This window comes from Sceloporus occidentalis, unplaced genomic scaffold, assembly GCF_023333645.1.
Source record: "Sceloporus occidentalis isolate IW3139 unplaced genomic scaffold, rSceOcc1.0.p SCAF_1, whole genome shotgun sequence".
NCBI classification, from domain to species: domain Eukaryota; kingdom Metazoa; phylum Chordata; class Lepidosauria; order Squamata; family Phrynosomatidae; genus Sceloporus; species Sceloporus occidentalis.
Window position 1 is genome coordinate 5502060 of NW_028316981.1, and position 101318 is coordinate 5603377.

General features: G+C 44.0%; 3 protein-coding genes, 1 long non-coding RNA gene, 1 other non-coding gene and 1 pseudogene across 6 annotated transcripts; 2 read left to right on the forward strand and 4 right to left on the reverse strand.

Moving 5' to 3' along the window:
• Positions 1–2873: 2873 nt before the first annotated feature.
• LOC149320475 (uncharacterized) lies at positions 2874–7383 on the reverse strand. Its single transcript, XM_089501612.1, has 3 exons — positions 7217–7383; positions 5852–5938; positions 2874–5142 (listed from the first exon to the last, which is right to left on the reverse strand). The coding sequence occupies exon 3, from the start codon at positions 5084–5086 to the stop codon at positions 3719–3721; it is 1368 nt and encodes a 455-aa protein (XP_089357738.1). The 5' UTR covers positions 5087–5142; positions 5852–5938; positions 7217–7383; the 3' UTR covers positions 2874–3718.
• Positions 7384–23686: 16303 nt separating this feature from the next.
• Positions 23687–63434, reverse strand: LOC149320476 (uncharacterized). 2 transcript variants are annotated; one of them, XM_089500803.1, is made up of 5 exons: positions 63092–63434; positions 42154–42448; positions 28445–28556; positions 27815–28000; positions 23687–26008 (listed from the first exon to the last, which is right to left on the reverse strand). In XM_089500803.1, exons 2-5 carry the CDS (start codon positions 42442–42444, stop codon positions 24237–24239), a joined length of 2361 nt encoding a protein of 786 aa, XP_089356929.1. In that variant the 5' UTR covers positions 42445–42448; positions 63092–63434; the 3' UTR covers positions 23687–24236. The 2 variants fall into 2 exon arrangements, with proteins under 2 accessions (XP_089356929.1, XP_089356936.1); XM_089500810.1 differs by lacking the exons at positions 42154–42448; positions 63092–63434 and adding an exon at positions 38630–39041.
• On the reverse strand, positions 43789–43895 carry LOC149320477 (U6 spliceosomal RNA). The gene has a single exon (XR_016279638.1). It is a non-coding gene; the product is annotated as a U6 spliceosomal RNA (small nuclear RNA).
• LOC149320478 (uncharacterized) lies at positions 55787–61656 on the reverse strand. Its single transcript, XM_089499798.1, has 2 exons — positions 61645–61656; positions 55787–56746 (listed from the first exon to the last, which is right to left on the reverse strand). The coding sequence occupies exons 1-2, from the start codon at positions 61654–61656 to the stop codon at positions 55787–55789; spliced, it is 972 nt and encodes a 323-aa protein (XP_089355924.1).
• A 4047-nt stretch (positions 63435–67481) lies between the features above and the next one.
• LOC149320479 (uncharacterized) lies at positions 67482–76784 on the forward strand. The gene is made up of 3 exons (XR_016278956.1): positions 67482–67568; positions 72814–72940; positions 76708–76784. It is a non-coding gene; the product is annotated as an uncharacterized LOC149320479 (long non-coding RNA).
• A 5354-nt stretch (positions 76785–82138) lies between these two features.
• On the forward strand, positions 82139–89226 carry LOC149320480 (uncharacterized; annotated as a pseudogene).
• The last annotated feature ends 12092 nt before the right edge of the window (positions 89227–101318 follow it).

The window sequence follows — 101318 nt, forward strand, 5'->3', positions numbered from 1 at the left end:
ACCCAAGCCATGGCTCACTACTATGCAATCTTGGGGTCTCGTTTATTGTGGCACTAGAGCTCTCTGCCAGAGATGGATAAACATCTCACAACCTCCTCCTCCTCCATCATTAGGGAGCCCCCGAATGGTCTCTGCCAGCGCCATCCCTCTCTCTCCGCCACGATGGGGACACCTGCCTCCTCTCTCTCTCTCTCCGGCCTCCAACGTGCATTTTTAGTCCCCTCTTCTTCTTCCTCCTCCTCAGGTATGGCAAGCAGGCAACAAGGCTGCGCTTACAGTATGTAGAGAGCCCCAGGCCAGCCCATCAGGAACTGGCAGAGACGAGGAAGTGGGCAGGTGAGAGAGGCCCCACATTGGATGAGACATGAGAGACACAAGAAAGACAGAGAGAGACTTTGATGGTGGCAGGATAGTATAGGGTTGCCATCCCTGAGGACCTCCAAACCGGGAAAAATGTAGGACAATGTTTTAAAATGTAGGACTTTTTTTTTTAAATTTCCTGGCCAGGAAATTTTTTTAAAAAAAAGTATTACATTTTAAAACCTTGTCCAAGGCCTCGCTGGGGCCTGGGAGACAGCGTCTCCCAAGCCCCAGAGAGGCCTTGGAGGACTCCGCGATTGCGGAGCCGCTTCCAAGGCCTCCCTGGGGCCTGCGAGACAGCGTCTCCCAAGCCGCAGAGAGGCCTTGGAGGATTCCGCGATCACGGAAACGCTTCCAGGGCCTCCCTGGGGCCTGGGAGACAGCATCTCCCAAGCCCCAGAGAGGCCTTGGAGGACTCCGCGATCGCAGAGCCGCTTCCAGGGCCTCGCTGGGGCCTGCGAGACAGCGTCTCCCAAGCCCCAGAGAGGCCTTGGAGGACTCCACGATCGCGGAGCCGCCTCCAGGGCCTCGCTGGGGGGGGAATCCCGGGGGCGGGACCAAACTGGGGCGGGACCGTGCGGACCCACCCCAAACTGAGAAAGTCCTGCCCCCAGGCGGGATATGGCAAGCCTAGGATAGTAGGCCCTGTCCTATAGATTTTCAACCTCAGGCAGGTTCACATGGGGAGATACAGTTTTTCAGATTGTCTGGACCAAAGCTATAGATCATCCCAGAAACAAACCTGTAGACAGGGAAGCTATTTCAACAAGGGAATTAAATATGTTCAATGTAAATGGCTCCCAGTCAACAGCGTGGCTGCATCATTCTGAACTCAGTAAAGTTTCCAGTTTCCAAAGGAAGCCTCATACAGAGTGCATTATAGTATTCCAAACGGGTTGTAGTCAGGACATTTAATCTTTCTTGAACTATGTTAATCAGAACTGAACACAGAACATCATCTGTGCTCTGACCAGAAATAGACTGTTCCTGCCCCTAGAAGCTTATAGTTCAACACAGAGGTGGCAAAATAGGAAATAGGAGCAACTATGGCCTGAGGTGGAGGAAAGGAGGAGACCTTTTATATGGGAATGGAGGAGTGAACGTTCCAAGCATGTTAACTGCCCTGACTACTATGAGCCAGGATGAAGGCACTGCTTCCAATGGCACGCACAGGGGGCAGAAGCAAGGTTGTGGAGGACAGAAATGTGTATGCTCCCAGCGCCTATTCCTTGGTGTCCCTTGCTGGCTACAAATGTGGAGGACACAGTTGCATTCCTGCTCCAGGTGGCCTCTGCTTTTGGAATCCTGTGTGTAGATTCATCACTTGCATCTGGCAGCAAAATAACTTGGGACACTTCTATCAATTGGGATACCAAGGCACAAGGTGGAGCAGGGGGCAAGACCACGGAGGGTTTCACATCAAAAGCACTTGGAAGGAAGGAAGGAAGGAGAAGGCTACTCTAACAACTAAGACTGAAGATACATGCAATGCGTCTCTGTGGGTGGGTAATGTACACACATATATGCGTACTCATACAGTACTCATATATGCATGTACATCTACCCACCCACACAGATAGGTTGAGCTGTTTTACATTCAATTAATTTCTTTTAGAAGAAGCATGATATTTTGAAACTCTCCTAACAAGCCAAGCTCAGATTATCTCTCATGTCGTGTTAGGTGAACAATAAAGATCTGCCCTGGTACATTTGTGTTTGAGAAATCTATTCCACTGAGGTCTAACTCACTATACCTGTCACCAATTTCTCCCCTTTAAAACAAAATCAAGCTTCCGCTCTGATTGAGCAGAGGAATGTTGCAGAAATGTTCAGTAAAGTTTTGTCCTCTGTTGGGGTTTTTAAAATGTGGAGGTAGATGCTCTTTCTTTTGGGGAAAAACATATTTATTAGATTTTAAAGCATATAAAGGAAGTTCACCACACCCAGTTATAGTCAAAACAAAAAGGAAAGAAATCTAGGAAGAAAAAAGAAAATCAACTTATACATACATAATGCCTATATAAAACTAAAATTAAATTACTCAGAACTAATGCCATAAACACAGTCTAATTAATTACAATTTAACCTAAACTATTTAAATCACAAAAGAACTCATAGAATCATAGAGTTGGAAGAGACTGCAAGGGCCATCCAGTCCAACCCCCTGCCATGCAGGAAATCCAAATCAAAGCATCCCCGACAGATGAATGAATGAAATTTTATTTCTAGACTGCTATTCCTTGCAGATCACAGCGGTTTACAAAAACACCATCAAAACCAGTACAAAGTGACAACCCATAACCCATAATGGCCATCTAACCTCTGCTTCAAGACCTCCAAGGAAGGAGACTCCACTACTCTGCCTCTATTAAAACTCTGCCTCTATTAAATAGTAATAGGAACATAAAAGAAAAACTATTTGTGAAAATTATATTTTTCTGACATTACAGATCTCATTAAATCAACTTGCTAAAGTTACTAATAATCACACCTGCAAATTAGTTAATTCTCTTGTTGCTCAAGAAATCCATAAAGTGTTTCCAGTGTTCAAAAAATCTTCAGTGGGTTTGTCTTTTAAAGTCTCCATCAGTTTAACAACTGCTGCGAATTCTGCAACCTTGGTTTATGGATTCTTCCACGGTCTGTGCTTCAGTCTATTTCAATGTCTGGACATATAATAGTCTTGCTGCTGTTATCATAAATATTTGAAGGGATGTCATACTGAGGAGGGAGCAAGCTTGTTTTCTGCTGCTCCAGAGACTAGAACCCGGAGCAATGGATGCAAGCTCCAGGAAGAGATTCCACCTCAACATTAGGAGGAACTTCCTGACAGTAAGGGCTGTCCGACAGTGGAACATATTCCCTCGGAGTGTAGTGGAGTCTCCTTCCTTGGAGGTCTTTAAGCAGAGGTTGGATGGCCATCTGTCGGGGATGCTTTGATTTGGATTTCCTGCATGGCAGGGGGTTGGACTGGATGGCCCTTGCAGTCTCTTCAAACTCTATGATTCTATGATTCTATGTATCAAAGAGGTAGTCCATATTTGTTATCCACTTCCTTATCCATGACACATTACAGATAATTGGCTTCATCCAAGAAAGTCTGGAGTTGGAATGCAACTGCCCTCTTCATAACTTCCCTGAGTAGTCAACTAAGATGGACAAGGATCAAGTGGGCAGGTTGTCCTCCTTATATTTCCAAGAAGCTTGTCCACTTCATTGGATTTACAAGCTCAAGGTGATCCAGTCTAACATAGTCCATGGAGTCACTGGACACCTCTCTTACAGTTTAGCTGGTTTCTCCTATGTGATTTTTTTAATGTGAAAATAATTTTGTACTCTAACTGAAGATCTTTACACATTATATGCATGTATATGGTTTCTCATCCGTGTGGGTTATTTGATGTGAACATAGACTCCTACGCTGACTGAAGCTCTTTCCACATTCCATGCATTTATATGAGTTTTCCCCTGTGTGGGTTCTTTGATGTGAACATAGATTTGTACTCTCAGAGAAGCTCTTTCCACATTCCATGCATTTATACGGTTTCTGACCTGTGTGGGTTCTTTGATGTGAGTGTAGATTTGTACTCTGAGAGAAGCTCTTTCCACATTCCATGCATTTATATGGCTTCTCCCCTGTGTGGATTCTTTGATGTGTGCTTAGACTTGTACTCTGAGAGAAGCTCTTTCCACATTCTATGCATTTATACGGTTTCTGACCTGTGTGGGTTCTTTGATGTGAATATAAACAGTCACTACGAGAGAAGCTTGTTCCACATTCCGTGCATTTATACGGTTTCTCCCCTGTGTGGGTTCTTTGATGTGAGTGTAGATTTGTACTCTGAGAGAAGCTCTTTCCACATTCCATGCATTTATATGGTCTCTCTCCTGTGTGACTTCTTTGATGTGAGCGTAGACCTGAACTGTGAGAGAAGCTCTTTCCACATTCCATGCATTTATATGCTTTCTCCCCCCTGTGAGTTATTTGATGTGAATATAAACTGTCACTACGAGAGAAGCTTTTTCCACATTCCATGCATTTATAAGGTTTCTCCCCTGTGTGGATTCTTTGATGTTTATGTAGTGTTCCATTCCGACTGAAGCTCTTTCCACATTCCATACATTTATATGGTTTCTCCCCAGTATGTGTCATTTGATGTGAACGTAGAGTACGATTATGAGAGAAGATCTTTCCACATTCTATACATTTATATGGTTTCTCCCCTGTGTGAATTCTCTGATGTGCATGTAGATTTCTACTGCTACTAAAGCTTCTTCCACATTCCATGCATTTATATGGTTTCTCTCCTGTGTGAGATCTTTGGTGTGAATGTAAACTGTCACCACGAGAAAAACTCTTTCCACATTCCATGCATTTATAGGGTTTTTCCCCTGTATGCGTTCTATGATGAAGATGTAATTTTGTATTCCAACTGAAAGTCTTTCCACATTCCATACATTTATACGGTTTCTCCCCTGTTTGAATTGTCCAATGTGAATGTAGATTTCTACTGTTACTAAAGCTTTCCCCACATTCCATGCGTTTATATGATTTCTCTTCTGTGTGGGATCTTTGGTGTGAATGTAAACTGTCACCACAAGAAAACCCCTGATCAGCTCCTTGAGAGTCAAAGGACTTTTTCTTCCCATTTTTCATCTGATTTTTCCTTTTCTCCCACAGTCCCTTCTGACTTCCAAACTCCTCTTTTTCCATGAAAAACTCCATAATTTTCCATGACGCCACATTTGGTTCCTCATAATTCTTATTCTCTTTTCCATTATCTGTTTAAGGAAAAAGAATTTCCCATTATGAGTAAAGCACAGAAACCATGGATACAGTCAAGAATCAATCTCAATTACTTTCTTTATCCTAAAATCTCCTCATTCCTTGCTAAAATCTACCTTAGCCAAAAGCATCAATTTCATTCTGGTCAATTTCCCCCTTAGCTCCAGTAGGCACTGCTCTTTCTCTTGTGACAGAACAGTACTTCCCATTTCTGTAAGCTGATGGGAACCAAACAAAATTCAGCGGTGTAGCAAAGCGAGAGTAAGAAGAGAAAATTTGCTAATATGGGATAACTAATTTCCTATGCAAATTCTTTCTATCTGTTGCTAATCAAAGGTCTCTGGCTAGACACAAAAGGGAAGGTGAACCAAGACCAAGATTAGAGACTCTGCCCTCTTCTTCTGGAATCTGCGCGCAAATCTACAATCATGAATTACACCATAATACACACTTCAGAAACCATACTGAGGACAAAACAAACATGTACAGCACATGGAAAGAGTATGAGTCAACAATGTTCACATTCATGCATTTGTCTTGGGCCAGAAGCCACCAGTTACTGGCAGTCTTCCAGGATCATTCACAATTCAGTTATGGATTGGACTGATCTCAATAAAATTAACAACAAGCTGAAAACTTCATCAATCACTCAAACCCATTAATCCCCAGACAAGAAATACTTTCAGTACACATCTCGGCAAGTACCTGCAGGTGTCTCCCCTTCCACAGAGCCCTGGTCAAAGGGGTCTTTGCCTTCTTCCAGACAGGAGACAAGATCTGGCTTGGGATATTCTTTCAAATAAAACAGAGAGGTGATAGTTAGTACTCTGGAAAAGTACTTTGGCACTCTGTATGTGTTCCTTCACACTCACAGTTATTGCCTATTCACTCTGATTTCTCCCACCACAGCAAAACAAACAAACAAACAACAAATAACAAAAGAGTGCAAATGTGTACACTGTTACATCTCCTGAGCAGACAGCAGTTCACTATTCAGCTACAGCCTCAGTCCCTGGAGCTTGGCAAACAGGTTTAGAAAACAGAGATGTTTTGTGTGGGTTTTAGCAGGGGATTTTGAGGGGAAATCCCAGAGTTGTGTTTCAGTGCCTACATAAGACTACTGAATATGGACAGTGAGGGAGCTGCTGCAGTCATCTGAAACAGCTGCTAGGGAATTGTGGGCACTGTAGTTTTATGAGACACTGAGTGTTCTCTGTCAGACAGCTCTGGTACCATAATGAACTATAGTTCCCAAAATTCCCAGTTAAAGTGAATCATAGAATATAAAGTTAGAAGAGACCACAAAGGCATCCAGTCCAACCCCTGCCATGTAGTGTCAAACTGGATTATTTCTGCAGTCTGTTTTGGCCCGTAGTAGTGGTGGGTGACTATAACTATGCTAGTATTTGCTGGAAGTCAAACTGAGCCAAAGGTTTAAGGTCTAGCAAATTCTTCACTTGCCTGGTGGACAATTTAACTGTTCAAAAGCTGGAAGGTACCCCCAAAAGCCCTTTCTATTGTTCTTAACTTCTCTAGCAAGCCTGAGTTCATTCTGCACTTTAGCCTTTCTGACATTATCCTTAAACACTAGCTTTTCTGACTTTACTTCCTAAACAATAGGAAGAACCATCCTGACAGTAAGTGGTGTTCAGTAGTGAAACACTCTCCTTTGGAGAGTGGTGGAGTCTCCTTCATTGTATTTTGATTTAACAGAAGCTGGAGGGCCATCTGCCAGGGGTGCTTTGATTGTGTATTCCTGCACGGCAGGGGGTTGGATTGATCTCTTCCAGCTGCATGATTCGATGATGATACAGATGTAGAATATTTAATGGCCTGAGACACCTGTGTTTGCCAAACTCCTCTCCAATGCTTAGCTGGTGTTCATGATACAATAAATTTAATATCATCCCCTCTGGAGTCTTAGCGGCTTGTTTGTCTTTTATTAATTGCAACAAAAGATATGAAAGGCCTGGATGTGTCCTCATTGACAACTAGACTATACAGTGGAAAATGCCTCAAACAGGATTCGTTTCATAAAGATTAATCCCTTAAGGAAAAAGGTGTCCTTACTCAAAGAGGCCACATGCCCATAAACTTCTAGCACGACATCCTTGTAGAGAGCCCTCTGGCCTGGATCCAGGAGGTCCCACTCCCTCTTGGTGAAATACACAGCCACCTCCTCGAAGGAGATCAGAGGCTGAAAAAGAGAAAACAACAGCACTTTCTTCTTAATATGATCCCCTCTAGGCAGAAACATTCACTCTACTCACCCCACTGCCCAAAAGCCTTGAGAGGAGGAAGTATAATTTGAAAAATTGGCTGAGATCTTACCTTGGTATTGCATAGCTTAAATCCATATATGTGGAGCATGTATAACAACAACATTTATTTATATTTCCCGCCTCTCCCTGCGGATCGATGCAGGATTACAACCGATAAAATCAAACTATACAATTACACAACTCATACTACATAAAATAATCAATTAAAACATGCCAAGATGCAATACAATCATCAACGAAGCCAAATCATCATCTGTTTCTGTACTGTTGAATCAGGTGTAAAAAATTCCATAAGAGCCACTATAAAAGATCAGGTGGCTAGGCCTGCCGGAAGAGATCCGTCTTCAGGGCCGGTTCTTCCATATAGGTGACCTAGGTGGTTGCCTGGGACACAGGAAGATCAGGGCACGCACACACAACTCCAACTGGGCCCAGGGCACCAAACACTCTTCTCCTGCTGCCCTGGGTTTGCTGGGCTGTGCTGCCCGGGGAAAGCAGAGGGTGCTTGGGTGGAGCATGCGCGCACGCTTGTGCAGCTCTAGCCCCAGCCGAGCAGCAGGAGGAGCGAGTTTGGCACCCTGGGGCTAGAGCTGTGTGCGCACACGCTCCAGCAGCCAAGCGCTCTCTGCCTTTCCCTGGGCAGCGCAGCCCAGCAAACCCAGGGCAGCAGCAGCAGCAGGGCACTTGGCTGGAGCATGTGCCCAAGTAGCTCCAACCCCAGGATGCCAAAAGTGCTCCTTCTGCTGCCCTGGGTTTGCTGGGCTGCGCTGTCCCATCAGAGAAAGGCAGAGGGAGAAGTCCCAGAAGCCCCACTCCCTTCCCCTAAGAGCCAGAGTCGTGGGAGGAAAAGGAGAGAGGCTGGGAGGGAAAGGACCTGGTGGTACCCAAAAACAACAAGAAGAAAGAGGAGCCGCCTCCTCCTGCTTTTGGCCCTGGAAGGCCGGGGGCGCTGGGGTGGAGAGGAGCCCAGGCAAAAGGACATGTGCCTCCCTCCATGCATCCAAGGGAGCCTTGAGAGCCCAGCCGAGAAGGGCAGGCAGTTGGGGCTGCTGGCAGGACAGGTGGGTCCTCCTTTCCCAGCCTTCCCTCCAGGACTAGGGAGTCCCAAATGGAGCAGGTCCCCAGGACACACACTGCAGAAATCAACCCTTTTTTGTAGACCCCTTTAACTGCCCTGGCTCAATGCTCGGGAATTCTGGGAACTGTAGTTTAGAGAGACATTCTCTGTCAGCCTTCTCTGTCAAAGGGAGCTCTGGGGCTACAAGAAGCCACAGTTCCCAGGAACTACAATTCTGGGGATGATAGTTTGTTGTTCTCAACTTTATTTTTGCTGTTGTTGTTCATTTCTTTATATAAACCAGAGCAGTTAAAGTGGTCTCCAAGTGGATTATCAGCTCTCTTTTACGAAAGCAGCTGTCTCCCAGCATCACCATCTGGAATCTGCCCGAGAGATAGGAATTGAGCTACTGAAGTGCAGTGCCCCTGATGTCGAACTCCCTCTGGCGTCAGGGACGTAGCCAGGATTTTGGGAAGGGGGGGGGGTCCAGACTAAGTGCCACCATTTTGAGATGCTAAGACCCCCTCAAGACACAAAATGTAGGAAAAATGTAGGACATGATGCACGACAAAATGTAGGACAAATTGTAGGGTGTTCAAAAATGGAAAACACACCCAACTAAAAGCCAAAAACATTAATAAAAAACAATATAAATTCATGTTTCTCAGTCATGCTCAAAATGGAGAACATTTTGACATTCTTCCTGGATAGGAGGTTGGGATATAGCTTTGTGTGTTAGACTAGGAGGAACTTCCTGAGAGTAAGGGCTGTTCAACAGTGGAACACACTCCTTCCTCGGAGTGCAGCAGAGTCTCCTTCTTTGGAGGTCTTTAAGCAGAAGCTGGATGGCCATCTGTCAATGGGGATGTTTTGATTGAGAGTTCCTGCATGGCAGAATAAAGGGGTTGGACTGGGTGGCCCTTGCAGTCTCTTCCAACTCTACGATTCAATGACTCTGGAGACCAAGATTCAATGAAAATCTGATTCTCTCCATCAGAGAAGGCTAAATATCTTACATGGGGTACGTGTCGATGATGTGGCTTATGTATGGATCATGTCCAAATGGTGCGGCGCACAAGGGACATCACAGCGCTTGTCACACTCTCTCAGCCTTAAGTGAAGGTGAAGGCAAATCCCTGAAAACCATTGGGCAAGTCACATTCTCTCAGCCTCAGAGGATGGCAAAGTCAAACCCTCTCTGAACAAACCTCCCAAGAAAACCTCTTGAAGGCACACACTCGCACACACCCAAGTCACCAAAGGCAAACTCTCTGAACAAAGCAAGAAAACCCACTAGGCAAGGAAGTCACACACTCTCAGCCTCAAGGAAAGGCTGGCAAAGGCACACTCTCTGAACAAACCAAGAAGACCCACTAGGCAAGGAAGTCACACACTCTCAGCCTCAAGGAAAGGCTGGCAAAGGCAAACTCTCTGAACAAACCAAGAAGACCCACTAGGCAAGGAAGTCACACACTCTCAGCCTCAAGGAAAGGCTGGCAAAGGCACACTCTCTGAACAAACCAAGAAGACCCACTAGGCTAGGAAGTCACACACTCTCAGCCTCAAGGAAAGGCTGGCAAAGCAGAATGTTTTGAAATTCCTCCTGGGCAGAAATGTAGGACGTGTCCTGGATAAAGGATGATGTCTGGTCACCCTGATAAAATGGAGGATGTTTTGACATTGCTCCTGGGCTGAAATGTGTGCCATATCCTGGATAAAGGAGGACGTGTGTTATCCTACCAAAAATGGAAGACATTTTTACATTCATCCAGACCAGAAGGTTGAAACATAGGACACGTCATATAAAAGGAGGACATCTGCTCATCTTACAAAAAATGAGGACTTTTGAAATTCCTTCTAGGCAGAAGTCTGAAATGTAGGATGTGTCCTATAGCCATGAACCAGAAAAGAGCCAAGCGTCAATATCTGGACCCCAGAACATACTCTAATTCCCAGAATTCCATAGCAATGAGTCAGAAAGGAGCCAAGCCTCGATATCTGGTCCCCAGAACATATGCTAACTCCCAGAATTCCAAAGCCATGAGCCAGAAAGGAGCCAAGCCTTGATATCTGGACCCCAGAACATACTGCAACTCCCAGAATTCCATAGCAATAAGCCAGAATAGAGCCAAGCCTCAATATCTGGACCACAGAATATACTCCCAGAATTCCATAGCCATGAGCCAGAATGGAGCCAAGCGTCAATATCTGGACCCCAGAGCATACTCTAACTCCCAGAATTCCATAGCCAAGAGCCACAAAAGAGTTAAATCACTGCCAAACCTGGTTATTTCTTGAGTGTGGATGCAGCCTGATGCAGCCTCCTGTCCCTCCCTCCCTCTCCTCCAGGGCTTTTTGGCTCCTCCCCCTCAGGCCCCGCAAAAAGTTTAGGGGCGGCACTGGCCGGGAGGAGAGGAAAGGTGCTTGCTGGAGCGTGCCTGCGCACAGCCCCAAACAAATGCCAGGGGCCAGGGCGCCACTTCTGCTCCTCATGAAGCCAAGAGGAGAGCAAGTGGGGCTCTCCCTGGAGTTTGATTGGGTTGGGTGCGCACGCTCCAATAAGCACCCTTTTCTCTCCTGCTTAAGGGGTGGTCCGGACCCCTGAAACCCCCCCCTTAGCTACGTCCCTGCTGGCGTTCCAGAAGGATACTGTGGTCAATGGTATCGAACGCCGCTGAGATGTCCAAAAGCATGAGAAGGGTCACACTTCCTCTGTCCATGCCCAGACGGAGATCATCAACCAAGGCAACCATGTCAGTCTCAACTCTGTATCCCGCCCTGAAGCCAGTTTGAAATGGGTCTAGATACTTGGCTTCATCCAAGACAGCCATAAGTATGGTTCAGGTTTCTATTTGCTTTGCCTTTTCTGGACCTCAAACGGTTTCTGTTGGACATATAATTTCATAGCAGATTTCCTACCCGGTTCTCTAGAGATCTTGTAGTGCCCAAACTATAGGCAACTGGGCCCTCCAGGGCAGATCTTTCCCTTTCATTCTGAAGAAGAGAAGATCCCAATCTGGCAGCCATCGTGCCACCTGTGCAAAGAAGACAGGAGAAAAAGGAAAACTAAATAAGATTATTTCTGCATCCCCACATGGATAAAAGTAAAAGGAGAATAGGAAGCTGGGTGATGTTAAGAAGTGGTGACTTTGTTCATCCTTGGGGGATTATGGGTAAACTGGTGCAATTTCCACACATTTGGCATTCAGGCTCCTTCCTTTTTCTTTTTTAGAGGGCAGCTGTAGAGTTGTGTTTCTGCCACTGAAACTCCAGAGCAGCCCTGTGACAACTGAAAGACTGATATCGTTCTCTGGGGGTTATGTCCAATAATGTGGACATAAAGCATTGCAACCTGAGGGTAGGATGATGACTTAGGAAATATGTGTTCATTCATTACAAGATTTATACTGCACCCAAATCACAGGATATGAGAGTTGTGTACTATAAAATCAGTTAACGCATTTAAACAATATAAAACAGTGTAAAAGAGAAAATTAAATAGGCTAAAGGTGTATGAAACCACTTGAGAAGATAAAGCAAGGCCATCCAAACTGGTGAGGAGTGTTTAAAAGAATTTAAAGCCTTTACTTATATTTAGGTTTGACAGCAAATAGATAGTATTATACACCATTAAAAATCACAAAACAGTACAATTTAAAAGATAATAGATGTTGGAAGTGCCACAAAGAGAAAGGTTCATATTACCACATATGGTGGTCTTGTCAAAGAGTCAGGAAATTCTGGCATAATAGACATAATAAAATACAAGAAATATTGGAGATAAAATACCCTTTAATCCCAGAGCTGTATTTGTTAAACATGACATCCTTTATGGGAGAAACATTAGAAAAAAGGTATGGGAGAATTATACTTTATATAGCCACAACTGCTACAATATTGCTTGCAAAAAATTGGAAGCTGGATAACATACCCAAAGTAGAAGAAGGGTTACAGAAAGTTATAGAATTTAAAGATATGGCCATATTGACAGCAGTAATTAACAGTGAATCGAAAACAAAAAGAGAAATAGAATGGGACCCAGTTAAAAGATACTGGATGAAAATATGAGACATAAAAGAAGAATTTCTAAATTAATTCCTTAAGTTAAAATTAATTTTACGTTCATTTATTAAAGATAAACAAGAAAGGGCAATGTATAGCATAATATTATAACAGAACAATACTCAAGAAAATGTACATATGTGGATATTTGGAAACATGAAATGTTTTTCGAATGATGTATAAATATTACAGCATATTGATGATGAATATGTACTACACAATTTGTAAATATGGAAAATATAGAAATCAATAAAAATATGAAAAAAATATTTAGGTTTAGGTAGAAGGCTTCTCTGGAGGGGGGACAGAGTGAAACAGTGGCATTTGAGATGGTCATGACTAAGGAGATTGCATGGGACTGAGTTCCAAGAAAATGGGGATAGGACTCTTCAGATGATGAGGGGAAATGGAGAAGAACAAAGTGGTAGCAGCAGGTTTTCTTTTCCTTTTCTAGAAAGCCCAAATTCCTCCCTGTTTTATGGCAACTTGCTCCCAGGAAAATGCACACAGGATTTCAGCCTAATATGGTTGGCTTTCAAAATATGGAGGGAAATGGAGAAGAGCAAAGCAACAAGAGGCTCCCTCCTTATTTTACAGGGACTGGCAGTCATAGAATTAGAATTCAGAGATCTCCAAATGCCTCTGAGGACACAGACTTTAGTCGATAGGAAAGTTCCTGCTGCCAACTTTTTTTCAGCTAGTGCCAAAAGGGCTCTTCCTCCAAATAAAGTGCAAGCAGGATTTCAGCACAAAGTTTGCCTGTCAAAGGAAAAAAAAGCCCCGCAATATACAAATCCCTTCCTATTCTACAGTGAATTATATTATTATTATTATTATTATTATTAATCACTTACCAAGGATAGTTCTTTTAGGGTGTGGGGGAAGAACTCCTAGAAAAGTGTTGCCCAGATTTGGGGGGAAGGAGCCCCTGCAGATGGAGGAGGAGGAAGAGAAAGCAGGAGGCAGAGGAGGCTTTGGAGGCTGGCTCAGGCTCTGGGATGCTGGGGGACAAGAGGGATCCCTTTGGGGGGAGGAGTGTAGGACACCAGGACTAGGGCTCCTCCTACCTCCCTCCTCTCCCTCCACCCCACAAAACACACTGCCACTGGAGGGTGCCCTCCCAGCTCCTTCTCTCCTGCTGAGGGTGTCTTCCTACAAGGCAGAAGAGGGATGGACTGGATGGGCCTTGGAGGAGGTCTCTTCCAACTCTAGGATTCTATGTATTCCTGTCTCTCTTCCATCTCTTAGGAATATCTAGGTCCTCCAGTACAATTCTATGGTCAACTTGAACTAAAAGTTGCACTGAAAGACCTAGAGAGAACACTCCGCTAGGCATTTGTTGCTCCTCCAGCACAGTTCTATCGTCAGTGTTTGTTGGACGTTGAATGCAAAGTTGTGCTGGAGGACCTAGAGATTCCTTATTAGTAGTAGTTTTAGAGCATATCGATTTATATTAAATTTTGGAGTGCGTGTGGCATTCACTTTGACCCCAAGCTACTAGGGGCACCACCATTTCTCCAAAGCAGAGATGATTTGTAGGCTGCTTGCAAAGCCCTAGAGATAAGACTGGAAATTCCCCACAGGAAGTCTGGGAGTTGATAGACAAGAAAAACCATCTCCTCCAAAACCAGAACAATACAGGTTGTTTGTTTTCAGCCTCACACCTAATGGCCCAGTGATTAAGTCAAGAGCCATCTATTCATCTGTTTGCCTTCCTAGATTGTGTTCAGATCCAAATGCATTGGCTCAGTCTTTTCTTCACCTTGAATCATAGAGTTGGAAGAGATCTCAAGAGCCATCCAGTCCAATCCCCTTCTGCTATGCAGAGAATCTCAATGAAAGCATCCCCGACAGATGGCCATCAAGCCTCTGTTTAAAGTTCTTCAGGGAAGGAGACTCCACTACACTCCCGAGGGAGTTTGTTCCACTGTTGAACAGCCCTTTCGGTCAGGAATTCCTCCTAATGTTGAGGTGGAATCTCTTTTCCTGCAGCTTGCATCCATTGCTCTGGGTCCTAGTCTCTGGAGCATCAGAAAACAAGCTTGCTCCCTCCTCAATATGACATCCCGTCATATATTTAAAAAGGGCTATCATATCACCTCTTAACCTTCTTTGCTCCAGACTAAACATCCCCAGCTCCCTGAGTCTTTCCTCATGGGGCATGGTTTCCAGAGCCTTCACCATTTTAACCACCCTCCATTGGTCACGCTCTAATTTCTCAATGTCCTTTTTGAATTGTAGTGCCCAGAACTGGACACAATATTCCAGGTGGGGCCTGACCAGAACAGAATAGAGCAGGACTATTATTTCCCTTGATCTAGACACTATACCTCTATTTATGCAGCCTAAAATCACATTGGCCTTGTTAGCTGCTGCATCGCATTATTGACTCGTGCTTAGTTTGTGGCCTACTTGGACTCCTACATCCTTTTCACATGTAGTCTTGTTCAGCCAGGTGTCCCCCATCCTATATCTGTGCATTTCATTTTTCTGCCATAAGTGCAGTACCTTACATTTCTCCATGTTGAAATTCATTATGTTAGTTTTGGCCCAGCTTTCTAATATATTAAGGTCATTTTGAATTGTGATGCTGTCCTCTGAAGTATTAGCTACTCCTCTTAATTTGTTGTCATCTTCAAATTTGATAAATATGCCCCCAGTTCTGTCCTCCAAGTCATTGATAATGATATTGAATAGCACTGGGCCCCGGACAGAGCCCTGTGGGACCCCACTGGTCACTTCTCTCCAGGATGAAAATGAGCCATTGTTGAGCACCCTTAGCATTCGACCAGCCAACCAATTACAAATCCATGCAACAGTTACCTTGTCTAGCCCACATTTCACCAGTTTGTTTGCAAGAATGTCATGGGGAACCTTGTCAAAGGCCTTACTGAAATCAAGATATATTTCATCTATCAAGCTGATAATTTTATCAAAAAAGAGATAAGATTAGTCTGGCCTGACTTGTTCCTCTGAAACCCATGTTGACTTTTTGTGATTATGGAATTGCCTTCTAGATGTCCACAGACTCTCTGTTTAACAATCGGCTCTAGAATCTTTCCTGGTATATATGTCAGAATAACTGGATTATAATTGTTGGGATCTTCTTTTCCCCCTTTTTAAAGATGGGGGGAAACGCTTGTGCTCCTCCAGTCTGCTGTAACGTCTACTGTTCTCCAGGAGTTCTCAAGGATTATTGCCAATGGCTTCGATATTACATTTGCCAGCTCTTTTAATACCCTTGGATGTAGTTCATCAGGTCCTGGAAGGTTATATTCATTTAGATTAACAAGGAATTCCTGTACTATCTCTTTACTTAACCTATAGACATACCGCAAAAATCCCTTTTTGTTGTTCTTAACCTCTCTAGCAAGCCTGAGTTCATTCCGCGCTTTAGCTTTTCTGACTTTATCCCTATTTGCTCACTATTTGTTTGAATTCCTCTTTGGTGATTTTCCCATTTTTCCATTTCTTAAACATGTTCAGTTGAATGTTCCTTAGTCATCCATCCTGGTTTCTTGAAACAACACCCATTTTTCTTCCTCACTAGAACTGTTTGAAATCGTGCTTTCAGTATCTCGTTTGAGAAACTCCCATTTTTTTAGTATACCTGACCATGGGATTACCCCCAGTACCCCCAGTATTTCTCTGGCTTCTCTTTTCCACTGTATAACAAACTCCAAGAGAACATGATCACTTCCACCTAATGATCCCACCACTTGCACCCCATTAAACAAGTCATCCTTGTTGGTTAGAATCAGATCTAAAATAGCTGACCCCCTTGTTGCCTCTTCCACCTTTTGGACCATGAAATTGTCTTCCAGGCAAGTGAGGAATTTGCTAGACCTTGAGGATTTGGCTGAGTTTGACTTCCAGCAAATATCAGGATAGTTGAAGTCACCCATCATTACTAAATCTCTCCTTTCTGAGTCAAAACGGTTCTGTAGCTGCAGGCGCACAGAACTTTCCCTAGTTTCCCTATTTCTGTGTGTGACATTCCTCTAACTATCTACTTTTGTTGTATGTGAAGTGTCCTCCTCCTCCTCCCCAGCAACTTTCTCTATGTGTTTCCTGTCCAGGACCAATCTGGTCAGGAAAACCTCTTGCTCCCTATGATGCTGAAGTGTAGCTACCTGAGCCTCCAGCTGCTGCGTTTCTCTTCTAAGAGGGCTACCAACTTGCACTTAATACAGGTGAAGTTCCCCATATCTCTAGGTAAGAAGACAAACATCCCACAAGTGTTGCAGGTGACTGCAGGGGTCCCTCAGTGTCCATACTGAGAAGTTTTAAGGAGGCACTGAACAAGACTGTGGGATTCTCCTGTTAAACACCTATGTAAAGAACCCCTGTGGGCCTGGCCTTTGTTCCAAACCCTCTTAGCGGCCTCAATAATAATAATAATAATAATAATAATAATAATAATAATAATAATAGGACTTATTTATATGTCACCCAATCACTGGGAATCTGGACGGCTTACAACAAAGGGGATAATGGGCGGTTCCCTGCCCTCAGGCTTACTATCTAAATAGACAGGACACAAACCAGAGACGAGCACAGCTTGCCTTACACTGAGTCAGACGTTGGTCCTTCTAGCTCAGCATTGCTAACTGGCTGGAGGCAGCATTTCCAGGGTTCAGGTGAGATTCTTTCCAAGGCCTGGTTAGAAATCCTTGTTTATTTTCGGTATCTATATATGATGTCCCAGCCTTCCTTCAGGGCCTCCAGGCTAATGCACAGCACATAAAGCATTTAAACCTTAAAAGATGTCTAATATACGTGGCTCTGGAGAACTGCTTTCTTGAACCGAGAAAGCTTTAAGTGTGTGGCTAGAGGACATGTCCCAGAAGCATATCCCTGTTGATGGCCAAGTTTTAGGTGAAAAGGCACTTAGCCTCCATAAACACTACTCTGAAAGGGTTGAGGCAAGTGAGAGGAAAAAGTTTAAAGCTAGTAAGGGATGGCTGGTTAGTTTTATAAAGCGCTACAGCCTCAAGAACGTAAAGATCAGAGGAGAATCTGCATCAGCCAATACAGAGGCAGCATCAGCATTCCCAGAAGAGTTCCAGCAAGTTATAGATGAGAAAGGTTATCTTCCAGAGCAAGTCTTTAATTGTGATGAAACAGGCTTGTTCTGGAAGAAGATGCCCAGTCGTACCTACATCCAGAAGAGTGCTAAGCAGGCTCTGGGATTTAAGGCCCTGGTGCTGTGTGGCAATGCAGCAGGGCACATGATCAAGCCAGGCCTTGTCTACAGAGCAAAGAATCCCTGGGCCCTGAAGAACAAAAACAAAAATTGCCTGCCTGTATTGTGGCAGCACAACAAGAAGGCTTGGGTGACTGCAATCTTGTGCTTGGAATGGTTCCACCAGTGCTTTATCCCTGAAGTAAAGAAGTATCTACAACAGAAGGAGATCCCATTCAAGGTCCTCCTCATACTCGACAGTGCTCCTGGATATCCCCAATCGCTCTGCTTTGCCAATGAGCATGTGGAAGTGATGTTCCTGCCTCCAAACACAACATCACTGCTGCAACCACTAGATCGAAGTGTCATCAATGCATTAAGACAATTTACACCCGTCTCACCTTTGGGAGGATTTGTGCGGCACTTGATGTTAATCTTCCTTGCACCATCATGGATATATGGAAAAACTTCACAATTGCAGATGCTATTGTTTTTATTACAGAGGCTGTAGATGGCATAAAACCTGAGACAGTCAATGCATGTTGGAAGCCATTATGGGATGAAATAATAATAATAATAATAATAATAATAATAATAATAATAGTAATAATAATAGGGTTTATTTATATGCTGCCCAATCACAGGGAATCCAGGTGGCTTACAACAGAGGCGATAATAGATGGTTCCCTGCACTCAGGCTTACAATCTATAAAGACACAACAGAAAAGGAGAAGGGAATGGTGTGGGGGGGATGAGGTCCAGCATTCCTCTCTCCCTCTGAGGCAAATAGACTGGAGGAAGGGCTCTTATTCTTAATCGAGGCTGGCCTGATGGCATTGGGCCTGTCCTATCGCTCCCTCAAAGCCAGAAGAAGGAGGGAGGGGGGCCTTTCCTCTTCCGGCCCAATGAACAATCAACTGGGACTCTAGTTATGTACAGAGCTCCTGGCTACTTGCTCCTACCAGAGGCAACACTTCCTCTGAGCAAATCCCCACAAGCCACTTAAGGGAGTAGTGAACAGAAAAGTGTAAAATTGAAAGAGACGTCCTCCAGCACTGTGCTCAAGTCAACTTCTCCTCTGTACTCCAAACCCTCCTTGACTATAAAAAAAATCAATGTGATAACAAAAAATTGTGCACCGTTAGGCGCGCGCCTCTACCATCAGTTATATAGAATGAGGCTTCTAGCTCCTCCTCCCAGTGACCCACAGAAATGAGTCACATTTTAAAAGTTTAAAATCTTACCCAAGCAAAGTGGACACAGAGAACCAGCCTTCCCTTTTCTGCAGAGAATGATGCAAGCTACGGGAAACGATTCTACCTCAACATTAGGAGGAACTTCCGGAAAACACTCCCTCGTAGTATATTGGTGTCTCCTTCCTTGGGGGTATTTAAACAGAGGCTGGATGGCCGTCTGTCAGGGATGCTTTGATTGAGAGTTACTGCATGGCAGGGGTTGGACTGGATGGCCCTTGTGGTCTCTCCCAACTCTATGATTCTATGACAATGGCTGCCATGACTTCAGTTCCAGCTCTGCCTCCTCTTTTAAAAAAGGCAAACACAATAAATAAATTCCTTGGCCACATTCCCCCCAGGGAGTGACTGAAACCTCCAAACTAGGGGATGATGGGGCGGACGGGGAAGACTCCTTGCATCTGGAAAATCCTTTTGCTAACCCTCTCTGATCCCTTGAGTCTGAGAGGATCATGGAGGAAGGTGAGGAGGAGGTAGCAGTTGGTTTGGCCGGAAACTCTCCACTTGCACTTCTGACGTAACTGAAGTTTCCTTCAAAACTGGCAATGCAAGCTAGAAACAAACCTCTGGAGTAAAGCTTAATCCATAGATATAGGATTAGGAATCGGATCACCACTCAGCTCTCCAATATGCTTCCTCTCTCTCTCTCTGTCTCTCTCTGTCTCTCTCTCTCTCCCCCCCCCCCCCCCCCCCATTGTCCAAGCCTCTTGCCAGGTTTGATGTCTGCAGTGGAACATAATCTGGCCAAGGACAGATGGTTGTCCATTCTCCGGCCATGCCAAGGTCCTGTTAGGTTGTCCATCTCACCGCCCAAACCCTTAGCTGAGGTTGGTGTCTGTGGCATAGCGCCATTTGGTCAAGGACAGGGGGGGTCTCTCTCCTCAACCGCATCAATTCTTTTTAGGTTCTCCATCTCAATGCCCAGAGCCCTTCTTGGGCTTGAGGTTTGCAGTGGAGCACATCTGGTCAAGGACAGAGGGATCTCCCTTCTCTGGCCGCGCCTGGGTTCTCTGGCCTTTCAGCCCTTTCAGCCAGACATGGCTGGGCTGTCTTCTTTTTTTAATGCTGGAGCTGGGCCTAGTTGCCTCACAGCTTCTGAACTGTCCCTCCATGCCTGGCTTTGCTTCAGCAGAAAAGGTTAGAAAGTCAAAAGGATGAAGCAAAGACTAAAGAAAACATATTTGTTTTTGTAGGTAGTTGCCAAAGCAGGAGAGAACAGATCATAAATATAAGAATGGAATAAATATTAGAAGAAGAATTAAAGTCTTGAAGACAAGGTAAAGGAAGGAGGAGAAAAGGAAAATCACAGCCTACTCGGAGCCAAGGCAGGAAAAGGACTGAGTTGCTCTCTTTGGTGGTGCCTCCTTCAAGTCTGTTTTTCCTGCCTATTTGGAGCAAGAGATGGAATCAATCCACGATATAGGATGTTTCCACCTCCATTTGCTGGAAAATCTAGCCTTGAGGGGAAGAAGCGGGAACATTAAGAATAGCAGTCGAGTTTATTTTTGGCTTCAGTAGGCTTGCCATATCCCGCCTGGGGGCGGGACTTTCCCGGTTTGGGGCGGGTCCGCATGGTCCCACCCCGGTTTGCCCCCACCCCCAGGCAGGATATGGCAAGCTGAGGGAGGCTTTCCCTCGCCGCTTGGGCTCTGCTCCCCGCCGCGATCACGGCGAGGCCCGGGGCCCAGGCGGCGAGGGAAAGCCTCCCCTCAGCGAGGCTCCTATTCAAATGTAGGACACACCAAAAATGTGTCCTACATTTGAAAAAATTGTCCTATATTTTTCCCAGTTTGGAGGTCCGGACATATGGCAACCCTAGGCTTCAGGGATTAAACTCCAGATTCTTTCATACATTGAGAGAACACAGTATTTATGCTTGAGGTCCATATATGCAGTTAAATAGTACAACCCCCCCCCCCCCACACACACACACCCCACGGTGCAGTTTGTAATAGGCTTAAGATGAAATGCTGTAGTTTTGGTTTCTGCTAAGGATAAGTATAAAAGATAGGTTTGAAGCTGCACCAGAAAAATGAGGATTGCTGTTGTATTTCCCATCATCATATTCAATTTCACCTTCCCCCAGATGTTACAGACTGGAACTTTGCACCACCAATTATTCAGAGGCTATCCAGGAATCTAGGACTCAGTGAGGAATCATTGGATAATAAGACATGTTCCAAACAGTGACCCCTCTTTTTTTAATTGTGCTGCTGGAATCCTGCCTGTGGCAATTTCCTAGCAATGTATGGTCTGTCAATTTGGAATCATTTACAGAGCCCCTAGCACTACATTAGTTTAAATTTTTTTTGTTTGTTTTTAACATTTTATTTATTTAATTTATATCCAGCCTTTCTTCCAGCACAGGATTCAAGGCAGCTAACAGCCATTGAAAAATCAGTTAAATTTCACTACTCAGAGGAAGGGGAATCCTAGATAGGGATACTTAAGGTCTCCTAAAGTGTGGAGGGAAATGCTAGCATCCATTGTTAAAAGGGGACTTGCTATTTCATTTCCATACACAAAGCATTTTGAAATTCAGTTAATATCATTCTCACATACAAATAGCATATATATGTCTGCCCCTGACTTTCCTTCTTCTCACAGTTTAAGAACTCACCCAACCAAAATGGCTACAGAGAACCAGCTTTCCCCCTTCTCCTTTATGCAAGGAATGAGTCAACTGTGTGATGAAGCAGCTAGAAAAGCCAACTTCATTCCAGCCAGAATCAATGGGAGTATAGTGTCCAGAGCAAGAGAAGTAACAGTACTACTCTATTCTGCTTTGGTCAGGTCTTCTCTATAATACTTTAATACAGGGGTAGGCAACCTTTTTGAGCCAGGGGCCAGGTTGCTGTCCCTGAGACAACTGGGGGGCCGAAAGGGGGGGGAGCTTCCACCCTCCGGGGGCGGGGCCGCATGCCGGGGGTGGAGCTTCCACCCTCCGGGGGCGGGACCGCATGCTGGGGGCGGAGCTTCCACCCTCCAGGGCAGGACTGTGTGCCAGGGGTGGAGCTTCCACCCTCTGGGGGTGGGGCTGCGTGCCAGGGGCGGAGCTTCCACCCTCTGGGGGCAGGGCTTTCTCTGCTCCCTTTCCCAACCTCCCGCTGTCTGAGAGACAGCTAGAAGGGGGGGATTGGGAGAGGGGGGTGACAGGCGCGCGCCTGCTCCTCCTGCCCTTCCGTGGCCCCCAGCTGCCTCTCAGAGAAGCAGTAAGGGCCCGTGAGAGGCAGGAACAACAGGCGCGCGGCCCCAGCTCCTGTCCTCGGGGCTTTGCCAGGCCTGAGGTGTCCTCCGAAAGACACCTCAGGGCTGCCAAAGCCCCGCGGGGAGGAGGAGGCGTGTGCCTGCCCTCTCCTCCTTCGCCCCTTCTTTCAGCCGAAAGGGCTCCAAGGGGCCCTTTCAGCCGAAGGGGAAGGCCGAAACCACTCTCACTGTTAAAGCAGATCTTTTAGCATTGAAAGCACTGAAAATACACAGAAATGCACTTTGGAAAGTCACACTGTCTCACCTTCAGAAAGAGTGCATGTCCCACAAACTGACATATCACCATCACTACCACTCTCCTTGTAAAAGCACACCTTTCAGCATTGAAAGCACTGAAAATACATAGAAATGCACTTTGGAAAGTCACACTCTCTCACCTTCAGAAAGACTGCATGTCCCACAAACTGACATATCACCATCACTACCACTCTCATTGTAAAAGCACACCTTTCAGCATTGAAAGCACTGAAAATACACAGAAATGCACTTTGGAAAGTCACACTGTCTCACCTTCAGAAAGACTGCATGTCCCACAAACTGACATATCACCATCACTACCACTCTCCTTGTAAAAGCACACCTTTCAGCATTGAAAGCACTGAAAATACCCAGAAATGCACTTTGGAAAGTCACACTCTCTCACCTTCAGAAAGACTGCATGTCTTCATCTTCCTCCTCCCTCCCTCCCTCCTCCTGCTCCTTCCTTCCTTCCTGCTTCTTCCTCCTCTTCTTCATCCTCCCTCCCTCCCTCCCTCCTCCTCTTGCTCCTTCTCTCCTTCCTTCCTCCTTCTTCCTCCTCTTCTTCCTCCTCCCTCCCTCCCTCCTCCTCCTGCTCCTTCCTTCCTTCCTCCTCCTTCCTCCTCTTCTTCATCCTCCCTACCTCCCTCCTCCTCTTCCTCCTTCTCTCCTTCCTTCCTCCTCTTCTTCATCCTCCCTCCCTCCCTCCTCCTCCTGCTCCTTCCTTCCTCCCTCCTTCTTCCTCCTCTTCTTCCTCCTCCCTCCCTCCCTCCTCCTCTTGCTCCTTCCTTCCTTCCTCCTTCTTCCTCCTCTTCTTCATCCTTCCTCTTCCCTTCCTCCCTCCTCCTCCTCCATTCCTCCTTCTTCCCCAGCGCTTGCCCCCGCCCCCTGGGAGGCCAGAGGCCATCCCAGGGGGCGGGGAAACGGAGCGCTCCGGCGGCCCCAGCGCTTGCCCCTGCCCCCTGGGAGGCCAGAGGCCATCCCAGGGGGCGGGGGGAAGGAGCGCTCGGCGGCCCCAGCGCTTGCCCCCGCCCCCTGGGAGGCCAGAGGCTATCCCAGGGGGCGGGGGGAAGGAGCGCTCGGCGGCCCCAGCGCTTGCCCCCGCCCCCTGGGAGGCCAGAGGCCATCCCAGGGGGCGGGGAAACGGAACGCTCCGGCGGCCCCAGCGCTTGCCCCCGCCCCCTGGGGCGGCGGCAATCGGCGGCAGGGTCGGCCAGGGGCCGGTCGTACAGTGCTCGCGGGCCGCATCCGGCCCGCGGGCCGTAGGTTGCCAATCCATGCTTTACACCATTGCACTTAACAAATTAAACATAAATTTCCAGCTAATGCTGTCAAACGCTTTTTCAGCGTCGACAAATAACAACGCAGCCTTTTTTCATTATGCGTATTATAATAGTCCAGTGTATTAATAATAGTTCTGATATTATTTTTGATCTGTCTCTTTGGTAAGAAACCATTCTGTTCCCTTTTTATTTTTTCTCCCTATTTATTTTGCCATTACAAATGCGAAAATCTTATAGTGATTATTCATTAAAAAAATTGGCCTGTAATTACTCATTATCTGTTTATCTTTACCCTCTTTCGGTATTAAAGAAATTAAGGTAAGTGTTTTTTGATTATGAGGGGGGGGGCTCTTTTGTCAATGAAACTTTTCGGTCACTTAAGGCATTTATATGGTTTTTCGCTTCTGTGATTTATTTTTTATGACAAGTGAGGAATGCCTCCTGAATATACCCTTTTCCACATTTCAGGTTTCTATCCTGTTTGGTGTTTTTTGATGATGACTGAGGTTTGTCTTCTGAGTAAAACTTTCCCCACATACCAAGGATTTAAATGGTTTCTCTCCTGTGTGAGTTGCTTGGTGATGAGTGAGGTCTGTCTTCCGAGTGAAGCCTTTTCCACACTCTATGCATTTAAATGATTTCTCTCCTGTGTGAGTTCTTTGATGATAGGTGAGCTGTGACTTCACAATGAAACCTTTCCCACACTCCAGGCATTTAAATGGTTTCTCTCCTGTGTGTGTTGCTTGGTGACGAGTGAGATGTGCCTTCCGAGCGAAGTCTTTCCCACACTCCAGACATTTAAATGGTTTCTCTCCTGTGTGAGTTGCTTGGTGATAAATGAGGTGTGTCTTCTGAGTGAAGCCTTTTCCACACTCTATGCATTTAAATGGTTTGTCTCCTGTGTGAGTTCTTTGATGATAGGTGAGCTGTGACTTCACAATGAAACCTTTCCCACACTCCAGACATTTAAATGGTTTCTCTCCTGTGTGAGTTCTTTGATGATAGGTGAGCTTTGCCTTCACAATGAAACCTTTCCCACACTCCAGACATTTAAATGGTTTCTCTCCTGTGTGTGTTGCTTGGTGACAAATGAGGTGTGTCTTCAGAGTGAAGCCTTTTCCACACTCTATGCATTTAAATGGTTTCTCTCCTGTGTGAGTTTTTCGATGATAGGTGAGCTGTGCCTTCCCAATGAAACCCTTTCCACACTCCAGGCATTTAAATGGTTTCTCTCCTCTGTGAGTTGCTTGGTGACAAGTGAAGTCTCTTTTCGCAATGAATTTTTTCCCACATTCCAGGCATTTAAATGGTTTCTCTCCTGTGTGAGTTTTCTGATGATAGGTGAGGTTTACCTTCTGAATATAACTTTTTCCACACTCCAGGCATTTAAATGGTTTCTCGCCTGTGTGAGTTCTTTGATGATAGGTGAGGTTTACCTTCTGAATATAACTTTTTCCACACTCCAGGCATTTAAATGGTCTCTCTCCTGTGTGAGTTGCTTGGTGACAAGTGAGGTGTGTCTTCCAAGTGAAGCCTTTCCCACACTCAAGGCATTTAAATGGTTTCTCTCCTGTGTGAGTTGCTTGGTGACGAGTGAGGTGTGTCTTCTGAGTGAAACCTTTCCCACACTCCAAGCATTTAAATGGTTTCTCTCCTGTGTGAGTTGCTTGATGACAAGAGAGGTGTGTCTTCTGAGTGAAGCCTGTTCCATAGTCAAGGCATTTAAAGGTGTTCTCTCCTGTATGAGTTGATGGATAATGAATGAGGGCTCTTTTCCCAATGAAACTGTTCCCACACTGCAGGTATTTAAATGGTTTCTCTCTTGTGTGAGTTTTTTGATGAGCAGTAAGGGCTCTTTTCTCAATGAAACTTTTTCCACACTCCAGGCATTTGAATGGTCTCATTCTTCTGTAAATCTTTTTAAGTGAAATAATACTGGAGCTGTTTCCACACTCACCACTTCTGAACAATGTCTCTTTTGTCTGGGTTCTCCTGTGAAGCATAAGGCCTGCTTTAGAGTTGAAACTTCTGTCATGTTCAAGACGAAGATATTTAAGTCTTTCTTTTTGTTTCTGCATTCTTCTTTGAATTGAGGTTCCAGAAACATCACCTTTTTGATGTGTTGTCCTCTGCTCGGTTTTGGTGTCAGCTCTTTTTTCCTTCTCTTTTACCTGTTTGCTCTGGTTTCTTTGCATCAATGCTTGGCCATTATATTCCTTCAGTTTCCCATCACTGCCTGGAAAGGAGAAAAAGTACTGCTCAGAACACAAAAAATATGAGAAATGTCATTGACGCAGATGGGACTCCAGAACGTCTTCACTGCTTCTCCTAAGAGATAAGTTCTCTTTCCTTGAAAGGAGTCAGCTCTAAGTATTTTGGCATCATAGAATCATAGTTTTAAAAAAATAGAATCATGGAGTTGGAAGAGACCACAAAGTCCATCCACGCCAATCCCTTGCTCTACCGGAATACACAATTAAACTATCATATGAACTAGTAATCTCAGTTCATCCCTTACCCCGCCCATCACCTTAAACACAATTATCATCATCATTATATCCTGCCTTTCTTCCAATATAGTGACTCAAGGCGGTGAACAATACAATTTAAAAAACAGTACCATATTAAAATACATAAATATAAAAATTTGAAAACAACTAAACAATTTTAAGAGTTAAAACAGTTATAAGTTAAAAATTAACACGTTAAAAATACAAACCATTAAAATTTATATAGCACAACATTAAATACCCAGTCCTTTTCAGCTTAAAAGGCTTGACTGCACAAAAACTTATTTACCTGGCGTTGGAAGGACAGCAGGGATGGAGCCATCCTGGCTTCTCTAGGGAAGGAGTTTCTATCCTTGGGAGCAGCCACTGAGAAGGCCCTCTCTCTTGTTCCCACCAAACATGCCTGAGACTGTGATGGGACAGACGGAAGGGTCTCTCCCAATGATCTCAGTACTCTGGGGGGCTCATACAGAGAGATAAGGTCCTTCATATAGCCTGTACCCAAGCCGTATAGGGCTTTATAGGTCAAAAACAGCACTTTGAATTGTGCCCGGAAACAAACTGGCAGCCAATGGAGCTGTTGCAACAAGGGAGTTGTAATTATAATATCCCTTTCCCTTTGTACAAGCAACGTCTGGGTTGTTTCTGATCTTGAATAAAATATCCCAGGAGAAGAAGGGAACTTTTCATAAACAGAAGAGATTGTTCAGACTGCCAATTAGCTTCCGGGCCCAATACAAAGTGTTGGTCATTACCTTTTAAGCCCTACATGGCTTGGGCCCAAGTTACCTGAAGAAATGCCTTTCCCTACACAATCCACCCCGCACTCTTAGAACTAGAGGGATGCTTTTACTAGAGCTCCCTAGAGTAAGATTAAAATCTACCCATGTGTGTGTGTGTTATGGGTATTTGGGTCAGTGCAGGTTATGGATCTTCCTTTGGCCCCGTTTTCAACCCCAAAATGCAAGCTAATGCCATCACTGCATCCTGCATCCTTCCTCCTTGCCATTCCAGAATGCCTCATACGTGTGTAATAATTAATTCATTCATTCATCACCTTAGAATGCCACAAAAGGATGCCATGCACCCATTCCTTTCCCTAGGCTACCCCTGAATTCCTTACAGACAGTAGCAAAAGCATTCTGTATCAATTTGCCAAATTGGAAATAAAATCGTTGTAACATTTGCATTGTAGCATTCGCAAAGGAAAAGAGCCTCCTGCAAAGTGCCCTGCCTGCTGGAAGCAAGGAAATGAAAGGGAAAGTGAACAGGCAGGCAGGCAGATTTTATCTATATATCTATCTACCTATTGCAAAAAACGTGTGCATAGTTTGACAATAATAATAATAATAATAAAGAGAGAAAGCTGCCTGGTGCGAGCTCCGTCCCTTGTGGTCTCTTCCAACTCTATGATTATATGATTCTATAAAAACCACTCAGCCTGCTTTAATCTATCAAGAGTGAAAAAGAACTCCCACAGTTACTTTTCAGCACTTATAAGTTGCATAATCACAAGAAATCATGAAGCTTACTCAGAGAGAAATGGGTGTCCACAATCTCCTTCATGACTTCCCAATGAAGGGCTCTTTGGTCTGGATCCAGCAGGGCCCACTCCTCCTCTGTGAAATCCACAGCCACTTCCTCAAAGGTCACCTGCAGAAGTCCATCAGGATGAAGAGATGTCCTTGTACACATAGATTCATTCCTTCTTCCACCCCCTGAGAGGAATAAAATAGGAAAGAGAGGATTTCTAACCCTTCCCTCTCCTTCCAGTCCCTCCTACATGTGCAAATGCTGCATGCACCATTTCCCACGTCAGGCTTTATTGCATTGTTTTCTGCAGACATGCTACTATAACTGGATGCTCAAAAGCCTGTGCTTCTCCCATCCTCCTTCATCCTCCTCCTAGTGCCAATGTTGCTAAAAAAAAAACTAGCTTCAAAGAGGATGAGGAAGGAAAGGAAGGCTGGTCAAGCATAAAAAGTACTTGCAAAATATACTTCAATGTCAGAGGCTTTGTTAACTTGTGGTATGCCTGTATTTTCAAAGTGCTAGTTAAGATTTATAAAATGGTCCAAGTGCTTCAATTGATAAGAGTCTGGATATTTCACACATATTTGAGAAGGGGGAATCAAATAGGAAACTACCCTCCTAGCCCTTACTCATTGAAGGGGACATTCCTCCTCTGCCTTGCGTGATCCACTTGGGCCAATGCTTTGGACTGGATTCAAAAGGACACTTCTCCTTCTCAGTCATCTCTTTCACAAATAAGTCCTGCAGCAGAAGCACAAATGGGGAGAGAGGGGGAAGAGAGAAGAATTAAGGAAAGAGGACAAGGCCTTGTGGGGCATCATCCCCACTGCAGATGATTTCCAGAAAGAAAGAAAAAAAAACTGGGAAGTGGTAGCTAGATTTACATCATTATGATGATTCCCCCCCGCCCCCATTTGTATCCCTTGTTTCTATCCCCTAGGACTTGGATTCATGGTGATTTACAGCGAGCAGAACAACAACAACAACAACAAAGCATAAACAATAATGCATACACAAATTATAGTTTAAAAGCAATCTATCTACAAAATTGAAACCATTAAAACATAAGAGACTAAAAGGAAAGATTAAAATGACAGAAATTGTCAAGGTGTGTGCTGGGTTCATAACCCTTGTCGAAGCAAACACAAGCAGAGTTTATGTACGCAGACAAGACACCCAGAAAAAGGTCTGTGAAGAATCTTTTTTTCCCTAACACTTAGCAAGTTTTTATTAATTTTGTGGATTTAATCTAGTTGCAACTAACAATTGGATTTGGGTCAATGCTTGTTAAGTTCACTTGAAGACATTTTAAACCCTGCCATCAGTAATATTTTAATTTTCTATAGTTAATATTAGAATAAATACATGGCAAATGAGGAAAACAGAATGTCTCTAGATTTTGTTTTTTTTTCAAGAAATAAATTTTGATCTCAGGTTGTTGAAATGACAGAGCTCTTTTTTTTACGTCTAGAATTTCTTTTTTTAAAAATATTTATTGGTAGAATGAAATTAATAAATGTTATTATAATAAATTGATAAAACAAAATATTGGTTAATTCGCCTTACAATAATATATAAAAACTTTTACATAATATCCCCCAAACGGACAGGTTGCTTACCTGTAACAGTATTTCTTCGAGTGGTCATCTGCGAATACATACAAAAGGGGTTTCACTGCGCCTGCGCAGTGCTGTTCAGAACTTCTAGAATCACTGGGCAAAGTACACTTTGCAACAAAAAGAAACTTTTTGGCAGTAATCCCGCTCACCCACTATAAAGCCCCTGCTTCCCGCTCTTTTCCCAGTTCCGCATTTTTACGCCGCGTGGGCGCTATGAGAATAAGCCAATCAAGAGCAGGACACAGAGGGGAGGATCGGCGGGATTTGTATGTATTCGCAGATGACCACTCGAAGAAATACTGTTACAGGTAAGCAACCTGTCCTTCTTCTTCGTGGTCTCTGCGAATCACACAAATGGGTTTAGACTGACAAGCTTAAGTAAGCGGCGGAGGGAATGTCCTGAGACAAACTGTTCAAACAAAACTGGTTTATTAACAATAAAACCATTGAAACACAACCTTTGTGTCAGTCATTAATCCACAAGAGCCTTGACCAAGACTGAAGACTGGTATGCAATTTTCCAGAAAGGTAAGGCATAAGGTACCTGAAACCTGTGAAGCCATAATAGGTACCCACAACCCTTTTAAACTGAAATTAAGACCATAACAATGGTTATGAACAGGGAAATTGAGGAAGGCCAGGCGCATGGGAAAACTCAATGTAAACTTCGAGAACCCCAAATGTACATAGATTAGAAGGCATAGAACTATGGTATTAGTGCAGCCCTGAGATCAATACAGCTCTCCCAAATGCTGCATCCCGTTTGGCCCTAACATCCAACCTGTAATGTTTAATAAAAGTCATAGGTTGGGACCAAACGGCAGCCTTGCAGACATCCTCCAAGGGAATTCCATTCAAAAAGGCGGAGGATGCTGCTACCGCCCTGGTAGAATGAGACCGAACCCTGGTCGGAAGCGGCCTTCCCAAAAGCTCATAACAGAGGTGGATAGTGGCCGCCACCCATTTGGACAACCTCTGGGGGGAAACAGGCAATCCTCTTTTCGTTTCCGAATAACATTGGAACAACCTATCCGACCGACTAGAGGCTGCAGTTCTGTCCAGGTAGAAGGTGAGAGCCCTCCTGACATCGAGGGAATGGAGAGTCCGCTCAGTCTTGGTGGTTGGGTCCGGGGCCAGGGTGGGTAAAACAATGTCCTGGCACATGTGGAAAGTCGAGACTACCTTCGGAAGGAAGGTGATATCGGTACGGAGGACCACCTTATCCCTATGAAACCTAAGGAAAGGCTGGTCCCTCCGTAGCGCACAAAGTTCGCCTGCACATCGGGCCGAAGTGATGGCCACCAAGAAGACCGTCTTCCAGGTCAAAAGTCGTTAAGTCAGTAGTAGCCATCGGTTCGAAAGGTTTGTTTTGCAAGGCAGCCAGCACAGAGTCCAGGCTCCATGCCGGAGTCGGTGTCATGACCGGAGGGTGTAAGTTAGCGTAGCCCTTAAGGAAGGCCTTTACGAACGGGTCCCTGAAAAAAGAAGGCTTGCCCCCAAACTGAAAATGAGAGCAGATGGCAGAAAGGTAGCACTTGATGGATGCAAGACATAATCCCGCATCCATCAGCGCCCTCAGGAACTCCAGCACCACCGGTGTCGTGACTTGGTCCAGAGTGAGTTCCTTCTCAGTAAGGAACTGCAGGAATCTGTTCCATTTGGCCGCATAGGACCTCTGGGTTGATGGTTTCTGTGCGGCCAGGATCACCGTCCGTACCGATTCCGGAAGCGACGTCAGGGATGGAGCCTCCAAGCCACCAGAGGAAGGTTGTCGACATCCGGATGGCGTATGCGTCCGTCCCGGATCGTGAGAAGGTCGGGGCGAGGCTCGAGTTGGAGAAACTGTCTCCTGGAAAGCTGTAGGAGTACCGGGAACCATGGTTGTCTCGGCCACCAGGGGGTGATGAGAATCGCCTCTGGGCAGTCCACCTTTATCTTGGAGACTACCTTGGTGATCATCGGGAACGGTGGAAAGGCATAAAGCATCGGTCCCGACCACGTGAGCCCGAACGCGTCCCCGAGGCAGTTGTCGGTCGGCGTCCAAGAGCAGAACTGGGGACAGTGGGTGTTGCGAGTGGTCGCGAAGAGGTCGATCTGGGGATATCCCCAGCGTTTGAAGAGGTCGTCGACCGTCTCCGGATGTAGTCTCCACTCGTGGCAAGTGGTCGTGGACCTGCTGAGTTGGTCCGCCAGTCCATTCTCGTCTCCGGGCAAGTGAATTGCTTGCAAGGTGATTCCCCTGAGGACACACCAGTTCCAAATTCGAAGCGTGATGTTTAACAGGGTGGCGGATTTGGTGCCCCCCTGTTTGTTTATGTAATACATTACGGTGGTGTTGTCTGTCCTCAGCAGGACCACCTTGCCCAACACAGTCAGTTCGAATGATCGCAGGGCCTTCTCTACCACCAGCATCTCTAGGGTATTGATGTGGAGGCAGCTCTCGGTCCGAGACCATCTGTCTCTTATTGCAAGGTCGAGCAGGTGGGCTCCCCAGCCTTCTAGCGACGCGTCCGTCGTCAGCGTCAGTTGAGGCTGTGGCGGAACGAACAACATGCCTGCACAAATGTTGCGGGAGTCTAGCCACCATCGAAGAGAAGAAGCGACCGGTCTTGGGATGGTGAGCCATTTGGTGGGGCGGTCTGTCATGGGATCGAAGACCGACAGGAACCAGGCCTGTAAGGGACGAAGGTGAAGTTTTGCCAAGGGAGTGACAAAGGTCGTGGACGCCATGTGTCCCAGAGCCACTTGGACATCCCTGGCTCTCACTCTTCTGTGGGCCAAGCAGGACTGGACAGCCGCTGTCAATGCCTGGAAACGGTCCCAAGGGAGGTATGCGATGCAAAGAATGGAGTCGAGGATGGCGCCGATGAATCTGATGCGCATGGACGGATCTAGGTGGGACTTCTCCCTGTTGATGACGAGGCCGAGGGACTCGAGTAAGTTTAGAACGAACCCGACCGCCTCCTGGAGTTGGGCTTGTGAGGCTGCAGCGAAGAGCCAGTCATCCAGGTATGGGAACACCATGTAACCCTTCTGGTGGATGTAGGCCACTACCGGTGCCATGCACTTGGTGAAGACCCTCGGAGCCGTGGCCAGTCCAAAAGGGAGGACGTTGTAATGATAGGCCTCCGTCCCGACAGCGAAGGAGAGGAACCGTCTGTGGGACTCCCGAATCCCTATGTGGAAGTAGGCATCCTTGAGATCGATGGTTGCGAACCACAAGCCCTGGTGGAGCAAAGGGAGGATAGAAGCCAAAGTTACCATACGAAAACGACGGTAGTCAAGGAATTCGTTAAGGTTTCTTAAGTCTAAAATTGGTCTGATGCCTCCATCGGCCTTAGGCACCGTGAAGTACCAGGAGAAGAAGCATCTGTGAAATTCGTCTGAGGTGATGGGTGAAATCGCCCCTTTGGTGAGGAGAGTGCGCACTTCGTCGAGAAGGGTGTCAGAGGGTGGGGTAGAAACAAAAAGTCCGGTTGGAGGGAGATGTAGGAACTCGAGGGCATAGCCCTTACGGACAATACTGAGAACCCACGAGTCCGAAGTAATGGTAGCCCAGGTGTCACCAAAAGGCCTCAAAATGTCTAAAAATGAAGAAGGAAGGGTGGCAGGGACGAAGCGCGCTGGAGACCTTCAGGCCCGCTTCTTGGCCTGGTCTGGTTCCTGGCGTCGGTTCTTTCGGTACCGACCCGAGTTGTTGCGTCGGCCCGAGGAGGAGGAGGATTGCGAGGGGTATCTCGATCTCTGGGGCCCTTGTTGTTGGAAAGGGCGGTCCTGATGGTAGGGCCTCTGGGACTGACCTTGACTCTGCCTTGGGCGTTGTCTCTTCCGGAACGATGGAGTCGAGGTCGAAGACATGCCATGTTTTCTGGCCGCTGCCTTCATCCGGTATTTTTTGTTGAGAGCCTCATCGGTATCGGTGTGGAAAAGACCCGATCCGTCAATTGGCATTTCCTTGATCGCGGTCCTGGCATTAAGATTAAGATCCGAGCCCCGGAGCCACGCATGGCGACGAAGTGCAATAGCTGCCGACATTGCCCTGCCCACACAGTCAGTGACGTTCCTAGCTGTGGTGATAAGCCAACTGCCTATCGAGTGTGCCTCGTCCCTGATCTCGACAAGCTTCCGCTGAACGTCGTCCGGGACATCCGGTACCAATGGGGAGATGCTCTCCATTAGTGCCTGAACATATGCCCCGATACATGCGTTGTAATTAGCAGCCTTGGCGGCGAGGGCAGCAGCAGAGTAGGCCTTCTTGGCTAGCGCATCCACCTTCTTGGCCTCCCGATCGGCAAGGGATGTGGCTTGTTTCTGGGTAAAAGTCTGTTGAGAGCCCTCAACTATGGCCGAGTTTTGTTTCGGGTGCGACGCCAGCCAAGGACAACACGTCGGGGGGATCCTGTAAAGGGATTCCACCTTACGGGTCAATCCTGCCAAGGAGGTCGAGGAGTCCCAGGAGCACTTGAGGATTGTTTCCAGGGATGGCAGAAGAGGAATTGACGGAGGAGTTGGCACTCTGCCTTGGACCCGCCGGTCGACCGGGTCTTGGGCACCGTCATTGGCGTAAGACAGCTCAATATCAAGTGCATTGGCCATTTTGATGATGTGCTCATTAAATGAGCGCACATCATCGGTTGGAGAGGCCGGTTCTGGTCGGTGCATCTCCTATGGGGAATCAGGCGGTGACAGGTTCACCTCTGAGGCATCGTCGGACGACACCACCTCGGGTTCAGAGTCCACAGGCTCGGGTTCCTGTACGACCGGCAAGGGTTTAGGGCGGGAACGGCCCGACGTATGAGCCTCCTCGGTGGGTCTCTGGGGACAGTGTGACGGAACGGGAGGTGACTGTTTGGAGGCAGATGGCTTCTGAACAGGTGCCCTGCCACTCGAATGCCTCGACGAGAAACACTCGAAGGCCTGTTCTCTGGATACAGCCATATAATACTTGCCCGTGTCAGAATCGTAGAAAAAATCAGGGTCTTCACGCGGAGCCCCTCGCGAATACTTCAAGACGGGTACGGGGGAACGCCGGCTGGAAGGAAGCAAATCCTCGTCCTCAGAGTGGATGAATGGTATCGTGGGCAGGTCAAGGCGAGGCGAAGAGGGGGTCGCTTCCATCACAGAGTGGTGGATGACGGGCTCAGGAGTTACCTGGCGAGGCGACAACGAGTGGGTTGACGCAGGGATGTCTCTCATGTTAAGGAAAATGCAACATGGGATATACAGTGAATGAAATAAAACATGTATGTGAGAGTCAGGATGACTCAGCAGAAGCAATTAGGATCCACACAGGTGTAAAAGGTAATGGAATTAACAAATCCTAAATGCCAAGGACAGAAATGTAAAGTGGATAATTGAACACACCTGAGAATTGTTAAGTGGACAAGGTGAAATGATGAAATCATTAATTGTGGGTTGAACCAAGAGAACCAATGAGAGTGGATGTACACGCCCACTGGGTGGAAACTGACAAGAGTGGGTGGTATTATCCAATTACTATAATAATGGCTATGAATCCCAATGTATTTTGTGGGTAGTTGTGGAGGAGTATTGGAGTTGTGTTGGATAGTTTTGGAGCTGTATATAGTAGAATAAAGTAGATCTTTTATATAAGACTACTGAGTTGTCTGGTGTCTTGAGTGAAGATACAAGAGCCAGCTGGATCCTGAAGAAGTGTGAAGACTTCTGTGGAAGCAAGAGTGAGAAGGCTTGGAGAGTTTGTCAGGGTCTTCAGCCTATTCTCTGTAACTCTGCTGCTTTAGAGCAAAGCTTTAACCACTGACCAAAACTGGTCAGCGCCGGTGCGTAACAAGGTGGTGAGTTCGAGCCAGAGGTGAAGAGCTACAACTCCCATCATCCCTGACATCTCACTGCTGTGAACTTCCCGGAGTCCTTGGTGGTTGTCTTGGTCTTCTTCGAGATGGGATCGGGATCGAAGAGGTCATTGGTGGCTGTCCTGGCCTTCTTCGAGATGGGATCGGGATTGAAAAGGTCATCCCGTGGAGGCTGAGGGGTATTTTCCCAGTTGTGCTTCCTCTTCTTGGAGGACTTAGACAAGTCCCGGTCGCCGTGGTGTCGGGAAGCATCGCCCTTGGCTGAAGGGGTGGCGTGTGGCGTGTTGGCAGAGTGTCCGGGAGCCTCCGAAGTGAGTCCAGCTGATGGCCCCGCGTCCCTTGCCGAACCAGTGGTCGTCAGGAGGGCCTTCGAGCCCGAGGTCTTGGATCCAACCTCGCTAGACTTTACTTTAGAGTCTTTCTTGTGAGCTGATCGGTCGGTAGGGGCCTTGGAGGTCTTAGAGCCCGTACCGGGCGCAGGAACAGCAGTCTTTTCTTGCCGTGTCGTAGAGCTGGTACCGGGTGTTGGGTCACCGGTGTCCTCTTTCCGTGTCAAAGACGAAGACTCGGAAGATTCCCCTTTGCCCGAGGTCTTATGAGGGCGTTTGGGGGGTTTGGTAGTGGCGCTGGGTACCGCAAGACCACGGGCCACGGCGTTGGCGGCACTGGGTTCAGCCGAACCACGGGCAGCATCGGCAGGGGGTGTGGAGGCCACGCTGGCTGGGCTGCCGCGGTCGGTCGCAGAGGAGGCCGCAGGGGCTGAAGAAGGACGAGGGTCTCCCTCCCTGGGCTTCTTCAAAACACCTTGGGCAATGGCCGAAGTGAGCCGCGACTCACGGTTTTTCCTCTCCTGGGAGGTCAAGGATTTGCAGAGGGTGCAGGCCTTGACATCATGCTCCCTACCCAGGGAGAGAAGACAGGAGGAATGTGGGTCCTGGATGGGCACCTTACCGCCGCAGACGTCACATTTCTTAAATGGAGCCGGAGGCATAGTGGAGGATGAAAACGAAGCCAGAGTCAAGCCGATCCGAGGTCACTAAAACACGGGGAGATCAGAGCCAGAAAGGTCGAAAGAACAGTCTGAAGTCCAAAAAAAAGCCAGTGATTCCAGTACAAAAGCTAGCAATAGCAAGCGACGTTCCTCTACAGCAGCAAGCGCGGCGGAAAAAAGGAACTGGGGAAAAGAGCGGGAAGCAGGGGCTTTATAGTGGGTGGGATTACCGCCAAAAAGTTTCTTTTTGTTGCAAAGTGTACTTTGCCCAGTGATTCTAGAAGTTCCGAACAGCACTGCGCAGGCGCAGTGAAACCCCTTTTGTATGATTCACAGAGACCACGAAGAAGAAATATAATATATCCTTTTACATTCCATTCTTTACTACTTTATCTAAATCTAATTCATATTTCTTTTCATCATATACTTTTCATAATTCCCCCTCCCCCCGTTTCACCCTTCCCCCAAGTGCTCCCCATCACCGGAGCCTAATATCTTCTTATTACTCTATCTCCAGAATTGTAGCTCTTCCTCTGGTGGTAAGACACCTCCTTCTTTTATTAAAACCTTTTGTACAAATGTTTTCCATATTGCTTCGAAATCATTTCTCTTGATTATTCCTCTTCTAAACTTAATTCCACTAGTTAACTTATCATTAATTGCTATTTGCCATATCTCTCTATACCAATCTTGTATTTGTAAATCTCCCTGGTCTTTCCACTTTTTTGCTATCATTAATCTCACCGCTGTTAATAAATTTGTAATTAGATCCTTTATAACTTGGGTGCAGTTAGTTTTATCATATAAAGATAATAGAGCTATCTTTGGACAAAATTCTAAATCAATTTTTGTTATTTATTTTATCTCTTCAAATACAATTTGCCAAAATTTCCTTACAGTTCTACAACCCCACCACATATGCATATTAGTGCCTATCTCTTGACACCCTCTCCAACATAACCTTGAATAATTCTTATTTATATAACTTAACCTTACAGGCGTTAAATACCATTTCCAAATTATTTTATAGTAATTCTCCTTTATTTGTATAGAATAACATTTTAAATGGTGTTGATTCCAAATTTTCCCCCATTCGTGGACGTTTATTTTTTGTGCTAAGTCCTCCTCCCATGTTGTCCTAAGATAATCTTCTTTCTCATTATATTTTAATAATTTATATATTTCACTTGTGACTCCTTTCAAAGTTTCATTTGCCTCTATACTTTCTCTTTGCCTGATCAAATGTTCAAATTTTGTATATTCTCTAATCTCTCCAATATTTTTCTCATAATTCTTTGTCCATTGTTCCAATTGAATACAATTATACCAAGTTAATTTTGATCCTTGCAATTTCTCCTTTATTTTCCCTTTCTCCCTCATTATCTTCATCCATTCTTTTATCCTGTATATTTCTTGACCTTTTACCAATTTCCCTAATTCTTCCTTTATTGGAAATTTTTTTTAAGCATTATAACTTGTCTTAATGGTGAGATGGCTGGCATCAGTTTTTCTTTATTTTTTTTCCAAATTTTTAGTATATTCTTTAAAAAGAGGTTTACTATTTCCTTCATTTCTTTCATAGTAAATTCTTTAAAAATATATTTTCCAATTTTTCCTCTATTCCTGTTGTTTCCATCTCTAACCAATCTAATTCCCCTTTCTCTATAATTCCATCTATAATTTATCTTATTTGGTTTGCATTATAGTACAGTTTTAAATTTGGGAGACCCAAACCTCCTTCTTTTTGGGGTTTATACCACTATCTTTTATTAATCCTTACTTTTTTATTCCCATTACAATAATTATTCACTAATACTTGCCAATTTTTAATTTCAACATCTGATATTTGTATTGGCAACATCCTGAACAAAAAGTTGATCTTAGGCAGAATTTTTATTTTTATTAATGCAATTCTACCGAACCATGATAGTTTAATATTTTTATATTCTTCTAATTTCCTTTTCATTTCTATTTTTAATTTTTTATAGTTCTGATCCTCTAATTTTTGTAAATTTTTTGTAATTTTTATTCCTAGATATTTAATTGTATCTTTTACCTTTACATCTATCTTTTCATCCTTTAAAAATTTCTGTTCTTCCGTTTTTGAATAATTAAACATTAGCTCTGATTTATTCCAATTAATTCGTAATCCTGTCATTTGTCCAAACTCCTTTAAATGGTTTTTCACATTATTCATTTTTTCCAAGGGGTCTCTAATTGTTAATAAGGTGTCATCTGCAAATAAACTTATCTTATTCAATTTTCTCATTCCAATTCCTTCCAGATTTTCATCCTCCCTAATAATATTTGCTAATATTTCAATAATTATTGCAAATAAAACCGGGGAAAGAGGGCATCCTTGCCTTGTACCTCTAGAAATTGAAATTTGTTCTGTTATTCCATCATTTATTGTTACTACTGCTGCCATCTCTCCCAATGTGTGGTCCAATTCCTCCTCCTGATTGTTTATTAATGATCTCTCCTGTCATGTCCTTTCAAAAGGAAAGAAGAAAAAGAAGAAAGAAGAAAATACAGAGTAAAAGAAAAGTCAACGTCTTTGTCCTTGTTTTCTATCATTCCTTGGCTCCTCCAGCTGCACCCTTGTCACTCTCTCCTCCTTGTTTGGCCAGATCCAGTCGCTCCAACAGCTCTAATCCTTGCTCCATGGAAAAAATCTTGTGATGCTTTCCTTTCCATTGAAATTTCAAAAATACAGGATAGCCCCAACTGTATCTTATTCCATTTTTTTGCAGAACTGCAATACAAGGCTTAATACCTCTTCTCCAACTCTGGACATAAATCATTATAAATTTCAATTGCAGTGGTTCCATATTTCAGTCCTCCTGAGAGTTTCCTGATTTCTTTCATTAACTGATCTTTCTTGTAAAAACTTGTTATTTTCATGATTACATCTCAAGGGGCCAAGCCCCTTTAACTGTTGATGCTCTGTGTAGTCATTCCACTTCCTCATCTGCCCAGATCATTTGAGGGACAATACTTTGTAGCCATTTAAGGATTTCTATTTTTAATAATCTAGATGTTTTATTTGGCAACTCAGGAAAGCCACGAATGCGAATATTATTCCTTCTGTTACAGTCCTGCAAGTCAATAATTTTCCTTTCCAGCTGATCCAATCTTGTTGAATGTTCCAAAGTTATTTTTTGCTGATCTTTCTGTTCATTTTGCATTAATTGTACTTTTTGTCCACTTGTTCAATCTCTCTTGTAATAATCTGAAAAGATTTGTTCATTTCATCCATAATTGTCTTAGTTATAGTTTCTGATAAAATAGCATTATTTTTAATTATCAGCTCATTCATGGTCTCAAAACCTTTGTTTTGGTTTTCAGTGAGAGTTTTTTCTAACCATATCTTTATTTCTTCTTGTTTTGGCTCTGTTCCTGGAACTTCGCCATGTTGTTTGGGTCTAGCTCCATTTTTTCCCACCGCCTCCATAGACGTTGTCTTTCTCATTTCTTTATTACAAGTTCCAAGCATCTCATGTGAACTTATTCTTTGCAAACGACTATAAGCCTTGTCAGAAGGGTGTTGTTTAGACTCTCTTTTCCAGTTTATCACTGTTTGTTTGAGTTCCCTTTTTTTCTTTTGGCTTTTGGACATCTACCAGCAGTCCTGGCGTCCGCTCAGCTGACAAACCTCTAGCCGGCAATGCCATATGCAAGATTGCTGTTTATTTCTCTTCCTTCCCTTTAAAACTTTAATTAAACAATTCCAATCTGCTCTCTTCCCTTTCCGATATATTTATTTGCAGTTACTCAGTTTTTTTTCCTCATTAGGAGAGATTTTTTAGCTTTTTAGGCTTTTGCTTTCAGGAGCAGACGATCTTAGCTGCTCACACCATCGCTCGTGGCTCCTCTCCCATCTGTGAAGAATCTTAGCTGCTCAGCAAACTTCCTCTCACACAGGAATGAATCTCAGGACAACAAAGTTTTTCTCAAGAAAAGGGTTTTTAAATCTTTAACTTAAATATTTAACTTTAAACTATTTACAAAGATTACACAGGGTAGAAGACATCCGTCTTGAATATTCTCAAGTAATTTAATTTACCGTCCGACCAACCATAACCACAACCTCGGAGACAGTTACTCTAACATCAGCCATCGTAACTGACACATTCTCTCTCAGAAAAACTGACAGTTGACAGTTGCATCAACCTGCCCATGATGCGCTGTTTTAAATACAGACTCATGTACCTGCCACTATAATAAGTTCCACTACAACTCCACCTAATGACCACATCCATGTCATTTTATCAGACTTATTTATAACATGGTCCTGACAGAAATGCCTACTGCTAAACCTAGTTTCAGGTAGTTTTCAAAAAGCTATTTTCATCTTGGGCACTAACCTCAGTCTAACCTCCCCAGGAAGGGAGTTCAGGCCTCAAGGACAGCCACTGAGAAGGCTCTAGCCCATGTTCCCACAAGATACAACCAGGAGGATATACTCATGCAGGAGAATATGCTCCTTTAAGAAGCCTGGAAGGAAGCCAGATGGAGCTTTACAGGACATAACTAGCTGAATAAATTGTGCCTGGAACTCAATCAGTAATCACCAAACCTGCTTAAAAAGGGAGTCATGATGTAAGACGAATGTGTGAGTTCTGACTTAAACCCAGAGCTGAAGAACCAAAAAACCAAGGAATGGTGCTTTAAACCAAACTAAAGAGCCAAACAAGATGGTTCTGCGCAGAGCATTGATGTGACAAAGGGATTTGGCAACCGAGACAAGTAAAGTCTGAGGAATCCTGAGTCGCAATGAAGAGGAAGTGACAGGACAATGGGCTGCTCTGAACAGAACGAGCCACTTTGAACAGAACTAGTTGCTTTGAACAGCCTGTCTCTCCTCCCAAAAGAGGAAATCGAGTAATGGGCTACAATATTGCAAGACTTCAGCAACCAAAAGCCAGAGAGAAGAAAAGTATAAAGACCCTTGGCCTTCATCTCCATTTTGTTGGCATCTACCACGGCAACAGTGTCATCCCCAAACTTCGAGGGCAACTGATCACTGCTCAGCGGAAGGAAAGTGCATGTGAGTACTGTATGAATGTGTGAGTGAATGAAAGAGCTCTTGATAATCAATGTTTGTATTACTTTTGTGATTTTATAAATGTTACATGCATAGTGTCTAAAACCAAATTTGGTGTCTCAATGTCTGTGTCAGCCCTGCTGTGGGAGTCTACTCAAGGGGGAATTTCCACTACATGCTCTCAGCATAAACAGTTTGCCCTTACAAACTTGGGCATAACAATGTGTTCCCCGTAACCAACCCCAGTTAGTAATCTGTCCAAAAACTGTGTCTTCTGGGTTAACAAAAGGGGCTTTTAACTCACAAGGAATGGAGAAATCTGGGATCTGAGAAAAATGATCATTTTGTATTGCTACAGGGGTTCAAATTCATCTCATGGGCTTTGGGAGGCTTCGTTCCCACAGTGCCAGACGGTCAGGAAGAGGGACTGGCTTGCACAGCTATACCTCCAACGAACACCAAAAATACCCTGAGAAAATGTAATCTTGTGACTAACTTTATCATTTTATAATTTTTTCCTCCTGCATGATTCTTAACATGAAGAAGCCAGTGGAGCTATGAAACATCCCTTGTATATACTGTGCATTTTGACTGGCCAGTTAAAAGTTGTCAGTGTTTTGTGCATATTAGATGTTACTGTTCTTTGCTGTATGGTCAGCATTGCTACTCCAGAATATGTGTCTTAAGGAAAGACAATCCCATCTAACACAGGCGGTATCCCTATTCCTTCAGCTGCCTTTCGACTGATCAGCAAACCTTTCTTGTCTGCATTAAGAAAACTGAGCTTACTTAAATTTTTTCAAAATCCTTAATAAATAATAATAATGGGCACTATAAATAAGCTCACCTGCTCCTCTTCCCGTTTCTTCTCCTCTGCCTGGCTCAGGAGGAAACCCTCTGCCAAGGCCACTGCTTGGAAGGTGGTCTCCGCTCCACACTCTCGAACCCAGCTCTCCATCTCTGGGGGAAGGATGGCCAGGAGCTGCTCCAGGATCACCAGGTCCAGCATCTCAGCCTTGGTGTGTCTCTCTGGCTTCAGCCACTGACAGCAGAGATTGTGGAGCTGGCTGCAAACCTCTCGGGGCCCCAAAGCCTGGACCTCAGAACTGAGCATCTTCTCCCCGAAGCTCCTCTGCATGGCTCTTCCCAAAAGAAGAATGGAAAACAAGACATCCTGTGAATGAGATGTTCTAAAGACTCTCTTCAGGGGAGATTTGACAATCTACATCACTCAGATTCTCACTGCAGCATCCTTCCACTTGCTCTGTCCCTATTGCCTTGACCCATATTTTAGCACAGCTCTGTCAACAGCAATGGGGTGGCTTTTTGGTCTTTCAACATTGCTTACAAGTATTTTTGCTGCCTGAAGCAAAGTACAAGGTGGCAGCCCATAAGTCAGGATGACCTTTGGAATACAAGGGGCTCCCTTTTCTCTCTCCCCCCAACAAAAAAGAAGGCTCTTTCTTCAGACCCAACTCTCTGTCTGGACATTGCTCTTGTCTCTGGCTTTCCTCAGGCTGTGTTTGTGAGAGAGATACATTTCTTAGAGAGGAGCTGCAGGGAACCCAGAAGGAAGGAGAAGTCAACTAGAAGTCAACTGAATGGCTCTGGAGAGGAAGGAATAGGACCAGAGCAGCATGGATTTGAAATGGTTGTTGTGTGCTTTGAAGTCGTTTCCCACTTATGGCAACCATAAGGCAACACTCAAACAATAGTAATAATATTAATAACAAGAAAATTGCATTGTATTTGCTTAACAAAATAAGCATGTAACTTGCCCAAAGTCACCCAGTGGATTTCATGGCCATGTTATCATTATTATCACCTTATATTATGATTTATATCTCGCTGTTTTCGCAAAACCGGGAGTCAGAGCAACTAACAAAATTAAAACAGCTAATTAAACACATACAGTACATTGAAACAGAATTACATTCCTAAAGCAGAGTTGTACAGTCCAACACTCAAACCATTAAACCATGCTGCCCCTCCTGTTTCCCACCAGAAGGACATTACTCTAGGTGCACTCTCTCCCTCTCTCACACAACCCTCTTCACACACACATACATACTTACATACCCTAAAGGCCCAGATCGTGTCTCATAGAATCACTGAGTTGGAAGAGACCACAAGGGCCATCCAGTCAAACCCCCTGCCATGCAGGAACTCTCAATCCTTTGTGTCTGATCTTAGAAGCTAAGTAGGACCAGCTCTGGTCAGTCCTTGGATGGGAAACCATAACAAATACCAGGTACTGAAGGGTGTATTCTTAGAGAGGTGTCATCTCAGGTAAAACATGGTGTTTTCGTTATTTGCAGTTTTTCCATATTTACGGGGGTCTTGCACCCCTAACCCTAGTGAATATAGAGGGACAAGTGTCTATATTTACATACATATATATATATACCACCCTTCTCTCAAACCTGAGCCATTGTCAGAGCAATTTACAAGATTAAAACAGCTCATTATAAACATACATTAAAATAGAATTAAATTATTAAAACAGATTAAAACACATTCTTACTCAGGGGCCAAGCTAATCTTCTGTGTATTGTTCCATTTTAGCATATGTGCTGCCGAAGTGAGAACTCAAACAGGGATTCGAACCCAGTTCTCCAGAGTTGAAGCCCAACACTCAAACCAGAAGATGTCTCTCTATGTGCACTTTCTCCCTGACACCCCTCTTTACACACAGTCGCGTACACACACACACACACTTATATACACTTAGATACCCTAAAGGCCCCAATCATGTCTTATCTTGGAAGCTAGGCAGGATCAGCTCTGGTCAGTCCTTGGAAGGGAAACCCCAACAAATACCAGGTGCTGAAGAAGCTGGAAAAGCCACCTCTGAGATCTCCTTGCCTAAGAAAACCTTGTGTAATTCATGGGTTGCCTTGAACCTAGAGGCTACTTAAAGCCACGTATATTAGACATCTTTTAAGGTTTAAATGCTTTATGTGCTGTGCATTAGCCTGGAGGCCCTGAAGGAAGGCTGGGACATCATATATAAATACCATAAATAAACAAGGGTTTCTAATGAGAATCTCACCTGAACCCTGGAAATGCAGCCTCCATCCAGTCAGCAATGCTGAGCTAGAAGGACCAAGGTCTGACTCAGTGCAAGGCAAGCGGGGCTCTAAATATACTGTATAACCCTGTTCTCTATGGCTGTGTGTTGCTGTCTTTGTATGCCTCCAAATCCCTTTCAGGAGATGGGCTTTTCTTAGGACTTGGCAGTATCTCTTTCCTCAGGTGCCTTGCCCTTGCCTCCTCCCTCTGAGGCTGAGAGAGTGTGACTTCTTGCCCAAGGCCTCCTGGGGGGCTTCCAGGGCTGAATGGAGAGAGCTAGTCCCACCCTCAAACCACTAGGCTGCACTGCCTGCCTCCCTTGTGCCTGGCCCAGAAGCCTTGAGAGGAGGCTGAGAGGAGGTTCCAAGGCTTGGACTGAGAGCAGCAGCCAAGGAGGGGTCTCTAGGCCCTCCTTAGCTCCAGGGGCAGCGCGCCTCCTCCTCCTCCTGGCTCTCTTTGCGGGGCTGGGTTGGAGCGAGCAGGGGCCAGGCTGCTGATCCTCCTTCGCTGGCAAACACTCCACTGCCGCGGCGCCTTCACATCGTGCGCAGCTCGGCCAGAGAGAAGCCACGCCCCCAAGCCCCGATTGGACCATTCCTCCAGCCCCTCGGAGCCCCCACCAATCAGATCCAAGGCCCTCCCTCGCTCTCTCCCTCCCTCGGTTGCCGGCAGAGAATGGAATCATCACTGTGATTTTCTGTGATCTGTACAGTACTTGAGTGCGACTGATCCAGAATCACAGAATTGTTTGCAGTAGTTCCTCTTGTGACTGGAAAGCACCTTTGACCTACAAAGGACTGGCAGTTGGCTTGGCATCCATTGAGGGAAATGGGCGCTAGGGAAGGAGCTATTATTGTTTCCCTTTGGGATAAGAATAATAGGCCAACGACCCTCAGGTCAAGGGCGAGGCTCAGCAACCAGGCCCACAAGACACATGGCTCCCTCAGGAAAGAAAGACCTCAAACGTTTATTTTATATATACACACACACACACACAAACACACAGTTAAAAACACAAATATACCAAGCCCCACGAAACGAGGCTCTGTCAATAAATAAGAACGTTACAAGCTTATAGATATATAATTATGTATATTATATATGTTAATATATAATATAATAATTGTTTTATATATGTATATACGTATGTATGTATGTATAAGTACAATACATATTATAAGTATATATGTGTGTATATAATTGTTTATATATCTATGGCCTGTTACAGACAGCCAAAATAAAGCTGCTTCGAGTCACTTTGGAGGTATGATATTTCAATGATACATGCGTCCTAAGAGTCCAAAGGCCGCACCAAAGCCACGCTCCAGTCCTAAGGACTGGAGTGCAGCTTTGGTGAAGCTTCCAGACTCTTAGGACTCATGCATCATTGAAATATCATACCTCCAAAGTGACTTGAAGCAGCTTTATTTTGGCTGTCTGTAACAGGCCCTTATATATGTAAATGTTCGTTAGTTCAGAATCTTAAATCTCAAAATGCTCTTCAGCGACTGCTTTGAAATTTCGACACAGCGTTCCACCCAAATACACACGTTTCTCTATACCTTGGAGGACAAGAGCCAGCAGCAGGAGCCGCTGGTCGCTGTTCTCCAGAGTTTGCCGGACCCTGAGTGTCCCTTTAGGACCCTCAGAAGCGGCAAAAGGGCCTTGGAGGAGGAAGAGGAGGAGGAGGAGGAGGAGGAGGAGGAACTGATCTAGACACAGACTGCTTGCTTCTCACATGGAGAATTATATGTCGTGCGTTCTAGAGTCAGCAAACCAGACAATCTCTATATCTACACACACAATGGAACAACAAAAATAGTGTTTACCCACAACCATTGTGAAATTAAATATTCCCAAAACGTGCACTTTCTCTTTTCTTTCTTTTCTATTTAACCAGACTGAGCCACAGCATTGCGTGGCAAGGTACAGCTAGTATATATATAAAATACAACACACACACACACAACCACATAAACCTACTATAAACCTTAGTCAAGTGACACTCTCTCAGTCTCAGGATGAGAAGAGCAAACCCTTCTGAAGGAATCTGCCAGGAAAACTCCATGATATGGCCTTAGGGGCACCATGGCTTGGAAACAGCTTGAAGGTGTACAACAACCATATAAATAGATAGATATGGAGAATTTGTATGGAGAGCCTGCCTGAGGTCCTGGTTTGAGTGTTGGACTATTATTCGAGTGACCAGATTTCAATTCTCAGCTCCACCATGAAACCCAGTGGGAGACCTTGGGCAAGTCACACACTCTCAGCCTCAGAAGAAGGCAATGGCAAATCTCCACTGAACTCATCTTGCCATGACACCCCCCATGATAGGCTCGGGTCTAGGGTTCCCATAAGTGAGGACCTCCAAACCAGGACAAATGTAGGACAAATGCAGGACAACATTTTCAAATGTAGGACACATTTTTTTAAAATGGAGGACACGCAAAAAAAATGAGGCTTTTTTAGAAATGTTCATATAAATCCATGTTTCTTAGGCATGATCAAAATGGAGGACATTTTGACATTATTCGTAGACAGATCACGGAAATGTACTTCCTTTTCTGGCCACCCCCCTCTCCCCATTCCAAACAGCACATTTGAGCATTGAACATGGCTTTATTTTAACATTGCCTCTTGCATATTTCAGAGGCTTATTCCACAACCAAACCCTTTTCGTTTAACACTGAACATGGGCTAACATGGCTATGCATATAGAACATGGTTAAACAAAAAGTGGATTTGCCCTTGGTTTCAGGTGTCTCACCAAGTATACTTCTCAGAAATGTGTACTTGGTCAAAGGACTTTGGTTTTCCTTCATTTTGACTTGTTTTGTCTGTATTCCTCCCCACTAAATAAAGGAGTCATGAAATGGAGTTAATGGGTACAAGTTGTTAAACAAAAAAGTCTTGTGAGACTCTGTAGGCAAGAGGTGCACCATGTTAAGAACTGCATTAAGCACACTTAGGCTGCTGCCACACTGCTTTCACTCTCATCACTCCATCCTATGGAATCCTGGGATTTGTAGTTTGTTGTGGTGCCAAGGCTGGGCTTTGAAATCTCAGGCATAAGAGAGGCAAAAGGCTTGGGCTGCATCTACACTGGAGAAATAATCTGGTTTCAGACCACTTTAACTGTCTTGGCTGAATGCAATGGAATTCTGGGAATGGTGGTTTGTTCCAGCACCACAGCAGAATGGCAGTTAACCCCTGGAAAGCTCTCTGACCAAGGTGACCAATGCCCTCACCCCAAAATGTAGGGCACCCAAGCAAAAAAATGTAGGACGTGGCCAAAAATAAAAGCTAAAAACACCCATGTAATTATAAATCCATGCTTCTTAGCCATGATCCAAATGGAGGACATTTTGAAATTTGACAGAAGAGGGCATATCCTGGAAAAGGAGGAGGATGCCTGGTCACCTTGTCTCTGGTCCAAAATACACTGCAGAAATAAAACAATGCTGGACTGAAATGCCCAGAGTTCCTCACCAAAGCTGCATCCACACTGAGGAAATAATCCAGTTTGAGAGTGACTTAACTGTCCTGGGTTAGTGCTGGGGAATGCTGGGAATTGTAGTACACTGTGGCCCCAGAGCTATCTCTGACAGGGAGTCCCATAACCCTCCAAACGTAGTTGAACTGCAGTGCCCAGAATTCCTCAACAGGTGCATCCACACTGAGGAAATGGTCCAGTTTGAGACTGCTCAGTGCTGGGGAATCCTGGGAATTGTAGTCTATTGTGGCCTCAGAGCCATCACTGAGTCTCAATGTCTCCCAAACACTAGCATTCCCAGGATTCCCTAGTACTGAGTTGAAGCAGTCTCAAAGTGGGTTATTATTCCTGCAGTGTGTGTGAGAGATATAAAAGCTAGGGACTGGATTCATTTGGAGGATCTCTGTGCCCAAAACACACTGCTTGGACTGCCAGGGCTCAGTGCTATGGAATCCTGGGAATTGTAGTTTATTGTGGCACCAAAGCTCTCTGACAGAGAAGGCCAAATGCCTCACAGACACAAGAATTCCAGAGCATTGAGCTTTGGCAGTTAAAGGGGTCTCAAAGTGCAGGGGGGGGGAGAGAAAAGCCAGGGAGAGTGAATGAGAAGCTCATCTTGGCTGTGGCTACTCTGAGAGGAGGAGGAGGAGGAGGAGGAGGAGGAGGAGGAGGAGGAGGAGGAGGAGGAGGAGGGAGGGAGCCAAGGGAAGTGGCCAGGACCATCAGCCTCCTCTCTTCCACCGAAGACTGCTGGCAAGAGGCTCTGCCCCCAGGCAACGCCTCCTCTGTGGCCCAGAGCTCTGGTGCCACAAGAAACTACAATTCCCAGAATCCCATAGCACTGAGCCATGGATGTTTAAGGGGGGGTCAAACTATTTCTGCAGCCTTTTACTACCCCAAAGCCCTTCCTGTTTACAAGGCAAAATCTCTTCCTTCACCAAGCCATTGAAAACCAACCCAAGTGGAGGGGGGCTGATTGCTTCTTTCCCATTGGTCAGCTTCGGGAGAAATTTGCATATTACAAGTAAAGGTGTTTAGGGCCTCAAAAACGACCCTGTGATAAAGAATTACAAGAATACTGACGCGGTTTACATTTAAAAGATGAGGCATTTGGACTCCCAGTGAAACAGGAACCATTTATGGCCTTTTTTTCTTTTCTCACTGTAATCTGGAAAGTAAGGCCTCTTGCAGGGCTGGCAATAGCTCTGAGTGGCAGATGTCTTGAAGACCTGCTCTCTAGGCTAAGCCAGGCAGGGAGGTGGGGAGGGTGGCACACAGCCATGGGGAGGGCTGGAGCTGCCTCCAGGGCCTTGCTGGGGGGAGGTCCTGTGGGAGGGGCCAAGCTGGGGCGGGACCATGTGGCCCCGCCCCAAACCGGGAAAGTCCCGCCCCCAGGCGGGATATGGCAACCCTACTCGGGTCACCATATGTCAGAAATTACTTGAAGGCAATGAATACATGGACACACACACACACATCTCAATAAAACAAATAATAATAGTAATAATTGAGATACACATTAATCTTGGGAATGCAACAAAATTAGAAACTGGAGACTGGTAAACTGCCACAGAGTCCAACCAAGGCTCCCATGATCATGATATAGATGTGGACACCGAAATCTTTTAAGTGCTTAGGGCCTTTGTGGGTCTTGATCTGACCCCCAAGTATCACCAAATACTTATAGGGTCAGTTGGTGTGATACTCACCCCCCAAAACACACACCCACATACCCTAAACACACACTCACAATCCCCACATGAGGCCCCTGTTTTTCAGCCCAAAGGCCTGGAGTCTGTGGCTCTGGAGGATCTCCCATCAGTGTCTGAAGCTGGAAAGTCAGCATTCAAAGGTATCTTGTAGCACTGGCCAGTTAAAGTGGTGTCAAACCGTACTATTCCTACAGTGTAGATGCCCTCCTAGTATGTCTTTCCAGATTCTGAATTCAAAGCCTGGAAAATCAGCATTCAAAGGGATCTTAACTGCCCAGGCTCCATCCCATACATTCTTGGGATTTGTGGTTTTTGTGAAGCACCACCAGCACTTTTGGCCAAGAAAGCGAAAGGCCTTGTAAAACTACAACTCCCAGGATTCCTCAGAATGGCACTACAGCACTTAAAAGTGGTGTCAAACTACATTGTTTCTACAGTGTAGATGCACTCAAAAATCATGGACCCTGGTGTGTGCTGTAGCACCATCCTATGGAGTCCTGGGATTTGTAGTTTTACAAGGTCTTCAGCCTCCTCTGCCAAGGAGTGTTGGTGCCTTAGAAAACTATACATCCCAGTATTCTGCCATTAAAATGGTGTCAAATCATGCACTCCTCAGGTCTACCAATCTTTGCAGAGATGCAGGAGGTGAGTATGGAAAAAGCAAATATTTGAGTCTTGCACCACTGAGAACATGAAATGTAACTCTCCCCAGTTTCAACCAGGCTCAAGGGTAAGCAGGCAACCTATGTAATTTCAGCAGATTTCTGTGAAATCTGCTGCACCATCCCTTCCCCTTCTCCTTGATCTTCCCTCTTTTTTCAGGTGAAGGCGGTTTTGGGCAAAGAGGCCAGTCAGTTTCCTGGAGCAGGAAAGACTCCACTGGACAGACAGGCTACAGATTGCGGGAGGTTCATGGGGGACAGTGATGGAGACACCTGCATCAATAGGCTGCATCAACAGAAGTATAGTGCCTAGACTCTAGCACAAGGGAAATAATAGTGCTACTCTATTCTGCTTTGATCAGGCTTCACCTGGAATACTGTGTCCAGTTCTGGGCACCACAATTCAAAAAAGATGTTGAGAACCTGGAGCGTGTCCAAAGAAGGGTGACTAAAATGGTGAAGGGTCTGGAAACCATGCCCCGTGAGGAACGACTTAAGGAGCTGGGGTTGTTTAGCCTGGAGAAGAGAAGGTTAAGAGGTGATATGATATCCCTGTTTAAATACTTGAATGGATGTCATATTGAGGTTTCTTTTAGGAAAACCCTGTTCTTTCATGGTGCCAGCAAATGTGAACTTGTCCCCAGTCATGAGCGGGTCATTTAGGGGGAGGGGAAAAGGTCAGAGGTTGGGCACTGGGTGGAACATGCCTCCCTTCTCCCACCAGTCACTTTGCAAGCGGCCTTTTAAAAAAATGTTTGTGACACATTATGCAAATGCTACATTTGTTTCTCTAAACTGATGTGTGAATGCTTGTGCTACATATGTATTTATTTACCCAGGCCTACACCTATGTTTGGGGACCGAAGCAGGGCAGCCTGCTCCCCGCACGGCCCTTCGCCTTCCCTCACCATCATTCCTCCCCTCTGCTCCATCTCCTCTATCCTCCAATCCAGAGGGATCATGAGGCTTGCAGAGTTTCACAGCAGATCCACCTTACAGGCCACTGCTTCTGGGGCATATGTATGTGGAGTGTTGGACTCTGGGGACCAGGGTTCGTGTCCCAGCCTGGCTGTGGAAACTCTTGAAGTGACCCTGGGAGGGAGTCACACTCTCTGGGGGGGTAGTGGAAAGAGGAGGGAAGCCAAGAGAATTGGAGATGTCATTGGGGTGGAAAGAGGAGTAAGGCAAGAGGATCGGAGATGGCATTGGGTGGGGACAGTGATGGAGACACCTGTCTCTGGGGAAGGACAGCAGAAGCTCTATCTCTGTGGCTTGACCTCCTCTTCCCTGAAATTCCTTGGCTGCTTTAATGTTTGTGGTTGTGGGCCTTCAAGTCATTTCTGACTTATGGTCACTCTTAAGGTACAGGGTTTTCTGGGGCTGGGAGTGTGTGGCTCTCCCAGTAGGTTTCCATGACTGAGCTGGGAATTGAACCTTGGTCTCCAAAGTCATAGTCCAACACTCAAACCCCTCTGCCATGCTGGCGGTCTTATATTTTCCAAAAAATCTATTCTCTTTCTGTGGGGTGCAGTTTTAGTTTTCCAGGATGTTTGCCCTTTTAAAGGGAAACAAAAACATGCGAACATCAGCAGAACAGTAAAGTGTGGGTCAGACTATTATTTAGTCTGACCCACACTTTACTGTGGGCTTTAGCCCTTTACAGACTGGCCTGAAAGGCTGGCATGGAAGTCAAGTTGGGGCGTAGCATCCTCACAACACATAGCTGACTCTGTCCCCCCAGACTCCCTGACACTGTGCGCTGCTCAACAGTGTGCGGCTCACCTCTGGTACTGTGTCCAAATGATGCAGCACCAAAGGAGTGCCATATAGCTGCGCCACCGCTTTTTGCAGCTCCTTTTTGCGCCCTCGAAAGGGTAGATCAGAACCACAGCATGAGGTTGCCGTGGCCCCGATCCAGCTAGGAAAGGGGCGGTCTGTCGAGCCCCTTACTCCAAAAAGCAACAAATGTGTGATTTGTATTTACCTCACTCTGAAGTGAATGTTAATCCAATTGTCTACTCACCGACAGTTTAGAATGTTTGGAAAGAGACAGTTAAATTGCCTCTAAGAGTGACAGGTGCCACATGCTTAGATAGAACAAGAGAGAGGAAGAGGGCATCCCTGTCTAACTAAGAAAGAGAGGAAAATGCAAACATAAATTTTCCAACAGTTTCCTTTAAACTATTTTTGATATAATGCAATTTTGAATGTGACATTATTTTTCCTACTGTGCTGGATTTTCACTATATTCCCTTTGAAGCTGTATTGTATAAGCAACCTTGAAATGGTTAAAATTAAATTTTTATTTATTATTATTATTATTATTATTATTATTAAATAATTTTACTTTTTATATTAATGGCCCCACTATAATTAATTAATAAATAAAATAAAATATCTGGTTCTGTGGTAGCATGGTTAAAAGCCAGAATTTTACTTGCTCCAGAACTAAAATTATAGTGCTGAAATGAGAACAAAAGCTGTTATTCCAGGTCATGTCAAATGTTCTGTTTTGGGAACGTAAACAATTTGGAAATGGCTCCTAATTTAAGATTTTAACCCAAATAAAAGGAAGTACTGCATAAACAGTTTAAGGACAGTGAAACAAAACATATAGCTAAAAGATTAATTGATGGCTAACCCACGTGGGATAGAGACGTATGTTAGAACATCCAATGAATATACAGGGGTGTAAATGTTTACTTCAATGTAACCAATGAAAGTGTGATTTGTAATTTCCTTTGTTCGGAATACTATTAAAACTTGGTTCATTTTAGAATTGTGGTCCCAGTAATTTGGAAGAATTTCCTGCTTTCCTTTCCAATTGACTCCTTGGTCTTCCTGCTGACCTCTGGTTAAAATTCTGGGTTTAACATAATCAATAATCCATAACAGTTCAAGCAAAAATGCCTAGCTGTAGTGCTTGCTTCCCAAACAATTTTTCCCTTTCTTATTGCCATTCAAGAACTTGTTCTCAAATGGATTGCTTTCACCACCATCATGATTAATGAGGAATATGTTGCCAGTCATCCAAAGTGTTCAACTTACTCTTTATAAGATGATGGGATGGAATAGGAAAAAGAGGGAGAAAGACAGCAGAATTATTATAAATATACAATTGTGTTACATGCTTAGAGACCTGCTTATATTAACTAAAACAGAGAAAATCAAGACATTTACTATAAAGCAGGATGTTTATAATGTACCAGGAAGTTACATTTATAGGTTGGGGAGGGGAAAGAAAAAGATGATTAATTTTTGTTTAAGTAATATTTATATGTTTGTATGTTTTGTATTGGTTTGTGTATAGTTTTACTGATCATAGAATCATAGAATAGGAAGAGATCGCAAGGGCCATCCAGTCCAACCCCCTGCCATGCAGGAACTCTCAATCAAAGAATCCCTGACAGATGGCCATCCAGGCTTTGTTTAAAGACCTCCAAGGAGGGAGACTCCACTACACTCCAAAAGCTGAAAGCAAAAACAAAAACAAAGTGTTCAACGTACTTGAGGCTACAGAGTCATTGCAAGTAGGATGGCTGAAAGCAGGGAAGAACTGAAGACATGGAGAAGAGACCCTGGAGATGAGGATGGATCCTCAAATTCCACCTCTTGGTACTGTGGGCCTCTTTCCTTTTCCAGCTCACAAATTCTTAATCTGAAACTGGGGCCACTAGATTATCCCCCAGCCCAGGATGGATAGAAAGAAAAGGGCTACATGACTTCCACACATGGCCACACACATCCTGGTTTTCATGTGAGAAACACTGGAGAGGGTATGAACAGTGAAGAAAGTGGACAAAAGAAAATCAGCTCATTTTAGATGTGGTGCAGGAAAAGAGTGCTGAGGATACCATGGATGGCCAAAAACATAAATGGGACATAGAACAGATCGAGCTGGAAGTCTCCCTGGAAGCTAAGATGATCAAACTGAGGATTATCGTATTTTGGCCACATCATTAAAAGGCATGACTCATTAGAAAATACAATGTTGGGAAAGGAAGAAGGTAGTAAAAAGGAATACCACATGCTAGATGGCTAGACTCAGTCAGGGAGGTCATGGGAGCTGAATTTGCAGAACCATAGCAGAGCAGTGGAAGATAAGGTATCTTGGAAATGCCTCATCCACAGGTTCACCAAGGGTTTGGGCCAACTCAAAGGCAGTTAACAACAACAAACTTATGGATTATTGGTATTTGAATTCAGCCAGGGATCACTAAGGGATATTACTTCAAAATGGAAATACATCAGAACTGTCCAATATGACCTCAGATGAGGTTGGTTACCGTATATGTAAAGAAATGTATGAATGTGTAGGAAAGGCACTACTGGAGCAAATGAAACAGAGAATGTGCAATGCATGATGGGGAAAGCTGCCTGGCAAACGAGGTGAGGATTTTTTTGAGAACTGCTGATGTGGTGATAGATGGCGTGTCCCAAACCTTGGATGTAGCTGCTTATCCGTAAAGAAGAAGATATCCAGGACTGTACGAACAGCCTGGATAGGAACAAAGATTGATAAGGAAGAGACTGCAAAGAACTGTTCGATCTGAAGCGTTGACCAGCGTCAAAGGAAGAGGTTCTAACGTAAAGACAGCAGGACGGAGGACGTGGTAAAGCCTTAAAAGAGAGACTTTTCCAAATCAAAGGTGCGCTTCTGGATCCGTGGCAACAGGCCCACGTCTTCATGAAGACGACTGATCAACGGCTTCAGTGAAGTGCCATCTGTGTGTGTGAGTATTGTGTGAATGCTGTGTGTGAGAGCTCTCTTGGTACTTGCATTTGTTTATGTCTGTATTTCAATAAATGTTACATGTATAGTGTCTAAAAACCAAATTTGGTGTCTCTTTGTCTGTGTCAGCCCTGCTGTGGATAAGTTGACTGGGAGGGAGATTTCCACTACACGCTCTCAGGTTAAACAGGTTGCCCTTAAGATTTGGGCATAACATATATACTCGACTATAAGTTGACCTTGTATATAAGTCAAGGCAAAGTTTTGGGGCCAAAATGTAGGATTTTTCTATGACCCGTGAATAAGTTGGAGTTGGGGAGGGAGTCCACCTGGGAAGAGGCTGTGGGGCGATCAGTTGCCTTTTTCAGCCTCTCCTCAGCTGGGCTTTCTCCTGGGGAGGGAGCCCAGCTGGGAAGAGTTGCGGGGTGATCTTCCCAGCCTCTCCCCAGCAGGTGGGAGGGGGTGTCCTTGCTTGCTTCTTTTTGTCATTTATTAAAAATCTGAGCTTTTCAAGTTGAATATATTGTCTTTATATATATAAAACTTTCCATGATCCATTATTTCTAATACCTGAAACACTTAATTCCAAGAAATAGTGTCAAAAACTTTCTCCACATCTAAAAAGGTCAAGAATGCCTTTTTCTCACAATGGAGTTCAAAATACTGAATAATGTTCCAAACAGTTCATACATTGCTTCTTCATTGTTGTTTTATTTGAGTTTTTTTTTTTTTAAAAAAATTAACTTATCTTTGAGTCCTTTATAATATACTACTGGTAGTCCATCTGGGCCTGGGGCTTTTCCAAATTAAAACTTTTGATTATTTCCAGTAACTCCATAATAGTCACTAGCTAAAATTCTCTCTGTATTACAACTTTTTAGCTGCTTTCTTCTCATGTGGATTTTTTTATGTGAATGTAGTTTTGAACTTTGACTGAAGCTCTTTCCACATTCAGTGCATGTATATGGTTTTCCCCCCGTGTGAGTCCTTTTATGTGAACGTAGATTTGTACTCTGACTGAAATACTTCCCACACTCCACGCATTTATAAGGTTTCTCCCTCGTGTGAATTCTTTGATGTGAATATAGAGTTCCGCTCTGAATGAAGCTCTTTCCACATTCCATACATTTATATGGTTTCTCTCCTGTGTGGGTTCTTTGATGTGAACGTAGACTTGCGCTCTGAACAAAGCTTTTTCCACATCCCATGCATTTATATGGTTTCTGTCCTATGTGGGGTTTTTGATGTGAATGTAGACTTGTGCTCTGATAGAAACTCTTTCCACACTCTGTGCATTTATATGCTTTCTCCCCTGTATGGATGCTTTGATGTGAACGTAGATGTGTACTCTGCCTGAAACTCTTCCCACATTCGATGCAATTATATGGTTTATCCCCTGTGTGAATTCTCTGATGTGAATCTAGTTTTGTACGTTGACTGAAGCTTTTTCCACATTCCATACATTTATATGGTTTTCCCCCCGTGTGGATTCTTTGATGTGAACGTAGATGTGTACTCTGACTGAAGCGCTTCCCACATTTCATACAATTATATGGTTTCTCCCCTGTGTGTGTTCTTTGATGTGAATGTAGAGTTTTATGAGAGAAGGTTTTTCCACATTCTATGCATTCATATGGTTTCTCCCCTGTGTGGATTATTTGATGAAAATGTAAAGTTTTATGAAGAGAGAAACTCCTGGAATTGGCAACAGTGGCCCTGACTCTGAGAGCGAGGCTACAGAGCAACCAGTCCTGTTTGGAGTCACACTGACAGATTTCAGCCAATCAGAGAGAGGAGAGTGGTCACCCCCGCCCTCAGGAAAAGCTCAGCAAGGGCAGACACACGGGAGACAAGGCACTTATACACACACACACACACACACACACACACATATATATATATATACACAACACACACACATATATACATATACATATACATGCACAAACACACACAGATATACACACACATGTCACAACAAACTACAATTCCCAGGATTCCTAGGTCTGACAAGGGAATTGCCTCCACGCTTCCAGATCACAGCCCCAGAGAAAGAGTCTACAGTATATCAGTGTTGCCAATTTAAATCCACTTCTTCAACTGCATTTGAATTTAATAATGATAATAATGGTGATGATGATAGAGAGATAGATCTTGTAGCACCTTTGAGACTCACTTAAAAAAATGTTAAATAATAATAAATAATAAAATTTTTATTTATACCCCGCCCTTCCGAATGATCAGGGCGGCTAACAAAATGCACCGAAGCGCAGACAGAATACAGTATTAAAAACAAGCACAATAATATTAATCAATAAAAACCCCCTTAGCCCATCCTCACGGCCACGAGAGAGGAGGGAGGCCCACAGGATGTTTTAGTCGGGGAATGCCTGATTAAATAGGAAGGTTTTTAGACCCTTCCTAAATTGGGCCAGGGTGGTGGATGAGCGGAGCTCCGTGGGCAGCGTGTTCCAGAGGGCTGGGGCAGCTGTGGAAAAAGATCTTCTGGCCGTAGCAGCCAACCTAGCCCCAGGCACCTTCAGGAGTTGCTGCCCGGATGTTCTGAGGGTGCGAGGCGGAATGTACGGGGAGAGGCGGTCCTTCAGGAATCCTGGACCCAAGCCATTTAGGGCTTTATAGGTAATAACCAACGCCTTATATTGTGCTCGGAAGCGAATGGGCAGCCAATGGAGATCTTTAAGCACGGGTGTTATATGGCTGGTCCTGGGAGCGCCAGTGACCAGCCGTGCTGCCATGTTCTGCACCAATTGCAGCTTCCGAGTTAGATATAAGGGTTGCCCCATGTAGAGTACATTACAGAAATCCAGTCTCGAAGTTACCAGAGCGTGTACAACAGTTTCAAGGTCCCTCTGGGCCAGGTATGGGCGCAGCTGGCGAATCAGCCGAAGCTGATAACAGGTGCTCTTGACTGTCGCATTCACCTGAGCAGTCAGGTGAAGGGAAGAGTCAAGAAGCACCCCCAGACTGCGCACGGAGTCCTTCACGGGGAGCGTGACCCCATTCAGGACAGGTGGAACCACCGTCATTCCTGGACCAGGGGAACCTATCACTAGTACCTCCGTCTTCTCTGGATTAAGTTTGAGTCGGTTTTCCCTCATCCAGCCCATTACTGACTCCAGACAGGCCACGAGGGGGGAGACGCCATCCCCGGTCACTGCATCAGTCGGAGACATAGAGAAAATAATTTGGGTGTCATCAGCGTACTGATAACCCCGCGCCCCATGTTTCCGGATGATCTCTCCCAGCGGTTTCATGTAAATGTTAAATAGCATGGGGGACAGAATGGCTCCTTGAGGGACCCCAGTTTTGAGGGCCCGCTCACTGGAGCACACGTCCCCCAGCTGCACCATCTGGGACCTCCCAGAGAGGTAGGAACGGAACCACTGGAGCGCAGTGCCCCCGATTCCCACCTCAGCCAGGCGCCCCAGAAGGATACCATGGTCTATGGTATCGAAAGCCGCTGAGATGTCCAAGAGCACCAACAGGGACACGCTTCCCCTGTCAATGCCCAGACGGAGATCATCGACCAAGGCGACCATGGCCGTCTCAACCCCATGACCCGCCCGGAAGCCAGTTTGAAATGGGTCCAGATAATCCGTTTCATCCAAGACCGCCTGAAGCTGAATCGCAACCGCCCTCTCAATCACCTTCCCCAAGAATGGTAGCAGCGACACCGGCCGATAATTATTATGAACCAGGGGGTCAAGGGAGGGCTTTTTTAGGATCGGTCTTACTATGGCCAATTTAAGATCCGATGGAAATCGCCCATCCCTGAAAGATGTATTTATTATCCGGCGTAACAAGAGTGTCACCGCCGGTCCCCCCTGGGCCGCTAACCATGAGGGACAGGGATCAAGAGAGCAGGTTGTTTTCCGAACACTTCCGAGGATCTTGTCCACATCCTCGGTACTCACCGACTCGAACTGATCCAGAATAATACAGTCTACGGAGGCTCCGGACACTTCTACCCTAGGTTCTGCCATAATGTCGGCGTTCAGACCTTCGCTTATACGAGAAGTTTTATCCACGAAAAAGTCATTGAACAAGTCACAGCAGGCCTTAGAAGGTTCAAGGATCTGGTTCAGGGCAGGAGGGAGTTGAGTTAGCTCCCTGACCACCCTGAACAACTCTGCTGGACGTGACTCCGCGGACGCAATGCGAGCACCATAGAACGAATTCTTTGTTGCTCGTATTGCCTCTCCATAGTCCTCTAACAGTCGGTCTAGGAGAGTCTTGTCGCTTAAGCGAAGGTGTTTCCGCCAACGGTACTCTAGCCGTCGCAGAGCCCGCTTCTTTGCCCGGAGATCTTCTGTGTACCAGGGCTTGCGTTTGGAAGCGGGTCTGAGAGGGCGCTTGGGAGCGATTCTGTGTATAGCCCCAGAAAGACCGGCATTCCAGATGCCAGTAAGGGCATCAACAGAGTCGTCGTCATTTCCAGCCGTGAACCCCTCTAAGGCTTCTTGGAACCTCTCAGGTTCCATCAGCCTTCGAGGGTGGACCATCCTAACCGGTCCACCACCCCCAGGGGGGATCTGGGTAGAAGCCTTGATTATCACCTCTACCAGGAAATGATCCGTCCATGACAAGGGGGAAATATCAGCTATTTCCACCCACGGATTTTCCGCCTCCGAACAGAAGACCAAATCGAGAGTATTACCCGCACAATGCGTGGGACCCTGTATCAGCTGAGACAGGCCCATGGCCGCCATGGTCTCCATGAATTCCCGAGCCGCACCAGATGGAACAGAGCTGGCCGTGAGGGAGATGTTGAAGTCACCCAGGACAAGAAGCCTGGGCGTCTCCAACATCAGCTCAGCAACCAGCTGTGTCAGCTCGTTAAGGGAGTCCACTAATGCACGGGGTGGCCGGTACACCAACAGAATCCCTAGACTGTCCCTAGCCTTTAGGGTCAGGTAAATACACTCGATATAGGTGGTCTGTCGGAGGTGGTTCCTGGTGAGGGACACGGTGTTCCTATGTACCAAGGCCACACCCCCCCCGCCCACCTAACCTACGCTGGTCCTTCACCGAGAACCCGACAGGCAGGGCCTGAGCCCACACCACATCCCCTTCAGGCCCCAGCCAGGTCTCGGTAATGCAAGCCAGGTCACACTTAGAGTCCTCCAAGAGGTCATGGAGGATGTGGGTCTTGTTATTAATAGACCTGGCGTTGCACATGTTGGCAGCATGAGCTTTCCTAGACTTAAGCGTACTTTCTCAGAGGCATGGGAATTGTAGTTTATTGTGGCACCAGAGCTCTTTCTCACAAAACTACCATTCTCAGGATTCCATATTAGTGAGCCAGGGCAGTTAAAGTGGTGTCAAACTGGATTATTTCTGCAGTGTGGTTGCAGCCTAACGTTTCTATTTGGCACAAAGCTTCCTGGACCCCCTTCATGTCAAAATAAATATCTTAAAAGTATTAGAAGGACCGAAAGATTCATTGTTTGGTTCAGTGGTAATTTTGAGAGTTGAAATAAGTTACAATTATTTTTTATTCAATTAGTGTTACATTTATTTGCAAAAGATCCACCATTTTAACATTATGGGAACTTTCCGGGGATTTTGACTTAATATTCAGGGTAATATGAGAGGCATTCCAGGGATTTTGGTAAAACATGCAGCAACTCTGGGTTCCATGTAAAGTCCGGAGAGGGACAGTTGTAGAATAGGGTGAGCCTTAGCAACAGCCAATAGAATTTGAGCTGGCGACAGCCAATCAAATTGAAGGCTGGGGAGGATAAATAGTCAGTTAGGCCTGTTACAGACTGCCAAAATAAAGCTGCTTCGGGTCTCTTTGGAGGTATGCTATTTAAATGATGCAAGGGTCCTAAGAGTCCGGAGGTCGCACCAAAGCCACACTCCATTCCTAAGCACTGGAGTGCAGCTTTGGTGCAGCTTACAGATTCTTAGGATGCATGCATCATTTAAACAGCATACCTCCAAAGAGACCCGAAGCAGCTTTATTTTGACAGTCTGTAACAGGCCTTACTGACAGTTGGAAGCCAGATAAGGTTTCAGTTAAGTCTAAAGAGAGAGAGTCGTTGTGAAGGCTCCAGAGAGGAATGAGGTTAAAGTCCAGAAGTGAGGGACTTAAAACCCACACAGAACTCCAAGTGAGGGAGTCAATGTAGAGAAATGTCCTGCGGGAGAGAGATAGCCAGAGAGGCAGGTTTATTAATTAGGTTCAAGGAAAGTGAGCCAGAAGAAGGATTGTGTGAGGTCCTTGGTATACCAGTCACTCTTTATTCTCTGAGGAGAATGGTGTAAAGGAAACTCTACTTGTAACAAAGTTGGGACTCAGAAAGTGAAACTCCCAAGTGAAACAAGTAACAGAAATACATGGAGTAACAAACGTCTTATTCACACATAATTATTGTTTGAAACATCTGCTGAAAACTTATCTGCAGTCTCAGCATACAGTATATCCACACTACCAACATAAAGCATTTTAAAACAAAGTAGAGAGATTTTTAAAAAGGCCTGTAATAAATTGGTGACAGCGAGGGAATAGAAAAATTCCTTTGGGCTGCCCCAACAGAAACAGTAAAAGTGCGCCTGACAATTTGGTGGCAGCGGAGGGATGACAAAACCCCTGGGGCTGCTGCCACAATAGGAAGACAGTTGGGTGAGTGGGACTCACCTTCATAGTCATGGCCAACAGATCGCATGGGACGTACTTCCAGGAAAATGGGGAGAGGGCTGCAGCCTGGGTCTCTCCAGAGGATGGAGGAGAGGAAGAACAAAGCAGCATTCGCAGCAGGGCTGTTTTGATTTTAGAAAGCCCCAATTCCTCCCTGGTTTATAGGGACTTACTCCCTGGAAAGTGCATGCAGGATTTCAGCTGAATGGCCGGCTTTCAAAACATTGGGAGAAATGGAGACAAACAAAACAGCAAGAGGATCCCTCCTTATTTTTATAGGGAATGGCAATCATAGAATTATAAAATTCAGGGATCGCCAAATGGATCTGAGGAAACAGAGTGAAGTCTAGGAAAGCTCCTGCTGCGAACTTCTTTATTTCAGCCTGTCTCTCTATGTAGTGAAAGAAAGAATTTGGCCACTTGAGCTTTTGTAGACTAAAGTCTGCTTCCTCAGATGCATTGGTTGAACTTAGGGCAGTGATGGCGAACCTATGGCACGCGTGCCAGAGGTGGCACTCAGAGCCCTCTCTGTGGGCACATCGCCCCAGCACAGAGTTTGTTACTAGAAACCCAAAGGGACATGGCACTTTGCAATAAATAAGTGGATTTGGGGTTGCAGTTTGGGCACCCGGCCTCTAAAAGGTTCACCATCACTGACTTAGGGTTATCTGAAGGATTTGTCTCTGAACAACATTTCTTGCACTATAAAATAAAGGGATTAAAAAGAAGCAACTGACACTGGATACTGGTCTAACAATAAACAACTGCTGTTCAAGTTTAAAATTTTAAATTGAAACAGTCCTTGTTGCTCCAGTAAGGGGCTAGAAAATAGTGATAACAGCCAGGGTTTTGGCTTTTAAAAAAACATTTTTTTAAAAAGAGGAGTGTTTTTTAATGAAAGTAATTTGGTTACTATTATTATTATTACTACCTTTATTTGTATAGTGCCATAAGCTTTACATAGTGCTTTACAAAGGAGAGAAAACAATGATCCAAAATAGAAACAAAGCCTGCCTATGGCACACACTCTAAAACCACAAACAAGATTATAAAATTAATAAAATATTACTATAATAAAGTTAAAACAATACTATAAAAGTGTAAATTAATGCAAAAAAATATGTCATGAAATATGCAGCCATAACATCATGATGAAAGTTGGAAAGTTATAGACTCAAAGGTGCTACAAGATCTCTTTACATAGCGAACAACAGAGCTAGAAGAGACCTCAAGAAGGGCCATCCAGCCCAACAACCATCGGCCTTTACTTACTCCAAAGAAAGTGCATCTAGGATCTCTGCGTAAAGGTTGCCTCTCAAAATACAAGAGTACAAAAATGGAGAACAAAGCCAATACAAATACAACTGCATATGCAACAATCCCCTCCCTAAATATACAAACCCCTTTCCTATCTTACTGTGTATTATTATCATTATTAGTCACTCACCAAGGATAGTTCTTGTAGGTTTGCTGGGGATGTACTTCCAGGAACGTTTTGCAAGAGATCTAGCAGTTTTGCCCCAGATTTGAGGGTAAGGAGCCCCTGCAGATGTTAGAGGGAAGGAAAAAGAGGGAGGCAGAGGAGGGTTTGATGGCCTTTTGGCTCCTGGGGAAGAAGGGATCCCTTTGGTGGGAGGCCTGCTTGACACTACAAGAAGCTCCTACTACCTCTCTCCTTTCCCTCCACCCCACAAGGCAGACTTTAGGGTCCCCCCCCCCCAGCGCTTTCTCTCCTGCTGATGGTGCCTTCCTCCAAGGCAGAAGGGGCTGGACTGGATGGCCCTTGGGGGTGGTCTCTTCCAACTCTAGGATTCAATGCTACTATGGTCCACCCCTTGGACCTCCCTCCCTCTCCTTCCTACCTCTCTAGGAAGCTGAATTCTATGCTCTTAACCCTTTTAGGACTGAAGGGAGACACTCCCCCTTCCCCTTTCCCAAAGACCAATAGCCTGTGCTTCATAGATTCTGTTTCCATGGCTGAACTGGGATTTGAACCCTAGTCTCCAGTGTCCTAGTTCAATGCTGGGTCTATAGATGAACTGCTCTGCTCTGGGTTTTCTGGGCTCAGAATAAAAATAAGGATCAAAGAGGTAGAGCACCACGGAGCAGAAAAGTTTCAGAAGCATTAAAGTCTCCCACTGAAGCACAACTTCTTGACCTTGAAAAGTCCAAAAAACCCTTGTGCAGCAGCAAATGGGTCTTCTTCCATCTATATCTCACCAGGGCAGGCTCTCAGTGCTGCCTTCCCCTCCTGAGGCCAGGCAGGCTAGTGGCTCCCTGGGTGAACTTCAGCCTCAGAGGAAAGGCATAGTAGACCCCTACTGAAAAAATCTGGCCAAACCTCCCAGAGCAGGGGTAGGCAACCTGTGGCCTGCGGGCCGGATGCGGCCTGGCAAGGCCTTGGGACTGGCCCCCACCCGGTCCTGCTGCCGATTGCCGCCGGAGCCTTTGGCCTCTCGCGTGAGGGCGTGGGGCCTTAGGCCTATCAGGAGGAGGCGGGCAAGGGGGGTAAGCGGTGGGCAATTGTCTATAGAAGCCTCCGAAACATGCATTTATATTAACATTTTTTTTAAATCAGCAAATTTTTTTGCGTGTCCCCCATTTTTTAATAAGTGTCCTCCATTTGAAAATTTTGTCCTACATTTGTCCCAGTTTATTTATTTAATTATTTTTTTTAAAAAAAATATTTATTTATTTACTTTTTGGCTTCGGCCCCCCAGTTGTATGAGGGACAGCAACCTGGCCCCTGGCTCAAAGAGCTTGCCTACCCCTGTCCCAGAGCATAGCATTTGATTTGAAGACCCAGCGTTGAACTAGAACACTGGAGACCAGAGTTCCAATCCAAGCCCAGCCATGGAAACAGAATAATAGATTCTTAAAGTTGGAAAAGACCCCAAGGGCTGGCCCCAAACCCATTCTGCCATGCAGGAACTCACAGTGAAAGCATCCCTGAAAGATGGCTATCCACCCACTGAGCAAGTCACTTTGAGCAAGTCACACACTCTCAGCCTCAGAGGAAGGCCATGACACATGCCCTCTGAATAAAGTGAGTCTGCCAACCCCACATCAAAAGCTCTGGAGACTAGGGTTCAAATCCCAGCTCAGCCACGGAAGCACACTGAGCAAGTCACCATGAGCAAGTCACACTCTCTCAGCCTCAGAGGAAGCCCATAACTGTGACTCTGGAGACCAGGGTTCCAATCGCAGCTCAACCATGGAAGCCCACTGGGTGACCTTGGGCAAGTCACACTCTCTCAGCCTCAGAGGAGTACTATGGCTTGATCCAAGCCCAGCCATGGAAAGGCTGCATGCCTTTACTCTCTAGGATCTTCTCTAGTTCTTTCCTAGCTGTGCTTCCCAGCAGAGACATTTTGTTGTGGTCTTATCCTTGCTATGTGCCACTGTTTCCACAAAGTGTCTTTTGGAAGCTTGGGCTTCTTGTTACCAATGAAAAGGCCACCCCACAGAGTCCCTTCCCAGGCAGACCCACATCCCTTTCCAGGCCTTTCTGAGGAGCATCCTCCCCCTTGGCCCCATTGGCAGACTGCAGATCCAGATGGGTTCTGGCACAATATAATAATAATTAATAATAATTTGTTTTATTTATATACCGCTATTCCAAAGATCATAGCGGTGAACAGCAAGTAAGCTAATTTGCCCCCAACAGTCTGGGTACTCATTTTAGCGACCTCGGAAGGATGCAAGCCTGAGTCAAGCTTGGGAGATCCAGACTGGCATTGGCTGCTCAGTGGTCGGAAAAGGAGAGGCACCCAAACAAGAGCCAAGCCATTGCTCCTGGGTATCATTAGGCACTTTGCTTATGCTCAGAGGCACTCTGATTTCCAACCAGCCAAGACATGGGAGATAAACACAACAACTCACACGACTAGCCAGATGTCCCAACTGCAAAGGAGGACAAGGAACCGCCAAATGTAGGACATTCAAGAAGAAAGGGAGGACACTCCTGTACATAGAAATCCATGGTGCTTAGCCATGCTCCAAATGGAGCTTTTGACATTCCTCCTGGACAGAAGGTTGAAATGGAGGACATGTCCTGAGAAAGAAGGATGTCTGGTTACCCTGCTTCTAGTCCTGAGTCCAGGTTTAGGCCTCAGGGCAACCAGATGGTGAGCTGCATCCATTTCCCTAAGAGCAGTCCATAGCTTTTAGTGATCTCCTCCACAACCAAAGCCTTTGCTGGAATCTATGGAGCACAGGCTGATGGTCTTTGGGAAATCTTTGGGAAGGGGAGGAGGAATTGCCTCCCTTCAGTCCCAAAAGAGATAAGAGCATAGAGAGGTAAGAAGGGGAGAGACAGAGAGAGCGGCCAAGGGGAGGACCATAGTATCATGAACTGGGAAGACATCCCCCAAGGGCCATCTAGGCCAATCCCATTTTGTCTTGTAGGAAGACACCCTCAGCAGGAGAGAAGGAGCTGGGAGGGCACCCTCCAGTGGCAGTGTGTTTTGTGGGGTGGAGGGAGAGGAGGGAGGTAGGAGGAGCCCTAGTCCTGGTGTCCTACACTCCTCCCCCCAAAGGGATCCCTCTTGTCCCCCAGCATCCCAGAGCCTGAGCCAGCCTCCAAAGCCTCCTCTGCCTCCTGCTTTCTCTTCCTCCTCCTCCATCTGCAGGGGCTCCTTCCCCCCAAATCTGGGCAACACTTTTCTAGGAGTTCTTCCCCCACACCCTACAAGAACTATCCTTGGTAAGTGATTAATAATAATAATAATAATAATAATAATAATAATAATTCACTGTAGAATAGGAAGGGATTTGTATATTGCGGGGCTTTTTTTTCCTTTGAAAGGCAAACTTTGTGCTGAAATCCTGCTTGCACTTTATTTGGAGGAAGAGCCCTTTTGGCACTAGCTGAAAAAAAGTTGGCAGCAGGAACTTTCCTATCGACTAAGGTCTGTGTCCTGAGAGGCATTTGGAGATCTCTGAATTCTAATTCTATGTCTGCCAGTCCCTGTAAAATAAGGAGGGAGCCTCTTGTTGCTTTGCTCTTCTCCATTTCCCTCAATATTTTGAAAGCCAGCCATATTAGGCTGAAATCCTGTATGCATTTTCCTGGGAGCAAGTTGCCATAAAACAGGGAGGAATTTGGGCTTTCTAGAAAAGGAAAAGAAAACCTGCTGCTACCACTTTGTTCTTCTCCATTTCCCCTCATCATCTGAAGAGTCCTATCCCCATTTTCTTGGAACTCAGTCCCATGCAATCTCCTTAGTCATGACCATCTCAAATGCCACTGTTTCACTCTGTCCCCCCTCCAGAGAAGCCTTCTACCCAAAGCTAAATATATGTAAGGGCTTTAAATTCTTTAAAACTTTCCTCACCAGTTTGGATTGCCTTGCTTTATCTTCTTAAGTGGTTTCATATACCTTTAGCCTATTTAATTTTCTCTTTTACACTGTTTTATATTATTTAACTGGGTTAACTGATTTTATTATACACAATTCTCAGAGCCTGTGATTTGGGTGCAGTATAAATCTCAGGTTGCAATGCTGTATGTCCACATTATTGGACATAACTCCAAGAGAATGTCACAGGGCTCCTCGGGGGTTTCAGTGGCAGAGACAAAAGTCTGGAGCTGCCCTCTAAAAAAGAAAAAGGAAAGAGCTTGGAGCCCTGAATGCCAAATGTGTGGAAATTGCACCAGTTTACCCATAATCCCTCCAAGAATGCACAAAGTCACCACTTCTCAACATTACCCAGATTCCGATTCTCCTTTTTCTTTTGTGCATGTGGAAATGCAGAAATAGTCTCATTCAGTCTTCCTTTCTCTCCTGTCTTCTTTGCCAGGTGGCACAATGGCTTCAGAGGCCAGATTGGGATCCTCTCTTCTTCAGAGTGAAAGGGAAAGATCTGCCCTGGAGGGCCCGGTTGCCTATAGTTTGGGCACTGCAAGATCTCTAGAGAACCAGGTAAGAAATCTGCTATGAAATAATATGTCCAACTAAACTATTTGAGGTCCAGAAAAGGCAAAGCAAATAGAACCGGAGCGATACTGGTCTCTCTGCCCTGTATAGCTTCCTCTATGAAAGCCATGGGATGGCTTGGTCTGGTGTGGAACATCTGCATTCGGTCCAAGGTTTCAGAAGTGGTTATGGTACTCTTCTACATGCTCTGGCACATTTTTGCATCGATGGGCCTGTGTTCAGTTTTAGGCACCACAATTCAAGAAGCTGTGGACAAGCTGGAGCAAATTCAAAAGAGGATGACCAAAATATGGAAAGATGTGGAAACCATGATCTACCAGGAATGGCTGAGACATCTGGGTATGTTTATCCTAGAGAAGAGAAAGTTAAGTGGTGACATAATAGCCATCTATAAATATTTGAAGAGATGTCATATTGAATCATAGAATCATAGACTTGGAGGAGACCAGTCTAACCTCCTGCCATTCAGGAACTCTCAATCAAAGCATCCCCGACAGATGGCCATCCAGCTTCTGTTTAAGGAAGGAGACGCCATTACACTCTGAAGGAGTGTATTCCACTGTTGAACAGCCCTTACTGTCAGGAAGTTCTTCCTAATGTTGAGGTGGAATCCCTTTTCCTGTAGCTTGCAGCCATTGCTCCATTGCTACTCTGGAGCAGCAGAAAACAAGCTCAATATGACATCCCTTCAAATACTTAAACAGGGCTATCATATCACCTCTTAACCTTCTCTTCTCCAGACAAAACATCCCCAGCTCCCTAAATTGTTCCTCATAGGATTAATTAATGAAAGACATGGTTTTCAGACCCATCACCATTTTAGTTGCCCTCCTTTGGACACGCTCCAGTTTTGGAACATCCAATATTCCAGGTGGGGCTTTACCAAAGCAGAATAGTGTGGCACTATGACTTCCTTTGATCTAGACACTATACTTCTATTGATGCATTGCATTGACCTTGTTAGCTGCCGCATCGCACTGTTGACTCATGTTCAATTTGTGGTCTACTTCGACTCCCAGATCCCTTTCAAGCGTAGTTTCATTCAGACAGATGTCCCGCATCCTATATCTGTGCTTTTTATTTTTCTGCTCTAAGTGTAGTACCTTACATTTCTCCCTGTTGAAGTTCATTTTGTTAGCTTTGGCCCAGATTTCTAGTCTATTCAGGTCATTTTGAATTTTGATCCTGTGCTCTGGAGTATTAACTATTCCTCCTCATTTGGTGTCATCTGCAAATTTGATGAGCATGACCCCAGTTCTGTCATCTAAATCATTAGGTGGAAGTGACCATGTTCTCCTGGAGTTTGTTATACAATGGAAAGGTGAAGCCAGGCATAGTCAAACATGCATTCTAGACTTTAGGAGAGCAGATTTCAGTAAACTTAGAGAAGTATTGAGGGTGAGCCCGTGGTCAGAAATACTAAAAGGGAAGGGAGTTCAGGCCGGATGGGACTTTCTCAAAAGACAGATACTGAAGGCACAATTTCAAACAGTTCCAGTGAGAAAGAAAAACCGGAGGTGTCTCAAGAAACCAGGATGGATGACTAAGGAACTTTCAACGGAGCTAAGTTTGAAATGGAACATGTATAAGAAATGGAAAAAGGGGGAAATCACAAAAAAGGAATTCAAAGAAATAGCGATCCTATGTAGGGGTAAAGTCAGAAAAGCTAAAACGCAGAATGAACTCAGGCTTGCTAGAGAGGTTAAGAACAACAAAAAGGGCTTTTTTGGATATGTCCACAGTAAAAGGAAGAAGAAGGAAATGGTAGGGCCACTGCGTGGAGAAGATGGCAAAATGCTAACAGAGGACAGAGAAAAGGCAGAATTACTCAACACCTTCTTTGCCTCAGTCTTCTCAGAAAAGGCAAAGGGTGCTCAACCTGAGGATAATGGAGCAGAGGACAGAATAGGGGAATTTCAGCACAGAATAAGTAAAGAGATAGTAGAGGAACACCTTATTAATCTAAATGAATTTAAGTCTCCGGGACCAGATGAACTCCATCCAAGGGTATTAAAAGAACTGGCAAATGTAATATCCGAGCCATTGGCAATCATATTTGAAAACTCCTGGAAAACAGGAGAAATCCCAGCAGACTGGAGGAGGGCAAACATTGTCCCCATCTTCAAAAAGTGGAAAAGAGAGGATCCCAACAATTATCGTCCAGTTAGTCTGACATCAATACCAGGAAAGATTGTGGAGCAGATCATTAAACAGAGAGTCTGTGAACATCTAGAAGGCAATGCCATAATCACTAAAAGTCAACACGGGTTTCAGAGAAACAAGTCATGCCATACAAATCTGATCTCTTTCTTTGATAAAATTACCAGCTTGGTAGATGAAGGGAATGCTGTGGATATAGTATATCTTGATTTCAGTGAGGCCTTTGATAAGATTCCCCCTGACATTCTTGCAAACAAGCTTGTAAAATGTGGGCTAGACTAGGTAACTGTTACATGGATTTGTAATTGGTTGACTGGGCGAACCCAAAGGGTGCTCAACAATGGCTCCTTTTCATCCTGGAGAGAAGTGACCAGTGGGGTCCCACAGGGCTCTGTCCTGGGCCCAGTGCTATTCAACATCTTTATCAATGACCTGGATGACAGAATTGGGAGCATACTTATCAAATTTGCAGATGACACCAAATTAGGAGGAATAGCTAATACTCCAGAGGACAGGATCAACATTCAAAATGATCTGAATAGACTAGAAAGCTGGGCCAAAGCTAACAAAATGAAATTCAACACAGAGAAATGTAAGGTACTGCACTTAAGGCAGAAAAATGAAATGCAGAGATATAGGATGGGAGACACATGGCTGAATGAAAGTACATGTGAAAGGGATCTAGGAGTCCAAGTAGACAATAAGTTGAACATGAGTCAACAGTGCGATGCGGCAGCTAACAAGGCCAATGCAATTTTAGGCTGTATCAATAAAAGTATAGTGTCTAGATCAAGGGAAGTCATAGTGCCACTATATTCTGCTCTGGTCAGGCCCCACCTGGAATATTGTGTCCATTTCTGGACACCACAATTCAAAAAGGACATTGAGAAACTGGAGCGTGTCCAGAGGAGGGCGACTAAAATGGTGAAAGGTCTGGAAACTTTGCCCTATGAGGAACAACTAAAGGAGCTGGGGATGTTTAGCCTGGAGAAGAGAAGGTTAAGAGGTGATATGATAGCTCTGTTTAAATATTTGAAAGGATGTCATATTGAGGAGGGAGCAAGCTTGTTTTCTGCTGCTCCAGAGAACAGGACCCGGAACAATGGATGCAAGCTCCAGGAAAAGAGATTCCACCTCAACATTAGGAAGAACGTCCTGACAGTAAGGGCTGTTCGACAGTGGAATGCACTCCCTCGGAGTGCAGTGGATTCTCCTTCCTTGGAGGTCTTTAAGCAGAGGCTGGATGGCCATCTGTTGGGGGTGCTTTGATTGTGATTTCCTGCATGGCAGGGGGTTGGACTGGATGGCCCTTGCGGTCTCTTCCAACTCTACGATTCTATGATTCTGTGATAAAGATGTTGAATAGCACTGGGCCCAGGACAGAGCCCTGTGGGACCCCACTGGTCACTTCTCTCCAGGATGAAAAGGAGTCATTGTTCAGCACATTTTGGCTTTGGCCAGTCATCCAATTACAAATCCATGTAACAGTTGCCTTGTCTATCCCACATTTTACAAGCTTGTTTGCAAGAATGTCATGGGAAACCTTGTCAAAGGCCTTAGTGAAATCAAGATATGCTATATCCACTGCATTCCCTTCATCTAACAAGCTGATAATTTTATCAGAAAAAGAGATAAGATTTGTCTGGCATGACTTGTTTCTCTTGAGGATTGAAAGCACTTGCTTTCCATCTTGAGGATAGAAAAGACTAAGGAGATTATGGGGGAGGGGGAGGGGGGAGGACAAAAAAGGCAAAATCCCGGGATAATTGTGGAAATGCACATAAGATTTTCAGATGACATCACACAAAATCTTGACTTCTCCCAGGATGATCCAGCAACTAAAGTGGAACAAACTATTTTCAGGCCATCCCATGAATAGCCTTAACAATACTGTGATTGAAACATGATAGCCAGGGTCAAAAGGCAATCACTCTTCATTTGGCATTTTGAAGAGCCAGAACAATGTAAAGTTTGAATGGCTACAGGACCAGCCCTGGATCTTTGTATTTAGAAGTGGCTGTGGGCTGCAGCCAGGTCTATTTAAAATTTAAATGGTTTCTGAGAAGACCAATCAGAGATCTTTGTATTTACAAGTGACTGCAGGCAGCCAGGGCTATTTAATATTTAAATGGATTCTGAGAGCATCAGCCATCACAGGAAATTTAAAATGGAAATGGCACATGCACTCAACAGTCCATTCCCATGTAACATTGAATCAGTTGTTGATATGTCTAGAAGCAGTCATTCAATTCTAGATGTTTGGAGTTGTGTTTTCATGTGAAAGCGCAAAAGTGTGAAAATAAAGAGCGCTATAATCCTATTGTTTCTTTTTCTTTTCATTTCCACAATTGTTGCTGCATTAGGACCTAGTGTGATAATTTCCTAGGACTGGTGACATGGTAGTCATGTTTAAATATCTGAAGAGATGGCGTATTGAGAATGGAGAAACCTTGTTTACTGCTGTTCCAGGGACTCAGACACAGAGTAGTGGATTCAAATGACAGGAAAAGAGATTCCTCACAAATCTTAAGAGTAATTTCCTGAGAGTAGTAGCTGCTTCACAGTGAAATACATTGCTGCTTTGGAGTGCATTAGAGTCTTCTTCTTTGGAGGCTGTTTTTAAACAGAGGCTGGATGGGAGTGTTTTTACTGTTTCTTCCTGGATGGAAGGAGTTGGACTGGATGGCCTTTATGGTCTCTTCCAACTCTATGGTAATGCATTTTGTTGTGCATTCAGTTGCCCGTTTGGTATCTTTGTTCAGTTATACAATGTTGCCATTCTCCACAAGAGTTGCATATCCTAATCAGGACAGTATTATTATAATTGTTATTAAACTTTATTTATAGAGTGCTGTTGATTTACATGATGTTGTACATACATGCTCCACTTGTGTAGATTTAAACAATGCAATACCAACGTAAGATCTCAGCCGATTTTTCAAATTATACTTCCTTCATTCAACCCTTTTCGACAGTGGGTTGAGTAGAGTGAATGTTTCTGTCTAGATGGAATCATATTAAGAAGACATTATTTATGATTGGTAAAGTGCTGTTGTTTTCTCTTTTTCAGCCTCTGATCTCCTTCGAGGAGGTGGCTGTGTATTTCACCAAGGGGGAGTGGGACCTCCTGGAACCAGGCCAGAGGGCTCTCTACAAGGATGTCATGCTGGAGATTTATGGCCATGTGGCCTCTCTGGGTAAGGACACCTTTTTCCTTCAGGGGATTGATCCTTATGGAAACGAATCCTGTTTGAGGCATTTTCCACTGTATAGTCTAGTGGTCAGTGAGGACACATCCAGGCCTTTCATATCTCCTGTTGCAATTAATGAAAGACAAACAAGCCGCTAAGACTCCAGAGGCGGCAGATATTAAATTTATTGCTGAGCATTGAGGATGAGTTTGGCAAACACAGGTGTCTCAGGCCATTAAATATTCTACAGCTGTATCATCATCGAATCATACAGATGGAAGAGATCAATCCAACCCCCTGCCATGCAGGAATACACAATCAAAGCACCCCTGGCAGATGGCCCTCCAGCTTCTGTTAAAACAAAATGCAAAGAAGGAGACTCCACCACTCTCCAAGGGAGAGTGTTCCACTGCCGAACAGCACTTACTGTCAAGATGTATCTTCCTATTGTTTAGGAAGTAAAGTCAGAAAAGCTAATGTTTAGGGATAATGTCAGAAAAGCTAAAGTGCAGAATGAACTTAGGCTTGCTAGAGAGGTTAAGAACAATAAAAGGGCTTTTTTGGTACCTTCCACCTTTTCAACAGTTTAATTGTCTTCCAGGTAAGTCAAGAATTTGCTGGACCATCCATTTTTGACTTAGTTTGACTTCCAGCAAATATTAGCATAATTATAGTCATCCACAACTACTTCGGGCCAAAACAGACTGCAGAAATAGTCCAGCTTGACACTGCATGGCAGGGGTTGGACTGGATGGCCCTTGTGGTCTCTTCCAACTCTATGATTCTATGATTTACTTTAACTGAGAATTTAGGAAACTGCAGTTCATTATGATACTGCAACTCTCTGACAAAGAACACTCAATGTCACACAAAACTACAGTGCCCACAATTTCCTAGTATTGAGCCAGGGCAGTTAACGTGGTCTCAAGGTGGATTACTTCTGTCGTCTGTTTTGGCTCCACATCTCTCCTTTTTGAGTGTGCAGTCATCTGTTCTAGAAAGCTATCGTCCAATGCTGTAGTAGACTCCCACAATAACATGCCTGTTGTTTCTTTCCTCTTGAATTTTTATCCAGATGCTGTGCACCTGGCTTTAAGGATTTAAGTCCTGGACCTCTTCACAGGTGTAAACGTCCCTGACATATAATGCTACTTCTCCTTCTTTCCTATTTGGCCTTTTGCTCTTTAAAAAATTATACCCTCTATTACTATATTTCAATCATGAGACTTATCCCACCAGCTTTCAGTGATGCCTATTCTATCATATAATCCGCCCCGCACACTCAGATCGGGTGAGAGACATCTATTAAGAGTTCCAGATGCTCGTTATGTATCAATTCGGAGGGCTTTTTCTATTTCAGCCCCACATCTCTGGAACTCCCTCCCCAATGAGCTCCATACTTCCTCCTCCCTTGATGTTTTTAAGAAGGATTTAAAGACCTTCTTGTTCCGCCAGGCTTTTCCCCCATGAGCCTTGTCTGTCATTCTTTTCCCCTTGGCAGTGTTATGTTGTATTCCATTCTACACAGCCATTTGTATGGGGAGCTGTTCGGTTGTCTATTGTTGTTATTGTTAATTGTTGTTATTTTCTGGGGGTACTGGGGTTTGTGATGTTTTTAACTGTTTTTTATCTCTTACTGTGCACCACTGTGATCCTTGGAATAGCGGTATATAAATAAAATTTTTATTATTATTATTATATTTCGTTTGCTGTGCTGGAAATTCATCTTATTTATTTCTCATGCACTGTGCATTAGTGTAGAGACATATAAGACAATGGGATGCCCCTCTCAATGTTTGGTCCTTGCACTATTTGCCTTGTTCTTTCTATAACTTTTTGGCTGTTATCCCCAGTCCTTGATGAACTTGTGCTCCCTAGAATATTGCCTTCTTCCTCCACATAACTCAATTTAAAGCCTCCTGATCAAATTTTTGAGACTGTCGGAAGAAACATTTCTTCTTACTGGTGTGAGGTGCAATCCATCCCTTGCCAGAAGTACCCTCTCCTTAAACCACAGGCCATAGTCCAAGAATCCAAATTGTTCTCAATGGCACCATGTGCAGATCCAGTTATTCACCTGCACTGTTTTCCTCTCCCTTTCTGGACTATGCTTTTCAACTAGGAGAAGAGATAAGATAACAACTTATACATCTAACACTTTCAGTTTCCTACCAGAGTCTCATAATCCCTCTTGATATTTTGAAGGATGTTCCTTGCAGTATCATTGGTTCAGTATCAATGTGATGCGGCAGCTAACAAGGCCAATGTGATTTTAGGCTGCATCAATAGAAGTATAGTGTCTAGATCAAGGGAAGTCATAGTGCCACTATATTCTGCTCTGGTCAGGCCCCACCTGGAATATTGTGTCCAGTTCTGGGCACCACAATTCAAAAAGGACATTGAAAAACTGGAGCGTGTCCAAAGGAGGGCGACTAGAATGGTGAAAGGTCTGGAAACCATGCCCTACGAGGAACGACTCAGGGAGCTGGGGATGTTTAGCCTGGAGAAGAGAAGTTTAAGAGGTGATATGATAGCCCTGTTTAAATATTTGAAGGGATGTCATATTGAGGAGAGAGCAAGCTTGTTTTCTGCTGCTCCAGAGACTAGGACCCGAAGCAATGGATGCAAACTGCAGGAAAAGACATTCCACCTCAACATTAGGAGGAACTTCCTGACAGTAAGGGCTGTTCGACAGTGGAACACACTTCCTCGGAGTGTAGTGGATTCTCCTTCCTTGGAGGTCTTCAAGCAGAGGCTGGATGGCATCTGTCGGGGATGCTTTGATTGTGATTTCCTGCATGGCAGGGGGTTGGACTGGATGGCCCCTGTGGTCTCTTCCAACTCTATGATTCTATGGACCAAAAGGAAGGAGTAATGTCAGCAGGCTTGACAGGTCTTGTCAACCTCACTGTCATATCATGGATATTTTCCCAAGACATCTTGTCAGGTCCACAAACCACTGTTTATGCACCCCTCATCATTTAATTTCCCATGGCCACAATGTGCCTGCTCCAAGACAGCCATTCCCTGTGCTGATTCTAACAAGGTCTCCTGCACCTTCCCTGAGCAGTGACCCTGCTGCTGTTCCTCATCATTCCTGTTAAGGGGAGAGCACAAAATTGGTTCTGTAGCTGCAAGTTCACAGAACGATCCCTGGTATTCCTACTTCTGTGTGTCACATTCCTCCAGGAACTGGGGATGAGAAATGACTTCCTCCCCAGAAATTTTCTCTGTCTGTTCCACTATGTCTAGGAAAACCTCTTATTCTCTAATATGCTCAAGCGTACATATTCAGACCTCCAGCTGCTGGACCTTCTCCACCAGCAGGGATATTAACTTGCACTTGGTCTAGGAGAAGTTATCCATAGCCACATCCATAGCCAGGAGCACAAACATACCACATCTGTTGCAGGTGACTGCAGCAGCTCCCTCACTGTCCATATTCAGTAGACTTATGTAGGGGCTGAAACAGAACTCTGGGTTTCATCCTCAAAATCCCCTGCTAAACACCCACACAAGACACCCCTGTTTTCTAAACCTGTTTGCCAAGCTCCAGAGGCTGTTGCTAAATAGCGAGTGCCTGTCTGCTCAGGAGATATACCAGTGTACACATCTCTACTTTTTGTTGGTTTGTTATTTGTTTGTTTGTTTGTTTTGGTGTGGTGGGAGAAATCAGAGTGAACAGGCAATGTTTGAGTATGAAGGAACAAATAGAGAATGCCTAAGAATTTTTTACAGAGTACTAACTATCATCTCTCTGTTTTATTTGAAAGAATATCCCAAACCAGATCTTGTCTCCTATCTGGAAGAAGGCAAAGACCTCTTTGACCAGGGCTCTGTGGAAGGGGAGAGACCTGCAGGTAATTGCCTAGATGTGTACTGAAAGCATTTCTTGTCTGAGGATTAAGGGTTTTGTGTTGTTGATGAAGTTTTCAGCTTTTGGTTAATTTTACTGAGAACAGTCCAATCTATAACTGAATTGTGAAGGATCCAGGTAAACTGAAAGTAACTGGTGCCTTCTGGCCCAAGACAAATGTATGAATGTGAACATTGTTCTTCATTATGACTCATACTCTTTCCATGTGCTATGCATTTGTTTGTTTTGTCCTCAGTATGGACACTGAACTGTGTATTATGGTGTGATTCATGTTTGTAGATTTCCACTCAGATTCCAGAAGAGCAGGGTAGAGTATGTACTCTTGGACTTGGCCCACCTTCCCTTTTGTTTCTGAGCAGAGACTTCCTTTGACTGGGGACAGTTAGAAAGGATTTGAAGTAGGAAATTAATTATTTCATTTTAGCAAGTTTTCTCTTCTTATTCTAGCCTTGCTGCACCTGTGAGTTTCCTTTGGTTCTCATCAGCTTACAAAAATGGAAACTACTGTTCTGTCACAAGAGGAATGAGATCCGTGATGTGACAGAGAGGCTGAAAAGACTTGTCAAGCCTACTGACCATTACCCCTTTCTTTTGGTTCATGTGGGAAGCAATGATACTGCAAGGCTCAGCCTTCAGAATATCATAAGGGATTATGAGGCTCTGGGTAGGAAGCTGAAAGAGATGGATGCGCAGGTTGTCATCTCATCTCTTCTGCCAGTTGAAGGGCATGGTCCAGGAAGGGAGAGGAAAAGGGCGGATGTGAACAGGTGGCTCCGTAGATGGTGTCACCAAGAACGTTATGGATCCTTGGATCATGGGCTGCGGTTCCATAAGGAGGGACCTCTGGCAAGGGATGGGTTGCATCTCACATCAGTTGGCAAAAACTTCTTTGCCAATAGACTCAAAAATTTGATCAGGAGGTGTGATGACTGGTCCCAGTCACCTGAGGACTTCTCCTGAACTACAAAGGGTTAATCTGGGAGGAGGTACATGCTAATGAGAGATGACATCACATGCTAATGAGCTGTGGCATCATAGCTGACGTAAGGCTCACTTGGCCAATCACCAGTGCCAGAGCGGCAGTTTCAAAAGATTCCAAGAGAGGGCTTTAAATACCCCTGTAGGACCATGTGTCCTTTGTTCTCCATCTTGGCTTTGCTTGGGGAAACCAGAGGCTTGTCTTTGTCCTCTGAGCAGCCGGAGGACCGGCTCAGGAATGCAGGTAGAGTTGGCAAGGAGCCAGCTCCCTGATTCCAAGAACTCCACAAGGACTACAAATCCCATCATTGTGTGAGTAGTTCAGGAACAGTGTTAGTCAGTACGTCTAGGTCTTTTTGGTTATGTTTACCTAATAGCTTGCCTGAAATGAATATCTTTGTAACTGTGTTTTCTGACCTGCAAGGCAAGGAGGCCTGGCATGAGTGATACCTTCCTATTCTATATTATTTCTTTAAAATAAACTCTTTCTTTTAAAAGCATCTGCTATCTCTTTGCTCCTATACACGTGCCTTAACTCGGTTACAGATTGCTTTGGGTTAGCAAGAAAGGAAACTAGATCTCTCTTCCAAGCAAGTCTCAGTGTGTGCTTGGGAAATATAGTTCATTGACAATTCACTGAGTGGTGGCAGCGGAAAAATAGTTCTTTTAAGGGACTCCCTGAGAGTAAGGGCCCCGCACAGGGCATTGCTCCCAAGGGAACCATCACAGGAGGGCTTTAAACTGAGATATACAGGGGAGGGAGACAATGTTCTGAAAGGCAAAAGGGGTAGAGAAAATAGTCAAACTGTCATAGAGGGAACAAGACAAACAGTGCAAAGACCCAACAGTGGGAGGCAAAAATATTTGCACATGCAGCAAGTAAAGGGAACACATATAAATGTCTCTACACTAATGCATAGAGCATGGGGAATGAACAAGATGAACTCAAACTCCCAGTACAACAAAGCAAATATGATATAATAGGCATCACTGAAACCTGGTGGGATGAGTCTCATGATTGGAATCTATAAATAGAGGGATATAACCTTTTAAAGAGTAATAGGTCAAACGGGAAATGAGGAGGAATAGCACTATATGTCAGAGATATTTACAACAGTGAAGAGATCCAGGACATCAATATTGGCAGTCAGGTGGAGAGCATCTGGATAAAAATTAAAGGGGAGGGAAACAACAAGGATGTTATGGTAGAGACCCCCAAGTCAGATGGAGGAATTGGACGATGCCTTTCTAAAACAGATGACTACACACTCTGAAAGGGGAGATGTAGTAGTGATGGGTGACTTCCTCAAGGTCTTGCACATTCCTTACTTGCCTCGAAGACAATTTCATTGTCCAAAAGGTGGAAGAGGCAACAAGGAGGTCAGCTATTTTAGATCTGAACCTAACCAACAAGGATGACTTGGTTAATGGGGTGCAAGTGGTGGGATCCTTTGGTGGAAGTGACTATGTTCTCCTGGAGTTTGCTATACAGTGGAAAGGAGAACCCAGGCATAGTCAGACACGCATTCTAGACTTTAGGAAAGCTGATTTCCGTAAACTTAGAGAAATACTGGGGGTGATCCCATGGTCAGCAATACTAAAAGAGAAGGGAGTTCAAGACGGGTCGGACTTTCTCAAAAGGGAGATGCTGAAGGCACCATTTCAAACAGTTCCAATGAGGAAGAAAAATGGGAGATGTCTCAAGAAACCAAGATGGATGACTAAGGAACTTTCACCTGAGTTAACTTTTAAACGGAGCATGTATAAGAAATAGAAAAATGGGGAAATCACCAAAGAGGAATTCAGAAAAATAGCAAGCATGTGTAGAGGTAAAGTCAGAAAAGCTAAAGCACAAAATGAACTCAGGCTTGCTAGAGAGGTTAAGAAGAATAAAAAGAGCTTTTATGGATATGTCCGCAACAAAAGGAAGAAGAAGGAAACGATAGGGCCACTGCGTGGAGTAGATGACAAAATGCTAACAGGACACAGAGAAAAAGCAGAATTACTCAACACCTTCTTTGCTTCAGTCTTCTCAGAAAAGGAAAAAGGTGCTCAACCTGAGGATAATGGAGTAGAGGACAGAATAGGGGAAACTCAGCACAGAATAAATAAAGAGATAGTACAGGAATACCTTGTTAATGTAAATGAATTTAAGTCTCCAGGACCAGATGAACTACATCCAAGGGTATTAAAAGAGCTGGCTAATGTAATATCGGAGCCATTGGCAATAATTGTTGAGAACTCCTGGAGAACAGGAGAAGTTCTAGCAGACTGGAGGAGCACAAACGTTGTCCCCATCTTCAAAAAGGGGAAAAAAGAGGATCCCAACAATTATCATCCAGTTAGTCTGATAACAATACCAGGAAATAATCTAGAGCAGATCATTCTGGAGCAGGCAAATCTGATCTCATTCTTTGATAAAATTACCAGCTTGGTAGATTAAGGGAGTGCTGTGGACATAGTATATCTTGATATCAGTAAGGCTTTGACAGAGTTCCCCATGACATTCTTGGAAATAAGCTTGTAAAATGTGGGCTAGACAAGGTAACTGTTACATGGATTTGTTACTGATTGACCGGCGGAACCCATGTAACAGAGAAGTGACCAGTGGGGTCCCACAGGGCTCTGTCCTGCGGCAGCTAACAAGGCCAATGTGATTTTAGGCTGAATCAATAAAGTATAGTGTCTAGATCAAGAGAAGTAATAGTGCCACTGTATTCTGCTCTGGTCAGGCCCCACCTGGAATATTGTGTCCAGTTCTGGCCACCACAATTCAAAAAGGATGTTGAGAAACTGGAGCGTGTCCAAAGGAGGGCGACTAAAATGGTGAAGGGTCTGGAAACCATGCCCTATGAGGAACGACTCAGGGAGCTGTGAATGTTCAGTCTGGAGAAAAGAAGGTTAAGAGGTGATATGATAGTCCTTTTTAAATATTTGAAGGGATGTTATATTGACGAGGGAGCAAGCTTGTTTTCTGCTGCTCCAGGTACTCTGAACAATGGACGCAAGCTGCAGGAAAAGAGATTCCACCTCAACAATAGGAGTATGGTTGCCATAACTCAGGATCTCCAAACCGGGACAAATGTAGGACAACATTTTCAAATGTAGGACACTTTTTTTTTATTTTTATTTTTATTTTTTTTTACAATGGAGGACACACAAAAGATTTTTTAATTTTTTAAATATAAATGCATGTTTCTTAGGCATGATCAAAATGGAGGACATTTTGACATTATTCCTAGACAGATGGCAGAAATGTACTTCCCTTTCTGGCCAACCCCCCACCCCCCATTCCAAACAGCACATTTGGGCATTGAACGTGGCTTTATTTTAACATTGCCTCTTGCATATTTCAGAGGCTTATTGCATAACCAAACCCCTTGGGTTTAACACTTAGCATGGTTTAACAGGGCTATGCATATGGAACATGTCAAGGTGGTTTAACAAGAAGTGGGATTGCCCTCAGATTCAACTGTACTTCTCAGAAGTGTGTAATTGGCCGTGAGTTTGTAAAAATCAGAGCAACTTACATTGGCCGTGCCTCAGAAGCTGGCTGATATCAATATCACCACCACCATCACCACCACCATCACCATCATTGTTAAAGCAGACCTTTTAGCATTAAAAGCACCGAAAATACACAGAAACGCACTTTGGAAAGTCACACTGTCTCACCTTCAGAAAGAGTGAGTGCATGCCTCAGAAACTGACTGATATCATCATCATCGTCATCATCATCATCACCACTATCATTGTTAAAACAAAGCAGACCTGTACAAATGGAATGGAAATCCTCCTCCTCCTCTTCTTCCTCCTCCTCCTCCTCCTCCTGCTACTCTTCTTCTTCTTCCTGCTACTCTTCCTCCCTCTTCCTCTTCATGCTACTCTTCCTCCCTCTTCCTCCTCCTGCTACTCTTCTTCTTCTTCCTGCTGCTCTTCCTCCCTCTTCCTCTTCATGCTACTCTTCCTCCCTCTTCCTCCTCCTGCTACTCTTTCTTCTTCTTCCTTCTCCTGCTATTCTTCTTCCTGCTTCCTTCCTTCCTCCCTCCTCCTCCATCTTCCTCCTTCTTCCTCCCTCTTCCTCCCTCCTCTTGCTACCTCCTCCTCCACTGGCCTCTGCATCCTCACCGGGCCTGGGCCAGCCCACGTGGGGACCAGAGGAGGAGCTCTTCCTCTTGAGGCTGGCTGGCCAATGGGGGCAGACTGGAGCTGCAACAGCCCGCCTCCTGCCAGCAGCCATTGGCCAGCCAGCCCCAGGAGGAGAAACTCCTCTTATTTAGCCCTGCGCGCGGCCCTGAAAGCACGCGCAGGGCAACAGGCGGCGGCGCGCAGCACAGTGCAAGGGCCGCATGCAACAGCCAGCACAGCTGGCGCCAGCGGCAGCAGGGCAGCGTACCCAGGGCAATCCCGGGTCCAGGAACAAACCAGGACGGGGCGCCCCTGCATAGTAGGAAAGTGGGATTGTTCCGCCAGGGGGTGGGACATGGCAACCCTAAATAGGAGAAACTGCCTGACAGTAAGGGCTGTTCGACAGTGGAACACACTTCCTCAGAGTTTGGTGGAGGCTCCTTCTTTGGAGGTCTTTAAGCAGAGGCTGGATGGCCATCTGTCGGAGATGCTTTGATTGAGATTTCCTGCATGGCAGAATGGGGTTGTAATGGATGGCCCTTGTAGTCTCTTCCAGCTCTAGGATTCTATGAGAGGCAGACATCTGTGCTTAGTGGAGCTAAGGGGGAAATTGACCAGAATGAAATTGATGCTCTTGGCTAAGAGAGTAGCATATTCCAAAGGGAAGGTAGAGTTCAGTAAGGCATGTTAAAAGAAATGAGATTTTTTGATAAAGGAAGTAATTGAGAATGATTCTTGACTGTATCCATGGTTTTTGTGCTTTGTTCATAATGGGATCATCTTTTTCCTCAAGCAGGTAATGAAAAGAAGGATGAGCATTATGTGGAGCCACCTGTGGCATCATGTGAAATAATGAAGCTTTTTGTGGAAAAAGAGGAGTTTGGAAGTCAGAAGGGACTGGAAAGAAAAAGGGAAACCCAAATGAAAAATTTGAAGAAGTGCTTTGCCTCTCAGGATGCTGATCGTTCTGAATTTCTAACTTCATGCCCAAATCAAGTTAAATGTCCTGTCTGTGGGAGAATATTCAGATGTAAATCACAATTAATCATACACTTTAGAATTCACATGGAAGAGAGACCATGTAAATGCATGGAACGTGGAAAGAGCTTCAGTCATTCACATCAAAGAATTCACACAGTGGAGAAACCATATAAATGCATGGAATGCGGAAAGATTTTTTCTCGTGGTGACACTTTACGTTTACATAAAAAAACTCACACAGGGCAGAGACCATATAAATGTATAGAATGTGGAAAGGCCTATTCTCTTCGGAATAGTCTACAAACACATAAAAAAACCCACAGAAAGGAGAAACCATATAAATGTACAGACTGTGGGAAGAGCTTTGTTCTTTCTGGATATCTAACTTTACATCAAAGAATCCACACAGGGGAGAAACCTTATAAATGCATGGAATGTGGAAAGAGCTTCAGTCAGAGTACAAAACTACATTTCCATCACAGAACCCATACAGGGGAGAAACCATATAAATGCATGCAATGTGGAAAGAGTTTTTCTCGTGGTGACAGTTTACATTTACATCAAAGAACACACACAGGGGAGAAACCATATAAATGCATGGAATGTGGAAAGAGCTTCACTCGGAGTACGCATCTACTTTTACATCAAACGGCACACACTGGGGAGAAAGCATATAAATGCATGGTATGTGAAAAGAGTTTTTCTCGTAGTGACAGTTTACATTCACATCAAAGAACTCACACACAATAGAAACCATTTAAATGCATAGACTGTAGAAAGACCTTGTATAAAAAGTTTTTACATTCACATCAAATAACCCATACAGTGGAAAACCATATAAATGTACATAGGATGTGGAAAGGTCTTCTCTTATAAGAAAACTTTACATTCACATGAAAGAATCCATACAAAGGAAAAACCTTCCCTATATGGAATATGGAAAGAGCTTCACTCGAGTACAAATCTACATTTACATTTTTTAAAAAAACCACATAGGGAGAAACCAGCTGAAAAGATGAAATACAGGAAGATTTTTAGCCAATATTATGCCAAGAAGGACTAATAGCAGTATATTTTAAGGGACTTGAAGATTAGTTAATTAAACCTTTCAAGACGGTATGTAATGGAGTACTTGGTGGAGGTGTTGAATTCATGGAAATATGGTTATATCACAGTGATTCTGAAAGAGGGAATGGGTGGGACAGATACAAAAAATTACCGACCTATTTCTTTATTACATAAAGACTGTAGGATATTTGATTTTCACCTAATGAGAGGAAGCATATTTCTGAAGATGAGTGAATTTTGGGGGGAAAAATAAGTAGTAATGTAAGAATTGTTTTGAACGTTATTGAATATTTTGAACTTCATCATGAGAAAAAGGCATTCCAGATCTTTTTAGATGTGGAGAAAGCTTTTGAGACTATTTCTTGGAATTATTTATTTCAAGAATTGAAAATAGTGGATTGTGGAAAGAACTTTGTGTGGGCTATAAAGACAATATATTCAACTTGAAAAGCTAAGATTTTAATAAATGGCAATGTCCCAGCATTGATAGAGATACAAAAAGGAACCAGGCAAGGATGTCTCCTCTCATATTTGCTTTTTATTTTGGCATTGGAAATGCTACTGAGAGATAATCGACAAAATGAGAGAATATATGAGGTGAGGGTTAAAAAATGAGAGTATAGGTTGAGGGCTTCTGCAGATAAACTTGTGATAATGATACCCATTTGACTCATTTCAAGTTCTTTTGCAGGAGTTGAACGTGTTTGGGACTTGTTCTAGTTTCAAGGTGTATTGTGAGAAAACAAGACTGTTGACTTAAAGGGCCAAAACAGACTGCAGAAGTAAGCCAGCTTGAGACCACTTTAACTATCCTGGCTCAATGCTAGGGAAATTGGGCATGACCAAATGGTAAACACAAATGGTAAACAGAAAAAAACAGATAGACTAAACAATTGGAAGAAGATAGAGAAGCTCTATCCTTGTGGCCAAAACCAGACCAGGAGCTGACTGGCCCAGACCACTAAATGCTCATAACAAAAATCAGAATTAAGATGAAGAAGAAAGCAAACTCAGTCATTATACCAATGTAAGAAATAGATTTGAACTATTGCGTATAATCGACCGGGAACCTTAAGAACTATAGGTTTCTTTTATTTTCCCATTTCAATTTAATTGGGGCAGAGTTCTTATGTGTTTTAGATAGTTTAGGTTAGTTTGTAATTAATTAGATTGTGTTTATGGCATTAGTTTTATGTAGTTTAGTTTTAGTGTTATATAGACATTATATATGTATAGGATGGTTTTCTTTTTTCTTTCTTGATTTCATTTTCTGTTTTTGTCTGTAACCGTGTGTTGTGAACGTCTTTATATGTTTTGAAATAAAAGGGGGGGAAAAGAGCTTTAGCCAGTTTGGACATCTACATCCACATCAAAAAAACCAACAGAGGACAAAGCCTTACTGAAACCAAGGAAGCATCTGCAATATTCCCCTGATCAGTCACAGAGGTCAGCTTATTTTTGTTTTAAAGCGGAAAATTTCCTGATAGGTATAGTGAGCCAGACCTCAGTGGAATCGCTATCAAACACATATCATTTAAGTACCTGTGCAGATCTTTATTGGTTGCCTGACATGATATGAGAAGAGGGATCATCTGAGCTTGGCTTGTTTGGAGAGTTTCAAAATATCTCATTTCTCCTTCTAAAACAAATTAAGGGAATGTATAATTCCAGCCTATCTGTGTATGAAAGTAAAAGATTTATCCTGTTAGTCTATAAAATCAGTTGTAGAGAGATCTTGTAGGAGTGATAAGCCAGAGACAGACCTAGATATGGTGTGTGGGAATGTCAATTCACATTCAAAATCCTTTATGTATGGTAATGAAGTGGCAAGCCCAGTCTTAATGATGGTCATTTGTGAACAAAAGCATTGTAAATTCGTCTATGTGAATGGAGGTGAAGTGGCAGATCCAGCTTGGCATAGGAGCAAGCCTGTGGTGAAGAGAAAAATGAGCAGGACGTCCTCCTGAAGAAGGGATCAGGTAATGTTGAAATGTGTGTAGTGAGACAGAATTGGAAGCTCTTGTCCCTGTTCCATCCATTACTGAGGGACTAGTTTGTGGTGAACTCCAATTCTTCTGCTTCCCTTCCAATCTGCCTTTATAGTTCTGCTGTTCTGAGGTCTGAGAGGGAATGCAGACATTTACTCACCTACAGGCAGCCTCCAAAGCTCAAACAGGTACTTGCCTACAGGTAGACACCCGACACAGATCAGGACACAGGTATTAAGCCTTGACACAAACCAAGATGCTGACTGCCCACACATCCCCTACCACACCATACAGAATCATAATTCCCATATATTACTCAGTGTAATAGTTTGGATCATAGAATAATATATTTGGAATATTTTCCTTTAGCTTTCATCCATTGTTCAGGATTCTGTTTTCTGAAAGAGCAGAATACAAGCTTGCTCCATCCTCTATATGACACCCCTTCAATACTTAAACAGAGCTACCATATCTACCTCAACATTAGGAAGACCTTCCTGACAGTAAGAACTGTTCCACAGTTGAGCACATTCTCCTTCCTTGGAGGTCTTTAAGCAGAGGTTGGACGGTCATCTGTCAGAGATGCTTTGATTGTGAGTTCCTGCATGGCAGAATGGGGTTGGACTGGATGGCACTTGTGGTCTCTTCCAACTCTATGATTCTCTGGCCCCTTAACCCTTTCTTCTCCAGGCTAAACATACCCAGTTCCTTTCTTTTTAAGCCATTGGGGCTGTGTACCCTGCCCCCACGGGGTGGCTTCTAGCCGCCCCTTTTACAGTCAGATCGGAGCTGCGGCAACCGCACACTGCAACCCCAATCTGGTCTTTCCAGGGTGTGAAAAGGAGCCACAAAAAGTGGCTCCTTTTTGCATCCTGGAAATGGCACCGTAGGCCCGGTTCAAATAAGCACTTTGTGGTGCCCTGGTGCCAGAATTAGGGCCCGGGAGTGTGGGGTTTCCACATGCTCCCAAGCCCTAGCAGATGGTGGCGATACCATCATGATGCGACCCCGTCTACCTGGGGGCTGCCATGATGGCACAAGCACAGCGCAGTGTCTGCATGTCATTGCGCCACACTTGCTGCATCGATGTACAGCAGTGCGGCAATGTTGTACTCATGACAGCAGCTGCGCATATCAAGGAAAAACTGCTTTTAGCAGGTTCTTTTTGATGTGGAGGGAACCTGCGTGGGTTGGTTGCTGCAAGCTCCCTCAGGAGCAAAAATTGGCAACTTGTTCTCCCTTTGCAGCAAAAACTTAATATCTTTGAACACTTTCAAGATATTTATTATATAATGAGCAGTCATGATTGATTTATTTGATTTCTGTTCCATTTTTCTCTCAGAGTGGCTTAGAATAAAATTTGAATCAAAGAGGTAGAGCACCATGGAAAAGAAAAGTTTCCGAAGCATTAAACAATGTCTCCCACTGAAGCACAACTTCTTGACTGTGAAAAGTCCCAAAACCTCATGCGACAGCAAACTGAGTCAGCCTGCTGGGTCTTCCTCAATGTCTCACCAGGGCAGGTGTTCGTGGGCTCTCTCCTGAGGCCAGTCAGGCTGGTGGCTTGCTGGGTGAACTTGGGGGAATCACACTCTCTCAGCCTCAGAAGAAGGGCATGGTGGACCCCTTTGAAGACATCTGCCCAAAAAAATCCAGAGCAGAGCAGTTCATCTAAATCCCCGGAGTTAAATTATTACATTGGAGACCAGCTCAGCCATGGAGACCGAATGACCCAGTCACTATGAGCAAGTCACACTCTCTCAGCCTCATAGGAAGGCCAGATTCTCTCTGAGGATATATCGACCAACAACCCCCCTCCCCAGCATATTAGTTGATCTGAATGTCCAGTGTTGGACTGTGACTCTGGAGACCAGGGTTCAAATCCCAGCTCAGCCATAGAAACCCACTGGGTGGTCTTGGGCAAGCCACACTCTCTCAGCCTTAGAGGAATACAATGGCTTGGACAATTCTGCATGCCTTTACTTTCTAGGATCTTCTCTAGTTCCTTCCTAGCTGCTCTTCCCCGTATAAACAGTTGGCTGTGGTCTTATCCTTGCTATGTGCCTGTTCCTGGTTCCACAAACTGTTTACGAAGTGTAAGCTAATTGTCCCCAACAAGCTGGGCTGACATGACCAAAGGAAAGCCAAAAACACTGCTATACATATACATTCTTTGTTGTTGTTATCCACCCTTGAGTCAATCTTGATCTATGACGACTCTGTAGATGAGACAACTGCAAGACTCCCAATGCTCCACTGCTCTGCTCAGGTCCGGCAAATGCATACCCACAACCTTCTTAATAGAGTCCATCCATCTGGCATGTGGCCTTCCTCTCTTTCTACTTCTCTCCACCTTTCCCAGCATTATATTCTTTTCCAATGAAAAAATAATCCTTCCTTCTCATGATGTGGCCAAAGTACGACAGCCTCAGTCTTGTCATCTTGGCTTACAGAGGGATTTCCGGTTTCATCTGCTCTAGGGCCCATTTGTTTGACTTCTTGGCTGTCCATAGTAACCTCAGCACTCTTCTCCCGCACCCATCTCAAATGAGTTAATTCTCTTCCTATCCGCTTCCTTGACTGTCCAGCTCTCACATCCATCCCTGGTAATAGGGAATGCAGTGGCTTGTATGATTCTAACTTTTGTGCTCAGTTGTATGTCTTTATGCTTTAGGATTTTCTAGTTCTCTCATAGCTGTCTTCCCCAGTCTTGTTCTTCTTATGATTTCTTGACTGCAGTCCCCACTCTGATCAATACTTGACCCCAGGTATGAACATCATTTTACTGTTTCTATTTCCTCATTGTCAAGGTTGAATCTGTGTAAATTTTCTGTGGTTCTTATTTTTGTTTTCTTTATGTTCAGCAATAAACCTGCCTCACAGTTTGGATGGCCTTGCTTTATCTTCTCAGGTGGTTTCATACACCTTTAGCCTATTTAATTTTCTCTTTTACACCGTTTTATATTGTTTACATGCGTTAACTGGTTTTATAATACACAACTCTCAGATCCTGTGATTTGGGTGCAGTACAAATCAAGGAAGGAGCCTGAATATAAAATGTGTGGAAATTGCACCAGTTTACCCATAATCCCTCCAAGGATGAACAAAGTCACCACTTCTCAACATCACTCAGATTCAGATTCTCCTTTTTCTTTTGTGCATGTGGAAATGCAGAAATAGTCTCATTCAGTCTTCCTTTCTCTCCTGTCTTCTTTGCCAGGTGGCACAATGGCTTCAGAGGCCAGATTGGGATCCTCTCTTCTTCAGAGTGAAAGGGAAAGATCTGCCCTGGAGGGCCCGGTTGCCTATAGTTTGGGCACTGCAAGATCTCTAGAGAACCAGGTAAGAAATCTGCTATGAAATAATATGTCCAACTAAACTATTTGAGGTCCAGAAAAGGCAAAGCAAATAGAACCGGAGCGATACTGGTCTCTCTGCCCTGTATAGCTTCCTCTATGAAAGCCATGGGATGGCTTGGTCTGGTGTGGAACATCTGCATTCGGTCCAAGGTTTCAGAAGTGGTTATGGTACTCTTCTGCATGCTCTGGCACATTTTTGCATCGATGGGCCTGTGTTCAGTTTTAGGCACCACAATTCAAGAAGCTGTGGACAAGCTGGAGCAAATTCAAAAGAGGGTGACCAAAATATGGAAAGATGTGGAAACCATGATCTACCAGGAATGGCTGAGACATCTGGGTATGTTTATCCTAGAGAAGAGAAAGTTAAGTGGTGACATAATAGCCATTTATAAGTATTTGAAGACATGCCCGTAGAATTGCGGATGGAAAAGGCTTGTTTGCTGCTGCTCTAGAGATTAGGGAGATTATCAGTCTGGAGGAGGAGGGAAAGGCAATATCAAGGATAATTGTGTGAACACACATAAGATTTTCAGATGACATCACACAAAATTCCCAGGAAGAACCAGCAACTAAAGAGGAACAAACTATTAGCTTATTATTAAATTAGCTTACTTGCTAATTAGCTTACTTGCTGTTCACCGCTATGATCTTTGGAATAGCGGTATAGAAATAAAACAAATTATTATTATTATTATTATTATTATTATTATTATTATTATTATTCTCAGGCCATCCCATGAATAGCCTTCACAATACCGTGATTGAAGCATGATAGCCAGGGTGCAAATGGCAATCATGCTTCGTTCCCAGTAATGAGGAAGCAATCTTGGCATTTTGAAGGGCCAGAAATATGTATAGTTTAAATGGTTGCAGAACCAGCCGGGGATCTTCCTGACCAGAGATCTTTGTATTTACAAGTGACTGCAGGCAGCATCCAGGGCTATTTAATATTTAAATGGCTTCTGAGAGCATCAGCCATCACAGGAAATTTAAAATGGAAATGGCACATGCACTCAACAGTCCATTCCCATGTAACATTGAATCAGTTGTTGATATGTCTGGAAAGCAGTCATGCAGTTCTAGGTGTTAGGAGTTGTGTTTTCATGTGAAAGCGCAAAAGTGTGAACATAAAGAGCGCTATAAGGCTATTGTTTCTTTTTCTTTCATTTCCACGATTGTTGCTGCATTAGGACCTAGTGTGATAATTTCCTAGGACTGGTGATGTTATAGCCATGTTAAAATTCTTTTAAACTCTCCTCACCAGTTTGGATGTCCTTGCTTTATCTTCTCAGGTGGTTTCATACACCTTTAGCCTATTTAATTTTCTCTTTTACACCGTTTTATATTGTTTACATGCGTTAACTGGTTTTATAATACACAACTCTCAGATCCTGTGATTTGGGTGCAGCAGTATAAACCTTGTAATGAATGAAGACGTAGTTCCTAAGTCAGCATCCTACCCTCAGGTTGCAATGCTGTATGCCCACATTATTGGAGGTAGCCCCCAGAGAATGAGGGCAGTCTTTCAGTTGTCAGAGGGCTCCTCTAGGCTTTACCTGCCCTGAGTCAATGCTAGGGAATTCTGGGAAGTGTAGCTGAGTGAGAGATTTAGCTTTCTCTGCCAGAGGGATCTAGTGCACCATAAACTACAGCTCTCTAGCACTGGGCCAGGGCAGTTAAAGTGGTCTCAAACTAATAAAACATATTCCAAAAGCGGGGAAAAGAGAGAGATTTTGGACTTCAGCTCCCAGAAGCCTCAGCCATGTTGGCCAAAGGTCAGGGATTCTGGGAGCTGAAGTCCAAAATCCCTTAAAGAGCACCAGATGCTGTGGTGGCTCCATTGCCCTAAGAGCAATCCACAGCCTTTGCTGTGACCCATGAAGCAGAGGCTGATTGTCTTTGGCGCAGGGAGAGGCAGGGGAGGAGGGCAAGAAGGCCTCCCTTCAGTCCTCCAAGGGTTCAGAGTAGCAGAGAGGCCAGCTAGTTCCCAGAGAGAGAGGAAGGCGTGGAGGGAGGAGGGAGCTCCAAAGGGTGGACCCTAATGTTTGTCGGCGAAGGAGGAGGATCAGCAGATCCCTCCTTGGCTGCTGCCCTCAGTCCAAGCCTTGGAACCTCCTCTCAGCCTCCTCTCAAGGCTTCTGGGCCAGGCACAAGGGAGGGAGGCAGTGCAGCTTAGTGGTTTGAGGGTGGGACTAGCTCTCTCCATTCAGCCCTGGAAGCCCCCCAGGAGGCCTTGGGCAAGAAGTCACACTCTCTCAGCCTCAGAGGGAGGCAAAGGCAAGGCACCTGAGGAAAGAGATACTGCCGAATCTTTTTTTTTTAATTTTTTATTAAACACATGACAAACTTACAAATAAAACATACATCTCATAACCACAAAAGAAAAAAAGAAAGCCAAAAGCTTATAACAGATTAAAAATCAGTACATTGTATATGTTTCTTATTGTCCCTTCTACTTTCACTTTTATCTTCTCTCTCTTTTCTATCTTCTCCACTGACTTCCTTTGGTTCGCATCTTCCACCCTCTCTTTTTGGCCTAATATTAAAACAAACTCTTATTCATTGTTCTATATTCACACCATAGGAAATATACTACCGCTCTAACAATAAAGATCCCAAAAATCCCCTAGTTCTGAAACCGCCACCAATTTCCCCTTTTTCACTTTATTCTAGAGATCTCTAAAAAAAACCATCCTAATAACTACCCCCTATTATGTAAATATTCATCCCAGGGATCCCATTCCCTACTAAACTCATCCAAACTCCCTTTCCCTATCAAAGTTGTTAATTTATCCATCTCAGAGTATTCCATCACCTTTAAATGCCAGTCTTCAATTGAAGGCAGTTCTTCCGTCTTCCACTTCTTGGCAATCACTGCTCTTGCGGCCACGATCATATAAAATAATATCTTTTCTTTATATACTTCCTCCTTATTCAAATCAGTAATATTCAGGAGATACATTAAGGGATTTGGTTTTTCTCTAATTGTCACAATTTTTTTAATCTCTTTATGGACCTCTCTCCAGAACCTAAATACTTTAGGGCAACTCCACCAACAGTGAAGATACGTTCCCACCTCCTTTTTACACTTCCAACATGAATTATTTTGATTGAACATTTTGGATAACTTAAAAGGGGTCAAGTACCACCTATACATTGATTTATATAGATTTTCTTTAATTTCCGCACTGGGTGTTATTTTTACTCTTCCGTTCCAAACACTTTCCCATTGTTCCAATTGAATCGTTTCTTTTAAATCCTTAGGCCATTTAATCATATAGTCCTTTATAATTTCTGCTTCCAATTCATACTCCCTAATTAAATTATAAAGTTTAGCTATTTGTTTCTTGGGGTCTAATATAATCTTTTCTAATTGTGGTTCCCCCTCCCCTATATCTTCCATTTTCTTATCCATTATATATCTTTCTTTAAACTGTCTATATGAAAACCAATCACATTTAAGTCCATCCCTCTCCAATTCCTCTTGTGTTTTCATTTTTCTCACTCCTCCAACCACTGTTGTTAATTGTTTATATGTCACCCACCTATTATCCTGTATCACGATTCGATTAAAGAAAGCTTCATTAGGGGAGGTCCATAATGGTATTAATGCACACCATTTTCTTTTGTACCTATTCCATACTCTAATCAACGATTTACGTATAATATGATCATTAAAGTATCCATCAATTTTAGTTTTCCCATATATCAGATATGCATGAAGTCCAAATTTTAAATCCCTTTTCTCCAAATTTATGACCCTTCTATTATCTAATCTAATCCAGTCTAATAACCAATCTAATACCGCTGCATAATAATACCATTTTATATTTGGCAATGCCAATCCTCCATTCCTCACCGCATCCTGCATTGTTCTTGCTTTAACCCTTGCTTTCTTTTTTTTCCAAATAAAATTGTTTAAATCTTTTTCCCATTTCACAAACGGTCTATCATTCATTATAATTGGAAGTGTCTGAAATAAAAACATCATTTTTGGCAGTACCATCATCTTAATTGTGGCAATTCTCCCCATCCATGATAAATTCAATTTATCCCATCTTTCTAATTCTTTTTTAATTTCCCCCCATAATTTCTCATAGTTATTTCTAAAAAGATCCGAATTTTTAACTGTTAATACACAGCCCAAATATTTAACCTTTTTCTCAATTTTAAATTTTGTTATTTGCTCCAACCAATTCTTTTCCTCCGTTGTTAAATTCAAGGCCAAAACTTTTGTTTTGTCCACATTAATCCGGTACCCCGACACTCTCCCAAATTTTTTTAAAGTCTTCATTAGCTGTTCACAACTTTCCTTAGGATTAGCTATTGTTAGAACCACGTCATCCGCGAATGCCCTAAGTTTATACTCTTCCCCTTTACATTTAAATCCCTCAATCAATGGATTCTTTCTAATATTCGTTAATAATGGTTCTAGGGCCAAAATGAATAAAAGTGGGGACAAGGGACACCCTTGTCTAACCCCTTTCCTTATCTCACAGGTTTTAGTTTTCTCACCATTAACAATAATTTTAGTCTCCTGTTTTGTATAGATTGTTTGAATCATCTTTATAAATTCCGGTCCTGCTTTCACCCTAGTCAATACCCCAAACATGTACTTCCAATCAATATTGTCAAAAGCCTTTTCTGCATCGATGAAAAACATAGCCATTTTCTTATCAATTTTTTTTTCATGAGCCTCCACCAAATTTAAAATATTCCTAATATTATCTTTAATTCTCCTGTTAGGAAGGAACCCGTTCTGATCTAAATGTATCCAATCTTTTAGAATTGATTTTAATCTAACTGCCAATATCGAAGCCAATAATTTATATTCCGAATTTAAAAGAGAAATAGGTCTATAATTTTCCGGGCAGCCTAAATCCTTCCCTTCTTTAGGTAACAATATTGTGTTGGATTGAGTCCATGTTTGGGGTATCTTGCCCAATCTCACCTCATTCATCACTTCCAACAAGGGTTGAGTAATTTGATCTGCACAAACTTTATAAAATTCATTTATAAACCCATCTGGACCTGGGGATTTTCCTGATTTACTCGTAGAGATTGCCCGCTTCAATTCTTGTTCCGTAATAGGTCCATTTAATCTATCTCTCTGTTCCTCTGTGAATTCCGTTAAACTTGTCTTTTCCAAATATTTAATCATGTCTACCTCCTCTACATGCCCTTCCCTATACAATTCTTTATAATAGTTCCAGAAATTTGCCCTTATTTTTTTCTGATCCGAAATTATCTCATTTTCCTTTTTAAGGGCTATTATTGATCTTTTGGCTTTCTCTTTTTTCAGTTGTGCTGCCAAAATTTTTCCCGATTTATTTGCCCCTTCAAAATATCTCTGTTTAACATATTTCATTTTATTTGCTAGATCCTCTGCCAAATGTCTTCTAATTTGTGTTTGTAGGACTTTTACTTCATAATGAAGTTTCCTATTATTTGGGTCTTTCATTAACAGCGACTCCTTCAAATTCAATTCATCATTAAATTTCACCAATTTACCCTCTCGAATTTTCTTCTTTTCGGATGCTTTTTTAATTATCCAACCCCTTATCACTGCCTTCATTGCTTCCCAAGTTATTTGTGAAGAGGTCTCGTTATTCCTGTTTTCTTTAAAATACCATTCAATGTTCTGCTTTAAATCTTTTACCAATTTCTCATCTTTCAGCAAATTTGCGTTTAATCTCCAATTATAATCTCTTTTCCCTAACTGTAACTCCATTTGAACCGGAGAATGATCTGACCATATTTTTGGAAGTATTTTCACCTTTCCAATTCTTTCACATAGATGAAGTGAGGTTAAGATTGTATCTATCCTGGACCAGGTTTTATGTGGGATTGAATAAAATGTAAAATCTTTATGTTCACCATTCTTTATTCTCCAGGCATCCCCTAAACAATGTGATTTCATCAAGTCAAAAAACTCCTGCGGTAATTTTCCTTGATTAATTTTTCGCTTTTTTTCTGAAAATCTATCGACTACTGGATTTATTACCCCATTAAAATCCCCTAAAATTATTATATTTTCAACTGTAAGCTTATTTAATTCATTTTTTACCTTTTTATAAAATTTATTTTTATTTTCCAATGGACCATATACCCCAACCAATAGGAAGCTTTGCTCCTTATATTTTAACTCTACCATAATAAGATGTCCTTCATTGTCATTATATACTTCTCTGGTGTTATAATTGTTATTTATATATATGGCCACTCCCTTTTTTTTTACTTTAGACGCAGATACAAATTCTTGCCCTAATTTCGCACATCTTAAATATTTTTTATCTTTCTCTTTTATTCTTGTTTCCTGAATACATATTACATCCGCTTTTAATTTTTGTAGATAATGATAAACTTTCTTTCTCTTCTGGGGTGTGTTTAAGCCCTGTACATTCCAAGTTATTAAATTTAGTTTATCCATTCTGACCCCAATGTATCCTCCAACACAAACCGATTCGTCTGTCGTAAATATACAACTTGTTTTTATTAAGGCAATGGAAGTAAATAAAAAGAAAAGTTCAGATATTACAAAAAAAAGATATGGCTGAAGATGGATCAGCTAAAACTATGAAAACTAAGTCTCTGACGTTCTCTCTTCTTCCTCCTGATCGTTTCGTTCTTCCTTTCTCAATCTCTCTTCTTCTTCAAAGAATTCCTGTACACTCAATTGATCAACACCTGTTGCTACATTATCTTGGATTTCTTGTCTTACTTCATCATTTTGTCTTTGTCGATTGTTACTCTCTTTTTCTCTATCTTCTTCTTTCCTTTGATCATCCACTCTTCTCAAGAAACTTCTTGCCTGATCAGGAGAGCTGATTTTAACTCTTTTCTTTCGCCACCAAAATGTTAGTCCTTCAGGAAGATCCCACCTATAAGAAATACCTTCTCTTCTTAAAACTGCTGTTAACGCACTGTAGTCCCTTCTTTTCCGTAAGAAGCGCCCTGGGATATCTTTCAATATCTTCAGCTCCACCCCATTAAACTGAAAAGGCGATTCGTTGTGTTTCATTAAAAACAAGTCCCTGGTACGCTTTCTTACAAAAAATAAAGCCACGTCCCTCGGGAGGCCTCTTTGCTTGGCCACCTGCGAGTTCACTCTGTAGAGGTTGTCCACCTCGTCCTCAAAAAAAAACTTTTCTAAATATTTAGCTATTTCTGTAATTAATGTCTCTTCAAGTTTTTCATCTTTGTCTTCTGGAATTCCTCTTATTTTTACACTTTTCTCTTTTAATTTCTGTTCCCAAAGAGCCCTCTCATCCAAATCTTCATCTCTTTTATTTAGAAGCTTTCCATAATCTGTTTCTAACTTCTCACTTCTGAATTCTAAAATATCTACTCTTTGTTTTACTCTTTGAATTTCACCCGTTAAACTATCCACTGTTTGTTTAATTTCTTGCAAATCAGCCCGAATCTCTTTCAAATCTGCCCTTATCTCTTGCTTAATCTCTTTTTTAAAATTGCTCATTTCTTTAGCTAGATTAGAAGACAGACTAAGCGACAAACTTTCTATCTTTTCCAAAATCAATTGATTCATATCTGGTCCGTTTATTCTTTCTGTTGAGTTTCGTCTTTGACTTAAAGCCTGAGATTGAGCCTTATGTGTCTGATGCCTCGTATTCATTTTCTTCCTATCCCTTTCGTATTGTCTTCTTTCACTGTTGCTTACTTGCAAACCCTTTAAAACAATAGCCTCAATTACCACCGGGAAACAATTCCTATAATACAAGTAAGAATCACTAAATATACTATGTATTATTTCTCCCCTCTATTTCTTCTACCTATCCCTACTTTCCTTCCTAACCCCCCTCTTCTCCCTTCTCTCCTCTCTCTTATATATATATATCTATAAAATTTTTACTGTTCTTTCCTCCACAGACCTCCTATCTTACATTACTTTTAGTTACTTAACCCCCTATCTCTCTTTGTTAAACAATACTATTAAATCTAAGCAGACCTTCCTAACTCTAAATAACACAATCCAGTGGAAAGAGATACACAAAGGCTCAAAGAAAAAACAAAAAAGGCATAGCCACCTCCCAAACGTTCAACCAGAGCCTCCTAAGTAAGCCCCGGCAGTCCTCTTCAATTGTACTCACGACAACCCTTTATATCTTTATGCCTTTATATCTTCCTTCACCTCCTTCCACCCCCCTCAGTCTATTTTTATCCCGTCTCTATTCCAATTATCAAGCCCCCAAACCTTACGTTTTCCCTTTTTCTCTTCCTATGTTATTACAGTCCTTCCAGGTGGATCGGTTTGCAGTCCTCCAAGGAGCCTATCTAGCGTCCTTTTCTATGGTTCAATCTTCCGTCCGTCTTCTTCTACTTCCGCTGTCCCCTCTTCCGATGCTCTTCCTTCTTCTCACTCACTTCGCCCTTCTATCTCCTTCCTCTATGGTCCAGCGTCCTCCTTCCTCCTCCCTTCGCGACGCCTCCAGCTTTTCTTCCTCTCTCCTCCCAGGCTCCCCTCACTCCGCCACTCCGTCTTTCCCCCTCCTCTCCAATCTCCAATCTCTCCCAGGATCTAACACAGGTGAGTTTCCAAGGTCGCTCCTTATTTTTTCTCCTTTCAGCCTTCACCAGTCTCCGCTATTCTCAGCCTCTTTTCTCACCAGTAGAGTCCCCTTAACTCTTTAGTCCCTTTAGAACCCGAAATCACAGACCTTTTTCTTGTCTGCTTAACAGCTTCACTCCAGTCTTATATAAAAGAAAAATAAATTTCCAAGAGAGTCTGGGAATCTCCGCCGCTTGCCTTCTCCCGACAATTATAGAAGCCTGAGTCTAGTCCCAAATGCACCCCTTTTTTCCTTTTTTACTTTGTAAAGTTTTATAATCCACTATTGTTTCAAGGGGTTACAAGGTTTCTCTTTTCCTTTCTCCCAGGGATCCACTGTAAAATTCTTTCTTTCTTTCTCCTCATCCAATGTATCCAACAGCCAATATAGTTAGTTTATTGGGGTAATAACATCAGTCTCTGAAACTTTAGTTACACTTCTTAAAACTTGATGACTTAATAACTTATTATCTTCTTGTTGTTATTGTTAATAATAACCCAAACACAGGCTATTGTTATTTATTCCCGATCCTATGGGTTTACCTCTCAGTTGTTGTTCTCGGGTGTAGTGCGTTCCCAATTATGTCCTCCGTTAAGTCCACTTTTATTAAAAAGTTGGTGGGCGTCCCTGTGCCTAAAGGCTCCCTTGATTATGCTGGCGTGGGTTGCTCTTCAGATCCCCCGTCTCCTATGGCTTCTGTCCTCCCCACGTAGCAAGGTGAACTTACTGCCGAACACTCGGCTCCAGAGACAGTTTGGGGTCTTGCGCCGAGCCCCCTCAGATTCCCCTTTCCTTAAGAGGAATTCTTCTGGTAGACAGGGTCCCCTGCTCCCAGAAATTCCAGCTCAATCCAGACGTCTCCACAGAGCCCATGCGGAGATCGTCTTAGCGGGACGCCATTCCCAACCGGAAGTGAGATACTGCCGAATCTTAAGAAAAGTCCATCTCAGGTCTGCCTTAAGGCCTCCAGGAAAGGGATTTGGAAGCATACAAAGACAACAACACACAGCCATTGAGAATATGATGATTATACAGGATATTTAGAGCATCGCTTGCCTTGCACTGAGTCAGACCTTGGTCCTTTCAGCTCAGCATTGCTGACTGGATGGAGGCAGCATTTCCAGGAGTTAGGTAAGAATCTTTCCAAGACCAGCTTAGAAATCCTTTTTCCTTTATGCACATAGAGAAACATCCTTCTGGTAAGGAACAGGATGGGCAGCATGGTGTAGTGGTTTGAGTGTTGGGCTACAACTCTGGAGAACTGGGTTCAAATATCTGTTTGAGTTCTCGCTTTGGTATCACATATACTAAAATTGGAACAGTAAGGATGAGTAAGGATGACATGCAAATTTGTGAAACATGTTTTCATCTGTTTTAGTAATTTGATTCTGTTTTAATGTACAGTGCACCCGTGTTATACGCGATTTGAGCATATGTGTTCAAGCAGCACGGGAGCGTGCAGGGCAGCGCGTCCCATTCAGATGAATGGGGTGTGCGTCCGTGGCACCCCACGCACTCCAGTGCCGTGCACATGAGCCCCATTCACTTTAATAGGACTTCAGCATAGGCGGAATTCCTATTAAAGTGAGGCGGTCCAGAACGGAACCCCCTCATAAGGTGAGGTTCTACTGCATGTTTATAATTAGCTGTTTTAATCTTGCAAGCTGCCCTGACTCAGGTTTAGGAAAAGGGTGGGTTATATATATATATGTATATAGTTAAGTATATACACTTGTCCCTCCATGTTCGCTAGGGTTAGGAGCACAAGACCCCATGAATATGGAAAAACCGCAAATAAAAAAAACACTATATTTTTACCTGAGAGGACACCCCTCTAGGAATCTCTAGGTCCTCCAGCGCAACTTTGCGTTCAACATCCAACAAACACTGACCATAGAACTGTGCTGGAGAAGCAACAAACGCCTAGCGGAGTGTTCTCTCTAGGTCTTTCAGTGCAATTTTTAGTTCAAGTTGACCATAAAGTTGTACTGGAGGACCTAGATATTCCTAGAGAGAACATATTAACCAAATCCTTGAATAATCAAATCCACAAAACTCAAAGCTGCTAATATGGAAGGATGAGTGATACGCGTGTGTGTGTGCGCGTGAAGAAGGGTGTCAGAGAAAAAAGTGCACATAGAGAAACATCCTTCTGGTGGGAAACAGGAAGGGCAGAGTGGTGTAGTGGTTTGAGTGTTGGGCTACAACTCTGGAGAATAGGATTTGAATCTCTGGATTTGGCCATGGAAACCCAAAGTGTGACCTTGGGCAAGTCTCATCCTTATTTTGTTAATCAAACAGAATGCAGTTTTCTTGTTACTAATATTATTATTATTACTATTGTTTGAGGGTTTCCTTAGGGTTGCCATAAGTGGGAAACGACTTTAAGGCTCACAACAACAAAAACCATTCAGATGCATGCTACTCAACTCCCAGCTCCTTCGCTCCAGAGCCATGCTAGGTCAGTGAAGAACAAGTCACACATCTTGTACAATTTAATAGATGACACAAATGCTGACCTAGCATGCATCACAGAGACCTGGCTGGGGGAAGATAGCTGTGTGACCTGGGCTAAAACTCTCCTAGTTGGCTATGTAGTGAAGGAGCAGATCAGGGAAAGTGGGCGAGGGGGAGGAGTGGCTGTCGTCCATAAAGGTAACATCACCTTGACCAGAAACCTGATTCCGAAACTGACACACATCGAATGTATTTACCTGACCCTAAAGGCCAAGGACAGTGTGGGGATTCTGTTGGTCTACCGTCCACCCCATAGCCTAACAGACTCCCTGGCCAAGCTGAAACAGCTAGTCTCAGAGCTGGTGCTGGAGTCCCCCAGGCTTCTTTTCCTGGGGTACCTCAACATCCCCTTCAAGGCCAGCTTCTCAGATCTGACAGGTGTGGCTCGGCAGTTCATGGATTCCATGATAGCCATGGGCCTGTCCCAATTGGTTCAGGGCCCAACACACTGTGCTGGTAATACTCTCAATGTGGTATTCAGTACAGACCGGGAATATCCATGGGTGGAGATAACTGATATCTCCCCCCTGTCATGGACGGACCATTTTCTGATCAAGGTGGGACTGAATGCCGCAATCCAAAAACCCCTCGGGGGTGGAGGACCTATTAGAATAGTCTGCCCTCGAAGGCTGATGGAACCCAAAAGGTTCCAAGATGCCCTAGAGGGAATTATGTTTGGGGACAATAGCGATTCTGCCGAAACCCTGGTTAATAATTGGAATAAGAACTTTACCGGGGTAATAGACAGTATCGCTCCCGAGCGTCCTTACCAGCCCACTTCTAACAGAAGACCCTGGTACACAAAAGACCTACGCCAGATGAAGCGGGCTGCGCAACGACTAGAACGCTACTGGCGGAAGCATCAACACATATCTGATAAGACACTCCTTGAGAACATGTTACATTCCTACGGAGTAGCAA

What these genes read in the sequence shown, in the direction of transcription:
- LOC149320475 (XM_089501612.1), bottom strand. Translation starts at nt 5,086, where the DNA reads ATGGAGTTTTTCATGGAAAAAGAGGAGTTTGGAAGTCAGAAGGGACTG.
- LOC149320476 (XM_089500803.1), bottom strand. Translation starts at nt 42,444, where the DNA reads ATGCAGAGGAGCTTCGGGGAGAAGATGCTCAGTTCTGAGGTCCAGGCT. An exon ending in AGGAATGTCCCCTTCAATGA is followed by an intron (nt 28,001 to 28,444) that starts GTAAGGGCTAGG and finishes TATTCCTCTCAG; the next exon opens with GGGGTGGAAGAAGGAATGAA. An exon ending in GGACACCCATTTCTCTCTGA is followed by an intron (nt 26,009 to 27,814) that starts GTAAGCTTCATG and finishes TCTCCTTTCCAG; the next exon opens with GCAGTGATGGGAAACTGAAG.